Source organism: Dendrobates tinctorius, unplaced genomic scaffold (assembly GCF_039654945.1).
Source record: "Dendrobates tinctorius isolate UK_male_01 unplaced genomic scaffold, ASM3965494v1 ptg000058l, whole genome shotgun sequence".
Lineage (NCBI taxonomy): Eukaryota > Metazoa > Chordata > Amphibia > Anura > Dendrobatidae > Dendrobates > Dendrobates tinctorius.
Genome location: NW_027361726.1, coordinates 2,184,554 through 2,307,846, shown reverse-complemented (window position 1 = coordinate 2,307,846; position 123,293 = coordinate 2,184,554). Strand labels below are relative to the sequence as shown.

General features: G+C 45.6%; 2 protein-coding genes across 2 annotated transcripts; one reads left to right on the top strand and one right to left on the bottom strand.

Annotated features, from left to right (window-relative positions):
* Positions 1-24,563: 24,563 nt before the first annotated feature.
* Positions 24,564-52,472, bottom strand: GMFB (glia maturation factor beta). Its single transcript, XM_073577940.1, has 7 exons — positions 52,317-52,472; positions 39,678-39,774; positions 34,684-34,733; positions 34,235-34,284; positions 32,097-32,179; positions 31,111-31,184; positions 24,564-27,998 (listed from the first exon to the last, which is right to left on the bottom strand). The coding sequence occupies exons 1-7, from the start codon at positions 52,317-52,319 to the stop codon at positions 27,927-27,929; spliced, it is 429 nt and encodes a 142-aa protein (XP_073434041.1). The 5' UTR covers positions 52,320-52,472; the 3' UTR covers positions 24,564-27,926.
* A 204-nt stretch (positions 52,473-52,676) lies between these two features.
* CGRRF1 (cell growth regulator with ring finger domain 1) lies at positions 52,677-109,991 on the top strand. The gene is made up of 6 exons (XM_073577939.1): positions 52,677-52,926; positions 71,523-71,662; positions 81,594-81,771; positions 95,726-95,873; positions 100,633-100,740; positions 109,592-109,991. The coding sequence occupies exons 1-6, from the start codon at positions 52,823-52,825 to the stop codon at positions 109,895-109,897; spliced, it is 984 nt and encodes a 327-aa protein (XP_073434040.1). The 5' UTR covers positions 52,677-52,822; the 3' UTR covers positions 109,898-109,991.
* The last annotated feature ends 13,302 nt before the right edge of the window (positions 109,992-123,293 follow it).

Below are 123,293 nucleotides of genomic sequence, written 5' to 3'. Positions count from 1 at the left end.
AGGGGTCTGTCATCCATATTACGCATGTAAAATACTGACCGTATTTTGCGCAGGTTAGTGTGACTCCAGCCTTACTTTACAGTTCAGAAAATCTACGCCATCATTTTTTGGACATAGTATAGCATGTGATGCAGCAGTGATGAGGCTTTGTTTGTCATTAACATCAATGCAAATATGGTCTCCAAAGATCTCGGTTACTATAGAGCCAGTGCAAAGCATGTCTGGAGGAATTTCAATGACATCCTCTCCAAGGTTATGTTCATTAGACAGCTCACCATTTCCAAGTTTAAGCAACCAAGTGCTGTATTCAGGATCAGTGGAGCGCATGTTGTTGATTAGCGGTAGTCTGGTAAAATGTTGCCAATGTTGTGAATATTTAATGCAGGAATCTACAATGTCTATTCTTGTTCCATGAGCGATGACGGGAAGACATTGTCTGAAGTCTCCTTCAGAACAATAACTTTACCTCCAAACGGTGTTTTATTTTTTCAGCAACATTTGTTGTCATGATGTCACGTAGAAGTCTATCTATCACATTCAATGCATGTTTTTGGACCATAGCGCACTCATCAATAATAAAAAGTTTTGTACTCTGTAAATGTTTTCCTGCATTTGTATCGTTTTTAATCCTGGAAACGGATGTTTCGTTGATCGGAATAGGTATGCCATATAGAGAGTGGATTGTTCGACCTCCTTGTATCAAGTTAGCTGCTATTCCTGTAGTCGCTGCAGGTGAGACAATTTCTCCTTGTCCTCTAAAATGATGTGTAAGTACATGGTATAGGTAGGTCTTTCCACTGCCACTGGGTCCGTCGAGAAAAAAGCACTTTGGTGTTAAACTGCTATTTTGTAAAGCTTCAGTAATGACATCATAGGCAAAAAGTTGCTCCTGATTAAGAGTTTCTTTCATCGCTGCAGCTTTTTTTAATTCATAAACATTATCATATTGTTTAAGGAGGTGTTTAATATTTTTTGCTGGGCGTGGTAAATTGAAATCAGCAAAAGTTTTTCCATGGACTATGAGGACATCTTTCATAGCATATCCTTCACAATCGATACACTCTTCAGTGTCGCTGTGGTATGTATGACAGTAGTCTTGTAAAAAATGGTCCTTAAATTCATTCCACAATTCAAGTGGATTACTGGGGGGGCCAAAAATACAGATATAAGCAAACATGTCTCTAAGTTGGGAAGGCATGTTAAGAATGCATGCATCTCTTAAAGTATGTCTCCAGATGCTATCATCGAATAATAATCTGAGTGCTAACGCAGCATCCTTAAAGGTTTCATGCATAACTCCATTGACGGTTTTAATGCTGTCAAAACTGGTAGCAGCTTTTACATGCAGTAACAACAAGCGTAAATAAAAGCATTCTTGGTCTTTCACACTAACAGTATACATTCTTCCAATAACTGTGAGACCTCCTCGTTTTCTTTGTTCCCATGTGCCTTGTTTCCAAACGTAGTGTTCTGGAATTTCGCGGTAGAAATAGTTGTGTGCATTGTGGTCGATCTTATTAAGGTTGAAATACGCCATAAGTGTAGAATTAGAATTGAGCTTTTGATGGATGTTGTCTGCAGAGTCATTCTCATGAAAATAGAGTTGTTGAGAATTAGGCAGATGTATGGCTAGGCGAATGATGGCATGAGATTGCTTATGCATAGGAAAAGCAAATATCCACCACGCAGCCTCAGGTGCACTAACATATCTGGTATCCGTAAATTGGTGTTTCATCATGTTGGATGTTATTTTGGGAAATTTCAAGGTTGGCTTTGTCATGTCTTTTGTGAACGTATTTAAATAAATATTTTACACTTTGAATGGAAGCACATATTTCTACATTAATATGGCACTTGTATTTGGTGAGTAAAAATGGGTTATATGGAACTACCCATGAATTGTCAATCATCTTAGAATGGTGTTCATATGTTTTGCCAATGGGTCTGCGGTAAGTGGGATAGCAGTCCTTTTCTTTGATGGTATATGGTTGGTATTGCTTAGTGAAACCTTTGCTACACTTTCCAAGATCTATACAGGGTGAATTAGGATTGTGTTCTCCACAGGGACCATGAATCATGTGTTGAAGAACAATGTTATGGAGCTGAGGGTAGATTGTTTCATCAGGTATTTCAGCCCAGACTATATTGTCTATGTCCGCCTCAGTCCGTAATTTAGACAGGCTGTCAAGAATAATTAAAATATGAGCGTGTGGGAGATCACGCTTCTGAAATTCAATGACATGGACCATTGCAGTGACGTTTCCTAATAATCCACTGCTAATGTCTTTTAAGAGGGATTCCAGTTTAATTTTAAAGATACGTGCAACCAAGTCTGGTCTGTCTTCAACACGCTGCCACGGTTCTAAATGTGTAGTAATCTCACTCCACTTAGGATTATATGTCATGGTGATAAATAGATCTGGTCGACCATACTTTATAACAATAGCCATAGCATCCTGGTAGCGCCGCTGCATGTTTCTTGGACTGCCTTCAAAAGAAGATGGTAAAATGACGTTTTTTCCAATAGGGATGCCCTTTTGAACTGATTTTTTGAGTAGATGTTCTTGAAGGAGGCAGTAATCCTCCACTTTTAAATCTTTTTGGTGGTTGCGGATGTAATGTAGGCGATTAGCTTTGATTTTGACATAAGCATCTACTAAATATTGCTGTGTTAGCTTACCACCATTGAGGAGTGGATTAAAGTAATTTCTGACAGATAACATATAGCAATAGTATTGGAGTTGTGTGATCCTCCTCGGACTTTTGCCTTGTTGTTTGAGTTCATCATGCCATCCTTGGTCTCCATAAGGGAAAAATATTGGATAGCGGAGGGCATCCAAATTGCTATGGAGAATGCTAATTTGTTGTGTTTTTGGAGCTAATGGGTTGTGGGGATCAGGTTTTAAATGAATTAATATGTCTATTGAAATGTGGCTCACCATTGTCATTTTGAAACACGACTGCTACTTCACTGACAGTGGGATTATTGTAGCGTCGAGGGTCTTGAGTACGATCTTGTTTAATAGCTATAGTGATGTTTGGCATGACATTTCCGTTTTGTAGAGATTTAATTTTTTCTTGTTCTTCCACATCACGTAACATTTGATAAGCTTCCACAAAAGGATTAATAGTTTGGATTTGAAGGGCAATAATGTTCATCAATGTAGGATGACATTTTTGATTTTCTTTACATCGTAAGCGTTGTTCGTTTGCGGTAGCGAGAATGTAAAGTTGGGCAAATGCGCGTTGTTGGTCATCTAAGGGATGTAGTGTTCCAGTTCTATGATAGATCTGCCCATGTATGCGGAAACCGTATGGGCCATATCCAGGAGGTGGTGAAATATTTGCACCCATGGAGGCAAAAGCAAAGGAACTGTTAATACTTCGAATATTATCCATGAAATTTTTGCTAAATTCACTTTGCCCTTTCAGCAAACGTGTAAAGACATCAGGATATTGTAGTATGGGTACATGAACTTTACCCTTCTGACAGCAGAGCGTAAAGTTGTTATCAGAAGGTATCTCTGCTACAAAATGCAAAGCTTGGCAATGCTCACATACATGGGTCATGTCACCATAGCTGTGTTCAGTAATACTATTTTCATCATTAGTGAAAATGTGAGGTTGTAGTAGAAGTGCATGTCCAACCGGGGGGGTGCACCTAATTTTGAGACCAACGTATATTTGTCTTGGTTGCACTTTCTGCGGGCTAACTGTTGCAGCTTGTATGTGAAGAAACTGTGCGTCGGTATTGACTAATGGTGGTATTGATAGGGCAGAAACAGATTGCTGATTAGTTATGTCAGTGAACGACATATAGGATGAAGTGTGGTAGTAACTTGTTCCACATACTGATGTGGAAGCATCCTGTTGCGAGTCTAATAATAATGATGAGGAAGAAGCCGTCTGTTGTCGGCGGTGACGGCGTGCAAAGGCTTCTTCAGCCAATCTAATGGATTTAGAGTTAGGGGATTCGTGTGTGAGGCGACGGCGTTTATAAGCCTTAATCTTGTCAAGGCGATGGTGTTTTTCCTCAGGAGTCTCATTAGCACGGCCTTGTTTTTGTCGTAGTGCTAAAGCTGCTTTCCTTTCCCTGGCATTGGCATACTTTTTGTTATGACTCATGTTGGCACAGGTAAAGGAGTCTATTTGGCAGTTATCTGGCAGTGAAGAAGGCATCCTGGAGTATTTTAGTGTAAACAGATACTAATTGGCCCTGTAATTGCCCAGCAGTAGTTATGAAGTGGTAGTGGCAAATTGGCCCTGTAATTGCCCAGCAGTAGTTATGAAGTGGTAGAGGCAAATTGGCCCTGTAATTAGACACCTGCAGTGAACAGGCAGAGGAGCAAGGCAGCAGTAGTTATGAAGTGGTAGAGGCAAATTGGCCCTGTAATTAGACACCGGCAGGGAACAGGCAGAGGAGCAAGGCAGCAGTAGTTATGAAGTGGTAGAGGCAAACTGGCCCTGTAATTAGACACCGGCAGTGAACAGGCAGAGGAGCAAGGCAACATGTTCGCACAGCAAGTCGGCGTGAGGTAAATGACGAAATTCCGCGGGATCCAAGATGGCGTCGGCGAAGTCTTGCGAGATTTCGTTGACGTCATCCTGGATCCCGACGTCGTCCACGCCGGCAACATGTTCTTGCGGCGACATCATCTTGAGTATCGCAGGATTTCGCCGATTCAAGATGGCGTCGCCGCAAGAACATGTCGCCGGCGTGGACAACGTCTGGATCCAGGATGGCGTCGGCGAAATCTCGCTAGATTTCGCCGACGCCATCTTGGATCCTGATGTCGTCCACGTCGGCGACATGTTCTTGCGACGACGCCATCTTGAGTATCGCAGGATTTCGCCGATCCAAGATGGCGTCGCCGGCATGGACGACATCAGGATCCAAGATGGCGCCGGTGGAAGATGTCGGGGATCGTGGAGCAGCGGCGATGACGGCGTGAGTATGAGAGACGGAGTGAGAGAAAGGGTCGTATGTGGAGTGAAAGGGGGGGGGACGTGAGTGGAGATGGTGAAAGGTGAGAGGAGTGTGTGTGTTGAGGGTTAACATGGCAAGACGTGTGTGGTGGATGTGACGTCACCAAGTTACAACCGTACGGAAGCTGCTTAGCGCATTTATTATTATAGAGGCACAAAGTATGGGCAACAAACAAGGAGAATTGGAACTACTAACGCAGGAAAAGAAATATGATGTCATTGGAATCACTGAAACTTGGTGGGACGATACACATGATTGGAATACAAGGCTAGAAGGATACAACTTATTTGCTAGAAACAGACTTGATAAACGAGGAGAAGGTGTCGCATTGTATGTTAGAAACGCGTATATCTGCACAAAGATTGAAGAACAGAGACTGGGAGTTCTGTGGAAACTGTTTGGGTAAGAATACAAGGACAGAATAATGGAAAGGACACCATTGTAGGCATTTACTACAGGCCGCCTGTGCAAGCTGAAGATATGGATGAACTCTTTATGCATCAAATGGCTGAGTTCTCAAAAAAAAAAATGATATAGTTGTCATGGGAGATTTCAACTGTCCAGACATTTGTTGGGAATCTCTCTCAGGCAAAACTAACAGGTCAAGGAAATTCTTATCCTCTCTTGCTGACAACTTTATCTTCCAAAAGGTCGGGGAGAAAAACAAGGGGATCTGCTACCTTGGATCTATTCCTTATAAACAGGGAGGAAATGGTTGAGGAGGTAGCGACCATGCTATTTTAGAATTTTGGATAACTAGAGGAGGAAGACCTGTGAAGACTCAGACGTCAAGGTTAGGTTTCTGAAAGGCAGATTTTAAGGGATTCAGAAAGGGAATTGGTGGGATCCAATGGCTGGATATCCTTAAGGACAAAAATGTCCAGGAAGGATGGGTAATCTTGAAAAATGCAATTCTCAAAGCACAATTGTTAACAATTCCGAAAAGAGTGAACAATAGGAAGCATTTAAGGAAACCAGGATGGAAGAACACAGAAGTTAAGCAGATGCTTAAAAGGAAGAAAGAAAGGTTTATAAAATGGAAAGAGGGAGGCATATCTAAAGAAGAATATAATGTTGCCTGCAGAACATGCAGGGCACGAATCAGATTATCTAAAGCTGACAATGAATTGAGGCTTGCAAGAGACGTCAAAAGCAATAATAAAAGGATTTTGGGGATATGTCAAAAGTAAAGGAAAAGTCAAAGATGCTATAGGATTTTTACAGGATGAAAATGATGAAATGGTAAGACAGGATGTTGAGAAGGCCAAACTATTAAATTCCTATTTTGCATCTGTTTTCCTGGATCCTGGATATCTATAAATAGAAAGATAGTAAGGAAACACTTAGCTAACCTAAATGAATTCAAGTCTCCCGGTCCAGATGAATTACACCCCAGAGTACTGAAGGAGATAGCAGAAGAAGTTTTTGAACCCCTCTCCATAATCTTTGAAAATTCTTGGAGAACAGGAGAAGTCCCAGAAGACTGGAGAAGAGCAAATGTTGTTCCTATCTTCAAAAAGGGGAAGAAGCCACCGTGGACCCAGGCAACTATAGGCCAGTGAGTCTGACTTCTATACCAGGAAAGATCTTTGAACAAATTATTAAACAACATGTATGTCAGTACCTGGATAAGAATGAAGTGATTAAACAGAGTCAGCATGGGTTTGTAACTAATAAGTCATGTCAGACTAACTTAATTTCCTTCTATGACAGAATCACTGATTGGATGGATCAGGAAAATGCTGTAGATATAGTATATCTTGACTTCAGCAAAGCATTTGACAAAAGTATCTCACACAATCCTTATTGAAAAAATGGCTTAGTATGGAATGGACAAGGCAACTGAGGTGGATTCATAACTGGCTTAGTGATCTGACCCAAAGAGTGGTCGTAAATGGCTGTACATCCAGTTGGAAGAATGTCTCAAGTGGGGTACCACAGGGCTCTGTCCTGGGCCCTGTATTGTTCAACATCTTTATCAACGATTTAGATGAAGGAATTAAGGGTAAACTGATTAAATTTGCTGATGACACAAAGCTAGGAGGTATAGCTAATACTAGAGAAGAGAGAGGATTCAAAAAGATATAAATAAACTGGAGCAGTGGGCAGCAACTAACAGAATGATTTTTAACAGGGAAAAATGCAAAGTACTACATCTGGGCAATAACAATGAAAAAAGCATATACAGAATGGGAGGAATAGGGCTAAGCAACAGCAGTGGCGTATCCAGGGGGGGGCAGCCGGGGCAGTTGCCCCGGGCGCAGCCAGCAGGGGGGCGCAGTCGGGCCGCCTGCAGCGGTCCGCAGTGTCTCCCCCCCCGGCGGCTGCGCTTTGCCACCCACCATCCTGTGAGCCGGCTGTTCTCTGTGACGGCTGTCAAGCTGACAGCCGACACAGAGAAGGAGGCCGCGCCGGCTCCCAGGCAGCAATTGTACTGGCGTCTATACAGACGCCTGTACAATTAGCTCTGACCGCCGGGTCAGAGCGACGTCAGCAGCGTGATCATGTCATGTGATCACGCTGCTGACGTCACTCCCCGGCGCCCAGAGCAAACGCTGGTGGTAAGTGTGCTCCTCTGTGGAGCTGAAGAACCACCGAAGATGGGAGATGGGGGGGTGTTAATGAGTGGGGGGGTTATTGAGTGGGGATGGGGGTTAATGTGGGGATGGGGGTTAATGAGTGAAGATGGGGGTTAGAGTGGGGGGTTAATGAGTGGGGATGGGGGTTAATGAGTGGGGGGTTAATGAGTGGAGATGGGGTTTAATGTGGGGATGGGGGTTAAAGTGAGGGGGTTAATGTGGGGATGGGGGTTAATGAGTGGGGGGTTATTGAGTGGAGATGGGGGTTAATGTGGGGATGGGGGTTAATGAGTGGGGGGGGTTAATGAGTGAAGATGGGGGTTAATGAGTGGGGGGTTAATGAGTGGAGATGGGGTTAATGTAGAGATGGGGGTTAATGAGTGGGGCGTTAATGAGTGTGGGGGTTAATGAGTGGCTATGGGGGTTAATGTGGGGATGGGAGTTAATAAGTGGGGGGGTTAATGTGTAGGGGGGTTAATGTATGGGGTTTAATGAGTGGAGATGGGGTTAATTAGTGGGGGTGGGGGTACAAAATGTGTGGGGGGATTTGGGAGTAGGGACAAGGGATTATTGAGTGGGGATGGGGGATACTTAATGTGTGTGGTGGATTTGGAGTGGGGATGGTATTTAACGTGTGTGGGGAGATTTGAGGACACAAAATGAAGAGTATGTATGAGGAAGCAGTATGGGGGATGGGTGCAGACAGCAAGGGTTGCGAACGGATGAATTTGTGGGCACAGTATGGGGAGTGAGGGTGATGGGATGTGTGCAGACACAGTATGAGGAGTCGGGGGTATGTGTGAGCAGACAGTATAGAGAGTGAGGGGGTATGTGAGGAGACAGTATGGTGAACAGGAGGATGATAGAGGAGACAGTATGAGGAGGGAGGGGAATAGTGTGAGGCGACAGTATATTGCAGACATTTTTATTTAGGAGCATTATAATGACACTTCTATCTTTAAGGGCATCGTGTGGAGATTTGCTGCAGAAGACCGGAGAAGATGGAAGTCTACAGAGACGAGATGTGGATGAGAAAACTCATCATGGGGTCTGGACAAGAAGAAGAAAAGGAGAACGACTGCAGAGACAACGTCATCTATAAGGTACCTGGATGTAAATGTTATTTGTGATACTGACTAATTCTCATGTTTTTATTTGTTAGGAACATTAAAGGGGATGTCCAGGTTTGTGCTGAGTCTACAGTCATTCTATGTGACTGCAGACGTCTGAATTCTCACAGTGCTCACTGAACGCTGTTAGGATTCTCTCGTGCCGGTAATTTACATACATGCGGTCACATGCTGACTAGACATGTATGGCCTCACTCAATGAAAATGAACAGAGCGAGGCCGGGCACATCTAGTCGGAATGTGGCCAGAAGTATATAAATCACATACTTGTGCTGACATGACTGTACATCGGCCAGGGAGAATCCTAAAAGTGTGCAGTGCATTCATTGTGAGAATTCAGAAGCTCCAATGTCAGGACTCAGCTCTGCAGGTTCCAGTGTCATCACATGGACACTTCACTCATATGCGATTTTCATAGATGTGGTCTTGTGACAACGAGCTTCTCTTCCTGCTTTCAGTTTTTTACTGAACATTGAGAGCATTATGGAGAGCAGCTTGTGGGTACATGGCTAAGTGTGTAAGTCACATATGTACTTTTTTTTTGGGGGGGGGGCGCCGAACCAAATTCTTGCCCCGGGTGCCAGAAAGCCTAGATACGCCTCTGAGCAACAGCACATGTGAAAAAGACTTGGGTATACCAATAGATCACAGACTGAATAGGAGTCAACAGTGTGATGCAGCAGCAAAAAAGGCAAATGCAATTCTAGGATGTATTAACAGAAGCATACAGTCTAGATCACGTGAAGTCATTATTGCCCTCTACTCCTCTTTGGTCAGACTTCATCTGGAATACTGTGTCTAGGTTTGGGCACCACATTTTAAAAAAAGACATCAACAAACTGGAGCAAGTTCAGAAAAGAGCGACCAGAATGGTGACCGGTCTGCAAACCCTGTCTTATGAGGAAAGGTTGCAGGATTTGGGAATGTTTAGCTTGCAGAAGAGACGACTGAGAGGAGACATAATAGCTGTCTACAAATATCTCAAGGGCTGTCATATTGTAGAAGGATCATCTTTATTCTCATTTGCACAAGGAAAGACTAGAAGCAATGGGATGAAACTGAATGGGAGGAGACACAGATTAGATATTAGAAAAAACTTTTTGACAGTGATCAATGAGTAGAACAGGCTGCCACAAGAGGTGGTGAGTTCTCCTTCAATAGAAGTCTTCAAACAGAGGCTGGACAGACATCTGTCTGGAATGATTTAGCGAATCCTGCTTTGAGCAGGGGGTTGGACTAGATTGCCCAGGAGGTCCCTTCCAACTCTACGATTCTATTCTCGTCTGGACTATTGTAATTCCATACTAATCGGTCTCCCTCTTACCAAACTCTCCCTTCTCCAATCTGTCCTGAATGCTGCAGACATGATCATATTCCTCGCCAATCGTTATACCGATGCCTCTACCTTGTGCCAGTCATTAAGCTGGTTACCCATCTACTCCAGAATTCAGTATAAACTTATTACCCTCACCCACAAAGCACTCCATGGCTCAGCACCACCCTACATCTCCTCCCTCGTCTCAGCCTACCACCCTACCCATGCCCTCCGTTGAGCTAATGACCTGAGGTTAACATCCTCAATAATCAGAACCTCCCACTCCAGTCTCCAAGGCTTCTCTTGTTCTGCATCAATTCTTTGCAATACACTACCCAGGACAATTTGATTGACCCCCAATTACCACAGTTTTAAGCGTGGCCTAAAAACGCATTTCTTCAGACTGGCCTACTGCTTCAACATATTTAACTATCCTCATTCTGCCCATACAAAATTTCTTCAAAATCAGGACCCCCATAGCATCTGTTCACTCCCATGCACTTAATATCCCTCTGTACCTGTACTGTACACACACTGGCTGGTGACTGGTTTATGCAGCATTATATGAATCTTATTTTATTGATGGATGGACCGTAAAATACAAGCACCATTTATCTTTCACGTCCCCTCTATTCCTCAGACTGTAGCTTGTAAGCATGGTCCTCCACCCTCTTGGTATCTGTTGAATTATGTGTCTACTCTGTATTATCTGTACAAGGTCCCTCTGAATTGTAAAGTGCTGCAGATTATGTTGGCACTAATAGAAATTAAGTTATTATAGGGCCTTTAGATGACTTGTCTCAAATGGGTCCCACAGCTATTCCCAATCATCACTCACAAGCACACTGGCCTTTCAGAGTTTCTCCTCTGTGAGTAGAAAAATAAGCTGTTTCCTAGATGAGCATCATGGGGCCAGTAATAAGGGGTGTGTATGTGTATGTGCAGTGTGTCTGTGTGATGACATGGTTATTGTCATACTGGTGTTGGAACTTTGGGCGCTAACCAGGTGTACACAGACAAAACTCCAGGCAACACTCTCCAAACACCAACTCCACCCACCACTACATCTCCAACTCCCGAACCAGGCAGTAAGAACTAACACTGGCAATCCCGAAGTGCCAAAAGTGAGTTTATATAGCAGAGGAGAGTGGCCAACACTGAACAGCTGAGACTCCAAGTAGGAATGCTTCAGGAGCTTCAACTGAACAGATTAACCCTTGCACTACTAGCAAGGAAAAAACCTTTATTGTTTATTAAGATGGTGAAGAGCTTCTAACAGGTGCAGGAGTACATGAAACAAAACTTTGGTCTTCTGGCCCCTCTCGGTCACTGTATACCCGTGACAATTACATTTGAATAAATGTTGATTTTGCCTTCAAGAATAAATGTGGATTGCTGTTTGTTGAAGAAGAAAAAAAAAAAAAAGACATCCCCTGAATATAAGCCCTAACACAAATTTCGGAGCAAAAAAAAAAAAAATATATGACCCTGTCTTATATTCAGAAACACGCTATTTAGAATGGAGACATACAGTCCATACAAGCTGCTGTACAGGCTACATTGTTGTATATCTAAAGGAAGACACCTCCATACATACAGCACACCAAGTAACACTTCAGCATGAAATTGGCGGCATGTGTAGAGGTATAGTGCACCTCTATAGCAGCCTTATCATGACTCGGTAAAAAACCTAATAGTAATCCAGCCATGTACATGAGTCCTCATTCTTTTCTCACTCCCCACTTATACATTTTTCCCACCCAGGTAATTTCAAACGCAGGAAACACAACCAAAGCCATTAAACAGATCATTGAAGTCCTTGATGGTCTGAAGAGCGCACATTGTACAGGGTTGTTGTATCTAGCCTGTACATTGCTCAGGCTTGGTGCACCTAGCCTACAGAATATGACTGGAGACTTTTCCAGACATATACAGCAACATCACCATGGTCGACCATTCACCGAACGCAGGGTAAAAGTGTGTTTTTCCAGCTTTATCTGGCATTCACTTATATAACTATAGGAAAGCGCAGCAGATTGCATTTTCCTATACAGGAGGAGAATGCAAGATGTATACCATGCAATATACATCTCTACAGTGGGTCCCGATGGTGGACGAACGCTTTGGGATCCATCCCGGCAGTGCACCCGAATGGGTGCATACAGGGCTGCCACCAGGAATTTCAGTTTATAAGAAAAATGGCACTCAACTTAATGAAATCAGAGATTAACTTACCGTCCAAGATGTAGTAAACAAAAAACATTTCGGTCACTCAGACCATCATCAGTTACAGTTTATTGCATGCATGGTATCCTGTGGATATTGGTAGCTCATAGCAAGTGGCATAAAGATCCATTTATGGTTATAGGTAGGTCATATACTTCGACAAAGCCGGTGTTTTAATGAAGAACATAGGATCTTATATCTTGATGGAAGTGTGTCCACACCCCACACGGTATCCACCGCTGGTCGACAGACGGATTTTTATGCTACTTGTTTCGAACTACCAATATCCACAGGATACCACCCATGCAGTAAACTGAAACTGATGAAGGTCTGAGTGACCAAAACGTTTTTTGTTTACTACATCTTGGACGATATTAAAGTTCATCTCTGATTTCATTAAGTTGAGTGCAGAGTTTCTTCTATATTTGATTTATGGTGTGGGAACCTACTTAGACACCTCCTTTAGTAGTGCTCACGGTGTTACTTCACTACCCGAACTGTGGAGTCGGTAAGCCAAACCTGCGACTCCGACTCCTCAATTTCCCCTACACCGACTCCGACATATATTGCTTATATTTAAGTGAAAAATTTATTGTAGTACAATGTGAACATCAGACATATAATCATTTTTATGATACAATAATCAAGATAAAACATATTTATTGGAATACAACTTTAGAACACAAAAACTGTAATAAATTGTAAATATATATATATATATATATATATATATACACACTCACTGGCCACTTTATTAGGTACACCTGTCCAACTGTGTGTTAAGACTTAATTTCTAATCAGCCAATCACATGGCGGCAACTCAGTGCATTTAGGCATGTAGACATGGTCAAGACAATCTCCTGCAGTTCAAACCGAGCATCAGTATGGGGAAGAAAGGTGATTTGAGTGCCTTTGAACGTGGCATGATTGTTGGTGCCAGAAGGGCTGGTCTGAGAATTTCAGAAACTGCTGATCTACTGGGATTTTCACGCACAACCATCTCTAGGGTTTACAGAGAATGGTCCGAAAAAGAAAAAAAAATCCAGTGAGCAGCAGTTCTGTGGCCGGAAATGCCATGTTGATGCCAGAGGTCAGAGGAGAATGGGCAGACTGGTTCGAGCTGATAGAAAGGCAACAGTGACTCAAATTGCCACCCGTTACAACCAAGGTAGGCAGAAGAGCATCTCTGAACGCACAGTGCGTCGAACTTTGAGGCAGATGGGCTACAGCAGCAGAAGACCACACTGGGTACCACTCCTCTCAGCTAAGAACAGGAAACTGAGGCTACAATTTGCACAAGCTCATCGAAATTGGACAGTAGAAGATTGGAAAAACGTTGCCTGGTCTGATGAGTCTCGATTTCTGCTGCGACATTCGGATGGTAGGGTCAGAATTTGGCGTAAACAACATGAAAGCATGGATCCATCCTGCCTTGTATCAACGGTTCAGGCTGGTGGTGGTGGTGTCATGGTGTGGGGAATTTTTTCTGGGCACTCTTTGGGCCCCTTGGTACCAATTGAGCATCGTTGCAACGCCACAGCCTACCTGAGTATTGTTGCTGACCATGTCCATCCCTTTATGACCACAATGTACCCAACATCTGATGGCTACTTTCAGCAGGATAATGCGCCATGTCATAAAGCTCGAATCATCTCAGATTGGTTTCTTGAACATGACAATGAGTTTACTGTACTCAAATGGCCTCCTCAGTCACCAGATCTCAATCCAATAGAGCATCTTTGGGATGTGGTGGAACGGGAGATTCGCATCAGGGATGTGCAGCCGACAAATCTGCGCCAACTGTGTGATGCCATCATGTCAATATGGTCCAAAATCTCTGAGGAATGCTTCCAGCACCTTGTTGAATCTCTGCCACGAAGAATTGAGGCAGTTCTGAAGGCAAAAGGGGGTCCAACCCCTTACTAGCATGGTGTACCTAATAAAGTGGCCAGTGAGTGTATGTATATATATATATATATATATATATATATATATATATATATATACACATATATATACATACATATATATACACACACATACTCACTATGTAATAAACTATTTAAGTGGCAAAAAACAGTTTTCAACAAAAACATACTAAATAACATTTGTGCAGTCTGTGAATTTGTTCTAAGAAATGGAATTGCCTGCATCAGATCCTCCTTCATTGATGACATCAAATCTGACCTAATAATATTAAGGCTAGAGAACAACCTCTCTACACTAACTTGGATTGGAGACAAAGCCGTAACCACATGGGCAACATCTCTAACAATTTCCGGGTATAAAGAAATTGTGCATGAGGCAGTCAGTTTTGATGAACGGTTGAATTTTTCTATTTCTTTGAGAGCAAGTGAAACATTTTGCTGAAATATGGTTAATCTGCTTGCTATAGGAGACGGAGTGAAATCTTTTTCCTTGCAGCAATGCTTTGCCTGCTCCATATCATCCAAATACTTGTCAAAGTCTAATTCCTCATCTGATGAGAATGAAGATATGGCAGCAGTAGCACTGTCATGACCCAAGTCCTCTTGCACCTGGCAGTCCTCCTGTAGGCCACTTATCCTAACTGCTACCTCAGTCAGAGCTTCTTTTCCTTTAGTAAACTGTTGATCATCAAGCAATACACGATGACTTGGGTCCACATAAACAGCTGCCAGGAATTTTATTTTCCAATAGCTGTGTCTCTCTCCGTTTCATTGAAGCAGAAATGCCATCTGCGATTAAACCTCCTCTTTGGGACAGGCAAAATAGCAAGTTCTTCCAGTCCCTTATGAAAGTGCCAGGAGATAAATCCTCAGCTTGTAATTTTTTAGTCATTGGTAAAAGGGCGATTAAGCAATTCCTTCAATTCAGCCACCTGTGTCCATTGACCTTCATTTAGGGTTACCATTTAGGGTTACCTGAGGGTTTGTCGTATCTATAAGAAACGGTTTTAGATCAAGCAATCGCTCAATCATTAAATAAGTGCTGCCCCACCGGGTGGTTTGATCGACAATTGCCCCTTTCCCAGCACAACTCTTCAAGATGGAATCAATTTTAGGGGTTCTGGCAGCAATAACCAATTTCCTCACTTTTCCAGCATGTCCCTCTTGCAGACTATCTCTTATTGCCAGCTGCAGCGTGTGCACAACACAGCGCATGTGATGAATAGGAAAATGTTTTGAAGCAGCTTCAACAAGATCATCTATTTCTAAAGTATAATTTTGCTGTTCTTCTGTTGTAATATCTGTTTGTTCCTCAGTTACATGAACAGCACTATGGCCTTCCTTCTCAAACATACTGAATCCTAAATTTTCTTCTAGCTGTTGTTTATTACTCTCATTCATCAGTTTAATTGTACTTATCATATTTGAAGCATTGTCCGTTACAATAGCAAGAACCTGTTCTTGTGTGAATGCAGCCTTAGATAAGGAATAGAACAGCCATTTATAGGACATTTCATAACTTTCCCAAACTCCTATGAAAAAATATTCAGCACATTCTGCATTGAACTACTGTACCCAACTTATATATTTTAGGAGTCTGAGTCGGTCCATTTTATACTGACTCCGACTCCATAGCCCTGTTCACTACCAGGGATTTCAGGGCCCCAGACTAGCAACATTTTCACGCCCCATTGAGACTGTCTAGGCTCCACCAGAGCGCCTCCTCCTCTTCCACCCCTCAAACCTTCTTTAGTCCTACTGCACACTCTTGGAACTCACCAGTGACATTATACACAGAAGGTCTGCATATAGTATATAGGTAATACAGTGATCAGTGACATTATACACAGAAGGTCTCCATATAGTATATAGGTAATACAGTGATCAGTGACATTATACACAGGAGCTCTGTATATAGTGTATAGGTAATTGTGATCTCCGGTGAGATTATACACAGGAGCTCTGTATATAGTGTCAGTGTACAGGTAATACAGTGATCACAGGTAACATACACAGGAGCTCTGTATATAGTGTATAGGTAATACAGTGATCACCGGTGACATACACAGGAGCTCTGTATATAGTGTCAGTGTACAGGTAATACAGCAATCACCAATGACATTATACACAGGAGCTCTGTATAGTGTGAGTGTACAGGTAATACAGGGATCACCATTGAGAAACACGAAGGAGCTCTGAATATAGTATCAGTGCACCGGTAGTACAGTGATAACCAGTGACATACACAGGAGCTGTGTATAGTGTAGAGGTCAATACAGTGATCACTAGTGACATACATAGGAGCTCTGTATATAGTGTCTGTGTACAGGCAATACTGTGTTCACCAGTGACATTATACACAGGAGCTCTGTACATAGTGTATACACACCTGTCTGTTGCTGGGTAGACTTAAGCCCCCGTCTCACATAGCAGGATCGCTAGAGAGATCGCTGTTGCGGCACTGATTTTGTGACGCAACAGCGATCTTGCTACGTGTGACACATAGCGGCGATCGGGCCCCTGCTGCGATGTCGCCGATTGTGCTCGAATGTCCTGGGCCATTTTTTGACCACTGGTGTCCCACTGGCCAGCATGCATCGCTGTTTGACAGGGACAACGACAAACAACCTCAATACTACAGGTCTGAGAGACAGGGTCCCAACGACCGTCGTATCATTCCGTATAGTTGCTGCGTCGCTGTTGAGATTTGACTGTTTGACATGGCACAAACAACCTCGTAGCGACGCACCAGCAATCCCTACCAGGTCGCATTGTTGTCGGAATTGCTGGTGCGTCGCCAAGTGTGACAGTACCCTTACCCTTTCACCTACATTCTATGCAAACACTACCTTATCTCCTAACTTATACTAAATCTAAATGCTACAGACACTGCTCCATAGTGGCTGGAAGTTGACGCTGTATTATCAGCTCCTTCACCATCAAGGTCTTTTTACAGTCCGGAGGAATTCGTCAGAAGAGAACATTTGAGTACTGCCTATGAAAACTGCATATTAATACAAGTGTAAAGATGCACATATACTAGCTATTGATCCCATTTTTATTGGTACGTTTTTGTGCTATGTTAAAGGGAACCTGTCACCAAAAATAATGCTGCTAACCTCAGATACACGGTTATTATGCTGCCAGACACCTGGATGCAGCCAAATGTAGCAGGGAAAAAAATAACTTTATTCTCCCTGCCAGCATTCAGTTTCAGTCACCAGGAATTTTACACACTGCACAGAATATTGTGAGGGGTAAAAAAAAAAAAAAAAAAAAAATTGAAAATGTCACTTCTTCAAAATGGCCCCTGTACAGTAGCATTTATCGGTTTATGCAAAAAAAAAAAAAAAAAAGTAAGTAACCATGGTGGTTTTCCCTTCACCCATGACCACACACCTGAGAGAATTTTGGAGACTTCGAAACACCTTAGGGAGGGACCACCGCTTGCAGTACCCTTCTACCAAAGGTTAAGTCAGCAGAGGAGGATAGATTTAATCTATAGTGCTTAAAGAAGGTGGAAGGTGAGGCCCAGGTAGCAGCCTTACAAATCTGTTCAATCGATACCTCTGCTTTTTCAGCCCAGGAGGTTGCCACGGCTCTGGTGGAGTGAGCCTTAATGCCGTCAGGAATCGGGATATCACTAGCTGAGTAGGCTACACTAATGGCCTCCCTAATCCATCTAGCAATAGTCCCTTTTGAAACCCCATAGCCTTTCCTGGCACCCTGAAAAGCTACGAATAGAGACTGGGACCTCCTCCATTGGCTAGTGAGATATGTATTCTAGCAGGGCTCTCTTAACGTCCAAACTATGGAACTTTTTTCACCTTGGATTCTTTGGATTATCGCAGAAGGATGGGAGGATAATCTCTTGACCCCGATGGAAATCTGACGCTACCTTAGGCAGATAAGCGGGGTCTGTTCTTAGCACCACCCTGTCCTGAAAAACTTGTGTGTAGGGTGGATTCACTGAGAGAGCCTGCAGGTCGCTTATTCTACGGGCTGATGTAAGGGCCACTAAAATTATTGTTTTCAGGGTCAGAAATTTTATGGGGAGCTGATGTAACGGCTCATATGGTTCCTTTGTAAGGGCCTCTAGTACTAGGTTTAAATCCCAGGGAGCTATCCTGGGTACTGGAATAGGCTTAGCCCTATGACAGGATTTGATGAATCTGGCTATCCATCTATTCGCTGCCAAATTGCAGTTATAGAGTGCCCCTAATGCAGATGCCTGAACCTTAAGAGTATTTACCGCTAACCCCAGCTGTAATCCTGCTTGTAAAAACTCCAAGATGGCACTAATCGGGGGTTCTTGTTCTAACGGCTTACGTTTCCTACTTTTAAGCAGGGTGGTCACCAACCCGGGAGAGAACCCTCTATCCATTAAAAGCGACCTTTCAAATTCCACGCCGTCAGATGGAATCCCTTGACTTGAGCGTGGAATATCGGGCCCTGACCTAGAAGGTCCGGGATTTTGCTCCTGATCTTCCCGACCACTGTTGGGATCAGAGCGACCGGGGGGGGGGGGGGGGGGGGGGAGACGCATAGGCCAGTTTGAAGTCCCACTGAATGTGCAAAGAGTCCACTGCCCATGGATTTTCCCTCGGGTTTAGAGAGCACAACTTGCGTTTGCCTGTTGTGCTTGTTGGCAAAGAGGTCTATTACTGGTTCCCCCCAAAGCTGCGTTATTTTTTTAAAAACGGACCAATTTAGAACCCGTTCTCCTTGCCTCAGAGTATTGCGGCTCAGGAAATCTGCCTCTATGTTTTCTGCCCCTTTTATGTGTAAAGCTGTTAAGGAGTGTAAGTGTTGCTCCGCCTTGCCCAGGATGTCTGCTGCTTTCATTAGGGAGTGTGATCTTGTCCCCCCTTGGGGGTTGATGTATGCCACTGTTACTTTGTTGTCCGACATGATGCGGACATTGCAGCCCCTGAGTAGGGGAAAAAAGTGGTTTAGGGCTTTGTTCACTGCCCACAATTCTCTCAGATTGGAGGATGCCCTCCTTTCTTGAGGTGTCCAGGACCCCTGGCCTACACGACCCCTTAGGTGTGCCCCCCACCCCAAGGAGCTTGCATCTGTTAGAATCACATCTGTCACCTGTTTGTCCCAAGGTATTCCTGCGGTCAAGTTTGTACTGTCCAGCCACCAGTTGAGTCTCTGGTCGCTAATGAAAGCTCCAGACCTCCTTCTAAACACTCTTTTAGCGATCTTTGTGCTGCTAGTATCTCCCACTGCAGTTGACGGGTGTGAAATTGAGCCCATCTGACCGCCGGAATACAGGACGTCAGGGTGCCTAGTAGAAACATCGCTTTCCTCAATGTCATCTGAGGTTGGTTTCGGGCAGACAAAGCCATGTTCCGTACCTTCTCTATTTTGACCTCCGGGAGCAGACACGCCTGCTGTTCTGAGTCCAGGATAAATCCTAGGAAGGTCTGTTGCTTTAGGGGTTGTAGTTTTGATTTTTTGAAATTTATTATCCACCCTAATTCTTGTAAGGTGTCGGTCACCTGGCTTAACTGCGCAGTACATTGGTTCTCGGAGTTGCCCACTATGAGAAAATCGTCCAGGTAGGGTATTATGACTGTATCGTGAATTCGGAAGGCTGTTACTTCCGCTATGACCTTGGTGAAAATTCTCGGGGCTATGGATATGCCAAACGGAAGGGCTCTGAATTGGAAATGCCTCAGTACGCCTTGGATATAAAGTGCTACCCGCAAGTATTTTTGGTAATCTGTGGATGGATAGGGATATTATATTATGCATCCTTCAGATCGACTACAGCCATAATGCAATCTTGATTTACTAGCTTTATGGCCATAGTCACTGACTCCATTTTCAAGGTCTGATTCCCTATCCACCGATTGAGTCCTCTGAGGTTTATAATTGTCCTGAACGATTGGTCCGGTTTCTTTTTTTTTTTTTTTTTTTTTTATAAATAAAAGGTGAATAGAAGCCTTTTCCTTTCTGTGCGTCTGGGACCTCGTAAAGAACCTGTTTGTCTGTTAGGTTCAGGATCTCCGCTTCCAAGGCCAACTGTTCTTCGGCCGCTTTTCTGATAGGGGTAACCACGAACACGGCTTTCGGCTGGTGAACAAAGGGGATTTTCAGGTCTTCTCTTAAGATGCTTAGGATCCAGGTATTGGAGATCTTTTCCCAGGCCTGGGAAAAGAGTGCCAATCTCCCCCTACTGGAATACTGGCATCATTGTGATTTTTTTGAGGTGGAGGTACCCCCACCGAACATAAAGCCCAACTTTTTTCTTTTGTCCTCCCATCTCCTTCTGTCGGCCGGAGGACGCCCCCTATTGAATCTTCCGCCCCTCCGAAAGGGCTGTCTTCTCTGTTCTGTCGGGAACCTAGGGAAGCCTTTTTTCCTGTCGCTTGCCTTTTCCAGGATATCATCTAGGTTTTTCCCGAATAAGAACCGACCATCACAAGGGAGGGAGCACAGTTTAGCTTTAGACTGCAGGTCTCCTGGACAGCCTTTAAGCCAAAGTGCTCGTCTAGCAGCATTTGATAATCCTGCCGCCCTAGCCAACAACCTCATGGAATCCGCCAAGGTGTCTGCTAAAAAAGCTGCTGCCCCATGCAAGAGATACATATCCACCAATATCTTCTCACTTGGAACCCTTGATGCTAGCCTTTCTTCCAACTGCTGCAGACAGACCATGAGGGAGCGTGCCGTGCAGGTGCCTGCTATTGCCGGCTTTAATCCTCCCGCTGTCGCTTCCCATGCATGCCTCAGATATAAGTCCGCTTTCTTGTCTAGCGGGTCCCCAAGAACCCCTGAATCTTCCAGGGGCAGAGCCTGAATACTACTGCGTCTATTTTTGGGACCTTGTCCCATATTTCCGCATCTTTGTGCTCAAAGGGGTAGCGCCTCTTAGAGGTGGAGGGAAAAGCCCCTGATTTTTCAGGTTTCCTCCACTCTCTCTCAATAAGCGCCTGGATCTTTTCGTTCACTGGAAAGGTCCGTTTTTTCCTCTCTTGGAGCCCCCCAAACATAACATCTAGGGTTTTTGTTGTTTTCTCCTCCTGTAGGCCCATCGTTGTTCTAATGGCCTTTAGGAGAGCATCTGTGTCTTCCACCGGAAAACATGGCTTACCCCGTGTCGCTGTCTGAGGAGGATGACTGTTCTGATTGAGTCGAGGCCGAAGAGGAATCTGAGGGAGAGCTAGGGGGATTCTTCCTACCTTTTCTCCCTTTTTTCAATAGGGTCTTAATTGAACCCTCCATTTCCGATCTAAGGGCCGATATCAGATTAGCCGCAAAACTAGGCGATTCTTCCGCCATAGTTCACTGAATACAACTGGCGCAGAGGTCTTTCTGCCAGTCTCTCGCTAGGGCTGTTTTACATATAGCACAGTCCCTATTATTCTTCTTGATTCCTTTTTTGGGCCTTTCCTATGGGGTCAAGCATACAGAGAAACCCTATTTACATAAATACTAGCATTCACGAAGATCACTCACCACCCGTAATCAAGGGTACCGGACTAGGAGGCTGTGTCGGAGCACGTGAGCTGTGCTCTCTGGATCTCGAGGATTCTCCCGACCTGGGGCTGGGGCGGCTGCTGCTTGGGCGGCTTCCATGTTTGCGGCCGGAGGACCTCTCCTGCTCTGACTCCATACTTGCACCGTCTGCCCCGCCGCTGCTCCTCATTTAAATATGCCTCTGTCCTGGTGAGTGCCTCCGTTCAGCTGGCTCCCCTCCCCGTGACCGCCCGCTTCAGAAAGCCGGCGTCGCACCCGGTGCCATGTCACCATCGCCTAGTGCTGACGTCAGCCGGTGCGCCCACAATCCTTTGCGCCGTCAGCGGCCGGAAGGTGCTCGCGTCCCTCCCGTCAGACGCCTCGGGGATTGAGATACGGGCGCGTGCGAGGGGAGGGCGGCACGGTGGGGGCTTCCAGGAGCCAACGGGGATCCCACCTGTGCCCACACGAACCCGGAGCCCCCGGGGACTGTGCCTCCAGCACCCGACGGCCGGCGCTACAGGCAAGATACCTGTTCTTCCTGCGCCGGGACTGGGTCTTTTTTTTTTTTTTCTTCGCCCATGACAGGCATCGTCCGACAGTGTGATTCCTTCCAGGACAGGAACCCAATTGAAGCGGGGGAGAGGTGCCACCCCTTATATCTCAGTAGGTTCCTGTCCTGGTGGGGCGGATCCCTCTTGGTGTGCTGTCATGGGTTAAAGGAAAACAACAACTTCAAAATGCCGGCGATGCATGCGCAGTACCATCTATCACATTCCCATAGATGCTACTGCGCAAGTGCCGCCGGCACCATTTTGCTGCAGGAAATGTATTTCTTTTACTCCACCAAAATGGTGTCGGTAGTGGCGCTTGCGCAGTAGAATCTATCAGAACACGATAGATGCTACGGAGCATGCGCTGCTGCCATTTTTTTTTTTTTTTTTTTTTTTAAACCCGGCAATATTATAGGCATAAACAGATAAATGCGAGTGCGCAGGTGCTGCCAGTAGCGCCATTTTGATGGTGACTTTAACCCCTTTGCAACATGCGTCGTACTAGTACAGCGCATGTCGCATCTCCCCCTTTGGAGTGGGCTCCGGCGGTGAGCCCACCTCAAAGTCGGGACATGTCAAATTGCTTTCAACACCTGACATGTGCCCGCAATAGCCGCAGGCAGAATCGTGATCCACTCGCGGCTGACAGTGGCATTTAGCCAGGGCTTCCGGGAATTGGGCCGGAAATGCATGCAGCGCTGACCCCCGTCATGTGATCAGGGGTCATCAGTGCACCAGCATAACAACCAGAGGTCTCCTTGAGACCTCTATGGTTGTTGATGCCGGATTGCTATGAGAGCCACCCGCTGGTCGGCGCTGATAGCAACCCAGTAATTCAGATACATATAGGCGATCTGAGCATCACCTCTATGTAGCAGAGCCGATCAGGCTATGGCAGCTTCTAGCCTCCCATGGAGGCTACTGAAGCATGCCAAAGTAAAAAGAAAAATAAAGATTTTAAAAATATTAAAAAAATAAGAATACGGACGTTCAAATCACTCCCTTTTTGCTCCATTCAAAATAAAATTTCAAAAAAATAAATAAAAGAAAAAAAAAAAAAAAAAAAATCACACAGTTGGTATCGCCGCGTTCAGCATTGCCCGATCATTAAGAAAAAATTAAAATGATCGCTAAATGGCATAGCGAGAAAAGAAATCAAAACGCCAGAATTGCGGGGTTTTTTTGGTCTCTTCAACATGGCGTTAAAATGAACGTATCTGCACCAAAATGGTATTAAAAACGTCAGCTTGGCACGCAAAAAATAAGCCGGCATCCAACCCGAGATCACGAAAAATGGAGACGCTACGGGTATCGGAAAATGGCGCAAATTTTTTTTTTTTTTTTTTTTTTTAAAACAAAGCTTTGAATTTTTTTTCACCACTTAGATAAAAACGAACCTAGACATGTTTGAGGTCTATGAACTTGTAATGACCTGAAGAATCATAATGGCAGCCGAGTTTTAACATTTAGTGAATATGGTTAAAAAAACAAAACAAAAAAAAACACAAGTGGGATTGTACTTTTTTGCAATTTCACCGCACTTTAATTTTTTTCCCTGTTTTCTAGTAGACGACATGGTAAAACCAATGGTGTAGTTCAAAAGTACAACTCGTCCTCCAAAAAAACCCTCACATGGCCATATTGACTCAAAAATAAAGTTATGGCTCTGAGAAGAAGGGGAGCGGAAAACAAACGCAAAAACGAAGTGCGCTCCGGCATAAATCCCAATAGTATATGCAGCATGTTAGGGGGTGGGTCAGGGGGGGGGGGGAATCAGTGACCTGTCAGAAGCCATACTGATAAACATGTAATCAGAGCACCACAAAGCTCCACCCACAGGCCACCCCACAACACAAGCATATCATTAAAAGAAAAGATTAAACAACCACAAGACAGATTTCATCACCAGGTATCAGTGTAATCAGTATAACGGCGCCGACCTGACACTGCCTGTAGTCACTGAGCACAATCCTGCTGATAAGGGCACTTTAAAAAGGCGGACAAATAATACTGTTGCTTTCTAGTGTTTGATCTTAACCCAGAGCTGGATTCACAGCTACACTGCTCTACTGTTGTATAATGTTTTCTATACTGCTGCTGAGCATGTGCTACATAGAAACAGGAGAGCAGGAATCCCTCATGTCTGTGTGTCCCAAGTATGGGAGACATCATAGCAGCTAGTCTCCACCCACTAGCTCAGAGACAGCTGAAAATTCCAAGCCTGGAACAGGGAAAAACTGGTAAAAAAAAAAAAAAAATTTGCAGGATACGAGTCATATAATGGCCAGAAATAGTGCGATTCCGCCCTGCTTGAAGTACTGGGTCTCCACTGTCGTCGAGCATCAACCTTTTCCGTAAATTAAGACACACACCATTTACCATTTTCAAAATGTTTATTTAACAAAGAAAAGAATGCACAAAACGCTGGCACTGGTAAAACACAGATGCGAAAGATTCTAGAACCGTCGACAGGCAGCAGCTGAGAATCCACAGTAAACAGCAATGAGTCTCATCATATACAAAAGGCAAAAAACAGTCACACAGTAAAATGCGCTATCCAAAAGGGAGGAAATAAATCGGCGTCTTATGTGATTCATATACAGAGGCGACCGGCACTTTCCGACCGCAAGCAAGTCTGATGCTCAGCACTGGGAGCCTGGTGCCCATGGGGCCAGGAGGTTTATGGATATATAGCCCCTACTCCTTACCGAGCTCCAGCAGTTGGTGCGGATCTCTGGGGCTACATTTAGTAACTGATGTTCTTGTACTGTGAAGGGGGCCCAGATGTCAGGTGGGGGTCCCAATAACCTCAGGGCCTAGTATTAAGGGGTTAACTCACCCACAGTATTTGTCACCTACCCAGATGGTAACTTGTGACTGATGCACATCTGATCTCTGGGACCCCCATGGACCATGACAATATGCTTAGACCTTTGCCCCCTTGTGAATGGAGCTGGAATACATACATGTGACCGCTATCTATGGGGAAGGTGGTCTTGCATGAATACTTTCACATAGGAGATAAGCAATCCTCCGATTTTGCAATCACAGGGGGTCCCAGCTGCTAGACCCCTTCATGAGCATAGATGCCATTTTGTGGTTTAACTCTTTTAATGAGAGAGAACCTGTCTGCTCTACATACTTGCTTTTCCCATGAAATAATCCTGGAGCTTTTCTTCTTAAATCTCTGCCTTCTGCTGTTCATTACCATTCCTGGAAATGTAGGATCCGCTGATTGCCCTTGTCTTCCAACTCTGACATGTTCATCAATGATTGGATAATGTGAGTAAATCACACCCGCTAACATGGGGAGTGGCAATGCCAAGCGGGCAAGTTATCCATCCATTTCCAGGAGGAATAACAGAGGAATAACCACAGAGTTCAGAGAAAAGATACTGCAGATTAGTATTATCGATAGGATAGGATATGCATGTGGGAGACAATCAGTAGAGAGTCTAGGTACAGATGAATCACTTAGCAATTTGTAGAGATTTTTCACTGCCCGGAATAAGCACGGGATGTAAGCATTGTTCGCGCCAAACCCTCGTCTCCCGCACAAATGAGACACGGCGTTAATAGAAAGCCACATATAAAGCGTGCACGTTATACCGGCCGGTGCCACAGAACGGGACACATGCAAGGCTGCTCAGAAGCAAATCCATCACGGAAACCATGCAGGAATGTAAAAAAAAAATTTTTTATATATTATAGATTGCAAGGAATACAACAGGCATGACCCAAAAGACGGCATGATTTCATGGGCTAAGAATATATTTACCCCAGGAAGCATACGCCGATGTGCCCCCTCTGGGACGTGCTGTCCTGGATTTCCTGGGACCCTGAAAACGCAGGAATGTTTGAAGTCCTCGAGCCATCACTGGTCCCTGTGACACCATATGAAGGGGCAGGGCGGCATTCTGACGGTGCCTATTTGTGACCACACGTTTAGCCTCATCATGCAAGGCCCTTGTGTCACTTATGCCAGTAAATCAAAAAAAACTTGTTGCTCCCAAGAGGAAAAAAAAAAAAAAAAGCAAATAACTGGTATTCGGTTCATATTGGAGGGTCCGGCCCTGCTTGGACCACCTGAGAACGAAGTAGCCCACAGCCATGTCTGTCCACAAATTTACAGGATCCTCTTAGAATAATCTGCGGGATTTGCTGAAAACTGTGAGGTCAGTCTGACAGATTTTAATAACAATGGAACAGGTTGGTTTTTTTTTTTTAAGCTGTCATCACGGAGTTAAGCAGCGCATGTTATTTATGGGCAGAAGCTAGTGATGGGTGGCAGTACGTGTTCCTCGAGTGCGCGGGTATGCACCGCATATCGCGGGTACTCGGGTGACATGCAGGGATTGTCTGACAGCCGTGAAATATGCGGGGTGGGGACTCAAACACGTCACTCCATCACCCGTCATACTCGGCGCGTACCCGAGCAAACTCAAGGAACGAGCACTGGCGCTCATGTCTAGCACAAACGCTAACGCATGCTACCATACCAAGCCCGTTACCAGCTACTATTAGGGCTCAGAGGTTGTCACCCAGCTTTACTTTAGTCCTGAAAGGCACGTTTGCCTAATCAAATTTTAAGTAACAGCTGGACGCGCTTGCTCAACTCCATTCAGCCTCTAAGGGTCTGATGGAGACCGCCCATTACAAAGACACTGAACCAAGTGTGTGCGGCCACAAATGGGGAACATGAGATCCCAGGTTTTGAAGTTAGTGGGGGCATTAGAGGTCAGACCCCAACTGATCTAGAAGTTAGCACAGACCTACAATTGAGAGCATAGACCCCATGTACTGAGAGGATAGATCAGGGTTCATAGGATGATGCTATTAAAATTTCAAGAAAAATACAATTTACCATTATACTATCTGCATTAAACCTCCATAGCATTTAAGATCTCTGCTTGCTTGCAGTCAATCAAGAACCTAAAGGCTGCAGCTACAGAGTGACTTTGGCCACGACAAGGCTCGCGCAGCCATAGATTGCTATATGCCACTGCTACATCACATGTGAATGGTTAGCATTATGACCCCTATAGTACAAGCTGCAAAAGAACAAAAACAAACAACTGGGTTCAACTTTCTCATCACTGTACCTTAGGAGGTGACGCCACCCCATTCACGTGCATTAATATCCTTTCAAGGTCGTTGTAGTCTAGTCCTGCTCATGTGATTGATGCAGGTACACGGCTCATTACAGTCCAGATATTGAGCCGTGCGCCTCTATGCACCAACGACTGTTCCTACTGACAACAAGCAGAGATCCTGGAAACCCTGCTGAATAAACACGGAATGTATATTGCAAAAAAACGTTATCACTTTCCATTAGTCAAAGACACAAAATTGCTGAAAACATAAATATACAGCGGCCTTAGGCCAAAGTACATGTATATATCATGTGTGCCAGGTACATAACCAAACGGGGTTTAACGGGTTATAATAAAGCCTCATCAGAGGTAGATCTCGTTAGTAAATCCAGAATAAATGCTGGTCATCCAGTGTGGTCAGGATCAGATATTCCAGTACTCGTGTCTCACCGCACACTGCTCAAGGCAGTGAAAGAGTTAAGCCGATTAGTGTTGCTCAATATTACTAAATATATAATAAGAAAAAAAAAAAACACAACCCTGCACATCGCTGCAGCACAGACACTTGGAGAGTGGGCGGACGTGAGATATGCGGAGCATAGAGGGAATATACTCCAGGCGAAATTCACATAGAAAAATACAGATTAGTGAAAAAATCCCAGTTTCTCATTCAGCCATTCTTCAGTCAGGTCCTCGGTGTTTCTAATCTCAAACACCTTAAAGAAAAAATAAATTAAAAACATGTTAGATTCACATTTCTTCCAATACTACAACATATGAAAAAGGTACAATGGGGAAAAAAAAAAGAAAAAAAAGAAAAAAAGTATTTAGTCAGCCACCAATTGTGCAAGTTCTCCCCCTTAAAAAGATGAGAGGCCTGTAATTGATATCATAGGTAGACCACAACTATGAGAGTCAATATGAGAATAAATCCAGAAAATCACTGTCTGATTTATCAAGATTTATTTTGCAAATTATGGTGGAAAATAAGTATTTGGTCAATAACAAAAGTTCATCTCAATATTTTGTTATATATCCTTTGTTGGCAATGACAGAGGTCAAACGTTTTCTGTAAGTCTTCATAAGGTTGGCACACACTGTTGGTGGTATGTTGGCCAATTCCTCCATAAAGAGCTCCTCTCTACATTAGAGCAGTGATGTTTTGGGCCTGTCGCTAAGCAACACTGACTTTCAAATCCCTCCAAAGGTTTTTTTATGAGGTTGAGATCTGGAGACTGGCTAGGCCACTCCAGGACCTTCATATGCTTCTTACGAAGCCACTCCTTTGTTGCCCTGGAAGCGTGCTTGGGATCATTATCATGCTGAAAGACCATCCACATTTCATCTCCAATGCCCTTGCTGATGGAAGGAGGTTTGCACTTAAAGTCTCATGATACATGGAACCATTCATTCTTTCATGTACACAGATCAGTCGTCCTCGTCCCTTTGCAGAGACCATGCTTCACAGTAGGTAAGGTGTTCTTTGGATGCAACTCAGCATTCTGTCTCCTCCAAACACGACAAGTTTTGTTTCTACCAAACTGTTCTACTTTGGTTTCATCAGACCATATGACATTTTCCCAGTTCTCTTCTGGATAATTCAAAACGGAGTGAGATCTTGCATGGATCCCCAGATCGAGGAAGATCATCAGTAGTCTTGTATGTCTTACATTTTCTTATTATTGCTCCCACAGTTGATTTCATCACACCAAGCTGCTTGCCTATTGCAGATTCAGTCTTCCCAGCGTGGTCCACGGCTACAATTTTTGTTTCTGGTGTCCTTCGACAGCTCTTTGGTCTTCACCACAGTGGAGTTTGGAGTGTGACTATTTGAGGTTGTGGACAGGTGTCTTTATACTAATAACAAGTTCAAACAGGTGCCATTACTACAGGTAATAAGTGGAGGACAGAGGAGCCTCTTAAAGAAGTTACAGGTCTGTGAGAGACTGAAATCTTACATGTTTTTAGGTGACGAAATCAAACAAAGTGATTTTCTGGATTTGTTTTCTCATTTTGACTCATAGTTGTGGTCTACCTATGATGTCAATTACAGGTCTCTCATCTTTTTAAGTGGGAGAACTTGCACAATTGGTGGCTGACTAAATACTGTTTTCCCCCACTGTTTATTATATAATATATACACACCATATATACTAGAGTATAAATCGACCCAAGGCACCTAATTTTGCCATGAAAAACTGGGTAAACTTATTGACTCGAGTAGGAGCCAGGTATGCAGGGCTCCTTATCCCCCACTATCCTCGTCTGCATGGCTCCTTATTCCCCTCTAGCCTCGTCTGCATGGCTCCTCATCCCCCCCCCCCCATCCTCATCTGCATGGCTCCTTATTTCCCCCCCCTATCCTCATCTGCATGGCTCCTTATTTCCCCCCCCTATCCTCATCTGCATGGCTCCTTATTTCCCCCCCCTATCCTCATCTGCATGGCTCCTTATTTCCCCCCCCATCCTCGTCTGCATGGCTCCTTATTTCCCCCCCCATCCTCGTCTGCATGGCTCCTTATTTCCCCCCCCATCCTCGTCTGCATGGCTCCTTATTCCCCCCCCCCCCCCATCCTCGTCTGCATGGCTCCTTATTCCCCCCCCCCCATCCTCGTCTGTATGGCTCCTTATTCCCCCCCCCCCCATCCTCGTCTGTATGGCTCCTTATTCCCCCCCCCCCCATCCTCGTCTGTATGGCTCCTTATTCCCCCCCCCCCATCCTCGTCTGTATGGCTCCTTATTCCCCCCATTCTCGTCTGTATGGCTCCTTATCCCCCCCATTCTCGTCTGTATGGCTCCTTATCCCCCCCCCATTCTCGTCTGTATGGCTCCTTATCCCCCCCCCATTCTCGTCTGTATGGCTCCTTATCCCCCCCCATTCTCGTCTGTATGGCTCCTTATCCCCCCCCATTCTCGTCTGTATGGCTCCTTATCCCCCCCCATTCTCGTCTGTATGGCTCCTTATCCCCCCCCATTCTCGTCTGTATGGCTCCTTATCCCCCCCTATCCTCGTCTGCATGGCTCCTTATCCCCCCCCATTCTCGTGTGCATGGCTCCTTATCCCCCCCCCCTATCCTTGTCTGTATGGATCCTTATCCCCCCCCCTATCCTCGTCTGCATGGCTCCTTATTGCCCCCCCCAACCTCGTCTGCATGGCTCCTTATCCCCCCCCCCATCCTCGCCTGTATGGCTCCTTATTCCCCCCCCCCATCCTCGTCTGCATGACTTCTTATTCCCCCCCCCCTATCCTCGTCTGCATGACTTCTAAAATAAATGTTATATAAAAAAAAAAAAAACACCACACACATCCTACTTACCTTCCTGCGCGCCCTCAGCGCTCCCTTCCGAGCGATCACGTGGCCCCGCTCACTAAGGTAATGAGCTGCTGGCGCCGGAATGAATGAGATGCAGCGAGGGCACGCAGGAAGTGAAGTAAGATGTGTGACGGAAGATGGCGGCTGTAACTGTGCGCACTATAAGAGAAATGAATATTCATTGCCAGTGCATTGAATATTCATTTCTCTTTAGCAGCGGTACAGGCTTTAGCTAAGGCAGCCAGCTCCTGCCTCTGTGACCCGCTGCTCCCCTCCTCCGCCGTCTTTCTGGGACAATGACTCATGCATTATATATATTATATATACACACACGCAAATATATATCCATATTTCATAACTCCAAAAAATCCGAACTGGAGGAATGCTGTATATACCATTTTCCGTATGCAGCTCCCGTGCAGAGCTATGTTTCTCCGTGGCAATAACATTTATTATATCCGATTGATTACCACTGTCAAAACAAACCGGTAACGTACAAACATAAAATAATCACCTTTGTGAGTTCGGCTTTCTGGACGAGTTTATTTTTGCTCCCAGCGTACATCATCTGCTGTTCTGGTTTACATCCTAGAAAAGCAAGTAAAATTATTTTGATGTAAAGAGTGAGAAAACAACAAAATGACAGCAAAAAAAAAAAAAAAAAAAAAAAAAAAAAAAAAAAGGGTCGATGTCTGACCCTACTGAGAAAAAAAAAAAAAAAAAATGATGAGGATTTAAAGGAGATGAGCCTATTATTGAAGAGCAGACCCCTGCAAAGAGCGGCTCCCGCTGAATTACATGATCAGAGTGTCTCTGGGGGGTCGGAGAAATCTGGACGGCAACGATCAAATGACTATTTTGGCGATTTATTCTAAAAGTTGCCCATCCATTTTTAAAATAGTTATGTCATCAAGTGGGGGGGATGTCTTTCCTTCACCGGAAGATTCAACCATGTATGAGCAAGCCTTTAGAGAAACTGGACCTGCAGCAATCAGGTGATCATTAAAGGGGTTGTCCATTACTGGTGAGCATATTCTTGATCACCTCCTGCGATGTCGGTGCAGACTCTCTCGTCCCGATGGTCACTTGACATTATTATATTAAGTGACCGCTGCAGCTGATAAGTGGTTATGCGGCATAACATTGACTGCAGAGGTCTCGTCACATAATGACTTCAACATGGCAGTGATGACCCCACTGCAGGAGGGGCATATGTAGTGATTTTATACGGGACACTGATTGGATTAAGAATTTATTATCTAGTGGTGGACAACCCCTTTAAGGCAATGTATTCTAAAGCTGGTCATAGCTGTCAGCCGACAAATTCCTCCTGCCCCCTCCATTTAAATACACACAGCTTGGGGAGTGAGGAGCAGGCGGTCGTCTGAAAGAAGGGTATAACGGCGCTTTATGGTAAGCGTTCTGAGATTTCTTCTAGATGTCACCTGGGAATGTGTCCAGCGCGGCTTTCTGACACCCACGAGTAAGGGTCGCACTTACCTACAGGGCTGGAGAAAATAAAGCATAATGGATAAGACACTCTCCCATCCTCGTGCTGGTACTTATAGCTGTACACTATGAATGTAAGGTGAAATTAAAGAAAATGACAGCTCGGCCAAGGACACACACACACACACACATACACACACACACACACACACACATACAGTGGGGAAAAAAAGTATTTAGTCAGTCAGCAATAGTGCAAGTTCCACCACTTAAAAAGATGAGAGGCGTCTGTAATTTACATCATAGGTAGACCTCAACTATGGGAGACAAACTGAGAAAAAAAAAATCCAGAAAATCACATGGTCTGTTTTTTTTTCATTTTATTTGCATATTATGGTGGAAAATAAGTATTTGGTCAGAAACAAAATTTCATCTCAATACTTTGTGATATATCCTTTGTTGGCAATGACAGAGGTCAAACGTTTTCTGTAAGTCTTCACAAGGTTGCCACACACTGTTGTTGGTATGTTGGCCAATTCCTCCATGCAGATCTCCTCTAGAGCAGTGATGTTTTTGGCTTTTCGCTTGGCAACACGGACTTTCAACTCCCTCCAAAGGTTTTCTATAGGGTTGAGATCTGGAGACTGGCTAGGCCACTCCAGGACCTTGAAATGCTTCTTACGAAGCCACTCCTTCGTTGCCCTGGCGGTGTGCTTTGGATCATTGTCATGTTGAAAGACCCAGCCACGTTTCATCTTCAATGCCCTTGCTGATGGAAGGAGGTTTGCACTCAAAATCTCACGATACATGGCCCCATTCATTCTTTCATGTACCCGGATCAGTCGTCCTGGCCCCTTTGCAGAGAAACAGCCCCAAAGCATGATGTTTCCACCACCATGCTTTACAGTAGGTATGGTGTTTGATGGATGCAACTCAGTATTCTTTTTCCTCCAAACACGACAAGTTGTGTTTCTACCAAACAGTTCCAGTTTGGTTTCATCAGACCATAGGACATTCTCCCAAAACTCCTCTGGATCATCCAAATGCTCTCTAGCAAACTTCAGATGGGCCCGGACATGTACAGGCTTAAGCAGTGGGACACGTCTGGCACTGCAGGATCTGAGTCCATGGTGGCGTAGTGTGTTACTTATGGTAGGCCTTGTTACATTGGTCCCAGCTCTCTGCAGTTCATTCACTAGGTCCCCCCGCGTGGTTCTGGGATTTTTGCTCACCGTTCTTGTGATCATTCTGACCCCACGGGGTGGGATTTTGCGTGGAGCACCAGATCGAGGGAGATTATCAGTGGTCTTGTATGTCTTCCATTTTCTAATTATTGCTCCCACAGTTGATTTCTTCACTCCAAGCTGGTTGGCTATTGCAGATTCAGTCTTCCCAGCCTGGTGCAGGGCTACAATTTTGTTTCTGGTGTCCTTTGACAGCTCTTTGGTCTTCACCATAGTGGAGTTTGGAGTCAGACTGTTTGAGGGTGTGCACAGGTGTCTTTTTATACTGATAAGTTTAAACAGGTGCCATTACTACAGGTAATGAGTGGAGGAAAGAGGAGACTCTTAAAGAAGAAGTTACAGGTCTGTGAGAGCCAGAAATCTTGATTGCTTGTTTCTGACCAAATACTTATTTTCAACCATAATATGCAAATAAAATGAAAAAAAAACAGACCATGTGATTTTCTGGATTTTTTTTTCTCAGTTTGTCTCCCATAGTTGAGGTCTACCTATGATGTAAATTACAGACGCCTCTCATCTTTTTAAGTGGTGGAACTTGCACTATTGCTGACTGACTAAATACTTTTTTTCCCCCACTGTATATACACAGTGTGGTTTCAGATGGTGCAGTTACCTTTGGGCCCCCCCTCACAGTTGACTTCTGCTGAGAAAGTGAGTGGCTTTGGAAAAGGTCGAAACGCCAGGTGTAAAACATACTAGGGAGTGTGGAAAGGAAGCTCCCACACCTACAGTGCTGGCAGAATTATGAAGAGGAACCGGCTACTCTAAAAGAGATGGCAATTTACAGTGCATGAGAACTGGCAAAGCTCCTGAACATATTAGATGATTCAATGTCTTGTGGGGGCTAAGGACAAGATTTTCTGCAGGTTTTATGTGACAGCAAGGGGTGTAGCAGGCATCTCCATCACTGAGCGCGCCTGTCATCAGCCATATATGAAAGGATATCTGGGCTGCCTCTCTGGAAGTTCATCCTTGAGTTCATCAGGAGAAATGCCCTGCACAAAAGAGAGAAGCAGCAATTAATAGGACAGGAGCCGTGGGAGCAATAATTGCAGAGCCATAATTGCAGAGCTGGGGGGCCGCGCCTAGCGGCGCACAAGGATTTAATCACAGTGGTATTAGCACATCACCCCGGAGCAGTGAACATTCAGTACCAGCTGCATAGCCGCTCTGCCCACCCAGGCATTGTATTCTGGGGCCCCAACACCCGTCTGCCATGTCAGTGATCTGAAACGTGGCAGCACAACTGCAGCAAGACCACTGTCTGCTGTCAGGGCTTGCTGGGACTTGGTACTTCTGCAACAACCGGAAGCAGACTTCATAATCTAATGATTAGCTCAGCTTGTGGAGTGTCTGTGGGTCCAGTATATAAATAAAACTTGTGTAGTACTGACCTCGTGTTCCTCCTCCAGGACGACCAGACGTCTGTCCTTGTCTATTTTCACTAAAGAAGAAAAGAAAACAAAAAATTAGAAAGGAGCAAATTAATTTACAGATTCCGGTGGCCGCGTCAGTGGTCTGTGGCCATCTCTCATATGTAATAAGCTCTGGAGGCAGATTCTCAGGGAGAACTATGTCTGGCCCATAGATCTTAGCAGCTCATTCACATATTGAGACACTAAGATTTCTCTAGAACAAGATGTCGGCTAGCAGATACCAAGGTGTCATTTTATTCAGCTTCCAGCCGCCACCACCGCCTGGCAGAACACAGCCCCTCCTCTAGCCACAGTCGCCAAGTGGGTCACAGCCCATCCTGCCAGGCGGACCACAGCCTCTAGACAAAGAAGCAGCATAAAGTATTGCAGCTGTATTGAAGCAATATTACACAACCTGGGGGCAGGTGTGGCACCATTTCTGGAAGAATGCACCTATGTTTTTTAATTCTGGACAACTTTAAAAGATAGAAGTTTAAGAAATATTTTTAACCCCTTCACCCCCAAGGGTGGTTTGCACGTTCATGACCGGGCCAGTTTTTACAATTCTGACCACTGTACCTTTATGAGGTCATAACTCTGGAACGCTTCCATGGATCCTGGTGATTCTGACATTGTTTTCTCGTGACATATTGTACTTCATGTTAGTGGTAAAATTTCATTCAAATAACTTGTGTTTATTTGTGAGAAAAACGGAAATTTGGCGAAAATTTTGAAAATTTCGCAATTTTCCAACTTTGAATTTTTATGCCCTTAAATCACAGAGATACGGCACACAAAAAACTTGATAACTAACATTTCCCACATGTTTACTTTACATCAGCACAATTTTGGAACCAAAATTTTTTTTTGTTAGGAAGTTATAAGGGTTAAAAGTTGACCAGCGATTTCTCATTTTTACAACACCATTTTATTTTTAGGACCACATCACATTTGAAGCCACTTTGAGGGGTCTATATGATAGAAAATACCCAAAAGTGACACCATTCTAAAAACTGCACCCCTTAAGGTGCTCAAAACCACATTCAAGAAGTTTATTAACCCTTTAGGTGCGTCACAGGAATTTTTTTGAATATTTAAAAAAAAAATGAACATCTAACTTTTTTTCATTAAAAAAATACTTCAGGTTCAATTTTTTTTATTTTACCAAGGGTAACAGGAGAAATTGGACTGCAAAAGTTATTGTGCAATTTGTCCTGAGTACGCAGATACCTGATATGTGGGGGGGAACCACTGTTTCGGTGCATGGCAGAGCTCAGAATGGAAGGAGCGCCGTTTGACTTTTTCAATGCAAAATTGGCTGGAATTCAGATCGGACGCCATGTCACGTTTGGAGAGTCCCTGATGTACCTAAACAGTGGAAACCCCCTACAAGTGACCCCATTTTGGAAACTAGACCCCCCAAGGAACTTATCTAGATATGTGGTGAGAACTTTGAACCCACAAGGGCTTTACAGAAGTTTATAACGTACAGCGGTACAATTAAAAAATCATATTTTTTCCACAAAAATGATCTTTTCACCCCAATTTTTATTTTCCCAAGGGTAACAGGACCGTAAAAGTTATTGTGCAATTTGTCCTGAGTACGCTGATACCCCACATGTGGGGGTAAACCACTATTTGGGCGCATGGCAGAGCTCGGAAGGGAAGCAGCGCCATTTGACGTTTTTGGCTGGAATTGAGATCGGACACCATGTCGCGTTTGGAAAACTCCTGATGTACCAAAACAGTGGAAACCCCCCACAAATGACACCATTTTGGAAACTAGACCCCCTAAGGAACTTATCTAGATGTGTGGTGAGCACTTTGACCCCCCCAGTGCTTCACAGAAGTTTATAATGCCCGGGCGTGAAAATAAAAAATTTGTATTTTTTCCACAAACATGATCTTTTAGTCACCATTTTTTTATTTTCCCAAGGGTACCAGGAGAAATTGGACCCCAAAAGTTGTTGTCCAATTTGTCCTGAGTATGCTGATACCCCATATGTGGGAGAAAACTACTGTATGGGCACACGTCGGGGCTCGGAAGGGAAGTAGTGACGTTTTGGAACGCAGACTTTGATGGAATGGTCTGCGGGTGTCATGTTGCCTTTGGAGAGCCCCTAATGTACCTAAACAGTGGAAACCCCCCCACAAATGACACCATTTTGTAAACTAGACCCCCCCAAGGAACTTATCTAGATATGTGGTGAGCACTTTGAACCAAGGGCTTCACAGAAGTTCATGCCAGGGCATGAAAATAAAAAAATCGTATTTTTTCCAGAAACATGATCAATTAGTCCCCAATTTTTTCATTTTCCCAAGGGCAACAGGAGAAATTGGACCCCCAAAAGTTGTTGTCCAATTTGGCCTGAGTACGCTGACACCCCATATGTGGGAGAAAACTACTGTATGGACACACGTCGGGGCTCGGAAGGGAAGTAGTGACGTTTTGGAATGCAGACTTTGATGGAATGGTCTGCGGGTGTCATGTGCGTTTGGAGAGCCCCTGATGTACCTAAACTATTGAAACTCCCCACAAGTGACCCCATTTTGGACACTAGACCCTCCACGGAACTTATCTAGATGTGTGGTGAGCACTTTGAACCCCCAAGTGCTTCACAGAAGTTTATAACACTCGGACGTGAAAATAAAAAAATCATTTTTTCCACAAAAATGATATTTTTGCCCCCAATTTTTTATTTTCCTAAGGGTAACAGGAGAAATTGGACCCCAAAAATTGTTTTGCAGTTTGTCCTGAGTAGGCTGATACCCTACATGTGGGGGTAAAACACTGTTTGGGCGCATGGCAGAGCTTGGAAGGGAAGGAGCACCATTTGACTTTTTCAACTCAGAATTGGCTGGAATTGAGGTCAGACGCCATGTTGCATTTGGAGAGCCCCTGATGTGCCCAAACAGTGGAAACCCCCCAATTATAACTCCAACCCTAACCCCAACACACCCCTAACCCTAATCTGAGCCCTAACCCTAGCCCTAAAGGTACTGTCACACTTAGCGATGTACCAGCGATCCCGACCAGCGATATGACGCGGTCAGGATCGCTGGTACATCGCTAAGTGGTCGCTAGTGAGCTGCCACATAGGCAGATCTCACTAGCGACATCGCTGGGGACGGGGATCGCTACTTACCTGTCACACCAGGCGATCCTGCGTCCTCCCGCCCGCGTCCACGCTCGTCGCTCATCTTCACAGCAGGAAGCGCCGCAGGAAGCTGACGACGAGAAACAGTCCTGAACGTTCTCGCGCGATCAGCGATTACCAGCGGGGGAGCCGGTCGTAGGTAAGTATCACACACAGAGATATCGCTAGCAATATCGCTATAACATCACAAGTTATAGCGATATTGCTAGCGATATCTCTTAGTGTGACATGCCCTTAACCCTAACGGGAAAATGGAGATAAATACTTTTTTTTTTTAATTTTATTATTTTTCCCTAACTAAGGGGGTGATAACGGGGGGGTTTGATTTACTATTTATGGCGGTTTTTATGTTTGGCGGCTGTCGCACGCTAAAAGACGCTTTTTATTGTAAAAATAGTTTTTGCATCACCACATATTGAGAGCTATAATTTTTCCGTATTTTGACCCACCGAGTCATGTGAGGTCTTATTTTTTGCGGGACGAGTTGACGTTTTTATTGGTACCATTTTCGGGCACGTGACATTTTTTGATCGCTTTTTATTCCTATTTTTGGGACGCAGAATGAACAAAAACCAGCGTTTCATGAATTTCTTTTGGGGGGGGGTGCGTTTACACCGTTCCGCGTGCGGTAAAATTGATAAAGCGGTTTTATTCTTCGGGTCAGTACGGTTACAGCGATACCTCATTTAGGTCGTTTTTTTATGTTTTTGTCGGTTTTATGCAATGAAAACTATTTTATATAAAAAATAATTATTTTTGAATTGCTTTATTCTGCGAGCTATAACTTTTTTATTTTTTCGCTGATGATGCTGTGTGGCGGCTCGTTTTTTGCGGGACAAGATGACGTTTTCAGCGGTACCATGGATATTTATATGTGTCTTTTTGATCGCACGTTATTACACTTTTTGTTTGGCGGTATGATAAATCATTTTTTGCTTCGTTTTTTATTTTTTAAGGGGTTCGCTAAAGGGGTTAACTAATGGGACAGTTTTATAGGGCGGGTCATTACGGACGCGGCGATACCTAATATGTGTACTTTTATTGTTTTTTTTTTTATTATTTCCAAAAAAATGGATTTATTGGGGGAATATTTTTTTTTTTTTTTCTAATTTATTTGGCGATTTTTTTTTAATTTTAACAATTTTTTTTATTTTTTTTTTTTACTTTATTAAATAGTCCCAGGTGGGACATCACTGTCCTGTGACAGATCGCTGATCTGTCACATCACAGATCACTGTGACAGATCAGCAATCTGACACAGGCACTGCAGAAGGCTTCCTCATGCCTGCGCTTTGCAGGCACTGAGGAAGCCAGCTTCCTCAGGCCCCCGTCGCCATCTTGGATTCGGGGGCCTGGAGGAAAGGAGCCCCCCGCAGCAGCGCTGCACATTGCGCTGCCGTGGGGGGCTCAGGGAAGCACGGAGGGAGCCCCCTCCCTGCCGATGCTTCCCTTTAACCCCCGGTACACCGCGATCATGTTTGATCGCGGTGTGCAAGGGGTTAACGTGTCGGGGTCGGTCCGTGACCGCCCCTGACACATTGTGCCGAGTGTCAGCTGTGATAATCAGCTGACACCCGGCCGCGATCAGCGGCGCTCACCACGTGGGCGCCGCTGATCGCGCCGACGTACTATCCCGTCCATGGGCATAGGGGCCCAGGGCACATGGACGGGATAGTACGTCGGATGGCAGAAAGGGGTTAAAGGACAATAAAGTTTGGGGAGCACCCAGAATCCCTCCCTTAAGTACACTAGGACCCCCCCCAGCTGTCAGTAATGTACAGAGTATCGCATCGCTGGCACTGACTCGTTACTCACTGATAATTGCAGCATTGCTGGTCTCCTTGCGGAATCGAAACTTCTTCAGCTTCTCCACCAGTTGCTCGTCCACTTCACATACAACCAGGGACTCGCTCTACAAAAGAAGATTACCCAGAATATTAAAAGTGGCCTGGAATCAGGATAGTTAATAATGCCACTGTTAGGGGGTCTTCGGTGGTAGTGACTTCATGGTAATTTCTCCTCACTCCCACTTACAGAGATCTGGACTTGTACTGACAATACAATTCAGTGACCCTGCGGGGATCTTACCATTGATGAGGTGCGGATTCTCTCTAATGTTGCCATTACTACAAGGAGTGGATTATTTCCCTAAATAATGTCATACTAAAATGAAGCGCGGAACGAGAGGACGAGATATTGATTATCTGCATCACCGAAGCTTCTTCTGTACAACCAGCCCTAGTGTCAACGGTTGTTTTTAGAGTTTCAGCTATGTATTTAATGAAGATATACTGTATATACTCGTGTATAAGGAAAAACTGGGAAAACGTATTGACTCGCGTATAAGCCTAGGGTGCACAGCGTGTTGTGGCCCCAGATAATGCTGCACAGCGTGTTGTGGCCCCATCATGTTGCTGCTGCTGCCTCCGTTACAAAAAAAAAAAAAAAAAACAAAACACCTGTATACTCACCTCCCGCTGCTCATCAGCGTTGCCAGCTCTAGAACGGGGACAGGTGAAGATGTCCCCCTCCCCTGTTCATACTCACCCCCGTCCTGGCGCTGGTCTCTGCAGCGCAGCCCCTGCTTGCTCCATGTTCTCGGCGCTGCTGTGCTCTTCCTGCTTCAGCGGTCACGTGGTACCGCTCAATAAACTCATGAATATGCTCATATTCATGAGTTTAATGAGCGGTACCACGTGACCGCTTTAGCAGGAAGAGCACAGCAGCGCCGAGAACATGGAGCAAGCAGGGGAGCTGCAGAGGGCGAGTATGATCTCTGGCACCCCCAAAACCCCTCCCCCGCCGACCTCTCTCCCCCCCCCCCGGTATATGACTCGTGTATAAGCTGAGAGGGGGACTTTCAGCCCCCAAAAAAATGGGCTGAAAATTTCAGCTTATGCACGAGTATATACGGAAAGTTTTTTCATACATGTTGAGTAGAGTCATATCCATATATCGGTTTATTTGTGACTTAACAGCTCTCAACTATATTTCAGACCATATATAGTTATGGATGAAAGTGTTAGCACATGTTTATTTCCTTTGTTTATTGGAACACCACAAAAAAAAAAAAAAAAATACAAAAGTGAAAAAAAAAAAACAAAATGGACATAATTTCACACAAAACCCCCAAAATGGGCACCCTCATTTTAATATTTGGTTGCACACCCTTTGGAATAAATAACTGCAATCAATTCCTTCCTATAACCATTCACAGACTTCTTACTCATCTCACCTGGAATTCTTCACCACTCTTCTGTTGCTCCCGGTCTCTCACATCTGAAGACGTCTTCTCCCAACAGCAATTATAAGATCTCTCCACAGGTGATCAATGGGACTTAGATCCGGACACATTGATGACCATTTGAGAACTCTCCTGCCCTTTGTTTCCATCCATTTCTGGGGGCTTCTTGAAGTATGCTTGGGGTCATTATTCTGCTGGAAGATCCCCGACTTAAGACGCAAACCCAGCTTTCTGGCACTGGGCACTACATTGCGACCCAAAATGCTTTGGTAATCTTCAGATTTCATGATGCCTTGCACACAGTCAAGGGCACCCAGCGCAAGAGGCAGAAAAACAACTCCAAAACATCTCTGAACCTCCACCATATCTGACTGTAGGTACTGTGTTCTTTTCTTTGCAGGCCGCATTCTGTTTTTGGTAAACCGTGGAATATGCTTTACCAAAAAGCTCTATCTTGGTCTCATCTGTCCACAAGACGCTTTCCCAGAAGAATTTTGGATCTCTCGTACATTTTGGCAAACTGCAGTCTAGCTTTTTTAGGTCTCTGTCAGCAGTGGGGTCCTCCTGGGTCTCCTACCATAGCGTTTCATTTCAATCACATGTGGATGGATAGTACGCTCTGCACCCTGAGCCTGCAGGAAAGCTGGAATTTCTTTGTAGTTTGATTGGGGTGGCTTATCCACCATCCGGACTATCCAGTATTGCAACCTTTCATCAATTTTTCTCTGACGTCCATGTCCAGGGAAATTAACTGCAGCGCCATGGGTTGTAAACTTATTATGTTGTGCACCATGGACAATGGAACATCAAAATCTCTGGAAATGGTCTTGTTACCTTGATATTGTTGATATTTTTCAACAAATTTGGTGCTAAAGTTCTCTTCTTTTTCGGTTTTCCATGCTTAATGTGGTACACACAGACACAAAATGCAAATATTGACTCAACATATCCCCTTTTTATCTACTTTCAGGTGCGATTTTCTTATTGCCTCCACCTGTTACTTGTCATAGGTGAGTGTGAACGAGCATCACATACTTGAAACAAAGTTGTTGACTCACAATTTTGGAAACGTGCCAACAATTTTTTGGGCCCATTTTGGGGTTTTGTGTGAAATTATGTCCAAGCTACCCTTTTCCTCCCCCTCAGTTTTTTGTGTTGCTACTATAAATGCAAAGGAAATAAAAATGGCGTATAACAATACAAGTGTAATTGTAATAATTTTCTGGGAGAAAAACTTCATTTTCTAAAATAAATTTCAAGGGTGCCAACACTTTCGGCCATGAGTGTAGGTAGAAGCCGAACTAGAGTGATAGTGGGGTTATAAACCATATTGTTACAATTCAAATCGTATTTCCATCACTTGTTTATGGTATATTCCCAATACAAACCACGTTGGTTGTGATTCTGATGGTGGTCACCATTGATCTTTAAAGAGAACCTGTCTGCAGTTTTGGCCGCTATAAGATACGGCCACTGCCTTTCAGGGCTTATCTACAGCATTCTATAATGCTCTAGATAAGTCCCCGATCCGACCTGCAAGATAAAAAAAAGATAAGTTTTATTCTACTCACCAGGGAGGTGGAGGTCCGATATGGTCTGGTCTGATGGGTGTTGCACGTCCAAGTCCGGCACCTCCCATCTTCTTGCGATACCGCCCTCCTGATGCTTCCTTGCACCCCAGCATCGCGCTCCTGCGCAGGCGTACTCATCTGCCCTGTTGAGAGCAAAGCAAAGTACTTCAGTGCGCAGGCGCCGAGAAAGGTCAGAGGGCCCCAGCGCCTTCGCACTGCAGTATTTTGGTTTGCCTACAACAGGGCAGATAAGTACGCCTGCGCGGAAGCGCAATGCCAGGGAGCCATGAAGTAAGCAGGAGGGTGGCGCCGCAAGAAGATGGGAGGCGCCGGACCGCCCTCACGGTAAAGTATGATCAAGATTATTATTCTTATCTTTCAGGTTGGATCAGGAGCTTGTGTACAGCATTCTAGAATGCTATCGATAATCCCTGAAAGGCAGTGGCCGTATCTTATAGCGGCCAAAACTGCTGACAGGTTCCCTTTAAGATGTTAATCATTCATGTGACCACTACAGTCAATCACTGACCTCAGCAATGAAGTTTCCTTGTATGGCAAAATACTGGACAAGTCTATATATATATTACTCATACCAAATTATATCTACTCCAGAGCTGCACTCACTATTCTTCTGGTGCAGTCACTGTGTACATGAATTACATTACCTGACAAAGGTACGCCGAAATGCGCGTCGGGGCTCGGCACATCCCGGGGACTCCATCAGCACTTAAGGTACAGCACAGCGTTTATCATTTTTCCACAGTTTTCTGCCTTAGGCATATTTGGATGGTCATTTTGTTATAGTAGAGCGGTTGCATAGCTCTTTATTTCTCACTGAGTAATTTTATTTGCTGCACTAGTTATCAAATATGGAGGTATAGCACAGCGCTCTTTATTAGTATTTTTCCACCATTATTATTATTAGTTTCATATCAGGCTTGTCTCTGGCATGATTACTTTGTTTCAGTAGAGTGGTTGCACAGCTCTTTGTTTAATATTGTGTCAATTCATTGCTGCACTAGTTACCAAGCATTTGCACTTTATTTATATTTTTTAACATATGAGGTTTAGCACAAATTTTGTCATTAGCACAGTTTTATCTTTTTGCTCACCTTGATTGAATTCAGTCTGTGCATAACTTCATTTGTATAATTTTACTGCATTGGGTATTATGCATTTGTCCTTTATTTTTTTCTGTGTATTCACATATATATTTTGTTATTTTGCACTAAGCACTTTATTCATTTTTTTTGTACCACTTGCTGTATGTGATCTATATTATAGATGATATTTTATATCATGATGTGATCTATATTATACATGATATTGTATAGAACTTTCTTGTCCCCGGTAGTGCCCAATCCATGGCATTAGCCTTCCCCTATTTTTCTAATATTTTATCAATATATTTTTATACTACTCAATAAACATATTATTGGACAATTCTTCGGTCTTTTCGTTGTTTCTGATCCCTACTGCATCTGTGGAGTTCAGCCACAGTGATCTTGGGGTTCTTCTTTACCTCCCTCACCAAGGCTCTTCTCCCATGATTGCTCAGTTTGGCTGAACGGTCAGGTCTAGGAAGACTTCTGGTGGTCCCAAACTTCTTTAAGGATTATGGAGGCCACTGTGCTCTTAGGAACCTTGAGTACTGCAGAAATTCTTTTGTAACCTTGGCCAGATTTGCCACAATTCTCTGTCTCTGAGCTCCTTGGCCAGTTCCTTTGACCTCATGATTCTCATTTGGCCTGACATGCACTGTGAGCTCTTATATAGACAGGTGTGTGCCTTTCCAAATCAAGTCCTATCAGCTTAATTAAACACAGCTGGACTCTAACGAAGGAGTAGAAACATCTCAAGGAGGATCACAAGGAAATGGACAGCATGTGACTAAGGCCTGTTTCACTCTTCAGTTTTTTTACGTCAGTCAAAATCCGCCAGAGTAAAAAAACTGATACGTTTCGCCACAAACCGATGTCACAGGATCCGTTTTTTTGACAGATCCGTGTTTGGTGCCAAGATGATGAAATTTAAAGTGACACGAAGAGTGAGAGAGACAGACAGACACAGAGAGACAAAAGACAGAAGGAGAACAGCATCCACTCCAGGTGAAGAGGTAATATATTTTAATCCGCCAAAAAGAGATACGACGTTTCGACCAAAAGGTCTTTATCAAGTACAACAAATAGGAACATGAGCGGCCATATATGATGTGGACGAACCAATCACCATTTTGGAAACGCCCTCACATTAAAATACATACATAACATTTCAAACAAAACATCAAGTATATGAAATAAATGAAAAAATATAAAAAGCACAATATGCAGTTATATAGATCCAAGTAATCCTATAAATCAGGGGTCCCCAACCGCCGGTCCGCGGCCCAGCACCGGGCCGCTGCAGTGCCCTTGCCGGTCCGCGGACACAAGGGGAGCCAGGGGCGGTCAGTGGCGTAGCGGGGGCTGGGGCGGCGCGCAGCAGTTCTTAGACTGCCCTCATGTGTAGCGGCGGCCAGGGAGCGATCCAAGCAGCTCCGCTGCCTGCAAGAGGTAATAGCAGGAGCGGATCTGCAAGGACCCGTCCAGCTTCCTGCCCACCGCCCGCGCTTCCTGTCTCTGACTGACACAGAGAGGAGCGCGGCCGCTGCTGTGTCAGAGCAAGGAAGCGCGGGCGGCGGGCAGGTGAGAGGAGAGAGGTGGTGTCTGTGTGTGTGTGTGTGTAGCCTGGCCCTGGAGGAGATGGGGACATGAGGAGAAGGCCATGAGGGGAGTGATGGAGAGACGGGAGTGATGGGGTGAAGGCAATGATGGGGAGAGGGGAGTGATGGGGTGAAGGCAATGATGGGGAGAGGGGAGTGATGGGGTGAAGGCAATGATGGGGAGAGGGGAGTGATGGGGTGAAGGCAATGATGGGGAGAGGGGAGTGATGGGGTGAAGGCAATGATGGGGAGACAGCAGTGATGGGGTGAAGGCAATGATGGGGAGAAGGGAGTGATGGGGTGAAGGCAATGATGGGGAGACGGCAGTGATGGGGTGAAGGCAATGATGGGGAGACAGCAGTGATGGGGTGAAGGCAATGATGGGGAGAAGGGAGTGATGGGGTGAAGGCAATGATGGGGAGACAGCAGTGATGGGGTGAAGGCAATGATGGGGAGAGGGGAGTGATGGGGTGAAGGCAATGATGGGGAGACAGCAGTGATGGGGTGAAGGCAGTGATGGGGTGAAGGCAATGATGGGGAGACGGCAGTGATGGGGAGACGGCAGTGATGGGGAGACGGCAGTGATGGGGAGACGGCAGTGATGGGGAGACGGCAGTGACGGGGAGAAGGGAGTGATGGGTGAAGGCAATGATGGGGAGACAGCAGTGATGGATTGAAGGCAATGATGGAGAGATGGCAGTGATGGGGTGAAGGCAATGATGGGGAGAAGGGGGTGATGGAGCACTCATTCAAAACCTATGGTGAGTTGAGTCACATTATAAAAGTTATTTAATTATAAGTATGCACTGCTACACTACAACTGCGTCCATAGCCTCGCCCCCTTATGACCAAAGCCCCGCCCCTGCCACACCTCCATCCCTGCCCTGCCGGGCCATGGAAGAATGGTCTTGCTTGAAACCGGTCCCTGGTGCAAAAAAGGTTGGGGACCACTGCTATAAATAGAGGAGAGAAGGCGAAGGTAAACAAAAAAACAGAGCGATCACCCAATCAACTCCCAGCATCATTGTTACTATGCCTACAGCGATCCAATCGCTATGATCCTAACATGGCCCTCCTACACCAGCCTATTAAAGGCGCTTTAAATCCTTACCGCCAAAATTGTGACAGATCATCATAGAACAGAGACGCTGTCATAGATACCTGTACATAACATAACCAATGGCTGGCTGTGACTCCGCGCCGCCGCAGGAAAAGCCCAGTAGCGGCGAAGTCCCGCGATAAGTCAACGTCAGGAGTATCGTGCGAGCGCGATCTCACAGATGAGACGTCATCACCGAGAGCCCGCCCCACCAGGCCCACCCGCAGCCGCGCATGCGCACAAACAGCCACCATATCAAAGTGCCATATCCATAGCACTAATATAGCGGTTCGGTTAAGGCTGCCACCTAGGCAGAGGCATCACATGATCGGTCACATGTGAAATCACATGGACCATCATGTAAACAATCCGCCGCCACCGGAGCATACAAAAACCAAAACACAATTGTCAAAAAATATTTTTAGAATTTAAAAGATTGCATAAAGCACCAAATCGCCTAAGGTATCTAGGAAAGCCAATCACAGATGAAAATTGTAACAGATTTATTTGCTCATACAAAATACAATGCAGTCACATAAGAAAATTCTACAGTGGCGAATGAGGGAATAGAGCGCACAGGGACCGGAGCATAATTTACATATTTGTACCCAATAATATTCATCCACTCTCTTTTAGTATTGACATCCTCTTCTTTTTATCAAGTTTTTCTATGAAGGAATTTTTCAATTTCTTTCTTGTTTGTAATTTTGTGCTTTTGTATTGCAGTGGGCGCTGGGGTAGTGATTGGAGGACATAGGGACTGAACAGTCCAGAAGGCATTGAAGTGGGTTTATGAGGCGCCTGACGTCCGGTCCCTGTGCCCTCTATTCCCTCATTCGCCGCTGTGGAATTTTCTTAATGTGACTGCATTGTATTTTGTATGAGCAAATAAATCTGTTACAATTTTCATCTGTGATTGGCTTTCCTAGATACCTTAGGCGATTTGGTGCTTTATGCAATCTTTTAAATTCTAAAAATATTTTTTGACAATTGTGTTTTGGTTTTTGTATGCTCCGGTGGCGGCGGATTGTTTACATGATGGTCCATGTGACGCCTCTGAATAGGTGGCAACCTTAACCGAACCGCTATATTAGTGCTATGGATATGGCACTTTGATATGGTGGCTGTTTGTGCGCATGCGCGGCTGCGGGTGGGCCTGGTGGGGCGGGCTCTCGGTGATGACGTCTCGTCTGTGAGATCGCGCTCGCACGATACTCCTGACGTTGACTTATCGCGGGACTTCGCCGCTACTGGGCTTTTCCTGCGGCGGCGTCACAGCCAGCCATTGGTTATGTTATGTACAGGTATCTATGACAGCGTCTCTGTTCTATGATGATTGGTCACAATTTTGGCGGTAAGGATTTAGAGCGCCTTTATAGGCTGGTGTAGGAGGGCCATGTTAGGATCATAGCGATTGGATCGCTGTAGGCATAGTAACAATGATGCTGGGAGTTGATTGGGTGATCGCTCTGGTTTTTCTGTTTACCTTCACCTTCTCTCCTCTATTTATAGGATTATTTGGATCTATATAACTGCATATTGTGCTTTTTATATTTTTTCATATACTTGATGTTTTGTTTGAAATGTTATGTATGTATTTTAATGTGAGGGCGTTTCCAAAATGGTGATTGGTTCGTCCACATCATATATGGCCGCTCATGTTGCTATTTGTTGTACTTGATAAAGACCTTTTGGTCGAAACGTCGTATCTCTTTTTGGCGGAATAAAAGATATTACCTCTTCACCTGGAGTGGATGCTGTTCTCCTTCTGTCTTTTGGCCATACGTTGGTTTCTCTGGGTCCTGGGACCTTTTGAACGTGCATCCTATTTAATTCGTGTGCTGTTGGCTACTTTTCTCAGACACAGAATTTTCCGCCAGCAGAACGGAATTTGGGGTTAAATTTCTGGCAAGGAAATTATTCCGAGCATGCTCAGTGTCAAAGAGGATCTGCTGTTGGATTCTATCAATAAACGGTTGGCAACGGATCCGCCGCCCATAGGCGACCATTCTAACGAATGGCGGCGGATCCGTTGCCATCCGCTATTTTGACGCAGACAAAAAAAACGTTTCATAGTCCGTCCACTGAAGTCAGCGGACGCCAAAATTATGGCGGATCCGTCCAAAAACGGATCCAACGGATGACCATCCGTCAAAATCCGCTGCTAATGCAAGTCAATGGGAAAAAAACGGATCCGCCAAAAAAAAATGGCGGATCCGTTTTTTTTGCAAAACGGCGGATTTTGACTGATGGCAACAAACGGAAATGTGAAACAGGCCTTAGACATGAGTGTCAGAGCAAAGGGTCTGAATACTTATGACCACATGTGATATTTTAGTTTTTCAGAAATTTCTATATTTCTGTTTTTTTCAGTCAAGATGGGGTGCAGAGTGTACATAAATGAGAAAAAAAAAAAGATCTTTTTTGAATTTACCAAATGGCTGTATTGAAACAGAGTGAAAAGTTTAAAGGGATCCGAATACTTTCCGTACCCACTGTATATTACATTACTGATCCTGAGTCACATCCTTTATTATAATCCAGAGCTGCACTCACTATTCTGCTGGTGCAGTCACTGTGTACATACATTACTGATTCTGAGTTACATCCTGTATTATACCCCAGAGCTGCACTCACTATTCTGCTGGTGCAGTCACTGTGTACATACATTACTGATTCTGAGTTACATCCTGTATTATACCTCAGAGCTGCACTTACTAATCTGCTGGTGCAGTCACTGTGTACATACATTACTGATTCTGAGTTACATCCTGTATTATACCCCAGAGCTGCACTCACTATTCTGCTGGTGCAGTCACTGTGTACATACATTACTGATCCTGAGTTACATCCTGTATTATACCCCAGAGCTGTACTCACTATTCTGCTGGTGCAGTCACTGTGTACATACATTACTGATCCCGAGTTACATCCTGTATTATACTCCAGAGCTGCACTCACTATTCTGCTGGTGCAGTCACTGTGTACATACATTACATATCCTGAGTTACATCCTGTATTATACCCCAGAGCTGCACTCACTATTCTGCTGGTGCAGTCACTGTGTACATGCATTACATTACTGATCCCGAGTTACATCCTGTATTATACCCCAGAGCTGTACTCACTATTCTGCTGGTGCAGTCACTGTGTACATACATTACTGATCCCGAGTTACATCCTGTATTATACCCCAGAGCTGCACTCACTATTCTGCTGGTGCAGTCACTGTGTACATACATTACATTACTGATCCCGAGTTACATCCTGTATTATACCCCAGAGCTGCACTCACTATTCTGCTGGTGCAGTCACTGTGTACATACATTACATTACTGATCCCGAGTTATATCCTGTATTATAACCCAGAGCTGCACTCACTATTCTCCTGGTGCAGTCACTCTGTACATACATTACTGATCCCGAGTTACATCCTGTATTATACCCCAGAGCTGCACTCACTATTCTGCTGGTGCAGTCACTGTGTACATACATTACTGATCCTGAAGGGCCTGTCACACTAAGAGATATCGCTGGCAATATCGCTATAACTAGTGACGTTATAGCGATATTGCTAGCGATATCTCTGTGTCTGATACTTACCTACGACCGGCTCCCCCGCTGGTTATCGCTGATCGCGCGAGAACGTTCAGGACTGTTTCTCGTCGTCAGCTTCCTGCGGCGCTTCCTGCTGTGAGGACGAGCGACGCGTGGAGCCGGGCGGGAGGACGCAGGATCGCCTGGTGTGACAGGTAAGTAGCGATCCCCGTCCCCAGCGATGTCGCTAGTGAGATCTGCCTATGTGGCAGCTCACTAGCGACCACTTAGCGATGTACCAGCGATCCTGACCGCGTCATATCGCTGGTCGGGATCGCTGGTACATCGCTAAGTGTGACAGTACCTTGAGTTACATTCTGTATTATACCCCAGAGCTGCACTCACTATTCTGCTGGTGCAGTCACTGTGTACATACATTACATTACTGATCCTGAGTTACCTCCTGTATTATACTCCAGAGCTGCACTCACTATTCTGCTGGTGCAGTCACTGTGTACATACATTACTGATCCCGAGTTACCTCCTGTATTATACTCCAGAGCTGCACTCACTATTCTGCTGGTGCAGTCACTGTGTACATACATTACTGATCCTGAGTTACCTCCTGTATTATACTCCAGAGCTGCACTCACTATTCTGCTGGTGCAGTCACTGTGTACATACATTACTGATCCCGAGTTACCTCCTGTATTATACTCCAGAGCTGCACTCACTATTCTGCTGGTGCAGTCACTGTGTACATACATTACATTACTGATCCTGAGTTACATCCTGTATTATATCCCAGAGCTGCACTCACTATTCTGCTGGTGCAGTCACTGTGTACATACATTACATTACTGATCCTGAGTTACATCCTGTATTATACTCCAGAGCTGCACTCACTATTCTGCTGGTGCAGTCACTGTGTACATACATTACTGATCCTGAGTTACATCCTGTATTATACCCCAGAGCTGCACTCACTATTCTGCTGATGCAGTCACTGTGTACATACATTACATTACTGATCCTGAGTTACATCCTGTATTATACCCAGAGCTGCACTCACTATTCTGCTGGTGCAGTCACTGTGTACATACATTACTGATCCTGAGTTACATCCTGTATTATACTCCAGAGCTGCACTCACTATTCTGCTGGTGCAGTCACTGTGTACATACATTACATTACTGATCCTGAGTTACATCCTGTATTATACTCCAGAGCTGCACTCACTATTCTGCTGGTGCAGTCACTGTGTACATACATTACATTACTGATCCTGAGTTACATCCTGTATTATACTCCAGAGCTGCACTCACTATTCTGCTGGTGCAGTCACTGTGTACATACATTACATTACTGATCCTGAGTTACATCCTGTATTATACTCCAGAGCTGCACTCACTATTCTGCTGGTGCAGTCACTGTGTACATACATTACATTACTGATCCTGAGTTACATCCTGTATTATACCCCAGAGCTGCACTCACTATTCTGCTGGTGCAGTCACTGTGTACATACATTACATTACTGATCCTGAGTTACATCCTGTATTATACCCCAGAGCTGCACTCACTATTCTGCTGGTGCAGTCACTGTGTACATACATTACTGATCCTGAGTTACATCCTGTATTATACCCCAGAGCTGCACTCACTATTCTGCTGGTGCAGTCACTGTGTACATACATTACTGATCCTGAGTTACATCCTGTATTATACCCCAGAGCTGCACTCACTATTCTGCTGGTGCAGTCACTGTGTACATACATTACTGATCCTGAGTTACATCCTGTATTATACCCCAGAGCTGCACTCACTATTCTGCTGGTGCAGTCACTGTGTACATACATTACTGATCCTGAGTTACATCCTGTATTATACTCCAGAGCTGCACTAACTATTCTGCTGGTGGAGTCTCACCCTGTACACAGAGACAGACTAGAGAGGGGCCCACAGTTCCCGGAGGAGTTACAGGGGGCAGCACAACAGCAGCTGCCTGATGATTGGTCAGTAGAATTGTTGGGCATATATTTCACTGATCAGATTTCCACAGTGAGCGGTGACAGCAGCGCCCCCTGCCGTCTGCCCCTGGTAGCACACTGCACTGGAGCGATAACTTGCACTGGCGGCCGTGCCCGGTGCCGCCCAGCTGCCGTGAAGTTCCCAGCCCTCAGGCTGCATTTCCTGTGCGGTGAGTGGGGTGTCTCCCGGGAATGAAGGGGATGGAGGAGGATACCGCAGGTCCTGTCAGTCACACTGGCGACCTCTCGTTATGTCCCCGTTGCCCACTCACCATCTCCGCTCCCCGGCTGACAACACTTCCGGCAATAGCTCCGGCTCCCGTCTGGAGGATTACTGGACCGCCACCCGGTGTAAAAGGGGGAGGGGTAAAATAAGCCAAGCGTCACGTGTCTTTAGAACTGCTCAATCAGGAAGCCAGTCTTTCAACAATGGGCGTGGCCAGCGACAGGACGGAAGCGCGCTGCTATGGAGGACTAGCTCTTCCGTTCTTCCCGCTTCTCTCTTGTGCTCGTTATCTCAGAGTCTCGCGGTGTTCCCAGCGTCCTCTGCTCTATAATTTATGCAAAGCGAATAAGTCCTCAGCCCGAAACAAAAGTGGCCGATAATATCATCCTGGCATTGGGTCATGTGATGCGTGACGTCACTAAAACTGACCAATAAGCAAGGCAGGAGAGATGACAGCTAGTGCCTACGGCTCATCAGATAAGGAAAAATTGTTCGAAAAGCGTTTTTGTTTTTTTTCGGTTGCTGATGGAGCCGGGCTGACCGACAGCTGCGATGCCAGCGATATTCCTGGCCACGTTATACGAGTATTCTCCTCTCTTCTACATTGCGGTGGTGTCTATCTGCTTTGTAGTGACTTGTGGGATAGTACTGGGATGGTGAGTGGCTTTCTGGGCATTGATATAGGGGTCAGCCGTCTGTTTCCTATATTTCCATTTTCTTGTAGCTCTCCACAGTGTTAAGGGAATATTGGAGCAGTTGGCTGTAGCAGCCAATCAGATTCCAGCTGTCATTTCTTTTAAGCTTTTTGGGAAAATAAAGCCGCAATCTGATTGGTTGCTAAGAGCAAGTGCTCTACTGTACCCTTAGCAACAGTAGACGCCTTGATAACTCAACGCGTTTTCATTTTGGCGCTGTTTGCTTCCTCCCCTTTTTCCTAGAGCCAAAACTTTATCTGTCCCCCTACCCTTATGACAGATAGTTGTTTTTTTTTTTTGCAGGGTTAGTATTGATAATAAGCTTTATTTAGCGCCAACATATTCCACAGCGCTTTACAATTCAACAGTTCTTATACAAGTCCAGCGTCAAAGATAATACAGCAATGACGACCCTGCCCATAAGAGCTTTCTATCTACAATGAGGTGGGGGAGACACAAAGTACAGGGGCTTATGTACAATGATGGTCCGGCCATCTGGAGGGAGTGGGGGTAGATAAAGGCTGCATGAGCTGATTGCCAGCCAATATTTGTGGTGCTGTTGGGTGCGGTGGAGTTTGATGGAGGGGTATTCGCAGATAGATAGTAAATGGGCTACACACACGTAAAAGGACTTTGATTAGGGAACATAACAGGCCGCTCTGAGCAAATATGTTTTCAGGGAGCGCCTAAAACTGTATAAGTTATGGTTAGTCCAAATATCTTGGGGTAGAGCATTCCAGAGAATTGATGCAAGTCGGGAGTGGGAGGTACGTATTAGTGTGGATATTAGTCGAACGTCGCTTGCTGAGCGTAAGAAGCAGGTAGGTCGATGTAGGGGGCCCGCACTGTGGAGAGAACGGGTAGGGTGATAAACAGAAATGAAGGAGGAGATGTAGGGGGCCCGCACTGTGGAGAGAATGGGTAGGGTGATAAACAGAAATGAAGGAGGAGTGTAGGGGGCCACATTGTGGAGAGAACGGGTAGGGTGATAAACAGAAAAGAAGGAGGAGTGTAGGGGGCCACACTGTGGAGAGAACGGGTAGGGTTATAGCCAGAAATGAGGGAGGAGATCTAGGGGGGCCACACTGGAGAGAGGATGGGTAGGGTTATAGCCAGAAATGAGGGAGGAGATGTAGGGGGGCCGCACTGTGGAGAGGATGGGTAGTGTTATAGCCAGAAATGAGGGAGGAGATGTAGGGGGGCCGCACTGTGGAGAGGATGGGTAGGGTTATAGCCAGAGATGAGGGAGGAGATGTAGGGGGGGCTGCACTGTGGAGAGGATGGGTAGGGTTATAGCCAGAAATGAGGGAGGAGATGTAGGGGGGCCGCACTGTGGAGAGGATGGGTAGGGTTATAGCCAGAAATGAGGGAGGAGATGTAGGGGGGCCGCACTGAGGAGAGGATGGGTAGGGTTATAGCCAGAAATTTAGGGAAGAGATGTAGCGGGGCTGCACTGTGGAGAGGATGGGTAGGGTTATAGCCAGAAATGTGGGGGGAGATGTAGGGGGGCTGCACTGTGGAGAGGATGGGTAGGGTTATAGCCAGAAATGAGGGAGGAGATGTAGGGGGGCCGCACTGTGGAGAGGATGGGTAGGGTTATAGCCAGAGATGAGGGAGGAGATGTAGGGGGGGCTGTACTGTGGAGAGGATGGGTAGGGTTATAGCCAGAAATGAGGGAGGAGATGTAGGGGGGGTCACACTGGTGAGAGGATGGGTAGGGTTATAGCCAGAAATGAGGGAGGAGATGTAGGGGGGCCGCACTGTGGAGAGGATGGGTAGTGTTATAGCCAGAAATGAGGGAGGAGATGTAGGGGGGCCGCACTGTGGAGAGGATGGGTAGGGTTATAGCCAGAAATGAGGGAGGAGATGTAGGGGGGCCACACTATGGAGAGGATGGGTAGGGTTATAGCCAGAAATGAGGGAGGAGATGTAGGGGGGCCGCACTGTGGAGAGGATGGGTGGGGTTATAGCCATAAATGAGGGAGGAGATGTAAGGGGGCCGCACTGTGGAGAGGATGGGTAGGGTTATAGCCAGAAATGAGGGAGGAGATGTAGGGGGGCTGCACTGTGGAGAAGATGGGTAGGGTTATAGCCAGAAATGAGGGAGGAGATGCAAGATGGCCAAACTGTGGAGAGGATGGGTAGGGTTATAGCCAGAAATGAGGGAGGAGATGTAGGGGGGCTGCACTGTGGAGAGGATGGGTAGGGTTATAGCCAGAAATGAGGGAGGAGATGTGGGGGGCTGCACTGTGGAGAGGATGGGTAGGGTTATAGCCAGAAATGGGGGAGGAGATGTAGGGGGGGCTGCACTGTGGAGAGGATGGGTAGGGTTATAGCCAGAAATGAGGGAGGAGATGTAGGGGGGCTGCACTGTGGAGAGGATGGGTAGGGTTATAGCCAGAAATGAGGGAGGAGATGTAGGGGGGTCACACTGGTGAGAGGATGGGTAGGGTTATAGCCAGAAATGAAGTAGGAGATGTAGGGGGGCCGCACTGTGGAGAGGATGGGTAGGGTGATAGACAGAAATCAGGGAGGAGATGTAGGAAGGCTGCACTGTAGTGAGGACAGTTAGGCTGATAGAAGTGAGGGAGGAGATGTAGTGGGGCGCACTGTGGAGAGGACGGGTAGGGTGATAGACGGAATTCAGGAAGGAGATGTAGGGGGGCCGCACTGTGGAGAAGATGGGTACAGTGATAGAAATAAGGGAGGAGATTTAGGTGGGCCACACTGTGGAGAGAACGTAGTTATCACCCTACCTGTCCTCTCCACAGTGTGGCTCCCCAACATCTCCATCTATCACCCTACCCGTTCTCTCCACAGTGTGGCCCAGCTAAATCTCCTCCCTTATTTCTATCACTGTACCCAGAAATGAGGGAGGATATGTAGGGGAACCACAATGTGGAGAGGACGTGTTGGGTAATAGACTGAAATGAGGGAGGAGATATTGGGGGAAGCACTGTTGAGAGGATAGGTAGGGTTATAGCAAGAAATGAGGGATGAAATGTAGGGGGGCTGCATTGTGGAGAGGACGGGTAGGGTGATAGAAATGAAGAAATAGGGGGGTCGCACTGTGGAGAGAATGGGTAGGGTGATAGACAGAAATGAGGGAGGAGATGTAGGGGGTGCCGCACAGTTGAGATCTTGGTGGATGAGAACAGGCAGTATAAATTGGATCCTATAATGTATGGGCAGCCAGTGCAATGACTGGCACAGAGTGGAGGCGTCACAGTAATGATTAGTAAAAAAAAAATCGTAAATCTCGCAATTCCGATTAATGGGTTTCATTTTTACCCCATTTATTGTTTGGTAAAAATGACCTGGTAATATGATTCTCCCGGTAAGTACGATTACGGTGATATCAAAGTTGTGCAATTTATTATTATCTCTATATATAAAAATTAATGTGTGTGTGTGTGTATCATCAACCAATTACGACGCATCTTTCATTTCACCAGAGCTATTTAAAAGAAGCTGAGCTGTGATTGGTTGCTATGAGCAACCTTTTTCCTTGCAACCAATCACTAAGCATCTTTCATTTCACCAGAGCTGTTTAAAAGAAGCTGAGCTGTGATTGGTTGCAGGGTAGATTTGATTTAAATCTAACTGATTTAAATCACGATTTAAATCACGATTTAAATCACTAGTCAGTAAGGCTTGATTTAAATCAGTGATTTAAATCAAAGTTTCTACCTAAACTAGTTCTTGCTACTTTAACATGCAAGTAGATGAAGATTTTTAGAATCACTTTTTATATTACTTTTTTCTCCCCAGTTTAATGGGTTAATCTCATATTTGGACACCACTGTTCTGTTGTACTTAGGAAGGAGAAAAATAATCCTGACCTTAATAACAATTTAAATAGATTTATTCAACTGAAACAATAACAACATTACAGCATAAGTTATTTGCTTAAACAAACATCCATGTTTGTTAACTAATTTGGCTAAACAAAATATATATATATTTTAAGAAACTTAGACTGTCAGCCCAGCCGACACATGAAAAACTTAAATACTACTGTCCCTGCTCTCCTCTGTAGCTCACTTGTCGTCATCTTCATCATCATCTTCTTCTTTGTTCCTATTCATAATCTGGAAAAGAAAAACAAGCTTTCCTGCTTTATTGGGTCCCAACCGATTTCTCAATTTAGAATGAATGAGTCCAAAGGAAGAGAATATTCTTTCAACGCCTGCAGAAGAAGCTACTGCTGTTAAAAGTGAAATCATTACTTGAACAGTCTCTAAATCCAAGCGCTTAAGTGACTTCCACCAGTTTACTGGTGTGACCTTCCTTAAAATATCTTCAGCAAACATATATTTCTTGAATGGTTCCCCCTTAGCTCTGAAGTTTATTATAGTTGGCATTAAAGATGGATGATTGCTGGATACCCATGTCATAGCTAACTCCTCTTCCTCAGCACTTAGGTTTTGACCCTGATATTGGATATTGACAATATTTGCCAAAAAATGAGCTGGAGTCAGTGCTTGTCCCATTCGTTTGTTTACTGCTTGTAATTTAATTCTGTCCATGTGTAGTTCTGTTTTTAAGTGTTCACTCAGTTCCTTCCAAATTTCAACAGCATCCGCAATAAAACAGCTATTTTTCTGTATTTTGTTTAAAGCTTGAGAGATGGGTTTCAGGAAGCTCAGCATATGTTCAACATTTCTCTTAAGCCCAATGTTGAGGATTTTGGCCGTGACAGTGCCATCTATTTTATCTCGATTTTCTTCACAAAGTGTCATCAGAATAGGCCAGTTTTTGATATACTGCTCAAAACAGTCCACCACAGAGTTCCATCTAACATCTTGTGGGAGCGTTAGCTTGGTTCCACCCATCCTTTTCAGAGCTGCTGCAGCAAAATGATTATTACGGAAGTATTTAGCAATTTCAACAACATTAGCCTTTATTTCTGGAACACTTAAGTCTTTGGCTAAGAGGTGCAGCAAATGAGCACTGCAACCATATGTTATTAGCAGCTTTGTATTCCCTCCCTGCTCTTCTAAATCTCTTCTCATCTTGGATACGTTTGCAGCATTGTCAGTGACCAAACTGCGTACTAGACATTTGAATTTTTGTTCACATGTCGTTATAGCTTTTACTGCCACTTCTTGTAAGTATTCTGCTGTGTGTGCATTTCCTGACGTATCAGTTGTTTGTGCAAGGAAGACTTTACCTTCTTCTGTTGTTATACAAGCACATACAATAGGATCATTGTGGACATTACTCCACCCATCAATACTTAGGTTAACAATTTTACCCTCCAGAGCTGTTGCACATTGCTCCATTTCTCTGTCATACACTTGATCCAGCAGTTTCCCTGCAACATCAGCTCTGCTGGGTGGACTGTATCCTGGTCTCAGTTACTGAACCATATTAATGAAATGTGGGTTCTCAGTCAGACGGAAAGAAGAGTTCGTTGCATAAATAAACTGGGCAATTTTTTCATCAATCAACTCTTTTTCTAATCTGCTAGTTCTTATCACAAACCTATCTATGGTGGTTCCAGGAGGTAAAGGATTTTTCTTCCTTTTGGGTGATGGTGATATGTGGCTGTGGGTGTCTGATGATGATGCTGCTGCTGCTAATGAAGCACTATCCTGGATGGATAACTCTGAAACTGTAGAACAGGATGATGGTGATCTTGGAGGTGGATAGTTTCCAGAATCCATGAATTCCCCTAAACAAAAAAAGTCAATGCTGTTATTTTATTGTTTATACAATTTCTGCTTATTGTACACAACACATGCCCCTGCCCCAAAAGGAATATTTGTTTTTCTTCATATCTGTACCAAATGACAGTAACATGCAGTAATAATAAGAAATATAATTTTTCTCACACATGACAGTTCAGTCTTTAGAAATAGGATTCAATAAAAATGTTTACCAACCTGAAGATCCTGCCTGTTCAGAAGTGTTTCTTTGGTCATCTTCATCACCGCACTTCTCATGATGTTGCCTCATTCGCGCCACCAGGCCTTGCATCTCTTTGTTGCATCGTTTGCATTTTGCACGCATGCCTGCCTTACCGATAGGCGAAGGAGCTTCATTAAAATATTCCCAAACTGGGTCTCTTTTACGGCCTGCTGCTATTATAAGGAAAGAATGTAATAAACCTCAGATCGTACACACAAACAGATCCAGACTTGTCTGTCTGTGGCTATGCTGCAGTATTGTGCTCAAAGTTTCACTTTCATTTTCTTGTCTGCTTGCCCTTCCTCCTCCTCACAGTTAGATTCACATTCTTCTTGTGTTGTGCAGATCTATTCCACTCCAAACAATCAGAAACATATTGTCTAACTTCTTGGACTTGGCACTGAAGGGGTTGATTCTGTATTCATAGGTTTGTAGAACAATAGGATTAAGGTCTTTTTCTCAACTCTGTTCATGTTGTAACATTTTTGCCGTGAAGAAGAGGCTGGGACCTCTGCGGAGTCAAATTCAGTTTTGAGAACTGCGTAAGTAAAGCGAGCGTCTGTGATAATATAGGAGAGAAACTGCCCACTAATCCTACAGAAACCTCTGGAAGAGCATGGCATTGTGAATGTTACACATATACAGCCTTTATTCTACTGAGTTAAACAACTCAGCTTTATCTCATGATGGAAGAACCTTTGGATGGTAAAATATTTTCCTCAAAAAGCAGTTTATTGAAAAAAATCCGATTTAAATAAAAAAAATCCGATTTTTTTGATTTTTTTTAAAAAAAACATTGATTTTTATCCACCCTGATTGGTTGCTATGCGCAACAGTTTTCCCACTCCAGAAAACACCTCAGCAGACACTGAAATGCCATCCCTGGGAACATAAGCTCCCAGCCATTGTCTGCCCCCAGAAAGGAGCAGAGAGCACATGACAGAAATGGATCCCCCCCTCCCGTGCCCATATACACATCACACATTCTCCATCCATAGGCATATCTTCCCTCTTAAAGGGATCATTGGTATGGAAGTTAGGGCAAATCCATCCAGCTCTTTGGTACTGACCCCAGGCCTCTCTTAGAGGGATCCCCGGTATGGAAGTCAGGGCAAATCCCTCAGTGCTATGATTCTGACCCCAGGCTTCTATTAAAGGGATCATTGGTATGGAAGTCAGGGCAAATCCATCCAGCGCTTTGGTTCTAACCCCAGGCCTCTCTTAAAGGGATCCCCGATATGGAAGTTGAGACAATTCCACTCAGCGTTCTGGTTCTGACACCAGGCTCTCTTAAAGGGATCCCCGGTATGGAATTTAGGGCAATTGCCTTCAAATGCTCTGGTACTGATCCCAGGCTCTCTTAAAGGGATCTCCTGTATGGAAGTTAGGGCAAATCCGTCAGCGCTCTGAATCTGACCCCAGGATTCTATTAAAAGGATCATTGGTATGGAAGTCAGGGCAAATCCACTCAGTGTTCTGGTTCTGATTCCAGGCTCTCTTAAAGGGATCCCCGGTATGGAAGTGAGGGAAAATCCACTCTGTGCTCTGATTCTGACCCCAGGCCCCTCTTAAAGGGATCCCCGGTACGGAAGTGAGGGCAAATCGACTCTGTGCTTTGGTGCAGACCCCAGGCCTCTCTTAAAGGGATCTCCGGTATGGAAGTTAGGGTAAATCCCTCAGCGCTCTGATTCTCACCCCAGGCTTCTATTAAAGGGATCCCTGGTATGGAAGTTAGGGCCATTCCACTCAGCGCTCTGGTTCTGACCCCAGGCTGATGGATTGATGTGTGATATTAAGGGGAGTAGTCCGGTGGCTCTGGCTGACGGGATGATGTGGGATATTAGGGGGAGTAGTAAGGTGGCTCTGGCTGACGGGATGATGTGGGATATTAGGGGTAGTAGTCCGGCGGCTGTGACGGGATGATGTGGGAAATTAGGAGTAGTTGTCCGGTGGTTATGGCTGACGGCATGATGTGGGATGTTAGGGGTAGTAGTCCGGTGGCTTTGACGGGATGATGTGGGATATTAGTAGTCTGGTGGCTCTGGCTGACAGCACGATGTGGGATATTAGGGGTAGTAGTCCGGTGACTCTGGCTGACGGCACGATGTGGGATATTAGGGGTAGTAGTCCGGTGACTGGCTGACGGGATGATGTGGGATATTAGGGGTAGTTGTCCGGTGGCTTTGATGGGATGATGTGGGATATTAGTAGTCTGGTGGCTCTGGCTGATGGCACGATGTGGGATATTAGGGTTAGTAGTCTGGTGGCTCTGGCTGACGGGACAATGTCGGATATTAGGGGCAGTAGTCTGGTGGCTCTGGCTGACGGGATGATGTGAGATATTATAGTGAATGTGGCTATGCAGAGTGGGCGGGGCTCTACACATCTTTATATATTTAGATATAATCATTATAATTTGTTATAACTAACCGTAGTTAGTTACTATGCCCGGGCAGCGCTGGGCTCTTCAGCTAGTTTTATTATAATGGCAAAAAAATTTTGAAGTTTCTAAAAAATAAATCAATTGTGTCTCGATTTAGTTTTTTTCCAGGCAGAGATGTTGTTTTTATTGCCATCGTTCTGGTTGTGTATGACATCTTAATTTTGAGTGGTGACCGAAAAACATCTATTTCTCTAGCAACCTTCCGCAACAGCATATGCGGTTGTCTCCACGCCCTAATGGGGGACAGGAAGCACAAGAGGTTAAAAGGTCCCTCCCACCTCCCTCTCACCAGTGTCTTTCCTGTCCCCCATGGGGCATGGAGAGGTTAGGGGTATGCTGAGTGGCCGGCTGCTGCAGTGTACCTGTTAAATATACTGATGTCGGGCAGTGGTGGCCGGTGGCTCTACCTCCCCTCCTCCATGCTGCTCCTGTCTTCTTGGAACTCGGGACCTTCCTGGCCCACCCGCGCCCCCTTGGGGGGTAAAGCGGTCAAGTGATCCCCCACCGGAGGCCTCCCGCAGCCCTCCGGTCTCTCCTCCTCCTGATGCACGCTGTCGGTGTCCCAGAAGTGACGTCACAGCACGCGCGGTCACTTCTTGGGTATGCATTCTACCCTGGAACTCAGGGACTTACAGTTTCGGCCTATGGCAGCCCCCCGGACACCTGACAGCGTGCAGAGCACGTCGGATGACCTGTGCCTACTCCGGACCCTGGGATGGCGAGGGGGAATACGGAATGAGCGCTGAGAACGGGTTTAACCCCTCATAAACCCGCCGGAAGACGCCGACAGGTAAGACAAAAATCCCCTGTCAGCATAAAGAGCTCTTCCTGCCCTGCATCTGCAGAGCCCAGCACTGCCCCAGCCATAGTGAGTGTTATTGGGGTGGGTCCCTAGTGGCGGTGGCCTGAGGGGGGTTACTAATTCCCATATACTTCTCTCTCATAGGGAGACGAGTCCACCAAAAAAGCGGTCAAATGCGCCATTTGTAATAAAAGGCTTTCCACATCATGGAGAAAGAAGTTGTGCCAGCCATGCACAGATAGAGTGGTCAGAGCCGAGCACCCCTCCTTGATTGATGAAATCCGCACCTTGGTGAAACAGGAGGTTCAGACCTCCTTAGCCGCCCTTCCCCCTCGTCCCCCCCTCCGCCTCCTCCTCCTTCATCAATGGGCCCATCTCCCTCAAAAAAACGTAGATTTCAACTGGAGGATTCTGCTTCTGAGTCAGAACACTGATATGACTCAGGCTCTGAAAGATGGGAAGAGTCGGTAGCCCCTAAAATACCTGAGGCTAGAAGATATCTTTTTTCCTCAGAATACGTGGAGGAGCTGGTTAGTGCGGTTTGTGCCACTATGGGGCTAGAAGATGAGCCGGTACCTCAGTCTGCCCAAGATAGAATGTTCGGAGGACTGGATGGGGCTAAACAGGCGGGGTTCACTGTACATAAAAGCATAGTGGATATGATCTCCCAGGAATGGGAATACCCAGAGAAGCACTATTCCTCTCCATCGGAGCTTAGGCACAGGTTGTCACGTTGCCGTCAGACTCGGGGCCTGCTGTCCCGGGCTCTGCCACTAGGAGGCGCCGGACGGTCACGTCGCCGTCAGACTCGGGGCCTGCTGTCCCGGCCTCGGCCACTAGGAGGCGCCGGACTGTCACGTCGCCGTCAGACTCGGGGCCTACTGCCTCGGCCACTAGGAGGCGCCGGACTGTCACGTCGCTGTCAGACTCTAGGCCTGCTGTTCCTGCCTCGGCCGCTGGGAAGCGCCGTGGTTCGCCCTTGAGTGATGGCGGTGTCAAAGATGGGGCTCCTGCGCAGGCATCTGATGGACGCAGGCTCTGCTTCTCTGTCAATCATGAAGGGGTTGGTGCATCACCATCTGGCCTGGTCCTGGGGGCGGTCCTGATGACATCATCAGTCCGGGAGCCTGTGAGGGATGACCTGATCCCTCAAATACCTTGGGACTGGTCTTGCAAGCCGCCGGATATATTCTTGGTTCCCCTATGTGCTACTTTGTGATTTGTTATTGTTTGACTCTGACCTCAGCCTGGATTTCTGACCCCTCTATTGCCTGACGATTTTGTACCTCTGCCATTCTCCCGGTTTGTGACCTTGGCCTGGATATTCGACTCTGCTACTGCCTGCCGTTTTTGTACCTTGCCGTCCTCCCGGTTTGTGACCTTGGCCTGGATATTCGACTCTGCTACTGCCTGCCGTTTTTGTACCTTGTCGCTCTTCCGTTTTGTGACCTTGGCCTGGACTGTCGACTCTGCCACTGCCTGCCGTTTCTGTACCTCCGCTGCTCTCCCGGTTTCTGACTACGTTTTTGGTTCCCTGCCTTCTTCCCTATTGGCGACCTTCCTGCTCTGGCGCACTGCTCCACCAGACAGCCACCCCCTGGGCCTTGCTACCATTCCAGATCCCTGTATAGGGGTTAAGGGTCTCGGGGTGCTATCCCTACTGCAGTCCAGATCCGCGGACGGACGTCACATTATATCCTGCCATAAAAAAAAACTGCTTCTTGTGTATATATCCAACATATACAAAAGCAGTTTCCCTGAACTTTTTTTTTTTTCCTTCTCCTGCCTGAGCTGATTTTTGGCCTGAACACCTGTTACTTGCTTCAGTGCACAGTCTGGAGGATCACTCTCATCTTCCTGCATAAACATGCTGCAGTCTAGAGACTTCAGGGAGAAAGCTGAATGTCAGAGATCCACACTCCTGGGACATCGGCCCCTGGGCAGCTCTGGCCAGGGTTGCCCAGGGGCTCAGGTACTGCCCGCAGATGCAGCTAAAGTTTTATTACCTTTCTCTCTTTCATTTGGTCAGAAATCTCTGTGTGTAAAAGCTTATGTGGATAGTGGATCTGAAGGAAATTTTATGGAGTCTTTGGCTGCTAGGAATCTGGGTGTACCGCTACTAAAACTTAATGCTCCTATTAAAACCACGGCTATTAATGGCACATCCATTATTCAGGAGGGGGTTAAATTTGTTACTGTCAAAATTGCTATGTCTGTGGGAGCAAAACATACAGAGCTTGTCATTTTTTGTGATGGATAATTTATCTTCTGCAGTTATTTTGGGAATGCCGTGGTTACGCCAGCACAATCCCGTAATTGACTGGCACCTGTCTGATGTTGTACGCTGGAGGTCGCAGTGTCAGGATAACTGCATATCATTAGCAGTGAACCAAGTTAAGGTTAAAAACCCCCTCATACCGTTTGCTTTCAGAGACTATGAGGATGTTTTTTCTATTGTAGAATCTGAGAAATTACCCCCACACAGAGAGTATGATTGCCCTATAGATCTGATTCCGGATGCCCGTCTCCCAAAAGGGAGAATATTTAATTTCTCCGGTCCAGAGCGTCAGGCCATGAATGACTATATAGCAGATAGCTTAAAAAAGGGTTTATTAGACCATCCATTTCACCAGTTGGGGCCGGATTCTTCTTTGTAGAGAAGAAAGATGGGGGTCTCAGACCCTGCATTGATTACCAGGAATTAAACGCAATCACTATAAAGAACCAGTATCCACTTCCACTCATCCCTGATCTTTTTAATCAGCTAACGGGAGCCCGTTGGTTTACTAAACTTGACCTCCGGGGGGCATATAATCTGAGACGGCGATGAGTGGAAAACCGTGTTTAATACACCTCTTGGCCACTTTGAGTACCTTGTAATGCCGTTCGGACTCAGTAACGCACCTGCCATATTTCAGAACTTTGTTAATGATATTTTCAGAGACATTTGTGGGGTAAATGTCGTCGTGTATTTAGATGACATTTTGATTTACTCTGCTGACCCTGTGACACACGCTCAACACGTCTGTTCTGTGCTGCAGAGACTGTGAGAACACTCCTTGTTTGCTAAACTGGAGAAATGTGTTTTTTTTTTGTTGAGGAGGTACAGTTGTTAGGGTACATGGACTCAGGCAAAGGGTTCCGCATGGATCCTGCCAAGATCCAACCTATTAAAGCTTAAACAACCCAAATCGCTAAAAGCGCTGCAGCGATTTTTAAGGTTTGCTAATTACTACCACAAGTTCATCAGGGGTTTCTCAGAAATTGCCAAACCACTCACAAATTTGACCCGGAAAGGGGCAGACGTGGCCAATTGGAACCCTGAGGCAATTCAGGCATTTTCTACGCTAAAGGAGTGCGTTGTGGCCAACCCGGTTTTGGTTCAGCCTGATCTGGACCGCCCATTTATTGTAGAAGTAGATGCCTCTGAAGTCGGAGTGGGAGCAGTGCTATCGCAAGGCACTGTATCCCTCACTCAGCTTCGCCCATGTGCTTTTTTTTTTCCCGCAAATTCTCTGCCACTGAGAAAAACTATGATATAGGTAATTGGGAATTATTGGCAATCAAATGGGCCTTCGAGGAATGGCGCCACTTCCTCGAAGGCGCCAAATATAAGATCACTGTAATTACTGATCACAAGAACCTGACCTACCTGGAGTCAGCTAAAAGACTAAATCCTAGAGAGGCAAGGTGGGCCTTGTTCTTCTCTAGGTTTGATTTTTTTTTTTTAATCACCTTTTGCCCTGGTACTAAAAATGTGAGGGCCGATGCCCTCTCTCGCAGTTTTTGCTCCTCACAAGCCGAGGACTGTGAACCAGTCCCGATATTGGCCAATGGGATCGTTGTGTCGGCAGTGTCTTTGGACCTTCTGGAGGAGATCCGTAGGTCCCCAGAACAAGCTCCTGACACTACGCCCCCCAAAAAACTGTTCATCCCGGCTACGTTTCGCCTACAAGTTCTTAAAGAATCACATGACTCTGTTCTGGCAGGCCATCCTGGTCTCAATAATACCACCAGATTGGTAACCAGGAACTTTTGGTGGCCGACGGTGGTTAAGGACTGTAAAGACTATGTTTTAGCGTGTGAAGTCTGTGCCCGCGCCAAGTCCCCCCATAATCGCCCTGCCGGCTGGCTCCAGTCCTTGCCCACCCCTGAGAGTCCATGGACCCACATCTCCATGGACTTCATTACGGACCTGCCGCCCTCAGATGGAAAAACGTGTATCTGGGTGGTGGTGGACAGGTTCAGCAAACAATGTCATTTTGTCCCCCTGTCTGGGTTACCTAACTCTGAAACCTTGAGTAAACTGTTCATTGTGCATGTTGTACGTCTTCATGGTGCTCCGGTAAATATTGTGTCCGACAGAGGTACCCAGTTCGTCTCAAAATTCTGGAGGGCAGTCTGCAAACGCATTGGTATTGAGTTGTCCTTCTCCTCTGCCTACCACCCCGAAACCAATGGTCAAACCGAGCGTACCAACCAGGCCCTGGAGCAATACCTCCGCTGTTATGTGTCAGAACATCAGTCTGATTGGGTTGAACATCTTCCATTAGCTGAGTTTGCCCTAAATAATCAATACCAGGACTCCATTAAGACTACCCCCTTTTCCTGCAACCATGGACTGCATCCGCGCTTTGGTTCATTCTCGGCCAGCATGTCGGAGCTCCCTGGGGTAGAGAAAAATATACATTGCTTAAAAACGATTTGGTCTGAGGTAAACTCGAACTTGAAAGGGGCCCAAGTTAGACAGGCTTCGGCTGCAAACAGACGGCGATCTAAATGGCCACACCTGGGAGTTGGAGACAAGGTTTGGCTCTCTACCAAAAACAGCAAGCTTAAAGTGCCGTCTGCCAAACTGGGTCCCAGATTTATTGGCCCATACGAAATTATAGAGGTGATTAACCCGGTAGCCTTCCGTTTAAAACTTCCTCAGTCATTTAAGTTGCCCAACGTGTTCCACAAGTCTCTCCTCAAGCTGTATCGCTCCCCAATTCACCCTGTCCAGTCCCCTCCTCCTGTTTCGGTCAGGGGTACCTTGGAGTATGAAGTCCAGGGTATTCTTGACTCCCGCCTTGTGAGAGGCTCCGTACGGTATCTTGTACACTGGAAGGGCTACGGCCCGGAGGAAAGGTCCTGGGTCCCCGCGGGAAACATCCATGCCAAAACATTAATTAGGAGATATCATCTCCTTCACCCTGACAAACCAGGTTTTGAGGGTCCGGAGGCCCCTCTTAGGCGTCTTTCACACTTCAGTTTTTTACAATCAGTCCCAATCCGCCAGGTTTTGAAAAAAACGGATCCTCAATTTCCTTTTGAGGATCCGTTTTTTTTTCCCCATTGACTTCCATTATTGGTGGATTGTGACGGATTGCCGTCCGTTGCATCCGTTTTTTTTTTTGCGGATCCGACAAAAGTTGCTGTCCGTCACCATCCTCAAAGATTTCAAAACGGAGCTTGCAACGTTTTTTTCTCTGGCGGATCCTCCAGACACTCATTTAACCCGAAATTCTTTCTGGGTGCCGGACAAAAAAAAAAAATTCTCTCTCCTGCCATTTTTGTACCTTGTCACTCTCCCGTTTTGTGACCTTGGCCTGGACTGTCGACTCTGCCACTGCCTGCCGTTTCTGTACCTCCGCTGCTCTCCCTGTTACTGACTACGTTTTTGGTTCCCTGCCTTCTTCCCTATTGGCGACCGTCCTGCTCTGGCACACTGCTCCACCAGACAGGCACCCCCTGGGCCTTGCTACAATTCCAGATCCCTGTATAGGGGTTAAGGGTCTCGGGATGCTGTCCCTACTGCAGTCCAGATCGACGGACATCACACAGGTTCCCCCTGGATTGTGATGCATATAAATGGGACATCCCGAAAGAGGACGTCCAGGTGGCAAGGGTAGTAAAGAAGACAGTCCTCCCCTTTGGTGACGCATCCCAGCTTAGGGATCTGATGGACCGTAAAATAGAGAGCGAAGGCTTGGGAGACCTCTGCCTCATGGTTAAAGTCAGGTATCTCCTCAACTTGTGTCTCCAGATCCCTCTTCAGGTGGCTTGAGGAGCTAGAGAGTCATATTTCCTAGGGGACCTCAACGGGTGAGCTCCTGGACTCCCTTCCCATACTCCAGAAAGCTACACGGTTCCTGGCGTATGCGCCCATGGAGATTCGTACTTCCGCCAGGTCTCTAGTCCAATGTAATTCTGCCAGACGAGCGTTCTGGCTTAAGATGTGGAGCGGGGATGTTACCTCTAAGATCAGACTCTGCTCCATCCCCTTCGAGGGTGAACACGTCTTTGGACCAGCTCTAAACGAGATTCTTGAGAAGGCGACGGATAAGAAGAAGGCTCTCCCTGAGCAAAAGACCCCAGGAAGAGTTTTTTTCCAGCCCCCCAGAGCCAGACTTCCCAGCAAAAAGGGAAGGGAAAAACAGGAAGATGGAGCTATACTATGGGGAGGGGTAAGAATATCCTTGTCCCACAGCAACAGGAGAAACAATGACTCCGACTCGGTGGGGGGGGACTCTCGAATTTCTTCCACGCTTGGCAGTCGGTGTCCAACTGCCTTTGGATCCTCAACGTCATCAAAGAGGGCCTTCTCTTGGCGTTCAAGTCTCCCCCCCCCCCCCTGGGGTCTAAGAGTCACCTCCCTGCCACCTTGGGAGGATCAGACAACGCTAAAATCGGGCACACAGGCCGTATTACAAGCAAATGCCATTTCCCAGATTCCTGCGGAAGAACAAGGAAAGGGCCATTATTCCAGGCTATTTCTGGTGAAAAAGCCCACAGGAGAGGCAATAATAATAATAAATCTAAAGGACCTCAATCGACACATCGTATACTACAGGTTCAAAATGGAATCGGTAAAAACCACCATTCCCTTGATAGGCCCTCACTCCTTCATGGCAATCATAGACCTCAAGGATGCATATTTACATATCCCTATTTATCCTCCCACAGAAGGTATTTAAGATTTGCAGTTCAAGAGGGTCTAAAGTAGAGACAAAGCACTTCCAATACAACGTGCTCCCCTTTGGCATATGCTCTGCCCCATGAGTGTTCTCGAAGGTAATGGCGGAAGCCGTGTCCCATATTCGGAATCGGGGCATCTGCGTTGTGCCTTACTTAGGCGACCTGCTGATAATAGGTACATCCTACCAGGCCCTGGAAAGCCAGGTAGCTCAGACTCTGGACATTCTTCAGTCTTTAGTCTGGATACCGAATATAAAAAAATCCCAGATCCAGCCCTCTCAAAGGAGAAGATTCCTGGGAGTTCTGTTAGACTCAAGAAGACAGATGTCCTTCCTTCCAGAAGATCATCACAATTCTATAATTTCAAAAATTCTAGACTTCAGAAAACAGAGGTCCCCGACCCTCCGGTCAGCCATGTCAGTTCTGGGGTCAATGACGTCCTGCATACAATCAGTGTCTTGGGCGCAGGTTCCTTCCAGAGTGTTTCAGTCCCACATCCTGGGGAGCTGGAACGGACACCATCGCTCTTTGAACAGAAGAGTTCTGACTCCAGGAAGAGTAAGAGCTTCCTTGGCTTGGTGGTAGACCCCAAGAATCTGAGCAAGGGTGTGAGTTGGTCCCAATCCCCCTTAGTCACGGTGACAACAGACGCCAGCAAAAAAGGCTGGGGGGGGGGGCAATGGTATCCCGGACCCCACTCCAGGGGCTATGGAGTCAGGAAGTAAGTTCAAAATCTTCCAACTTCAGGGAGCTAAAAGCCATGGAGGAGGCCCTCCTGACAGCAACAGATCTGGTCCAGGGTCATCACGTCAAGATTTACTCCGACAGTATGACTGCGGTAGCTCACCTCAAACACCAGGGGGGCATGAAAATCAATGGCCTAAAGTCCATTTCAGGACGAATATCTTTCTGGGCCGAGAGGCACCTACTTTCATTGAAGACGGTCCACCTAAATGGAACCTCCAATCTCCAGGCAGACTTCCTGAGCAGACAATGTATTCAGCCCGGCTAGTGGAGTCTGAACGGAAGAATTTTCCAAAGACTAGTAAGCAGGTGGGGCCTACCAGAGGTCGACCTGCTAGCATCTGTCCAGAATTCCCAGGTAAATAAATACTTCTCCCTGAACCCCAGAGACAAATCTCTGGGAGTAGATGGTAGCTCCGGTATGGCCGAAGAGGAGCTGGTTCTCTCTGATAACAGAGCTTCAAATAGATAGACCAGTGCACCTGCCCATGGAAGACGACCTCCTCCTACAGGGTCCTCTGCACCTCCTGAATCTTCGGGGATTGAAGCTAGCTGCCTGGTTACTGAGGCCCAGGTCCTAAAATCCAGGGACCTATCAGATGCAGTAATTGCGACCCTACAGAAATCTAGGAAGCCGGTCACCAACGCCATCTATGGTAAAGTGTGGAAGAAATTCAGAACCTGTTCATCTATTCATCAGGCAGAAATAAGGGAAAGAAGGTGACAAAAAATACTATAGCAAACTGGATCAAGAGAGCCATCTCTGAAGTATACCTGGCGCAGAATATGACACCCCCTGCAGGGATTAAGGCTCATTCAACATGGTCTACTTCAGTTTCATGGGCTGAAAGGGCAGGCGCTTCCTCCGAGCAGATCTGCAGGGCGGCAACTTGGTCCTCATTGCATACTTTTACTAAACATTATAGGTTGGACCTCTTGTCCAACAGGGATTTAGTCTGAGGACCGAAAAGTTCTTCAGATCATTGTCCCCCCCAGTGCAGTATAGGCTGGTATTCCTCCTATGCTGTCGTGGAAGGTTGCTAGAGAAAATAGAATTGGACTTACCGGTAATTCGGTTTCTAGAAACCTTCCACGACAGCACTAATTCCCTCCCTGTATTCTTGGATAAATTCTGAGAATCTTAAGGTAACCGGTGCTATGGTGTAAGTTATGAGTCACTGGTGAGAGGGAGGTGGGAGGGACCCTTTAATCTCTTGTGATTCCTGTCCCCCATTAGGGCATGGAGACAACCTACTATGATGTCGTGGAAGGTTTCTAGAAGCCGAATTACCGGTAAGTCTAATTCTATTTTTTAGTGTTTTGGTTTTACGTTTTTAGTCCAATATTTTTTTTTTTTATTTTGATGATTTGGACTTATAAGGTTACCCCTATGCTGAATGTGATTAATTTTTGTTTTCTGCAATGTTGGATGGGGCAGTGATTCAAACTTATGTTTTTTTATTATTTTAATATTTTTAAAGCATTCTTTTTTAAAATTAATTAAATATGGCAGATTTAATAATGATGAGCGCTGCAATATTAATGTGAAATATTGGTGTAAAGTAACCCAATCTGTGAATGGTATAACACTAGGATGAAGCACCAAAATTACCCACAGGCGTATACCGCTGCGATAAATCCCCCATGTGAGTATGCCCTAATCATAAATGTATCACATTTTTTTGGCCATTGCAGGCGAGGCCTGGATGTTCCCATTATACTGAGAAACTCAGAAGAGAGGACGTCCAATACCTTCATGTGTAAGAAGCAGATGAAAGAAGTCAGGAATCCATTTGGCTTGGAAATAGTTAATCCAGATACAGCCACAATAGAGAGTAAGTGGTTCAATTCACTGCAGGAAATCTGGGAATAAAAATGGTCTTTCCAACAAATGGAGCGAGGTCCCCCATACATATATGTAATATGCTGACTAGTGATGAGCGAGTATACTCCTTGCTCGGGTGGCCTCCGAGTATTTTGGTGTGCTCGGAGATTTAGTTTGTGTCGATGCAGCTTCATGATTTGCGGCTGCTAGCAAGCCTGAATACATGTGAGGAATGCCTGTCTGTTAGGGAATCCCCACATTTATTTAGGCTGTCTAGCAGCCGTAAATCATGCAGCTACTTCGACAAAAACCTAATCTCCGAGCACGCCAGAATACTCGGAGGACACCCGAGCAACGAGTATACTCGCTCATCACTAATGCTGACCATTTCATTGGAGGACGTTCCAGGGGCGCTGTGTGTAGCTACCCCCCGCTCCACAATTGGCGATAGGTTAGAACGCAAAGTAAATCCTAAATTTGCCTTATTAATGAAATATAATGAAAAGCAATGTAACTTTGTAACTTTCCAGTTATTGACTGTATTAAAGATCTCTGTTTGCTGTCATTTAATGAGGACAGTCTTTAAGGAATTGTCCAGGACTAATTTTAAGTTGCTAACTACCTGCCTGTTGTACTTGGCACTAACTATTCCTGCTGGTGATTCAACTGCTCCATGTCAACAATGCAGCTCTTCTTACGGGGTGCTTACGGGGTGCTCTGTCGACAGGGCGTGACTGCCAACATCATGCCGATTGACAGCTTGCAAGGAATTGGCTGTAAATCGGCATGACATCAGCAGAAGCCACTGAACCAAATCTTATTTAACAAAGGAAAGTATAAAAATCCCTACTGTGGTGTTCACAATCCTCTTGCAGTAGGACAAGCTGGATGGCAAAACAAGTGCTAGTAATATCCCAAAAGTTATAGGAATGAAAAAATAACTTTTAACTATGCCAAAGGAGTTGAAAAGAAAAGTCTTGAGTGAGGGAAAGAAGGGCTTAATTCTGGCTTTACTAGCAGAGGGATACAGTGAGTGTCATGTTGCCTCCATCCTTATAATTTCTAAGATGGCAATCCATTACAACAAGGTCAAGCAGCAGATATTGGGGACAACAAAGCTAAAGACCGGCAGAGGGCGAAAACGACTCTCCACTGACCGGGATGACCGTCATCTTATTCGAAAGTCACTTAGCAACCACAGGATGACATCAAGTGACCTACAAAAGGAATGGCAAATGGCAGCTGGGGTGAAGTGCACAGCAAGAACAGTTCGTAACAGGCTCCTAGAGGCAGGGCTCAAGTCATGTAAAGCTAGAAAAAAGCCTTTCATCAATGAGAAGCAAAGGAGAGCCAGGCTGAAGTTTGTCAAAGACTATAAGGATTGGACCATAGAGGACTGGAGTAAGGTAATCTTCTCTGATGTGTCTAATTTTCAGCTTTGCTCAACACCTGGTCGTCTAATGGTTAGATGGAGACCTGGAGAGGCGTACAAGCCACAATGTCTTGCACCCACTGTGAAATTTGGTGGAGGATCGGTGATGATCTGGGGATGCTTCAACAAGGCTGGAATTGGGAAGGTTATTCTTTGCGAAGGATGTATGAATCAAGCCGCATACAAGGTTATCCTGGAAAAACAGATGATTACTTCTGCTCAGGCAATGTTCCCCAACTCTGAGGACTGGTTTTTCCAGCAGGACAATGCGCCATGCCACACAGCTAGGTCAGTCAATATTTGGCTGAAGGAACACCACATCAAATCCCTGTCATGGCCAGCCCAATCTCCAGACCTGAACTCCATTCAAAACCTCTGGAATATAATCAAGAGGAAGATGGATAGTCACAAGCCATCAAACGAAAAACTGCTTAAATTTTTGTACCAGGAGTGGCATAAAGTCACCCAAAAGCAGTGTGAAAGACTGGTGGAAAGCATGCCTGTGATTAAAAATCATGGTTATTCCACAAAATATTGATTTCTGTACTCTTCCTGAGTTAAAACATTAGTATTGTTGTTTCTTAAAGATTATGAACTTGTTTTCTTAGAATTATTTGAGGTCTGCAAGCACTGCATTTTTTTATGTTCTTTTGACCATTTCTCACTTTCTGAATTTTGCAGTGGTGTCTTAAGTTTTGCCAGAGCTGTGTGTGTGTGTGTGTGTGTGTGTGTGTATATATATATATATATAACCGTCTTTTGGATGAATAACATATAAGATCTTTACTGCAATTTAGACAAAATCGTACATATACAGTGTGTATATATATACAGTGGGGAAAAAAAGGATTTAGTCAGTCAGCAATAGTGCAAGTTCCACCACTTAAAAAGATGAGAGGCGTCTGTAATTTACATCATAGGTAGACCTCAACTATGGGAGACAAACTGAGAAAAAAAAATCCAGAAAATCACATTGTCTGTTTTTTTTTCATTTTATTTGCATATTATGGTGGAAAATAAGTATTTGGTCAGAAACAAAATTTCATCTCAATACTTTGTGATATATCCTTTGTTGGCAATGACAGAGGTCAAACGTTTTCTGTAAGTCTTCACAAGGTTGCCACACACTGTTGTTGGTATGTTGGCCCATTCCTCCATGCAGATCTCCTCTAGAGCAGTGATGTTTTTGGCTTTTTGCTTGGCAACACGGACTTTCAACTCCCTCCAAAGGTTTTCTATAGGGTTGAGATCTGGAGACTGGCTAGGCCACTCCAGGACCTTGAAATGCTTCTTACGAAGCCACTCCTTCGTTGCCCTGGCGGTGTGCTTTGGATCATTGTCATGTTGAAAGACCCAGCCACGTTTCATCTTCAATGCCCTTGCTGATGGAAGGAGGTTTGCACTCAAAATCTCACGATACATGGCCCCATTCATTCTTTCATGTACCCGGATCAGTCGTCCTGGCCCCTTTGCAGAGAAACAACCCCAAAACATGATGTTTCCACCACCATGCTTTACAGTAGGTATGGTGTTTGATGGATGCAACTCAGTATTCTTTTTCCTCCAAACACGACAAGTTGTGTTTCTACCAAACAGTTCCAGTTTGGTTTCATCAGACCATAGGACATTCTCCCAAAACTCCTCTGGATCATCCAAATGCTCTCTAGCAAACTTCAGATGGGCCCGGACATGTACAGGCTTAAGCAGTGGGACACGTCTGGCACTGCAGGATCTGAGTCCATGGTGGCGTAGTGTGTTACTTATGGTAGGCCTTGTTACATTGGTCCCAGCTCTCTGCAGTTCATTCACTAGGTCCCCCCGCGTGGTTCTGGGATTTTTGCTCACCGTTCTTGTGATCATTCTGACCCCACGGGGTGGGATTTTGCGTGGAGCACCAGATCGAGGGAGATTAAAAGTGGTCTTGTATGTCTTCCATTTTCTAATTATTGCTCCCACAGTTGATTTCTTCACTCCAAGCTGGTTGGCTATTGCAGATTCAGTCTTCCCAGCCTGGTGCAGGGCTACAATTTTGTTTCTGGTGTCCTTTGACAGCTCTTTGGTCTTCACCATAGTGGAGTTTGGAGTCAGACTGTTTGAGGGTGTGCACAGGTGTCTTTTTATACTGATAACAAGTTTAAACAGGTGCCATTACTACAGGTAATGAGTGGAGGAAAGAGGAGACTCTTAAAGAAGAAGTTACAGGTCTGTGAGAGCCAGAAATCTTGATTGCTTGTTTCTGACCAAATACTTATTTTCCACCATAATATGCAAATAAAATGAAAAAAAAACAGACAATGTGATTTTCTGGATTTTTTTTTCTCAGTTTGTCTCCCATAGTTGAGGTCTACCTATGATGTAAATTACAGACGCCTCTCATCTTTTTAAGTGGTGGAACTTGCACTATTGCTGACTGACTAAATACTTTTTTTCCCCACTGTATATATATATATATATATATATATATATATATATATATATATATATACAGTCATATGTTAAAGTTTGGGCACCCCTATTAATGTTAACCTTTTTTCTTTATAACAATTTTGGTTTTTGCGACAGCTATTTTAGTTTCATATATCTAATAACTGATGGACTCAGTTATATTTCTGGATTCAAATGAGGTTTATTGTACTAACAGAAAATGTGCAATCTGCATTTTAACAAAATTTGACCGGTGCAATAGTATGGGCACCTCAACATAAAAGTGACATTAATATTTCGTAGAGCCTCCTTTTGCAAAAATAACAGCCTCTAGTCGCTTCCTGTAGCTATTAATGAGTTCCTGGATCCTGGATGAAGGTATTTGTGACCATTCCTGTTTACAAAACAATTCCAGTTCAGTTAAGATTGATGGTCGCCGAGCATGGACAGCCCGCTTCAAATCATCCCACAGATGTTCAATGATATTCAGGTCTGGGGACTGGGATGGCCATTCCAGAACATTGTAACTGTTCCTCTGCATGAATTCCTGAGTAGATTTGGAGTGGTGTTTTGGATCATTGTCTTGCTGAAATAGCCATCCCCTGCGTAACTTCAACTTCATCACTGATTCTTGCACATTATTGTCAAGAATCTGCTGATACTGAGTTGAATCCATGCGACCCTCAACTTTAACAAGATTCCCGGTGCCGGCATTGGCCACACAGCCCCAAAGCATGATGGAACCTCCACCAAATTTTACTGTGGGTAGCAAGTGTTTTTCTTGGAATGCTGTGTTTTTTAGCCTCCATGCATAACGCCTTTTTGTATGACCAAACAACTCAATCTTTGTTTCATCAGTCCACAGGACCTTCTTCCAAAATGTAACTGGCTTGTCCAAATGTGCTTTTGCATACCTCAGGCGACTCTGTTTGTGGCGTGCTTGCAGAAACGGCTTCTTTCGCATCACTCTCCCATACAGCTTCTCCTTGTGCAAAGTGCGCTGTATTGTTGACCGATGCACAGTGACACCATCTGCAGCAAGATGATGCTGCAGGTCTTTGGAGGTGGTCTGTGGATTGTCCTTGACTGTTCTCACCATTCTTCTTCTCTGCCTTTCTGATATTTTTCTTGGCCTGCCACTTCTGGGCTTAACAAGAACTGTACCTGTGTTCTTCCATTTCCTTACTATGTTCCTCACAGTGGAAACTGACAGGTTAAATCTCTGAGACAACTTTTTGTATCCTTCCCCTGAAAAGCTATGTTGAATAATCTTTGTTTTCAGATCATTTGAGAGTTGTTTTGAGCAGCCCATGATGCCACTCTTCATAGGAGAATCAAATAGGAGAACTACTTGCAAGTGGCCACCTTAAATACCTTTTCTCATGATTTGATACACCTGGCTATGAAGTTCAAAGCTCAATGAGGTTACAAAACCAATTTGGTGCTTCAGGAAGTCAGTAAAAAGTAGTTAGGAGTGTTCAAATCAAGAAAATGATAAGGGTGCCAAACATTTGCACCTGTCAAATTTTGTTTATATGCAGATTGCACATTTTCTGTTAGTACAATAAACCTCATTTGAATCCAGAAATATAGCTGAGTCCATCAGTTATTAGATATATGAAACTGAAATAGCTGTTGCAAAAAACAAAATTGTTATAAAGAAAAAAGGTTAACATTAGTAGGGGTGCCCAAACTTTAACATATGACTGTGTGTGTATATATATATATATATATATATATATATATATATATATATATATATATATATATATATATATACTGTATATGTACGATTTTGTCTAAATTGCAGTAAAGATCTTATATGTTATTCATCCAAAAGACGGTTGGATTCTCCATGTTCCCTTCGTTTGTTGTTTGTTACTACCAAGCAGGAACAGTTTTTCAACTTCAATTTGGGTGAGCTGGATAGTATTTTTCCTTTGTAGTTAGCAAATACCTGCCTTTTAGTTTTTAGGCCTGTAGTAGACAAACATTAAATAGTCCTGAACAACCCCTTTAATTGAAGTTTTTTAATTAGTGAAAAACTGTTCTCACCTGATATTTTGCTAGAAATGAGATAAGATGTCTCAGTCTGGAGGAGTCTGGGCTGTTCCGCTCAGAGAGGTTTGGATACAATTGTCGATAAAGTTTTTCTGCCAATGGTTGGAAACTAGAATGTTTTCGTGCACTGACAGCAAGTAAAGATTTTTTGAAAATGCTGACAAATTTCAATTAAAACCTTGGAGATGGGAATAACCCTTTACGAATGGGATAATGTACGGTCCCACTTGGTATTTACATTGAGCAGAAGAGCGGGTGTTCATGCTGTCCGATCCAAAGTGTTGGCGGCAGGGCTGCAGAGCATTAAGAACAGCCAGGGAGCCCTAATATAGGGAGGACGGCCACCATGACAAGATAGAGGTTGGGAGTGAGAGGGTTAACATAAAGGTCAACAAGGGCGCTGAAGTGTAATGTTGCCAGTGGGGTAGGGTCAAGGGATGAGTTTGGTTAGGGGCTTGGGTCATAGGATCTTTATAAGGTGTGGGTGGAGCAATTTACCTCCTCTTTGTTCCCGTCAGCGAGAAACACAGGACAGGACACGACATAGGCAGCTGTTGCAGGGTCTGGAGTAATGGCAGATCTATCAGAGCTGATGGAACTGGTGTCAGCGGTCCGTGGATCAAACATTGTGTAGGAGCAGCTATGTGTGGCCTGCAGGGACCCTTCTGGAGCTGCGATGACTACACCCCCCCCGGCAGCGCGTACTCAGCGCGTGCTCATCGGTCACAGCTACCAGAGCATTATGCACCTGAGGGAGCCTGGAGTAGCAGGATAAGATCTAGGAGTCCCTTTGAGGGGACCCTCTGGGACTAGAGGAAATGGCCACACGCTCTGCCTCTCCCCGGGTCACCAGGAGGATTCCTTGCCGGAGACACAGCGTTCCAGAAGTGAGCGTGGCCGAAATGCGGACTTCATCTGATTCGCAGACTACAGGGATCTGGAAAGAGGCACGATGGTCTCCAGTGATGGACAGGCTGGGGGCCGATAGCGGCAAAAAAGCAGAGAAGAGTGTCCCTCCAGTATACGATGGGGGGGTTGAGGTCAGCGGGCGTGCTGGAGATGGGCGCTGTGGCACATGTGGCAGCAGGCTCGGTCCGGGCATGCAGAGCTCCATCTACAGGCGGGTCCTCCGATCAGAATGCAGCTATAGAAATGAAAGCTTCTGGGAGTATGGATTGGGGCGTAGCAGCATCGATGGACCAAGAGCTGGAAGCAAGCAGGGTAGCGGCTCATCCGAGGATTCCTCTGAGGCGGCCTGATGAGCATGTTAATAATGTATTCAATTTGCCTTTTGTATCGAATGTTGCTAGTGGTAGTGGTGTTAGTGATGTGGAAGGGGTGGTACATGATAGGCGAGATCATAACGATAGTTCCTCTAATTTGTGGGGTAAATTGTTTGGTGTTTTGCAGGGATTAGTAGCAGAGCGCATAGGGTCGGGTAACATGCAGACCCCGGTGGGTGCTTGTGTGCCTCCGGCGCAGACAAGGGTGGTGGCAGAGTAGTCTGCGGTGGTGAAAAAGGGGGTTCCAAGTGGGCAACAGCAGGCTGGTACGTCAGGGACAGGTTTTGAAAAGAACGCAAAAGAGAAAGGGGGGGTGAAGTAGTGCGTTTAGATGATCGGGCAAGAAGTGAAGTCTATGTAAGATTTGAAGGCTTTTGGGGGCACATCTGAGGCAGGAGGTAAAGTATAACATTTAGGAAGAGGAGTATGTGGAAATATTTTCACTGCTTCCTTTGGAAAAATGTAACTTGGATAAAGTAAAGCTTAGTGATACTAAGAAGAAAAGATATGAGGAAAAAAAGGAGGTATCAGCTGATACTGAGGACGTTCGCAAACTGGTTACAGTCATTAGCTATTCTAGAAAGTGTGATGGGGAGAAGGAGTCATAGAATTGTTCGGCTCTTTTTGGATATATGGATGCAATAGGGCCAACGTACAGAGTATATGGGGGAATAGCGTGGCTTAGATATGATAAGCAGTTCAGGCAGTGCAAGGCGTTGAGGCTGGACATGAAATGGAACCATAAGGATATATCCTTGTGGATACGCCTCATGATGGCTCCAGCCTCACAGCCTTTTCGAGGTGGTGCTGGGGCTGCTGCTGCAGCATCAAACGGGTCCCCGGCAGCTTACCAAAAGGGTGTGTGTTGACAATTTAACGAAGGCCAATGCAAGTTTGGGCTCTCGTATAAGTTCAAACACGAGTGTTGAGGCTGTGGAGGTAGTCACGGATTGTCCAAATGTTTTAGGCTTGCAAAAAGAAAGTCGGAGGAGGCTGGTGGAAGAAGGGAGGACCCCGATGAGGGTCGTAATGATGCTTCCCTTTTCTTTAAAAAGATATCTGGATGCGGAAGCTGCTGAGATAATTCGGGTTGTTTTTTTTGAGAGCTTTAGGATACCATTGGAACCTCAAGCACCAATTTTCAGGCTAGGTAATTTGAAATCGGCTAGGATAAACCCGGATGTAGTGAAGGGGAAAATTTCAAAGGAAGTAGCCTAATTTGAGGGTATCACCATTAGGGTTGGTTCTGAAGTGGGAACCTAATAAGTTCAGGCTTATTCACCACTTGTCTTACCCGGCGGGGAAAAGTCAGTGAATGACGGCATTGATCCGGAACTGTATTCTATTTTGTATGTGTCATTCAATAAGGCAATGGAATTGATTAGTTTAAATGGGAATGGGGCTTAGATGGCAAAATCTGACATGGTTGCAGCATTTCATTGGCTTCCAGTGCATCCCGATAGAGTCCATAGGGCATTTTGTGAGAGTCGATCGGGAAGTAATAGCTGACACAAGTGGTGTTGAATGCATCCTTACAACTGTATATTGATGCAGCGGGAGCAGTTGGTTTTGGGGCACTTTTTCAGGGTCATTGGTGTGCTGGCCTTTGGCCAGTGACTTGGCGGGAGTCGGAATTGATTAAAAAATTTGTCATTATTGGAAACCTTTCCAATAATAGTGGCGGTGGAACTTTGGGGGTTGCAATTTAAGGAACAAGAAAGTGTGTTTTCATTACGATAACCTGTCATTGGTTCAAGCGATCAATTCTCTCTTGGCAAAATCTTTGCCAGTGGTAGCATACTTGCGCCATTTGATATTGCGCTGTTTGGAGTTGAATGTGTGTGTGGTGGCAAATCATGTGCCTGGGGTGAACAGCGAAGTACCTGACGCATTATCCTGTTTTCGGCTCGTCAGGTTTTTTGATTTGGTTCCGTGGGTGGACATTGTGGTATTGGAGTGTCCCAACTGGTTGTGGACTCTGGTAACAGCGTAGTTTTGGAATTGATTAAACGTTCAGTGACAGCAGCGACATGGGCCCAGTACCAGAGATTATGGCAAGAGTGGGAGTGTTCCAGTGTTAATTCAGGTTTGGGTCAGTCTGCTACGAAACCTAGAGTGGACCCACTGGATCGCGGTACCGGGAGACCCTGGGCGAGCTGGCCAGGTGGAACCGACCCCTATACAGGCCCAGGAGGAAGGTATACCGCAGTAGCTAGTACCAGAGGATTGGCTCGAAGGCAAGGAGAAGAGACGGAGCTGAGCAGCTACAGAGAGCCACGGGATCCAGGACTAGGCAGAGTTCACAGAGGGTGCGAGATCCTGGGCAGAGCACGCACTGGAGGCGTTCAGGGACCGAGCAGAGCGGTTACATCTCAATTTAGTGGCAGGCGTAGGTCCTGCACGGTCAAAGGCATTGACCTGGTGGTGTAAATACTCTTACTTTCTGGGCTGATTTGGTGTGGCCAGGAAAAAAGGTTATTGGTAGTGGGGTTTGCCTCTGGCCTAGATCTATTAGCCTGTATGTAAATGTAAGTAAATGCTTACTGTATTTGTTGTGTGGGTCGCCATTTGTTGCCGACATCCCTGTTTGGTTATGCACATATTTAAGAAAACGCTGCTGTGGCCATTTAATCCAAGTCGCAAGCAGTCATGTGTCTTATTTTCGTGTGCAGGTTTCCTATTAGGTAACATAGTGGGTGAGCTGCAGGGGTCTAATCCTCCTTTTTGCTTTCTTTGCACAGAGGGAGTTACATTGAGACCAAACTGTCTGGAGACATGTATCCTGTCCTGTTTCTGGGGCTGCAGTGTAAAGAAAGTGCAGGAGGCTCTGCAGAAGCATGTGTATTGCTGCCAGATACAGACCCCGGGAGTATTGGAGGATGCCCTGTATAGTGAATACTTCTACAAGGAGCAGCATGTGTATCCTTTTCTAACTACCGGTAATAGTGAGTACAGCTCTGGAGTATAGTACAGTATGTGACTCAGGATCATTAATGTAATGTATGTACACAGTGACTGCACCAGCAGAATAGTGAGTGCAGCTCTGGAGTATAATACAGGATGTAACTCAGGATCAGTAATGTATGTACACAGTGACTGCACCAGCAGAATAGTGAGTGCAGCTCTGGAGTATAGTACACGATGTAACTCAGGATCAGTAATGGAATGTATATACACAGTGACTGCACCAGCAGAATAGTGAGTGCGGCTCTGGAGTACAATACAGGATGTAACTCAGGATCAGTAATGTATGTACACAGTGACTGCACCAGCAGAATAGTGAGTGCAGCTCTGGAGTATAATACAGGATGTAACTCAGGATCAGTAATGTAATGTATGTACACAGTGATTGCACCAGCAGAATAGTGAGTGCAGCTCTGGAGTATAATACAGGATGTAACTCAGGATCAGTAATGGAATGTATATACACAGTGACTGCACCAGCAGAATAGTGAGTGCGGCTCTGGAGTACAATACAGGATGTAACTTAGGATCAGTAATGTATGTACACAGTGACTGCACCAGCAGAATAGTGAGTGCAGCTCTGGAGCATAATACAGGATGTAACTCAGGATCAGTAATGTAATGTATGTACACAGTGACTGCACCAGCAGAATAGTGAGTGCAGCTCTGGAGTGTTATGAATGAGTCACCGGAGGAGGAAAAAACAAAAATGCAAGCTAAGTCCAGAAAACCAGAGAGGTTGGTAGCTAGCGGATTGCAGACCCCTGATCCTATTCACAACAACTAACAGTAGCCGTGGAGAGTTCCTACGGTGGTCCTAGACGCCTCTTCACAGCCGGAGAACTAAATAAGCCTAAAGAAAGAAAGGGAAAATCTAAACTGCCCCAGAGCAGACCCCAAAGCAATAGACAGCCCCCAACATGTATTGTCGGTGAAAACAGATGAAAACACAAACACAGACAGAGCAAACGATGGGGCCCAACTAACTTGATAGGAAAGGACAGAAAAGATGCTGGCTGCAATCGGCAAAAACCCTACCAAAAATGTCCCAACACGTCTGATAGGAAAAACGGCCCTGAAGTCACTAGACTTCAAAATCCCTATATCAGCACTCCGATATATTCTGAAGACAGAGAAAAAGAGATTTAACCGATCAGGGACAAAAATGGAAATTCAGCAAAGCCCCAGCCGGGGCTGGCAGAACACAAAACTAAGCAAATCAGACAAAATCTCATGGAACAATAACAGAGCAAAACGTAGCTTTAGAAGACAGGAACTGAACTGGAGGCCAGAGCTCAGAGCAGAGAAATCACCAGCAACCCTACAGGGCGTCGGCTGCCTTATATCCACTCAGAGATTCCTGATGTCCAATCGCAATCCACCTGTTAAGGTGACAGGTTTCTCCCATTCAAATCAGTTTCACCACCTCCTTTCACCAGCAGAGGGAGTTCATCGGACATCAAAGGTGAACGAGAAAATGAGCTCACAACAGTACCTCCCCCTTGAGGAGGGGTGACCGAACCCTCATCCACCCCACCAGGCCGATCAGGATGGGCCCGATGAAAAGCATGAACCAATCTTTCGGCATGAATATCAGATGCAGAGACCCAAGAATTATCCTCCTGGCCATAGCCCTTCCACTTAACCAAATACTGGAGTCTCCGTCTAGCCAGGCGAGAATCCAGTATCTTCTCAACCTCATATTCCACATTACCTTCAACCAATACAGGGTCAGGAGGTGCCACCACAGGAACTACTGGCTCAACAAACCTCTTCAACATAGACTTATGAAACACGTTATGGATCTTAAATGTAACAGGAAGAGCCAATCGAAAAGAGACCGGATTAAGAATCTCCAAAATCTTGTAAGGTCCAATAAATCTAGGTTTAAACTTTGGAGAACCCACCTTCATAGAGATATTCTTTGATGACAACCAAACCATATCACGCACCTTAAACCGGGGACCAATGGTCCTATGCCGGTTGGAAAACCGCTGGGCCATTTCCTGGGAGAGAGACAACTTATCCACCACTTGGTCCCAAATCTGGTGCATTCTCTCCACCACAGTGTCAACACCTGGGCAGGCAGAAGACTCCACCTGCCCTGAAGAGAATCGAGGATGAAACCCAAAGTTACAAAAAAAAGGTGACATCAAAGTGGCAGAACTAGCTCTATTATTTAAAGCAAATTCGGCCAAGGGCAAAAATGAGATCCAATCATCCTGATCAGCAGAGATAAAACATCTCAAATAAGACTCCAAAGTCTGGTTTGTTCTCTCCGTCTGCCCATTGGTCTGAGGTTGAAACGCAGAGAAGGACAACTGAATTCCCAGCTTGGAACAAAAAGTCCTGCAAAATCTAGAGACAAACTGAACTCCTCTGTCAGATACAATGTTCTCAGGAATCCCATGCAAGCGAACCACCTGTTGCAAAAACAAGGGCACCAACTCTGAGGAAGATGGCAACTTAGGGAGTGGTACAAGATGGACCATCTTAGAGAATCTGTCAAGCTCGCGCCTTGGCTGAATGGCGCGAGCCGGGGGTTTGTGGCCCCACTGTGCCACAAACCAGACTACCCTGGAAGGAGCGTGACTACGACAGCTGCCTCGGTCTTCACTGGAGCCTCTGATGGTGAGGTCAGGCTTGTGCGGCAGATAGCTGTCGGGTGCCACTCCAGGGTGGTGTCTGGCTGTGGCTGCTGATCCCACTCGGGGACAAGTCACTCGGACAGGTGTGACTAACAGGCAGGCTGAGACACTGGACAAGAGGGCACGGCTTGGAGACACAGGACAGGCGAGCACGGCTTGGAGACACAGGACAGGCGGGCACGGCTTGGAGACACAGGACAGGCGGGCACGGCTTGGAGACACAGGACAGGCGGGCACGGCTTGGAGACACAGGACAGGCGGGCACGGCTTGGAGACACAGGACAGGCGGGCACGGCTTGGAGACACAGGACAGGTGGGCACGGCTTGGAGACACAGGACATGCGGGCGTGGTAAGAGAAGGGGCAGGTAGGGACCTGTTCACAAAGCAGGTGTAGGCAGGAGGGAGTGGTGTATGAGAGAGCAGGTTTGGACCTGTTCACACAGCAGGTGTAGGCAGGAGGGAGTGGTGTATGAGAGAACAGGTTTGGACCTGTTCACACAGCAGGTGTAGGCAGGAGGGAGTGGTGTATGAGAGAACAGGTTTGGACCTGTTCACACAAGAGGTGCAGGTATGGATATAGGCAGGAAGGAGTGGAATATGAAGGAAAAGGTTTGGACCTGTTCACACAAGAGGTGCAGGTATGGATATAGGCAGGAAGGAGTGGAATATGAAGGAACAGGTTTAGACCTGTTCACACAGGTGGTGCAGATAGGCAGAGCCGCAGGAGTGCGGAGCAGGCAGAGCCGCAGGAGTGCGGAGCCCTGCAGACAGAGCGGCTAGGGAGCCGATGCACAGATAAAGCTGCGAGGGTGCAGATGCACAGATAAAGCTGCGAGGGTGCAGATGCACAGATAAAGCTGCGAGGGTGCAGATGCACAGATAAAGCTGCGAGGGTGCAGATGCACAGATAGGGGGGACAAAAAGGAAAGACACGGCAGAGAAGGAACCACAAACAAGGAGACTGACAGACAGAGGTAAGACTGAGTTCAGACAGAGACACCGGGACAAAGACACAAGGACCAGGATATTCTGCCTCCTGGCAGGCGGGCAGAGAACAGACAAGGCACTGGGAACAAGACTCAAGGGCCAGGATATTCTGCCTCCTGTCAGGCAGACAAGGTACAAAGCAAGACTAGGAGTAAACCTCCAGAGAAGAAGATATACAGAACAGGGCTTGGCTTCCTCAGCAGCAAGATACTAGCTGAGATTAGACATTGCACAGGCAATGTTTCAGTGGGAGTGGTGAGAGTAAATAGTCAAGGGCTCCAGGTGATTGGTCAGGGACAGATTACACAGGTGCACCCTGACTGCATAAGAACCAGAGAATTCAGGCGCCACCCCCCTGTACACACAGTCAGGAAACATGGAGAGCAAGCAGGAAAACATGAGGCATAGCACATGGAGCACAGGGCTGGCAACAGACAGTATTCACAGCATGGCTTGAAGCAGAAAGTAAGTTGGTGTGCGGGGGATGGGAGGCCATGCAGTGATGCCAGCAGGGTTGTTACAGAATCTATCACAAATCACCCAGATAACAGTCATTCTCTGAGAGAGAGGCAGATCAGAAATAAAATCCATTGAAATATGGGTCCATGGCCTCCTGGGCACCGGCAAAGACATCAGCAACCCACTAGAGCGAGAACAAGGTTTAGACCGGGAGCAAGTCCCACAGGACTTCACAAAATTCCTGACATCACGAGATAAGGCGGGCCACCAAGAAGACCGACTCACCAAATATCTAGTACCAAAAATACCTGGATGACCAGCCAATGCGGAGCAATGAACTTCAGACATTACTCTCTTCCTCCACTGGTCAGGAACATACAATTTTCCAATGGGACAACGCTCAGGTTTGTCCTCCTGAAGCTCTTACAGAGCACGTCTCAAATCGGGCGAGATGGCAGAAAGAACTCCCCCTCACCTAAGATGGTAGCAGGCTTGGTCACAATAGGAGAATCAGCAAAGAAACTCCTAGAGAGGGCGTCTGCCTTGACATTCTTAGTGCCCGGAAGAAAAGAGACCACAAAATCAAAACATGTGAAAAACAAGGCCCACCTAGCCTGTCTAGGATTCAAGCGCTTGGCCGACTCAAGGTAAATCAAATTCTTGTGGTCAGTGAGGACCACGACTTGATGTCTAGCTCCCTCCAACCAATGTCTCCACTCCTCAAATGCCCATTTCATGGCTAACAGTTCCCGATTCCCCACATCATAGTTGCGCTCAGATGGGGAGAACTTTCGGGAAAAGAAAGCACAGGGATTCATTTTAGATGTTACCGGATCTTTTTGGGTCAAAACAGCTCCTGCACCAATCTCAGAAGCATCCACTTCTACCTGAAACGGGAGTGAGACATCAGGTTGCCGCAAAACCGGAGCAGAAGTGAACCTCCGCTTCAGCTCCTGAAAGGAAGAAGCAGCCTCTGGAGACCAATTCAACACATCAGCACCCTTCTTAGTCAAATCAGTCAATGGTTTGGCAATACCAGAAAAATTAGCTATAAATTTACGATAAAAATTAGCAAAACCCAAAAACTTCTGGAGGGCCTTCAAAGAAGTGGGCTGAACCCAATCATAAATGGCCTGTACCTTGGCCGGGTCCATTTCAATAGTTGACGGAAACAAAATAAGTCCCAAAAATGAAATCCTCTGTGCACCAAAAAGGCATTTCGACCCCTTAACATACAGGGAATTCTCCCTCAAAATCCGGAACACAGTCCATACATGTTCCACATGAGAGTCCCAATCCCTGGAAAAGATCAAAATATCATCCAGATAGATGATCAAAAATGTATCCACAAAGTCCCGGAAAATATCATTCATGAAGCACTGGAAGACAGAAGGGGCATTAGTGAGCCCAAAAGGCATCACCAGGTACTCAAAATGTCCCTCCGGAGTATTAAACGCCGTCTTCCATTCATCCCCATGCTTAATGCGAATAAGATTATACGCCCCCCTGAGGTCAAGCTTGGTAAACCAGCAAGCACTTTTAACTCTGGAGAATAGATCACAAATCAGGGGTAACGGATACTGATATTTAACAGTAATTTTGTTGAGGGAACGATAGTCAATACAAGGCCTTAATGAACCATCTTTCTTGGCCACGAAAAAAAACCCAGCACCCAAGGGTGAAGAGGATGGTCTAATATGACCCTTCTCCAACGACTCCTTAATATAAGATCGCATAGCCTCATGCTCGGGTACAGATAAATTGAAAAGTCGACCCTTGGGAAATTTACACCCAGGGCTCAGCTCAATTGCACAGTCATAACTCCTATGAGAAGGCAAAGACGCTGACTTATTCTCACTAAATACATCATAAAAATCAGCCAAATAGTCAGGAACATCATGCGACTGGGGAGAGGTGGAGAAAACAGGAGTGTCACTAAGAGCACACTGACAACCCCAACTCACCACAGACCCAGATTTCCAATCCAAAACTGGATTATGGATTTGCAACCAGGGAAACCCCAGAACAATGGTATCATGCAAATTATGCAACACCAAAAATCTGCAATTTTCTTGATGGTCTGGGGCAACCTGCATTACCACCTGGGTCCAAAACTGAGGTTTATTCTTCGCCAAAGGAGTAGCATCAGTACCCCTCAAAGGGATAGGCGTCCGCAGAGGTGTCATAGGAAACCCACAACATTTAGCAAAATCCAAGTCCATCAGGTTCAGAGCCGCTCCTGAATCCACAAAAGCCTTAGCGGAAAATGTGGACAGGGAGCAGATCAGAGTAATTGCCAGAAGAAACTTAGGTTGTACACAACCCACAGCAAATGTGTGTGCAAAACGTTTCTCTCGTTTACGGCAGACAGAAATATTATGAGAGGCATCTCCAGAGAAAAAACACAGCTTATTACGCCTTCTGAACTCCTGACGTTGCGCCCTAGACAAAACTCTATCACATTGCATAGGTTCAGACATTTGTTCAACAGGTGGCAACATTTCTCATGTAATTTTACTTTCACTTAAACGCCGATCAACCTGAATGGCTAATGACATAGAATCGTCAAGACCAGAGGGAACAGGAAATCCCACCATAGTAAATTTTACAGTTTCTGACAAACCCTTCCGAAAGAGAGCTCCCAAGGCACCATCATTCCAGGTAGTAAGGACCGCCCACTTTCGGAATTTGACAGTACAACTCTGCAGAATCCTGACCCTGGCTCAATGCCAATAGGGCTTTTTCAGCTTGATCAATAGCATTAGGTTCATCATACAACAACCCCAAGGCTTGAAAAAATGCGTCCACATTAGTTAGAATAGGATCATCAGGTGTCAAAGAAAACGCCCAATCCTGGGGATCGCCCGCGCAGCAAAGAGATGACAATTTTAACCTGCTGCGCAGAGCTCCCCAATGAGCTAGGCTTCAAGGCAAGAAATAATTTACAATTATTCTTAAAATTCAAAAATTTAGACCGATCCCCAAAAAACACATCAGGAGTAGGGATCTTTGGTTCAGCAGCATGTGAATGAGCAAGATAGGCGGAAATTCCCCGCACTTCAGCAGCGAGCTGCTCCACACAATCAGACAATTGCTTAATCTCCATTAAGAAAAAAATTCCTCCTACGGCCCCAGAGAAAAAGAGGAAAAAATATACATTTAAAAAAAAAAAACAGAAAAGATGCTGGCTGCAATCCGCAAAAACCCTACCAAAACTGTCCCAACACGTCTGATAGGAAAAACGGCCCTGAAGTCACTAGACTTCAAAATCCCTATATCAGCACTCCGATATATTCTGAAGACAGAGCAAAAGAGATTTAACCGATCAGGGACAAAAATGGAAATTCAGCAGAGCCCCAGCCGGGGCTGGCAGAACACAAAACTAAGCAAATCAGACAAAATCTCATGGAACAATAACAGAGCAAATCTTAGCTTTAGAAGACAGGAACTGAACTGGAGGCCAGAGCTCAGAGCAGAGAAATCACCAGCAACCCTACAGGGCGTCGGCTGCCTTATATCCACTCAGAGATTCCGGATGTCCAATCGCAATCCACCTGTTCAGTTGACAGGTTTCTCCCATCCAAATCAGTTTCACAACCTCCTTTCACCAGCAGAGGGAGTTCATCGGACATCAAAGGTGAACGAGAAAATGAGCTCACAACACTGGAGTATATTACAGGATGTAACTCAGGATCAGTAATGTAATATATGTACACAGTGACTGCACCAGCAGAATAGTGAGTGCAGCTCTGGGGTATAATACAGGATGTAACTCAGGATCAGTAATGTAATGTATGTACACAGTGACTGCACCAGCAGAATAGTGAGTGCAGCTCTGGTGTATAATACAGGATGTAACTCAGAATCAGTAATGTAATGTATGTATACAGTGACTGCACCAGCAGAATAGTGAGTGCAGCTCTGGAGTATTATACAGGAGGTAACTCAGGATTAGTACAGGATAAGTAATGTAATGTATGAATGCATTATTGTGCAATGTTTATGCTGCTTTGATACAATATAGAAATCATGATATTTTGTAAGATTTCTGCTTTTCTATTGTTTGGCCACTAAGTGGTGCTGTTTGGCAGCTAGTTGAACACAGTTTGTGAATGGCTGTTGTGTAGACTTTAACCCCTTAACATCCATTGACGGACACAGTTCGTCATGGCCGGGGGTAAGTTCCCGCAACATTACAGAGTGTGTCCGTCATGCATTTAAACTACCACTGCGTGTAAACACACAGTGGTAGTTCAGTGCCGACAGCTGTCACTGACAGCTGAGAGGCACAGGAAGAGGTGCGGGGACCGACAGCATGGGTCCCAGAACGCTGTGATCGGTCAGTAAATCTGACTGACCAATCACAGCATGACTTGCGCAGGAGATGCTGAAATATCAGCACCTCCCATCCAATCATTGCATGAGCTCAGCACTGCCAGTGGCTGGCTGTTTACCTCCTCAGGGTTTGTGCACACGTTGTGGATTCTGCTGCGGATCCGCAGCGGATTTGGCCCTGAGGATCCGCAGCAGATTCTGCTGCGTTGTGCATTACCATTAAAGTCAATGGAAAACGAAAAACACAGTGCACATGCTGTGGATTTTTCTGCGTGGATTAGCAGCAGTTTGACACCTGCTCCATTACAGAAATCCGCAGGGGGAAATCTGCACTAAATCCGCAGGTAAAACGCAGGTCATTTTACATGCGGATTTAGCCAAATCCACGTGGAAAAATCCGCAGCATAACCGTGTGCGCATACCCTAATTGTTGCGATCAAGCGCGATCGCAGCTTTCAGGAGGGAGGCAGAGGGATGGGAGCTCCGTCTACCTTCCGATCGGTGTCGCCGCGACGTCATCGCGGGGCCTGATCATTGCCATAATGACCCGTAGTTATCATGACGATCCCTGGGTCATCAAGCTGCAGAAATTACCTGAGACCATGCTCACAGCAGATGCTTTCAGTATAGGTATAATGCAGTGCAATGCTGGAGCATTGCAATGTATTATACCTGCAATCAAAGTAAAAAAAAGTGGAAGTCCCATAAAGGGACTAGGTAAAAAAAGAAAACACTTTTTTAAAAGTATGTAAAAAAAATATTACAAAATAATAATAATGAAAAAAAATCCACTAATAAATACACATTTTTATCTTAAAAAAATTAAACAAAATAGTACACGTCTGGTATCGGTGCGTCCGTAAAAATCCAATCTATAAAAGTGTCACACTAGTTAACCCCTTAAGTGAACACCTTAAAAAAAAGCAAAAAAAGTAGGAAATTATGCTTTATCATCATACCGCTTGGCAAAAGTGGAATAAAACGCAATCAAAAAGACAGATATAAATAAAAATAGTATCACTGAAAACACCATCTTGTCCCGCAAAAAACAAGCCGCCATACAGCTCCATCAGCGGAAAAATAAAAAAGTTATAGCTCTCAGAATAAAGTGATGCTAAAATAATTATTTGTTCTATAAAAGTTTTTATTGTGTAGAAAAACGCCAAAACGCAAAAAAATGATATTCATGAGGTATCGCTGTAATCGTAGTGACCCGAAGAATAAAGCTGTCTTACCAATTTTACCACACGTGAAACGGAGGGAAAAAAAAATGAATTGCTGATTTTTGTTCATTCTGCTTCCACAAAATTCAGAATAAAAAGCGATCAAAAATTGTCATGTGCCCGAAAGTGGTACCAATAGCAACGTCAGCTTGTCGTCCCGCAAAAAACAAGCCCTCACATGACTCTGTGGGCCGAAATATGGAAAAATTATAGCTCTCAAAATGTGGTGATATTTTCCGCGTTTTTTCGGTGCGTTTTTTGCGCATTTTTTCCCGGAGCATCCACATTCTCATAGAATAAAGTTGGAAATGCGTTTTTTTTCCCAAAATTAACGAACATGCTGCGTTTTTTACCGCAATGCTTTTTTTTTTTTTTGCAGAAAAAAACGCATCATGTGCACAAAAATTGCAGAATGCATTATAAGAATGGGATGCTTAATGTATGCGTTTAAGCGTTTTTGGCATGGAAAAAACGCGCACAGCCTCAGTGTGTGACAGAAGCTGAACATAGAAAAAGGATATAAATCTAGTATCGCTGTAATCGCACCGACCCGAAGAATAAAGTCGCCTAATCACTAATATCACACAAGGAAACAAAACCAAGTCTTCACCTTTTGTGGATTTGCTCATTCTGCCTCCCAAAGATCGCAGTAGGGCGATCACAGTGGTTTACCCCCTCATAAGGGGTATCAGCATACTCAGGACAAGTTACACAACAAATTTTGTGGTCCAATTTCTCCTGTTACTATTGTGAAAATAAAAATTTGGGGAAAAAATATGATTTATTTTCATAGCTCTACGTTATAAACTTCTGTGAATAATAATAATAATGTTTATTTATATAGCGCCAACATATTCCGCAGCGCTTTACAGTTGAACAGTTTCAAACACAACAGTCATAAGTAATAACGTTAACAATACAATAATTAAAGCGAAATAAGACGACCCTGCTCGTGGGAGCTTACAATCTACAATGAGGTGGGGGAGATACAAAGTACAGGTGTGTATTGTATTTACAATTATGTATTTACAATGATGGTCCAGCCATCTTCAGGGGGTGGGGGATAGATGGAGATAGTGAATGGGCTACACACACACAAGCATAAAATGACTGATTACTGAATGTGATAGGCCGCTCTGAACAAATGTGTTTTGAGCGAGCGCCTAAAACTATGCAAATTGTGGATGGTCCTAATATCTTGGGGTAGAGCATTCCAGAGGATTGGCGCAGCACGGGAGAAGTCTTGGAGTCGGGAGTGGGAGGTACAGATTAGTGCAGAGGTTAGTCGAAAGTCATTTGCAGAGCGCAGTGGTCGGTTAGGTCGATAGACAGAAATGAGGGAGGAGATGTAAGGGGGTGCCGCACTGTGGATAGCTTTGTGGGTGAGAACAAGTACTTTGAACTGTGAAGCACTTGGGGGTTCCGAGTTCTCACCACACATCTATATAAGTTCCTTGGGGGGTCTAGTATCCAAAATGGGGTCATTTGTGGGGGGGTTTCCACTGTTTAGGCACATCATGGGCTCTCCAAATGCGACATGGCGCCCGATCTCAATTCCAGCCAATTTTAAGTTCAAAGCCTCAAATGGTGCTCCTTCCCTTTTGAGCACTGCCGTGCGCCTAAAGAGTGGTCTTCCTCCACACATGGGGTATCGGTGTACTCAGGAGAAATTGCACAACAAATATTGTGGTTTGTTTTCACCTGATACCCTTGACAAAATAAAAAAAATTGTGTCCAAAGTAAAATTTTTGTAAAAAAAAAAGTAAAATGTTCATTTTTTCCTTCCACATTTTAGTTCTCGTGAAGCACCTGAAGGGTTAATAAACTTTTTGAATGTGGTTTTGAGCACCTTAAGGGGTGCAGTTTTTAGAATGGTGTCGCTTTTGAGTATTTTCTGCCATATAGACCCCTCAAAGTGACTTCAAATGTGATGTGGTCCGTAAAAGAAAATTGTAAATTTAGTTGAAAAAATGAGAAATCGCTGGTCCAATTTTAACCCTTATAACGTCCTAATAAAAAAAAATTTTGGTTCCAAAATTGTGCTGTTACAAAGTTGACATGTGGGAATGTTATTTCTTAACTATTTTTTGTGACATAATGCTCTGATTTAGGGGCATGAAAATTTAAACGTTTGAAAATTGTGACATTTTCAAAAATTTTTGCCAAATTTACATTTTTTTTCACAAATAAACACAAGAAATTTTGAAGAAACTCATATTTTTGATTTTGCTCCTTTAAACGTCAACTTCTCTGCTTGCTGTCAGTAAATAGAGAGATGATTTTTTTGAAACCGTTGCTTTGATCCCTCACAAGTCAATGTTTGTTTTCTGTATTGTTGCATCGGCTTGTGTCCTTTTACCATTTGCGGCCTCATTATTTGGGTGATGACTGCCGAGAGTATGATCGTGACTCAGCGGTGACTGTATCATGGGAGGAACGGCCGCTTATGGGGAAACTGGACAAAAGAGAGTCCCTGACTTACACATTTTACTGGAAAAATGCTTGTAATGTCCAGGCAGTGCTGAGCTGAGGACATTTTGGACAATATGGCCGTTTTTGATGATATTTTGTGTGTCTGTCTCACTATAAGAGATGTTTGATGGCTCAAGTCACATCGGTACTATATTATACGGAAAGATCTCTGCTTGCTGTTAGTAAGGCCGGGATCACACATGGCCGAGTCTCGCATGTTAATACCTGCACTGCCACCGGCACTCGGATCCGAGCATGCAGCCGCATAGCAATACATGGAGCCGCACGCTCCGCTCCTGAGTGCCGGCGGCAGTGCCGGTATTAACATGCAAGACTCGGCCGTGTTTCTCGCATGTGTGATCCCGGCCTAATAGTGAACATCCTTGTCTTCATCCAGAGTCTGTACATACCCAGGAACAGGTGAAGGTTTATTATAAAAGTATCCGGTATAGACGAACCTCCATGAGATAAAAGCAATAGCAGCACAACATCACATCATCTGCTGTAGTGACTGTTTGCTACAATGTGTCAGTACAGGTAAAATGTAGCAGTCATTGTCTTTACAGGTCCAATTGTAGCTGTTGATCTGTGCAGGTTTTCAGCCAGGATGTTTTCATTCACTAACAGCAAGCAGAAATGATTAAAAAATGGCGATGTACAAAGTATGTCAGAAAGTTGCAGAACTTTTCAGTCTCCACAATATTTAAGTTTTAAACTGCTACCCTTGGGTACAAAAGTCATAGATGGTGACAGGTTGTCATTGGAGAAACTTTACTGAAATGATCAGCACCAAACGGTTGAACAACAAATACATCCATTATTTTGGTATTAGTGGGCAACATTATGTTTTGTTATGGGTGAAGATATATGTAGTTACTGTTCCAATTTAAGAGTGAAAATACTATACCTGTTCTTAGGTGACTTCAAATAAAGGAGTCCTGTGTGCGTACATGAGGAATAACACTATATTTCTGGCCATTATATGACTCATATTTTGCATTTTTCTCCTCTTTTCCCTTCTTTCTCTAATATTCACTTGTCTCTGAACTAGTAGATGGAGGCTACCTGTTCTGATATCCCCCATACACAGCACATAGAGGCGTGAGAGATTCCTGGAGGACATTATACAGCATTACTGAGCAGTGTAGCTGTGAATCCAAGTATGGATGAGATAAAACACTTACTAGAAAGCTGCTATCTGATCTGTCTTTGATGTGCCAGTCTGTATTGGACACAGGATACACACAGACATGAGGGACTCCTGTCTTCATGTAGCACATGTGCAATAACAATTGCAACAGCAAGGACATTATCCAACAGTACTGAGCAGTGTTACTGGTAATCCAGTTTCGGGGTGGAATGAACACTTACTAGAAAGCATGAGCACAACCTCTGCCTGTTCTGTAAGCTGTAATCTGATTCCTCAGTGAGCTGGTAGTCCCTCTTGGTAAGTTTTTTTTTTCAGAGCCAATGATGAGTTTCGGTGAAAGGAGAAGCTGTTCAGAGGTGGAGAATGAAGCAGAATTCTCTGATACAATTTTACAAAGTCTTATATTTGCTTTTACTATTTGATTTTTGAAACAATAGTGACCATTTAACCTTTACAAAAAAAAAACAACTAGGCCCTCGGGAATTCAGGGAGCACATCAGTCACTGAGCTGTGTATCACACTAACCACTGTTTCTTTGTATCAGCATTGTGGTGCAGTGAGTAAGACCCCCCTCTCTTAATCACCGTCTGCCACTAGCGTGGTGAATGCAGCATTTTCCTGAACACTAATTCAGCGTGCAGAAACAAAGAAAGGAGGAAATATTAATTCAGCTGGCAGAGGACAACAAGATAGAAGATTTTGGCCCGGTGCCCCGGACTCGTTATCCTCTCGTAGTCCTGCTAACAATGTCTGATGTGGATGACCGGGACTTATACCCCATTGTAAGTCTGCACTAAAGCACACACACATGATTGATGATTGCATATGGCCGCCCTCCACTCTGAGATTTCCTCCTTGTTTTTACTGGATGAAGATCAGTAAGTTGTGGTTTGTTGCTCCCGGGTCACATTTCATCGTGGTGATATAAAGGGAAGCCCCGGAGTTAATGATTTGCATATTTTCACCCCGATTATAGAAAGTCCCTGTCTTTCCTCCTCTGACTGACCCGCTTGTTTTGATGCCTCACCTGTTGTGTGAATTACAGTGTTAATGTTTCTCACAGCTGAGGGTTTGCTACAGTTGTTTCCACGCTATAACATCCTCTATGAACTCATGATGTTTCAGGATAGAAGGGAGGATTGCCTAGACTAGATGCAATTGTCGCACACCTTCAGCTGTGACAAGTATTACATCCGTACAGATTTCCAGCATCTCAGTGCGACTGTGGATGTTTCTGTTCGCTGGCAGCATACTGAGATCTTGCAGTCGATCACTAGGCAGGTTTCAAGCGTGTGCACACGCTGCGGAATCCGCTGCGGATTAATCCGCACGGATTTTTCAAAAACCGCAGATAATCCGCAGGTCAAAAGACCTGCGGATTATCTGCGGTTTTGCCTGCGGTTTGGTCCTGCGGATTCACTATCTCCACAATGGTGGAGATAGGAACCCGCAGCGGTTTCCGCAGAAAGAATTGACATGCAAAACCGCAGCAAATCCGCGCGGATTATTCCGCAGCGTCGGCACAGCGTTTTTTTTTCCCATTCATTTGAATGGTACTGTACACCGCAGCTACAGCTGCTGCGGGTCCGCAGCGGCCAAAACCGCTGCGGAAACGCAGCGGAATCCGCAGCGTGTGCACGTACCCTAATACTCTCACAGCTGAGCAGTTGCTACAGTTGCATCCAGGTTGTACAATCCTCTGAGCTCATCACTGTGCACTGATACAATGTAACAAACTACCAGGGCAATAAAGAGAATTGTGTTGGTGATGCTTTGGCTCACAGAGGTTTGTGTAGACTGGATGCAATTGTTACAGATTTTCAGCTGCGAGAAGTAGTGAATCGGTGCAGGTTTTTAATGACAGCAAACTGAGATCTTGAAGCTGGATTGTCAAGCAGGTGTAAAGGGGTTATCCAGGACTAAATTATTTTTTGCTATGAGCAAAAAAAAACGAACAGGCACGTAGTTACTAACTAGTTAGCACCTACCTGCCTGTTGTGACGGACTCAGCTTCTGCTGAGACGATTTTTTGAGTGGACCCTCTGGGTCGTGGCACCCACCCACCGAGGGTGAGCTGACCTTGTGAGGAACCACCCCCTATACAGGGAATGTCAGGGGCAAGACCAAGGGGGTGAGCCACCACGACTGCTGGGACCAGACGGCCGGCTCAGGGGGACACTATGTGAGTGCCTAACGACCAGGGAAGCAGGAAGCAAAACAAGACAAGACGTAAGTTCAAGGTATCTTCATTAAGACAACTTCAGGATAACATTCAGTGCAAAAGGTGAGAACAAGCAAACACGGCAAGGTGCGTGCGTGGGCACACCAAGGTCCATAGCATGGTATGTACCAGGTGGCACGCCTGGGTACAGGCAAAGGCACAATGGCATCGGACTCCGGACAGCTGGCAACGATCGACATGATCAGGGCAACAGGCTGCGGACTTCAGCTCCGGACATCAGGTTTACGATCTCTGGCAGCGATCGGCAGGTTCCGGGCATCCGTCAGGCAAACCAGGGTTCAGGCAAGGAGGCATGACATGATATGGTGCGTGTTAGGGAACACGCCGAGGTCCAAGGCAGGATTCCAGGCAGGGTGCGTGCTAGGGGCACACCAGGGTCCAGGACAAGGTGCAAGGCAGGGTGCGTGTGTAGGGGACACACCAGGGTTCATAGCAAGGTGCAAGGCAAGGTGCTTGTGTAGGGGACACGCCAGGGTTCAAAGCAAGGTGCCTGTGTAGGGGACACGCCAGGGTTCAGAGTTCAACAAACAAGACGGTGCGTGTGTGGAGACACGCCAAGGCACAAGGCCAGAGTTCAACAAACGACAGGGTGCGTGTGTAGAGACACGCCAAGGTACAAGGCAGAGTCCTGCGTGTGCCAAGGGGCACGCCAGGGTCAGGTTCAACATACAAGACGGTCCTGCGCGTGCAGAGGGGCACATCAGGGTTCAAAGGCAGGGTGCATGCTAGGAGCCACGCCAGGGTTCGAGGCATGAAACACGCCTCACTGGCCAGTGCACACGGCTGAGACACAAGCACGCGGCACGACTAAGGCACATGAGGCGGGCAAGTGCCAATCTGTCACGTATGCCTGTCCTGTGTGACACAACCAACAGGTCGGTACTGAAACAACAAGACGACACGTGACACTGTCCTGTGTGATGCGACCAACAGGTCGGTACTGAAACAAGACGAGGGGAAGGGAAAACCAGACAGGGAAAGGAGAGGACAAAGCAAGGAGCGGAACCTAGGCAGAAGCACAGAGCGGGGTCAGAGTGAGAAAAGGGCTAGCAGCGGAGCGTAGGCAGAAGCCCAGAGCCGGGTCAAGGGAGAACCTTGAGACTAGACATGGAAATGTGCAAGAGAGCACCATAGGGCAGAGTACGAAAAACCAGGCTGAGATGAGAAACATGACAAGTACTACAAGGCTCAGAATAGCAAAGACCAGACATGGCGAAACAGACAAGGCAGAGCAAGGACACAACATGGCGAAAACAGGCTAAGACAGAGAACAGCGGAAGTAGTACAAGGCAAAGCAAGGCAAGGACAAACATGGCATGAGAGACAAGACATGGCACGAGACAAAAGGCAGTGTACAAGCACAGAGCGTGTGCAGAGACGCACGACAGGGCAGAGTGCAGGGGCACAGAATGCACCGAGCAGACCAAACAGCCATGCAGGGAAGCAACACAGTAATCAGGCCCTGACCATAGGGAGGGGCGGTCTGATATAGCAACATAGCACCAGTACTTCCGAGTCAGGACGAGGGAGGGACTTTGAGTTCAGATCCTCCGGGATCACAGAGAGAATTGCTAGAACAGCCTGGGTAGAACCATAGAGAAGGTCACATGATCAGTGAGTTCCAGGAATACAGCGGATTGCAGAACCAGAGGAGGGCTGGAACATAGGAAAGGTCACATGATCAGGGGTTTCCAGGAATACAGCGGATTGCAGAATCAGAGCAGGACTGGAACATAGGAAGGGTCACATGATTAGGGGTTTCCAGGAATACAGCGGATTGCAGAGTCAGACAGAGACGCATGATTACCCAGCAACAGCGTGCAGCCATGAGGTAAGGCGCGCATGCACACTGCTCCAGGCATGTTACGGCATGGCGGACATGACACCTGTCCTATTGGCGCGTCTCCACATCGCAGCTCTTCTTCCGCTCTGCTCAGTTGATGGGGAGTGACTGCTGACATCATGCTGATTGACCATCGGCTCCCCGCAGTTAGGCAGTGGGGAGCTGACTGTGAATCAGCATGATGTTATCAGTCACACCGTGTCAAATAAGCAGAGCGGAAGAGATGCCGCTGCGCTGTGTATTTGACGTTAGCGGAAGCCGCAGAAACAGTCTGCGATCGCTCTTTGCCGTCAGACATCGGAGCTGGGCAGAACAAGCAGGTAGGTAGCAACTACCTGCCTGTTAGTTTTTAGGCCCATAGTAAAAAAAATAATATAGTTTTGGATAACCTCTTTAAGTTCTCCTTGGACCTAGCACTTCTCACAGCTGGGCAGTGGGCATCCAGGCTATACAATCCTCTGCAAGCTCCTCACCCTCAAGGACAAAAAGGCAGGCATGTGCGGATGTGCTGCTCTTGCAGAGGATTGTGTAGCCTGGATGCAATTGTTACACGCGCTCAGCTGCGAGGAGTATTACTGTAGATACCTATGGGTGACAATATGTATGTTTCCATACACTGGAAACATATTGGATCTCCAGGTTCATTTTTAGCTCTTTCATCAGACATCTCTATTGAAACTGATTCCTGTGTTCATCCTGAGCCCCCTGATTCATGAATAGATTGCCCAGATTTAGTTCTACATAGCATTGAGGAGTGGGGTGATCACTGACATGGCTGCCATGGAGGGTTGTCACCCCAGCCAGAGTAAGTTTGCAGAAGTTGCGGTAAACTTTGCCGCAATCGGTGTGATTTTTACCATAACGATCCATCACACCTCTTCGTTTTTGGACTTGTTCTCCTGAAATCAGAGCTGCAGGAGACAACGGTGGAATCTGGCATTCTGCTGACACCGACGTTTCCCCGATGAGCGGCAGGAGCTTGGGTGGAGCAGCGTCTATTAAACACCAGGTGGAGGTGATTTCCAGCTTCCCTTTATTGCTGGCTGCTATATTCCACATTTTCCAGCAGATTTGATTAACCCTGAAGATGAATACTCAATTCTTCGGGTTCTGAAAAGTTCTACAACTTTCTAATGAACTTTACATTTTCACTTCTTTTTTTTTTTTTTAAGCAAGATCCCTGTTGTCAAAGAAAGGAAACATTGTTTTACGGGAAAGTTATATTCCAAGCTTATTACTCATTACTGTACACCTAAAAGCTAAAAACAGAACCTGTCCTGGCTGAGTCCTGCTCACACAGCTGCAGTTTGTTACAGTGTATCACCTAGAGATAACGTTCCATGAGCTAGAACAAAGGGCAGTTTTTTTTTTGTCTTCCATAATGTTATATTGGCAAAGACATGACATATTACCCAATGGACACCTATAAGTGTTTACACTGGTCTTCTCCTGACAGGTGGCCATGCTCACCATCATTCATGTACCGGACAGAAGTTACAGGATGCCCTGCAGGATAATGTACCAGTATCTGCTGACTGCACAAGGTCAATTCTATGACCTAAAGGTAAAGATATTTCAGGCATGGTAGTAATCACTTGGCTTTGCAGGGTTTAGGGAATCCCTGGTCTTTACCCTTGGACTGCAAGGCAAGGGCCCGTGGGGTTATGTCTGCGGTGTAGCTTCTTACTCAGGAAGGGACCTGAGCACTGGAGTGGTGTAGGGTCATTTTGTCTGCTGATTGGAGCTGTGGGATTAAACTTGGCAAGTCGGGTACGAACCCTAGAGGCAGAGTCAAGGACAAAGTCCTATCCCAGTGCGTAGTCAGCCTAAGGCTGTCAAACTTTTTCTCCTTCGCCTCATTGGGGAACACAGGTACTCTGGGTGTATGCTACTGCCACCTGGAGGCTGACACTAAGTGAAAAAAAGAGGTTAGCTCCTCTTCCGCCATATACACCCTCACCCTGATTGCGGGCGGAAACCAGTTTTATGCTTAGTGTCTGTTGGAGGCACACACGTCCTGGTTTTCTCCAGACTTTTTTTTTTTTTTCCATGAAGATGACACAGGGGCGACGGACCCTATTGAAAGGGTCCGATCTCCCCAAATCATCAACGGGCGAGCACATGTTGAATATCGCCTCCACGTATCCTCTCCCGCACCGTGGGACAAATCTGAGCCGTTTTCCCCAGACTTTTTTTTTTGTAATTCTTTCTATGAAGATAAGACAGGGGCAACGGACCCTATTGAAAGGGTCCAATTTCCCCAAACCATCAACGGGTGAGCACATGCGAGTGTCCCTCCACGTATCCTCTCCCGCGACGTGGGACATGATGCCAGACTTAGCCCTGACCACCCCTAGGTTTTGAAACCATGGGCTGTACAGAGGCACAAGACAGTCCGAACGGCCCCCACTGCTCCACCAACGCTAGACAGAGGTGCTGCAAGGCGGCGGACAGGCCCTCTCCTCATCCCTGGAGCTAGGGTGCCTGCTCCGTCCTGGATATCGCCCCCCTCCCCTACCTGATCGGCGAAGTCATCATGGATGGAGTGGCTGTGAGGGCCCTGCGGCAGCGTCCAGAGGGCTGGAGCCCTTAGCTTCATGCGCGCGCGTAGGTCCATATTCACGCTCCCCCCTTCCCCTCCCTGGCAGCGTGTGGACGCCGGGTCCCGACGCCGGCCGCTTCCTTGGTTTGCGGCGACCTGCCCACCCGTCACCCCTCCGCGGGCGGACGTTAAAACTCCAGCTCGCGGCTTCGGCCGGTGTTAGGCCGCGGGCGGAAGTCCCGTCCTCCATTCGCAGCGTCACTTCCGGCGGCCCGCCCTCCGTGGCCTGGCCGGGCGCCGAATGAATTGAGCCTCCGGCTTCACTCCAGGGTAGGCCGCAACCGGGAAAGGACGGCTGCCTCCGTCGGCCCACCCACAGCGGAAGTGCGCGCATCATGGAGAGGAGCAGCGCGCGTCAAGAACACGTGGGGGACACAGGACCGGGGTAAGTGCGACCCCGAGGCAACATTACGTACAATCGAGGAGTGCCTTCCCACCCCCCCACCAGGACAGTATTGATGCCTGGCAGTCACAATATGGCTGGGAAGGGGAAGACGCACAAGTTCTTATAGGCTGCATGCATCTCTTGTCGGGCCGCTTTCCCACGGGAAGCGATTATGCGAAGCCTGCGATTCCAAACGCGCCCAGGAGCCCTCCCCTACGACCAAGCCCAGTGTTCCAGAATGGGCCTTATCAATGTCGCAGTCTGTGGTGTCACGAGAGCAATCGGGTTCCTTCGCGCCCCAGACAGGGGTAGGGATGGTGGCTCGCCTGTCTTGGAGGGGTCCTCCACCTCACAGGAGCCTCCGGCCTGCAGGGGCCGCTCTCACTCCAGGCAGACGGGGGGGGGGGAAACGAACCCACACTGCGTCTCCCGGCACATCCGGTGCCTCAGCATCTGTCAGTTCTGCCTCTCGCTCTCCCTCACCAGGAGGCGAGAGCAAGCAAAGTTCAGATTATGACTGTCGAGAAACAGTGGACAGCCTCATCGAAGCCGTTAATCAGACTGGGGATTGAGGATGATTCCACCCTGGCTTCAGGCCATAAGATGTCATTTAAGCGAGCTAAGCGGCCGCATAGAGTTTTTTGTACTCATCCAGAGTTTGAGGACATAGTGCAACGACACAGGGAACGGCCAGACAGGCGTTTCTCAGGCCAGAAGGCGCTGGAAGCAAGGTATCTGTTTGCCCCGGATCTCTGTAAAAAATGGACCGAATCCCCAACGGTAGATCCACCAGTGTCATGCTTGGCCTCTAAAACCCTGTTATCCGTACCTAGTGGTTCTCCTATTAAGGACCCCACTGATCTCCCTTGTTGCACTCTCTCCCTCGTTCGTGGCAACGTGGGTAGCCAAGGCCATAATTTCTTGGTCTGAATCTTTGAACAGAGCCTTGCAGGATAGGGAACTACCTGTAGAGGTATCAGAAATCGCGAGTCAGATCGCTATGGCTGGGGACTACTTAATGCTTCTTTGGATGCGGCCATTTGCGTGGCACTGGCTGCCGCAAACGCAATTTCCATTAGGAGAGCCTTATGGTTAAGGATATGGCGGGCCGATTCAACCCCCAGGAAGTCCTTGACTTCACTACCTTATCAGTGCGGCCGCCTATTCGGAGAGAAGTTAGACCAGCTCATCTCCGACGCCACAAGAGGGAAGAGCGGGTTTCTTCCCCAACAAAGGGTCAAACCGCCGTTTCGCCACCAGTTTCAGGCACGGTTTTGGGCCTTTTGCAACCCCGGGTGGACTACAGCGGCCAATTCCACCGCTTCAAGTCGCCCCAACCAGGATAGGGATCGACAAGTCTCAGAGCCAACCTGTTGGGGAGATTGCGTGCTCGCCAGCCCAGGTCAAGGGGAACCAGGTCCCAGAGAGCCTCAGCCAAATGACTCGAGGCATTCTTTAGGCGACATCAGCAAAGTAGGCGGCCGCCTACTCTGGTTCGCCACGTCTGGGTCACCGTCACACACGAATCATGGGTGAGAGAGCTGGTATCCTCAGGGTACAATATAGAGTTTGTCAGGTACCCCCCAGAGCAGTTCTTTCTCCCAAATGAGAGACCCGGGCAAGGGCGTTGCTAGGAGCCATCGAATTACTCCAGCACAACGGAGTCATTATTCCCATACCAGAGCACGAGAAGGCTCAGGGCTTCTATTCCAACCTATTCGCGGTCCCCAAGAAAAATGGGACGGTCAGGCCTGTTTTGGACCTAAAGCTCTGGAACAAATTTATCAGGATCAGACATTTCCGGATGGAGTCTCTCCGTTCAGTAATGGGGCAGGGAGAATACTTGGCCTCTATTGACATCCAGGACGCCTACCTGCACATCCCCATTGTCCCCTCCGCATCAAAGATTTCTATGCTTCGCCATCAGCGGTTTACATTTTCAGTTCGCAGCGCTGCCCTTCGGGCTAGCCACCACCCACAGAGTGTTCACAAAGGTAATGGCAGTCATCATGGCCATCCTACACTCTCGGGGCATAGTCGTTTTGCCTTACTTAGACAACCTCTGGGTCAAGGGCCTTTCAATTCAGGCATGCGAGGAAAGTATCTCTTTCCCTCTTAGGATGGTTGGTCAACATGAAGAAATCATCCCTGGTCCCAGCTCAGAGGATTGCCTTTTTAGGGAGGATCTTCGACACCTGCCAAGAGTTGGTAATTCTCCCTCAAGACAAAGCCCTAGCGCTCCGGCAGGGCGTCCGGACGCTTCGCCAACTGTTCCCTCACTATCCGTTTTCGGGATGAGGATACTAGGAAGCGATGGAAGCGATCCGGTTCGCCCAGTTTCATCTTTGCCCCCTACAGCACGCCCTCTTGTCATCCTGGGACAAGAACCCATTCATGCTCGGTCACCTGTGCAGGTTGTCCTCTCAGGTCAGCCAGTCACTCGAGTGGTGGATAAATAGTTCGGCACTGCTTCAGGGGAAACCTTTTCCCCCATACCATTATTTGGTAGTCACAACCGATGCCAGCCTCCTCAGGTGTGGAGCGGTTTTTCGCCACCACACGACCCAGGGACGGTGGTCGCCGCAGGAGGCACGCCTCCCGATCAGCTTGTTGTAAATACGAGCGATCTGGCTCACTTTGCAACAGTTTCAGCACCTTCTAGCAGGTCGCCCCGTCCGGATTCAGTTAGACAACGCCACGGTGGTGGCTTACATAAATCATCAAGGGGGCACCCGCAGCAGAGCGACCATGCGCAAGGTATGGCACGTTCTTCACTGGGCCGAAAAGAACCACTCGGTGATATCGGCGGTCCACATCCCGGGTGTGGAGAATTGAGCGGCAGACTTCCTCAGCCGGCAGGGTCTTGCGTCCGGGGAATGGTCATTGCACCCCGAGGTATTCCAGCAGAGTTGCCAACGGTGGGAAACACCGGATGTGGACCTGATGGCCTCCAGGGTGAACGCCAAGGTGCCCATGTTTGTCGCTCGGTCCCGAGACCCGCAGGCGATCGCCGTGGATGCGTTGGTTCTGCCATGGAACCAGTTTCGCCTCCCATACTTATTCCCCCCGCTGCCACTACTTCCGAGGGTCATCAAGAAGATCAAAACAGAGGGGATTTCAGCGGTTCTGCTGGCCCCAGACTGGCCCCGTCGAGCGTGGTACGCAGATCTAATGCAGCTGCTCGCCGACGTTCCTTGGTGACTGCCAGAGCGCCCAGATCTACTTTCCCAGGGCCCGATCTTGCACCCGAGCTCAGGGGCCCTGTGTTTGACGGCATGGCCGTTGAATCTTGGATTATGACCCAGGCAGGGTTTGGGCGCGAGGTGGTGGCTACAATGGTTAGCGCCCGGAAGCCTGCCTCGGCGTGAATTTACCATCACACCTGGAGGGTGTTCTTTTCTTTGTGTCGAGACCACGGTTATCCTCCGCTGAGATTCCCTATCCCCAACATCTTGGCCTTTCTACAGTCTGACAGACTGAGGATTGGCCCCGAGCTCTTTCAGGAGACAGATATCAGCTTTATCCGTCCTGTTCCAGTGCAGAATTGCGGCCAATTTACAGGTAAAGACTTTCATCCAGGGAGTCTCCCACTTGGTACCTCCCTATAAGGCGCCTCTGGATGCCTGGGACCTTAACCTGGTCCTAGGCGTTCTGCAGGAAGCGCCATTTGAGACGCTACAGGATGTCTCCTTGTCATACCTTTTCTGGAAGGTAGTGTTTCTTGTGGTGATAACATCAATCAGGCGGATCTTGGAGCTGGCAGCTCTATCCTGCCAAGCCCCATTTCTCACTTTCCACAAGGTTAAGGTGGTTCTCAGACCAGCTCCTCCCTTTTCTGCCGAAGGTCGTTTCCTCGTTTCACATTAATGAGGATATTATCTTGCCTTCATTCTGTCCAGCACCGGTACACCGCGTGGAAATGGCTTGGCACACGTTGGACCTGGTAAGAGCCCTCAGGAGGTACGTGTCATGGATGGCTCCCTTTCGGCAGATAGACACGCTATTCGTGCTCCCCGAGGGGGGCAGGAAGGGACTCGCTGCCTCGAAATCGACCATAGCCAGATGGATTCGTTTGACTTTTCAGGAGTCCTACCGCATCAGAGGTGCGCCGGTTCCAGCAGGGATCAGAGCACACTCTACTTGGGCAGTGGGCGCCTCTTGGGCGTTTCGGCACCAGGCTTCGACGGAAATAGGTTTGCAAGGCAGCAACCTGGTCCAGCCTGCACACGTTTGCCAAACATTACAATATCCATACTCAGGCTTCAGCGGATGCTAGCCTAGGTAGAAGGATTCTCCAAGCAGCGGTGGCGTACCTTTAGACAGGAGGTGCATGTAGCTTTGATCGTTGAGTCAACTTCCCACCCAGGGACTGCTTTAGGACGTCCCACAGTACCTGTGTCCCCCAATGAGGCGAAGGAGAAACAGGGATTTTTGTGATAAACTCACCGTAAAATCCTTTTCTCTGAAATGCTCATTGGGGGACACAGCACCCACGCTGATAGCCAGTTGGCTCTTGTTTATTTAATTAATGTGCATTTTCGTTGACATTGAGGTGGTTATTTTCTAGACATGTTGTTACTTGCATTGAGGCTTTGTGCCCACGTAGCGTTTTTTAAGCGTTTTTGATGCGTTTTTCGGGATCAAACCGCATCAAAAGCGCTTAAAAGAAGCATCCCATTCATTTAAATGCATTTTGGCCTTTTTGTGCCAATGGATGTGTTTTTTACCGATAAGGAAATGCTTAGCGGTAAAAAACGCAGCATGTTCATTAATTTCCGCTTAGGTCCGCGTTTTTGGCTATTTCCTATAGTCCAAAAGACGCGCGAAAAAAACGCATCAAAAACGCGCATTTTTTGCGCAAAAATCGTGGCAAAAATGCGCGTTTTCTGGGAAGGAGAACCCGTTTCCTGAGGGTTTAAAAAATGCTACGTGGGCACATATCCTAAGGCTGATTTTTCTCCTGCTTTTGCACTAAGCTGGTTTCCGCCCGCAATCAGGGCGAGGGTGTATACGGCGGAGGAGGAGCTAACCTCTTTTTTTCACTTAGTGTCAGCCTCCAGGCGGCAGTAGCATACACCCACAGTACCTGTGTCCCCCAATGAGCGTCTCGGAGAAAATGATTTTACGGTGAGTTTATCACAAAAATCCCTGTTTTCTGGTTTGCTGATCAGCTATTGTGACTGGCCAGTTACCCAGACCACCAGAATGGTTTCTGGAGCTGTCCACCATACTGATGGTCTCTTGGAAATAAGTGGCGGTACCTGACGGTCAGTGCAGAAATGGGTGTAGGTATGTGTTATGCAACAGAGCTGACTTTGTCACAGAGTCCAGTGCAGAGCTGGCAGATTTACTGCAGGTTTGACTCAGCGATCTAGCTGAGCTAAGTTTGTCACAGAGTCCAGTGCAGAGCTAGCAGCTGTACAGCAGGCTTGACTCAGCGATCTAGCAGAGCTGACTTTGTGTCAGAGTCCAATCCAAAGCTGGCATCGGCATAGCAGGGTCACGCAACAAAGTAATACAAGTAGTAGAGCTTGGTTTGTCTCAGAATCCAATGAAGAGCTGGCCATCAGAATAGCAGAGCTACCCAGCATTGTAACAGAGCTGGGTTTGTCACAAGGAAAAATTGGACAGTGGTATAGCAGTAATCGGTTTGTCTGGAGGTTAATGACTTAGGGAATCAGTCCACAATAGCACCACTATCACCACCTACCTGAATAGTCAGGCAGCATGCCGCCCTCTGAGCCAGCTAATACAGTCTGCAAGCATGATCTCAGCATAGTGATTTCCATCCCAACATGGCAGCCTGACATGGAGAAGAGCAGATAAAGCCAACAGCAGCAGGATGAAGATGCATTACCAGGCCCTGGATCCAGGAGGGGTGTAACAGTGTGTGTGTAATATATATACATACAGTGGGTGCGGAAAGTATTTAAATTTTTCACTCTTTGTTTCATTGCAGCCATTAGGTAGATTAAAATAAATCCCTTTTTGATGCAACAAGTTTTTCATACCTGGATTTGGGGATCCTCTGCCATTCTTCCTTGCAGATCCTCTCCAGTTCCGTCAGGTTGGATGGTGAATGTTGGTGGACAGCCATTTTCAGGTCTCTCCAGAGATGCTCAATTGGGTTAAGGTCAGGACTCTGTCTGGGCCAGTCAAGAATGGTCACAGAGTTGTTCTGAAGCTACTCCTTTGTTATTTTAGCGGTGTGCTTAGGGTCATTGTCTTGTTGGAAGGTGAACCTTCGGCCAAGTCTGTGGTCCAGAGCACTCTGGAAGAGGTTTTCATCCAGAATATTTCTGTAGTTGGCTGCATTCATGTTTCTTTCAAATGCAACCAGTCATCCTGTCCCTGCAGATGAAAAACACCCCCATAGCATGATGCTGCCACCACCATGATTTACTGTTGGGATTGTTTTGGGCAGGTGATGAGCAGTGCCTGGTTTTCTCCACACATACTGCTTAGAATTATCACCAAAAAGGTCTGTCTTCATCTCATCATACCAGAGAATCTTATTTCTCATAGCCTGGGAGTCCTTCATGTATTTTTTAGCAAACTCTATGCGGGCTCTCATATGTCTTGCACTGAGGAGAGGCTTCCGTCGGGCCACTCTGCCATAAAGTTCTGACTGGTGGAGGGCTGGAGTGATAGTTGACTTTATGGAACTTTCTCCCATCTCTCTACTGTATCTCTGGAGCTCAGCCACAGTGATCTTGGGGTTCTTTACCTCTCTCACCAAGGCTCTTCTCCCACGATTGCTCTGTTTGGCTGGACGGCCAGGTCTAGGAAGATTTCTGGTGGTCCCAAACGTCTTCCATTTAAGAATTATGGAGGCCACTGTGCTCTTAGAAGACTTGAGTATTGCAGAAATTCTTTTGTAACCTTGGCCAGATCTGGGCCTTGCCACAATTCTCTGTCTCTGAGCTCCTTGGCCAGTTCCTTTGACCTCATGATTCTCATTTGGTCTGACATGCACTGTGAGCTGTGAGGTCTTATATAGACAGGTGTGTGCCTTTACAAATCAAGTACTATGAGTTTAATTAAACACAGCTGGACTCCAATGAAGGAGTAGAACCATCTCAAGGAGGATCACAAGGAAATGGACAGCATGTGACTTAAATATGAGTGTCTGAACAAAGGGTCTCAATATTTATGACCATGTGATATTTCAGTTTTCTTTATTAATAAATTTGCAAAAATTGCTTTTTTTCAGTCAAGATGGGGTGCAGAGTGTACATTAATGAGAAAAAAAATGAACTTTTTTGAATTTACCAAATTGCTGCAATGAAACAAAGAGTGAAAAATTTAAAGGGGTCTGAATCCTTTCCGTACCCACTGTATGTATATGACACAGACCCTTTATTCTAATTTTGGACCTTACCTTTAAAAGCAGAATTTGAAATGACCCGTATATTTTTTTACTTCTAGCAACTTTACATGTCTGTGAGCGATCATACAGCGGAGACCGCAGAGGCCGGGGCGGAGGACTTCTCCAGAGATAAAGAACTGCTGGAGAAGTTGGGGATATCCGAGGAGGAGATGCAGGAGAACAACGCCAAGGACTGTGTTGTGTGCCAGAACGACTCTGTCAATTGGGTCCTTTTACCATGTCGGCACGTGTGCCTGTGTGATGGCTGCCTGCTGCGTTTCCAGCATTGCCCAATATGCCGGCAGTTTGTTCAAGAAACGTTCCCTTTACGTAGCGAGACAGCGCCAACGAGTCATAAACTGTAAGCAGCAAGACCACATATAGTGCACACTTCCTTATGACAAATATTCCTCACTGGCCACCTGTGAATGCCATTTAAAAAAAATCGTTCCAAAATTCTGTGCAGATTTCTTTATCGTGGTCCATAAAGAAATGGTAAAATGGTATCTGCTTTCAGCTGCCACTAGGGGGAGCCCTCTGCACACTGTTCGCATGTGGTTCTAAGGCTAGTTTCACATTAGCAGTTTTTTAGCGCAGCGCTTCGTGCGCAATAGAAACGCATGCAAACAACGCATCATGCATTTTGCATGCATTTGCTTTTTTAGGCGCATGCGTTTTAAACAGTTTCTAGCCATGCTAACTCTTATAACGCATGCAATTTTAAACGCAGGCGTGAGCATGTCCATGCGCACGCCTGCGTTCCCATAGACTAATGTGATTTTTTTTTTGGCGCATTCCGTGCACATACTTTTTTTTGACACAGGTTGGACGGACCAAAAATGCAACAGGTTGTGTCCGGCATGCCTAGGCGCACACTACAAAAAAAGCATGCGCACGAAAACGCGTGCAAACCCTAGACCATGAGCCCCCATGTTAAATATAGGGGAGCATGCGCATGGGCTGCTCTAAAAAACGCTAGTGTGAAACCAGGCAAAGGGTGTGTGCACACGCTGCGGTCCCGCGGATTTAGTCCTGCGGATCCGCAGCAGTTTCTGCTGTGGTGTATAGTACCATTATAATCAATGGAAAATGAAATCCATGGTGCAGAATTTTCCGCACGGATTTACTGCGGTTTCAAATCCGCAGCATGTCAATTCTTTGTGCTGATTCCGCTGCGGTTTGGCACTTGCTCCATGACAGGTGTCAAACCGCAGGGGAAACCCACAGGCTAAACCGCAGAAAATCTGCAGATAAACCGCAGGTCTTTTGACCTGCGGTTTTACCTGTGGATTTACACAAATCCGCTCGGAAAATTCTGCAGCAGAATCCGCAGTGTGTGCACACACCCTAAGGGATTCTATGACATTTGCCAGCAGGGTCATAACATAATAAATTAAACATAACTCACCTTTTTAAATCATCCACTCTTCCAGTGCTGCGTATACTCTAGTCCTCACACGTAACCAGCTTCAGGATCCACGGGGACTACAAGAGCAGGGGATAGGTGTTAAGTTGCTGATTGTTGGGTTGTGGACCTGCACTCATCCTGAGAATGGGGCTCTGGAGTCCTCCATTGGAATATTGCAAGTATGCACGTCACCGCTCCATTAACTGGCTATGGGAGTTATGGCAGAGAACAGAGCTTCTCTATCTCCATAAACCACATGTACATGCAGCGGTGGTGTGCATGCTTACATTACTCCAGTGCAGGATTCCAGTGCCCCCTTCTCCGGATCGGGGCTGGCCCCGGTGGTCTGACACCCAGCATTCAGCAAATTATCATTATATGGATGGATGAGATGACCCTTTGAAACTCGATAGTAAAGCCATATGCAGTGAGCTCCCTCTAGTGGTGGCTGCAGGCAACTTGGAATTTTATTTTTAAATGGGGAATGGTAACGAATGATGTATCAGAAAAAGAGTGTTCTGAGCACTAAGGCCTCTTTCACACTTCAGTTATTTGACGTCAGTCAAAATCCGCCATTTTTAGACAAAAAAACGGATCCGCCCAAAAAATGGCGGATCCGGTTTTTTTTCCCCATAGACTTGCATTAGCGGCGGATTTTGACTGATGGTCATCCGTTGCATCCGTTTTTTGACGGATCTGTTTGAATTTTATCATCCGACGGCTGGAGTAGGTGGACAATGTAACGTTTTTTTCCAGCGGCGGACCGCTATTTTAAACTGCGCATGCCCGGAAGACTTTCCCTGTCATGCAGTTTAACCCTAAACGGCGTTCTGGGGGTGGCGAAAAAAGTCTCTCTCTCTTAAATTTCATGCACTTAGCGGCTGCAGCGGATCCATCCAAGAAACGTATCCGGTTGCATCCGTTTGTTGCAAAACGGAAATGGATCCGTTTTTTCACACTTTGGCGGTTTGCAACTGACATCAAACTACTGAACGATCACTGGGTTTTGGCGGTTGCAGCTGAAAAGAGGAAATCGGAAAAACCGCGCGCCTATCGGCGCGCGAAGTTTGGCTCATCTTTCATCGTTTTTAAGAAATCTCAAGATGGAAGAGGCCAGGAGCCATTTGGTGAGCTGCATTTCTTGCTACATGTTCACAGATTTACCAGTGGAAAAGCCAAACTTCACATGCCACAAATGCAAGCTTGTGTCCCTGTTGGAGGAAAAGTTGCAAAATCTCGAAGAGAGGTTAGCTACGTTGAAGATCATTAAGGAAGGTGAAGAGTTCTTGGACAGAGCAGAATTATCTCTTCATGTTACAGAAAGAGAAGAAATTCGAAGTGCACCTGAAGAAACAGAGGAATGGAGACATGTGACCCAGAGAAGCAGGAGGATCAGGAGGCAGTCAGCACCCATACTGCTCAGAAACCAGTACCAGGCTCTCACGCAGGAAAACGATGAAGAAATACATCAGGATAAGACTTTGCCAACAAACAGCAACCTTGTACGCCCTCAGAGTCCTCCTGGATGGAGAAAGAAAAATGTTGTGAAGAAGAAACGGAGAGTGGTGGTCATGGGGGATTCCCTGCTGAGAGGAACAGAGGCTGCTATCTGCAGACCGGATATAACTTCAAGAGAAATGTGCTGTCTTCCAGGTGCAAAAATTAAAGATGTGTCTGACAGGATATCAGGACTCTTCAGACCTACTGATGACTACCCATTCCTGCTACTACATGTGGGGACAAATGACACCGCAAGAAACGACCTGGAAACCATCTGCAGAGACTTTGAAGACTTAGGCAAGAAAGTGAAAGAACTGGGAGCGCAGGTGGTCTTCTCTTCCATCCTCCCAGTGGATGGCCATGGAACAAGGAGGTGGAATAAGATTCTGCAGGTGAACAACTGGCTACGTCGATGGTGCCGTCAGCAACGATTTGGATTTCTGGATCACGGAGTGAACTACTTATACGATGGACTACTTGCTAGAGATGGGGTGCACCTTACGAAGACTGGAAAGCATGTATTTGGAAGTCGCCTTGCTACACTTGTAAGGAGAGCTTTAAACTAGAACAACATGGGAAGGGAAGCAAAAGACCAGAAAAAGCCATACACCTGACAAATGCTATTGAGAACTCTGCTATTAGAAGTGGAAAGGAAGAACAAAGACGAAAGAATCTAATTAATAAAAATATTGGAGAAAGAGAAACCAATCACAAACTAAAATGTTTCTATACTAATGCACAAAGCATGGGCAACAAACAAGGAGAATTGGAACTACTAACACAGGAAAAGAAATATGATGTAATTGGAATCACTGAAACTTGGTGGGACAATACACATGATTGGAATACAAGACTAGAAGGATACAACTTATTTGCAAGAAATAGACTTGATAAACGAGGAGGGGGTGTCGCATTGTATGTTCGAAACGCGTATATCTGCACAGAGATTGAAGCTTCAGAGACTGGGAGTTCTGTGGAAACTGTTTGGGTAAGAATACAAGGACAGAACAATGGAAAGGACACCATTGTAGGCATTTACTACAGGCCGCCTGTGCAAGCCGAAGATATAGATGAACTCTTTATGCATCAGATGGCCAAGTTCTCCAAAAAATATGACATAGTTGTCATGGGAGATTTCAACTATCCAGACATTTGTTGGGAATCTCTCTCAGGCAAAACTAACAGGTCAAGGAAATTCTTATCCTCTCTTGCTGACAACTTTATCTTCCAAAAGGTAGGGGAGAAAACAAGGGGAACTGCTACCTTGGATCTAATCCTTATAAACAGGGAGGAAATGGTTGAGGAGGTAAAAGTGGCTGGGACCCTAGGAGGTAGCGACCATGCTATTTTAGAATTTTGGATAACTAGAGGTGGAAGACCTGTGAAGACTCAGACGTCAAGGTTAGATTTCAGAAAGGCAGATTTTAAGGGATTCAGAAAGAGAATTGGAGGGATCCAATGGCTGGATATCCTTAAAGACAAAAATGTCCAGGAAGGATGGGAAATCTTGAAAAATGAAATTCTCAAAGCACAGTTGTTAACAATTCCGAAAAGAGGGAAGAATAGGAAGCATTTAAGGAAACCAGGATGGATGAACACAGAACTTAAGCACATGCTAAAAAGGAAGAAAAAAATGTTTATAAAATGGAAAGAGGGAGGCATATCTAAAGAAGAATATAATGCTGTCTGCAGAACCTGCAGGGCACAACTCAGATTAGCTAAAGCTGAAAATGAACTGAGGCTTGCAAGAGATGTCAAAAGCAATAATAAAGGATTTTGGGGATATGTCAAAAGTAAAAGAAAAGTCAAAGATGCTATAGGATTTTTACAGGATGAAAATGATGAAATGGTAAGACAGGATGTTGAGAAGGCTGAACTTTTAAATTCCTATTTTGCATCTGTTTTCTCTCAGAAAGGAAATGCAACATCAACTGTTATTCACTGTCCTATTAAGGGAATAGAAGAATCCAGGATATCTATAAACAGAAAGATAGTGAGGAAACACTTAGCTAACCTAAATGAATTCAAGTCTCCAGGTCCAGATGAATTACACCCCAGAGTACTGAAGGAGATAGCAGAAGAAATTTTTGAACCCCTCTCCATAATCTTTGAAAATTCTTGGAGAACAGGAGAAGTGCCAGAAGACTGGAGAAGAGCAAATGTTGTTCCTATCTTCAAAAAGGGGAAGAATGTGGACCCAGGCAACTATAGGCCGGTGAGTCTGACTTCTATACCAGGAAAGATCTTTGAACAAATTATTAAACAACATGTATGTCAATACCTGGATAAGAATGAAGTGATTAAACAGAGTCAGCATGGGTTTCTAACTAATAAGTCATGTCAGACTAACTTAATTTCCTTCTATGACGGTATCACTGATTGGGTGGATCAAGGAAATGCTGTAGATATAGTATATCTTGACTTCAGCAAAGCATTTGACAAAGTCTCTCATACAATCCTTATTGAAAAAATGACTAAGTATGGAATGGACAAGGCAACTGTTAGGTGGATTCATAACTGGCTTAGTGATCGGACCCAAAGAGTGGTCGTAAATGGCTGCACATCCAGTTGGAAGAATGTCTCAAGTGGGGTACCACAGGGCTCTGTCCTGGGCCCTGTATTGTTCAACATCTTTATCAACGATTTAGATGAAGGAATTGAGGGTAAACTGATTAAATTTGCTGATGACACAAAGCTAGGAGGGATAGCTAATACTAGAGAAGAGAGAGAGAGGATTCAAAAAGATTTAAATAAACTGGAGAAGTGGGCAGCAACTAACAGAATGGTTTTTAACAGGGAGAAATGCAAAGTACTACATCTGGGCAATAAAAATGAAAAAAGCATATATAGAATGGGAGGAATAGGGCTAAGTGACAGCACATGTGAAAAAGACTTGGGTATACTAATAGATCACAGACTGAATATGAGTCAACAGTGTGATGCAGCAGCAAAAAAGGCAAATGCAATTCTAGGATGTATTAACAGAAGCATACAGTCTAGATCACGTGAAGTCATTATTTCCCTCTACTCCTCTTTGGTCAGACCTCATCTGGAATATTGTGTCCAGTTTTGGGCACCACATTTTAAAAAAGACATCAACAAACTGGAGCAAGTTCAGAAAAGAGCGACCAGAATGGTGACCGGTCTGCAAACCCTGTCTTATGAGGAAAGGTTGCAGGATTTGGGAATGTTTAGTTTGCAAAAGAGAAGACTGAGAGGAGACTTAATAGCTGTCTACAAATATCTAAAGGGCTGTCACATTGTAGAAGGATCAACTTTATTCTCATTTGCACAAGGAAAGACTAGAAGCAATGGGATGAAACTGAATGGGAAGAGACACAGATTAGATATTAGAAAAAACTTTTTGACAGTTAGAGTGATCAATGAGTGGAACAGGCTGCCACGAGAAGTGGTGAGTTCTCCTTCAATGGAAGTCTTCAAACAGAGGCTGGACAGACATCTGACTGGGATGATTTAGCGAATCCTGCTTTGAGCAGGGGGTTGGACCAGATGGCCCAGGAGGTCCCTTCCAACTCTACGATTCTATGATTCTATAAGTGTGAAACAGGCCTAAGAAAATATATTAAGAAACGAATCGGTGCGGAATGACCTGATAATCTCTGATGGGGACTCGTCCAGGACTCAGGAGGAAATTTGTAATATGCACAAGATTTAGCCCTTAGAATAGAGGAACTTCTGGTTTGTGCAGTAGCATCTTATGGACGAGTCAGCATCACTATGACATGGGCACTAACCATATTTATTTTGTAAGATTTTATTCCATATTGTTCCTAACATGTTGCACCCGTATGGTGGAGAGCACAGTGTGCATGGAAGCCTATGCTGCTCGATTGTAAGCTCCTTGTGTAAGGGCAGGTACAAAGTGACACATTCCCTGTGCTTCAGGCCATGATGTCGTGCTATAAAGATCACTGTGTTTGCTCTCTTGCCTTTCAGTGTAAAAAAAAAAAATGGAAAGAAAATCACTTTTCACTTATATCTATATAGAAACCATAGATTTAGTGAAGTCCCTCAGGCTCACGTTGCCTTATATTTAGGGAAAAACATTAACCACCATTCTACTATTTTATCGACATGAAAATAAAAAAATCTCCAACTTTCCGATAAAATTTGTGATCCAATTCCCCACCCTCTGTGAGACCTCTGCGTGCTGTCAGTAAATGGTTTACATCCATAGGCTGAAGACATGTACAGACCTTTTCATTACAGTCTTGCAAAAATTGTATCTGCCTCGTCAATGTTCTTTGTGGGCAGAAACAGCCCTACCGAATGGAAAAAAGGGGTTATTGAGGATTAGAAAATCCTGTTTCCAAACACAGCGCCACCCCTGTTTACAGGTAATGTCTCACATTGCAGCTGGGCTTTATTTTATTGAATTGTGTAAAGTTGTATTACCACACCCATCCTGTATACAGGGGTGGCGCTGTTTTTGAGCAAAGGCAACAATGTTTTTGTAATCCAGGACAACCCCTTTAACAAAACAAAGCCACCACTTCTATCTGGAATCGACTGATAGAAGTGTCGCGGTCCCGGGTCACTGTAGATCATAGCTCCAGCGCCCGCCGTTCATCTCCGTTGTGTCGGCCCCTCCGAGTCTTTAGGTTTCAGATGATTGACCATCACTTATTGAAAGTAATTAAATCCACTTTTAGGCAGATGATCGAACGGCAAGCTTTTGTTTCAGGCAACTGGAATTTTCCACTCAGCTGTCCGGGAAGATATTGAGTTGCTTTATGTGGTCAGCGAAACGATGTAAAAGCGAAATTATCCCAAATTAATCCAGTAATTAGTTTTTCTCGTAAAACAGCATTGCATTGTGCCCGATTGTATCCGTCACCGGGGTAAAGGGCACTGTACAGGCACCAGGGTCTTTAATTTAGTGTTGCTTTTACTTCCATATCATGGACTACAACCCTCATCCTCTGCTGATTTATGTATGGCAGAAGCTGCAAGGTTGTGGGGCAAGTGTTCGCTCCTTTCCTCAGAGACAGGCCACCTCTGATAGACTGCAGAGGTGGCTGGTAACCTACAGTTTGCCCAACTCTTTTGCTCAGGAGAGTGCCCATCTGGCGTGACCTCCTTGTAGTGCTGTTAGCGCTGGGCATGGTCACTGTATGTATTGCGGTATACTAGGAGGACAAGGCGGAGGGTAAAATATTAGCTGACCCGAGTTACTTGTGGATATAATTTGACTTCCTAATGCCTCTGTGAACCGCACGGATGAATAGGGGTCTTTATTCTGCGGAGGGCTCGATACCATGTCAGCATTTGGTTCACACTTGTGCCAGCTCCATAGAGGGGAAATAGGACAGCTGCACATTTGCACTCGGCTCCATGCTGAGACATGCACTGATGTATACTTTATATATAAGCAGCATCCTCTCCAGATATATAATATGCACTGTACATCTGCCTTGCTTCATTTACAATTATAATGTAGTGCCAGTAAAAAAAAATGTACGGTATATCATATTACATAATTGATATTTATATACATATTTAGATATATCTGTTATATAAGGCCATTGTTCAGACTAATCTGTTGTTTGTGTACATGAGGAATAACTCTATTTCTGTCCATTTTATCTTTTGTAGCTTGCATTTTTCACCAGTTTCCCCCTATACAGGCTCTATCCCCCATTTTTAGTTGTCTCTAAGCTAGTGAGTGGAGACTAGCTGCTATGAAGTCTCCCATACACACACACACACACACACACAAAGAAATGAGAGATTCTTGTTATAATATCTCTATGCAGCAAATGTAAAGAGTGAGTAGCAGCTTGGAAGACATTGTACAGCAGTACTGAGCAGTGTATCTGTGAATAAAGCTCAAGGCGTTAACTCCCGGGCCAATTTTTACAATTCTGACCACTGTCCCTTTATGAGGTAATAACTCTGAAACGCTTCCATGGATCCCGGTAATTCTGACATTGTTTTCTCGTGACATATCGTACTTCATGTTAGTGGTAAAATTTCATTCAAATAACTTGCGTTTATTTGTGAGAAAAACGGAAATTTGGCGAAAATTTTGAAAATTTCGCAGTTTTCCAACTTTGAATTTTTATGCCCTTAAATCACAGAGATACGGCACACAAAAAACTTGATAACTAACATTTCCCACATGTTTACTTTACATCAGCACAATTTTGGAAACAAAATTTTTTTTTTGTTAGGAAGTTATAAGGGTTAAAAGTTGACCAGCGATTTCTCATTTTTACAACACCATTTTATTTTTAGGACCACATCACATTTGAAGCCACTTTGAGGGGTCTATATGATAGAAAATGCCCAAAAGTGACACCATTCTAAAAACTGCACCCCTTAAGGTGCTCAAAACCACAATCAAGAAGTTTATTAACCCTTTAGGTGCGTCACAGGAATTTTTTTGAATATTTAAAAAAAAATGAACATCTAACTTTTTTTCACAAAAAAAATACTTCAGGTTCAATTTTTTTTTATTTTACCAAGGGTAACAGGAGAAATTGGACTGCAAAAGTTATTGTGCAATTTGTCCTGAGTACGCTGATACCTGATATGTGGGGGGGAACGACTGTTTCGGCGCATGACAGAGCTCAGTAGGGAAGGAGCGCCGTTTGACTTTTTCAATGCAAAATTGGCTGGAATTCAGATCGGACGCCATGTCACGTTTGGAGAGTCCCTGATGTACCTAAACAGTGGAAACCCCCTACAAGTGACCCCATTTTGGAAACTAGACCCCCCAAGGAACTTATCTAGATATGTGGTGAGAACTTTGAACCCACAAGGGCTTTACAGAAGTTTATAACGTACAGCGGTACAATTAAAAAATCATATTTTTTCCACAAAAATGATCTTTTCACCCCAATTTTTATTTTCCCAAGGGTAACAGGACCCTAAAAGTTATTGTGCAATTTGTCCTGAGTACGCTGATACCCCACATGTGGGGGTAAACCACTATTTGGGCGCATGGCAGAGCTCGGAAGGGAAGCAGCGCCATTTGACGTTTTTGGCTGGAATTGAGATCGGACATCATGTAGCGATTGGAAAACCCCTGATGTACCAAAACAGTGGAAACCCCCCACAAATGACACCATTTTGGAAAATAGACCCCCTAAGGAACTTATCTAGATGTGTGGTGAGAACTTTGAACCCCCAAGTGCTTCACAGAAGTTTATAACGCCCAGGCGTGAAAATAAAAAAATATTTTTTTTTCCACAAAAATGATATTTTTGCCCCCAAATTTTTATTTTCCTAAGGGCAATAGGAGAAATAGGACCCCAAAAGTTGTTTTGCAAATTGTCCTGAGTAGGCTGATACCCCACATGAGGGGGTAAAACACTGTTTGGGTGCATGGCAGAGCTTGGAAGGGAAGGAGCACCATTTGACTTTTTCAACGCAGAATTGGCTGGAATTGAGATCAGACGCCATGTTGCGTTTGGAGAGCACCTGATGTGCGCAAATAGTGGAAACCCCCAATTCTAGCCCTAACCCTAACCCTAATGGGAAAATGGATATAAATACATTTTTTTAATTTTATTATTTTTCCCTAACTAAGGGGGTGATAACGGGGGGTTTGATTTACTATTTATGGCGGTTCTTATGTTTGGCGGCTGTCGCACGCTAAAAGACGCTTTTTATTGTAAAAATAGTTTTTGCATCACCACATATTGAGAACTATAATTTTTCCGTATTTTGACCCACCGAGTCATGTGAGGTCTTATTTTTTGCGGGACGAGTTGACGCTTTTATTGGTATCATGTTCGGGCATGTGACATTTTTTGATCGCTTTTTATTTCGTTTTTTGGGACGCTGAATTTACAAAAACCAGCGTTTCATGAATTTCTTTTGGGTGGTGCGTTTACGCCGTTCCGGGTGCGGTAAAATTTATAAGGCAGTTTTATTCTTTGGGTCAGTACGGTTACAGCGATACCTCATTTAGGTAGTTTTTTTATGTTTTGGCGCTTTTATGCAATGAAAACAATTTTATATAAAAAATAATTATTTTTGCATCACTTTATTCTGCAAGCTATAACTTTTTTATTTTTTCGCTGATGATGCTGTATGGCGGCTCGTTTTTTGCGGGACAAGATGACGTTTTCAGTGGTACCATGGATATTTATATGCGTCTTTTTGATCGCGCGTTATTGCACTTTTTGTTCGGCGGTATGATAAATCATTATTTTTGGCTTCGTTTTTTATTTTTTAAGGGGTTCACTTAAGGGGTTAACTATTTGGACAGTTTTATAGGGCGGGTCGTTACGGACGCGGCGATACCAAATATGTGTACTTTTATTGTGTTTTTTTTTTATTTCCAAAAAATGAATAAATGAATTTATTGGGGAATATTTTTTTTTTTTTTTTAAATTTATTTAGCGATTTTTTTTTTTAATTATTGTTACACTTTTTTTTTTTTTTTTACTTTATTACAATGTCCCAGGGGGGACATAACTGTCCTGTGACAGATCGCTGATCTGTCACATCACAGATCACTGTGACAGATCAGCGATCTGTCACAGGCACTGCACAGGCTTCCTCATGCCTGCGCTTTGCAGGCACTGAGGAAGCCAGCTTCCTGCAGGCCCCCGGAGGTCCCCGTCGCCATATTGGATCCGGGGACCTGCAGGAAAGGAGTCCCCCGCAGCAGCGCTGCACATTGCGCTGCCGTGGGGGGCTCAGGGAAACAAGGAGGGAGCCCCCTCCCTGCCGATGCTTCCCCTTAACCCCCGGTACACCGCGATCGTGTTTGATCGCGGTGTGCAAGGGGTTAACGTGTCGGGGGCGGTCCGTGACCACCCCTGACACATTGTGCCGGGTGTCAGCTATGATAATTAGCTGACACTCGGCCGCGATCAGCGGCGCTCACCACGTGGGCGCCGCTGATCGCGGTGACGTAATATTCCGTTCATGGTAATTAGGTCCAGGGTCACATGGACGGAATATTACGTCAATTGTAGGTAAGGGGTTAAATGACAAAAAGTTTATTACAGAAAAAAATACAAAAAACACTGGCAGACCATGTATAATAAAAACAGTCAATAGTGATGGCACACGGTATCAGTATGCTACAGATCCACACCTTAATGACGGGTACACGCAAAAACATTGATACCTTGTGCCATCACAAGTCTCCTAGTCTCTTATAGGGTATATGCTTACAAGAAAGTAGCAACAAAAAATATATATGTTGTCATTTTTTACATTTTAAAAATTACATAAAGGAAAAATGGGTAGAGATGGGCAAACGTAAAGTTCGGCGTCCGTACGGAACACCTTCTGTTCGGGCACGGACACCGAACACGGACTTCACCAGGAAGACCGTGTTACTCTTCGGGTTCGGCTGCCTAAACACCAGGTGTTTGTCGCACTGTCATGTGCATGACAGCCCGGCAAACACCGCTTCTGATCAGCGGGGAAATCATCCCAGCCGGTCAGAGAGCCGCGGTTCCCACGCTGTCAAAAGACAGCGGGAGCACTCAGCTGTGATCGGAGGTATAAAGCTTACCTTCGGTCACTGGTGTCAGCTGATGGGACTACTGATCCCATCATCTGACACCTGCTTCTGCTAATTACAGTGAGCGCAGGAACGGCGGATGGGAGTATTCATCAGCCACTCTTGTGCTGTAAATAAATAATTTTAAAAAAACAGCGGCTCCGCTGTGTGAATTACCCATACATTTGCATTAGATGCGGTAAAACCACATTATCTTCCTAGTCACATGCGTATTAAGTGCAGGAATGAAGCTTACTACGCATGAGTACTAATTTACATAATTGTTGTGAACTCATTTTCTGGTCTTCCAGTTGTGAGTTCTCCTTCCGGGCTCCCTCTGGTGGTAACAGGAGGTAGTGAGGTTGATTTAAATCTGCCACCTGATGAGGATAACGATTGGATCTCTGGAATCTCAGACTGGATTTAAGACAGCCGACGCCCTATTCTGGTGCTGGTGATTCCTTCTGGCCTGTTCAGGTCTTGGATTTCAGCTCTGTTCCAGTCATTTCAAGCTAATTGTTTCTGCTAATGTTCACACTTGATTTTGTTGGTCTATTTAGTTTTTTGTGTGGTCAGCCAGCCCCGGCTGGGGCTGTGCTGAATTTCCACTCTTATTTATCTGTATTTACCAAATTGTCTAGTGACTTCAGGGTTAATTTTGTTATCAGAAGTGTTGGACATTATTTTGTAGGGTTTTTTGGGCAGATTGCAGACAGTGTCTTTCCTTTCCTATCCTTTCTAGTTAGTTTGGACCCCATCGTTTGATCAGCCTATTTTCCTGCCTGTGTTTGTGTTTCCATCTTGTTTCACTGTCAGTACATGTGTGGGGGCTGTCTATTCCTTTGGTGTCTGCTCTGGGGCAGTTAGTTTTCCCCTTTTCTTGCTTTAGGCGTATTTAGTCCTCCGGCCGTGACGAGGCGTCTAGGATCATCGTAGGAACGCTCCACGGCTACTGCTAGTTGTTGTGGTTAGGATCAGGGGTCTGCAATCTGCATAGTTACCAACCTCTCTGGTTTTCTGTGACTTAGCTTGTTTAGTTTTCCTCCTCGGTGACCCATTCATAACAGAATCACCAGCCATACCGCAGATTCTAGGGTACTCAAAAGCAGGAAAAAATTGTTTAAAAAAAAAAAAAAGTGTCAGAATTTTTTTTTTTGTATTTTTTCCTCTTTTTCTCTGGGGCCGTAGGAGGATTTTTTTTTTTCCTAATGGAGATTAACTCCTTCACTACCAAGGGTGGTTTGCACGTTAACTCCCGGGCCAATTTTTACAATTCTGACCACTGTCCCTTTATGAGGTAATAACTCTGGAACGCTTCCATGGATCCCGGTGATTCTGACATTGTTTTCTCGTGACATATTGT

What these genes read in the sequence shown, in the direction of transcription:
- CGRRF1 (XM_073577939.1), top strand. Translation starts at nt 52,823, where the DNA reads ATGCCAGCGATATTCCTGGCCACGTTATACGAGTATTCTCCTCTCTTC. An exon ending in AGATACAGCCACAATAGAGA is followed by an intron (nt 71,663 to 81,593) that starts GTAAGTGGTTCA and finishes TTCTTTGCACAG; the next exon opens with AGGGAGTTACATTGAGACCA. An exon ending in TTCTACAAGGAGCAGCATGT is followed by an intron (nt 81,772 to 95,725) that starts GTATCCTTTTCT and finishes ACACTAATTCAG; the next exon opens with CGTGCAGAAACAAAGAAAGG.
- GMFB (XM_073577940.1), bottom strand. An exon ending in TCCTGGAGGAGGAACACGAG is followed by an intron (nt 34,285 to 34,683) that starts GTCAGTACTACA and finishes TCTTTTGTGCAG; the next exon opens with GGCATTTCTCCTGATGAACT. An exon ending in CTTCCAGAGAGGCAGCCCAG is followed by an intron (nt 32,180 to 34,234) that starts ATATCCTTTCAT and finishes ATTTCACCTTAC; the next exon opens with ATTCATAGTGTACAGCTATA.